The 144,179-nt window shown below is 36.9% G+C and overlaps 1 protein-coding gene and 1 pseudogene across 3 annotated transcripts; both read left to right on the forward strand.

The window, feature by feature from the left end:
- The first annotated feature begins 13,628 nt into the window (after nt 1–13,628).
- On the forward strand, nt 13,629–73,062 carry LOC105032274 (uncharacterized; annotated as a pseudogene).
- Nucleotides 73,063–90,561: 17,499 nt separating this feature from the next.
- Nucleotides 90,562–108,377, forward strand: LOC105032271 (probable ADP-ribosylation factor GTPase-activating protein AGD14). Of its 3 annotated transcripts, none has more exons than XM_010906671.4 (14): nt 90,685–90,824; nt 90,937–91,096; nt 91,337–91,398; nt 93,976–94,063; nt 94,151–94,212; nt 94,303–94,399; nt 94,559–95,005; nt 95,124–95,702; nt 95,899–96,039; nt 96,118–96,231; nt 104,006–104,083; nt 107,761–107,890; nt 107,972–108,017; nt 108,092–108,377. In XM_010906671.4, exons 2-14 carry the CDS (start codon nt 91,001–91,003, stop codon nt 108,144–108,146), a joined length of 1,995 nt encoding a protein of 664 aa, XP_010904973.1. In that variant the 5' UTR covers nt 90,685–90,824; nt 90,937–91,000; the 3' UTR covers nt 108,147–108,377. The 3 variants fall into 3 exon arrangements, with proteins under 3 accessions (XP_010904972.1, XP_010904973.1, XP_010904974.1); XM_010906672.4 differs by having other exon boundaries at nt 90,687–90,824; nt 90,957–91,096; XM_010906670.4 differs by having other exon boundaries at nt 90,562–91,096.
- Nucleotides 108,378–144,179: the final 35,802 nt, after the last annotated feature.

Genomic DNA, 144,179 nt, shown 5'->3' on the forward strand with positions numbered 1-144,179 from the left:
TGGGAGGAGAGGCCTCACAACGCCCATATGTGCCCCCACAGCCCTGTTAGGGACAGGAGGAGAACCTCATCCTAACTTGAGCAAAGTCAAAGGCCCGGTCCTTCTAGACCGGATGGGGGAGAGACCCCACAGTGCCCTAAAGCGCCCCCGCAAGCCAGGCTAATAACGCGAGGAGGACCTCACGCCGGCCCGAGCAAAACGAAAGGCCCGGACTCCTACGGGAGCCGGGTCCCAGCGACAAAGAAGACTTCACCCGGACTCCTACGAGAGCCGGGTTTCGCTCTCTGTATCAGCCGCTGGTAAGCTCCGTCCGAACTCCTACGGGAGCCAGACTTCATCTTTAACTTTGATCGCAGAGGACCCCGCCCGGACTCCTATGGGAGCCGGAGAATGCCTCCAACATCAGCTGCAGAACAGCTCCGAGGGAAACGAAAGGTTCCGCCCGGGCTCCTACGGGAGTCGGGCTCCATCGACGACATCAGCTACGGGACGACCACGCCCGGACTTCTACGGAAGTCGGACTTTGCCTAGGACTTTGGTTGCAGGAAAACGAAAGCTTTACCCTGGCCCCTACGAGAACCAAGCTACTACAACTTCAGGAGGATTTCTCCGCTTGGACTCCCAAGGGAGCCGGACTCAGCTCCGACTTCAACAGAGAAGAAACCCAAGCAAAAAGGAAAGCAAACAGTGCCCGAAGGCAACGGAAGCCTGGACCCCCAAATTCAAGCCCTAGGGAGGACTTCGGGCCCGAAGGGCCCCAAGCGAGCCCGCAGCCGTCAATGGAATCGCAATTGGGTATCTTCGAACGGCGTAAGAACTGAAAAAGTAGCTCGACAAACGATAACCCCACTAAAGAGGCCGCCGACGACCTTGGGACGACGTGACACAGATGAAGAGAAAGAAAGGAAAATGAAGAAGTTCGACAGACTACTATTTAACGCGAGATACAGACGAGGTACCAAAATCTCTTTTTCATTTAACAAAAGTATACGTTACAGGACCCGATGGGTCAGAAAAAAAGAGAGAAAAAGAAGATACACGTCATTACAAGTCTCGCAAGCACGGTTCGGGCAGGACGAACCGGAGGCCGCTACGAACTCCTCTCTCCATCTCTATCCTTCTCAGTCGCGTTCTCCAGTGCGTGTAACAGCTCTCACCCCATCTCGCCTCATTCTGTTTCCGAAGTCCCAACCCTGGCGGGAAAGGGGTGGGATAGATCTCCGGAGACGGTAAGGGCAACGGTGGCAGTAGCGAAGACCTGTTTCAAGAAGAACCAGAGTCACCTCGGAAGTGGTAGCGACGTCAGAGATGTGCCTCATCTCCGAACGCCCCACAACAGCCGCCACCCAAATTGCTCCGGCAAGGTCGGCAGGCGCTACTTTCACCGTCCCCGCAACAAGTTCTACTGCCCCACCGTCGACGCCGACCGCCTCTGGTCTCTCGGCCCCGATGGCGTCAAGGATCCCGTCATGGCTTATGACGACTGCTCTGCCCTCTTGACCGATATCACCCCGCCTTGCTACTCCGAAATTCGCAGGCAGAATAGCTTCACCAACAGCCCCCGTTATTAAACCCCTGTTGTTGAAGGAATTCTTCCTCGGGCCCCCTTTAAAATGACAGAGATTCTCACTGGCAGCCATTCTCCTCCTCGCCTTCCTCCAAGCCCTAAACATTCCCTCAAGAATGGCTTCCGGGGTGGAGGACATGGCGTAGGGGCCCTCAGAGAAGAATTGGGGGCTGAAGGAGGCAAGGACTGGTGCGAGGGAAACAAGACTCTCAGACGAAAGAAAAGCACTAGGATGAAGCCACGAAAGGACTGAGGGGTTTAAATAGCCGACGGATCCTAGCGCAGTTATGGCGGTGAGTATTCCCGGGCCAGCTGGTGTGTGCCACGTGTCGCGCTTATCCACTTCGTTGCTATCGAGGGTTGACCGCTCATAAATTCTCATAGCACGACGCTTGGGATCGCGTTCTAATGGGGGTTCCGAAAAGACTCTTCACCGAGAAGCGGGCTATGACGTACACGCATTAAACGCCAAAATATCTGGAGGCGGCAGTGCGCAGGATTCGAAGGGACGGTTCCGACTGTACCCATCTTTCTCTCTGTGTACTTCCTTCACTTGAAATTCAAACTCGAAAGTAGGGAGACTGGTGTTGGGTATAAAATACCCACAGCCGAAACCCTCGGCGGAATCGACATCAGAACAGCTCCGCCCGGACTCCTACGGGAGCCGGGCTCCTCCGCAACATCAGAACAGCTCCGCCCGGACTCCTACGGGAGCCGGGCTCCGCCATCAACATCAGAACAGCTCCGCCCGGACTCCTACGGGAGCCGGGCTCCTCCGCAACATCAGAACAGCTCCGCCCGGACTCCTACGGGAGCCGGGCTCCTCTGCAACATCAGAACGGCTCCGCCCAGACTCCTACGGGAGCTGGGCTCCGCCATCGACAGCAGAACAGCTCCGCCCGGACTCCTACGGGAGCCGGGCTCCGCCTCCGACATCAACTGCTGCACAGCTCCGCCCGGACTCCTACGAGAGCTGGGCTCCGCTCTCAGTATGAACTGCTGGTACGCTCCGTCCAGACTCCTACGGGAGCCGGACCTCACCTCTAACTTTAATTGCAGCACAGCTCCTCCCGGACTCCTACGGGAGCCGGACTCCGCCGCCGATAGCAGAACAGCTCCGCCCCGGACTCCTACGGGAGCCGGGCTCCGCCATCGACAGCAGAACAGCTCCGCCCGGACTCCTACGGGAGCCGGGCTCCACCTCCGACATCAACTGCTGCACAGCTCCGCCCGAACTCCTACGAGAGTCGAGCTCCGCTCTCAGTATGAACTGCTGGTAAGCTCCGTCCGGACTCCTACGGGAGCCGGACCTCACCTCTAACTTTAATTGCAGCACAGCTCCGCCCAGACTCCTACGGGAGCCGGACTCCACCGCCGACAGCAGAACAGCTCCGCCCAGACTCCTACGGGAGTCGGGCTCTGCCATCGACAGCAGAACAGCTCTGCCCGGACTCCTATGGGAGCCGGGCTCCGCCTCCGACATCAACTGCTGCACAGCTCCGCCCGGACTCCTACGAGAGCCGGGCTCCACTCTCAGTATGAACTGCTGGTAAGCTCCGTCCGGACTCCTATGGGAGCCGGACCTCACCTCTAACTTTGATTGCAGAGTGCTCCGCTCAGACTCCTATGGGAGTCGGGTTCCGCTTTCAGTATCCACTGCGGGTAAGCTCCGTCCGGACTCCTACGGGAGCCGGACTCCACCTACAACCCCAACCGAAAGGAGGATCCTTCCCAGACTTCTACAGAGGCCGGACTCCTACCGCTGTCGAGCCTCGATCAACAGATCCGCACCCCTTGGCAGATCACAATAACAACCATGATCCTATAGCGGATTCCGCACGGCTCCATCACCCCCTGCGGCGGACCCATTACTTTCTGACAGGCTGTGCCAAACGGCCACGATTCTGCTCCGCTCCCTGCGGCAGGTGCTGCACGATCCCACTACTCGCTGACAACTAGCGACCACGGACGTCGCTCCACTATCCGCAACAGGCCCTACATGGCAGGCTATGACAATAGCCACGAGTCTACCCCACTACCCTTCGCAATAAATTCCCCTGACCATTGGCGGCCCACTACCAGACGGTTACAAATATCGCCATCAATCCGTTGCCCCCTCCGCCTATAAAAGGGGGACCCAGATACGTTATTCTCTAAGCTCATTTTTCTTATCTCAAAACTCTGCTAAATTCTCCGTTCGAGCACTCCATTCTTGTTGAGGCAGAGAACTGACTTGAGCGTCGGAGGGTCTTGCCGGAGCAACCCCACCTCCGGTTTAGACTTCCCTTGCAGGTCCCGACGGCGACCGCGGCTTCCCCGACTCCAGCTTCTCCGACGCAAGCAGATTTTTGCACCAACAGTATCCGACATTCGGATAGATCGAATAGTCACAATCGCAACACTCAGAACCTACATGAATATGGTTACTGTATAATTCATCCCTTTTGACCCCTGTGTTTAGGATGACTCAGGGTTAAACTGTCAACCCTGAGTAGATCATCCGAATCGTGCTCAACTCAAACAGTCCTGTGACTCCTCACTAGGACTACCCTGGCCAAAATTTTGCTAAATTAAAACACGACTGTACACAGCTCCTGAACTGGAGTGGTCAATCCCATCTTGACACACGCACAGACAAGTCAAGTACTTGACTACACCCAGCGTCCTTCCGTCACTGAATTAGAAATTCAGATAGTCCAGTGCCTAAGTGCAGTGAGTTGCTTGCAAGTCACCGTGGCGGTCTCAGGTCGGAGGGACATTTATACCCATATCCCATCGGAGCAAATCTTGACAGTAGAGATAGCTCCGGAGTCGGTCACGTTCAGTGCAGATGTACCCTTACATCTCACCTGTATGCCATACCAGTATCTCCACACTCTTTGGTTAAGAGGACAACCAACGTATATGGCACACAACGATCTATGCTCGATAAATATTGTTGTCCTTGGTAACAATGTATCATTTGGTCACGAACAGATTTAAGGACTAAACAGCAAATCCTCCTTTGTCGAGTCTAAATAGTCCTAAGGACTTCACCACAACACAGGAGTTCATTAGAAGATGAAATAATTTGTGATGAAAAATATCAAAATAATTTTTATTTATTTATAATTTATATACTAATACAAAGGAGCACAACCATCAACAGGCTGACGATTGGCTTTGGGACACTTTTTCCAACAATCTCCCACTTGGCCTAAAGCCAATCGGTGCAGTATCTAATACCCATCTTCGACTTGAAGTCGTCAAACTCCTTCACCGCAATGGTTTTAGTGAATGGGTCAGTCAGGTTCTCCTTCCCGTCGATCTTCTGAAGGTCGACGTCTCCTCGATCCATGATTTCTCGGATGAGATGGTAGCAGCGCAGAATATGCTTCGTCCGCTGGTGTGCCTTTGGTTCCTTCGCCTGAGCAATGGCTCCAGAGCTGTTACAGTAGAGCAGAACTGGACCAACAAGGGAGGGTGCTACTCCGAGCTCGATGATGAATTTCTTCAACCACACTGCTTCTTTGGCAGCATCTGATGCAGCGACATACTCCACCTCGTAAACTGAATCAGCCACAGTATGCTGCTTGAAATTTTTCCAGCAGACAGCCCCACCATTAAGGGTAAAAATAAATCCCGACACACTCTTGCTGTCATCATGATCAGACTGGAAACTAGAGTCTGTAAACCCTATAAGTCTCAAGTCCGATTCACCATAAACAAGCCACTGGTCCTTAGTATTTCTTAAATACTTTAGGATGGTTTTAACAACCTTCCAGTGATTCTCCCATGGATCAGATTGGTATCTACTCACTACCCCTAGTGAGTATGCCACATCTGGTCGTGTACATGTCATGGTGTACATGATAGATCTCACTGTCGAAGCATATGAAATTCTATCCATACGCTCTCTCTCTTGAGGTGTTGTCGGACAATCCCTCTTCGAGAGAGAAATTTCATGGCCTATCGGTAGATAGCCTTTCTTGAAATTCTCTATGCTGAACCTCTTCAGCATAGTATCAATGTACGTGGATTGGGATAAACCGAGCAACCTTTTAGATCTATCCCTATAGATCCTCATCCCTAGGATGTAGGAAGCTTCTCCCAGATCCTTCTTGGAGAATTATGATGACAGCAAAATCTTTATTCCCTGTAATGCAGGGACATCATTCTCGATTAAGAGAATGTCATCCACATACAATACAAGAAATACCACTATTGGACCATTAGCCCACTTATAAATACAGGGCTCTTCTCCGTTCTTAATGAATCCATACGTCTTGATCGTCCTATCAAAATGTATGTTCCAACTCCGGGATGCCTGCTTAAGTTCATAAATGGACTTCTGTAGCCTGCACACCTTAGACTCATCTGTGGATGTGAATCCTTCAAGTTGTATCATATACACCTCTTCATCCAGCTCTCCATTTAGAAAAGCTGTTTTCACATCCATCTGCCAGATTTCATAGTCCAGATGGGTAGCTATCGCAAGCATAATCCGAATGGATTTGAGCATTGCCACAGGAGAAAATGTCTCATCATAGTTTATACCATAACGTTGACGATATCTCTTGGCAACCAGATGGGCTTTATAGGTTTCCACCTTTCCGTCTGCGCCCCTCTTCCTCTTGAAGACCCACTTACACCCTATGGGTTTTACTCCTTCGGGTGGGTCAACCAATGTCCACACATCGTTGACTTTCATGGACTCCATTTCGGATTTCATGGCCTCTAGCTATTTCTTAGAGTCAGGTCTCTGCATTGCATCCATGTAGGTGATCGGATCCTCATCATTTTCATCAAGTTCGACAGGATCACCGTCCCGGACTAAGAAACCATAGTATCTATCCGGTTGACATGGTACTCTACCAGATCGCCTTAAGGGTGCAGGAACAATGGGCTCCGAATTTGATCTAACCAAATCCGATTCAGATTCAGCTACTTGTGTCGGTTTTTCCACCTGCCAAACTTTCTCAAGTTCGACCTCAGAGGCAACAGTCCCTTCACCAAGGAACTCCTTTTCTAAAAAGATTGTCTTAAGGCTGACAAACACCTTTTGCTCATCAGCTAGGTAGAAATAATACCCTTTGGTCTCTTTTGGGTACCCTATGAAATTACACTTGTCAGACCTAGGTCCAAGCTTGTCCGTAATTAAATATTTAACATAAGCCGGACACCCCCAAACCCTAAGGTACGAGAGTACTGGCTTACGTCCTATCCATATCTCATATGGTGTTTTGGTTACAGACTTACTCGGAACCCTATTTAGAAGGTAACAAGCTGATTCGAGCGCATAACCCCAGAGGAAGATCGATAGACCAGCAAAGCCCATCATGGATCGAACCATGTCCAACAAGGTTCGATTCCTCCTTTCAGACACACCATTATGCTGTGGTGTTTCAGGAGGAGTCCACTGAGAGAGAATTCTATTCTCTCCAAGATATATCAGAAAATCATTGGAAAGGTATTCACCTCCTCGATCAGATCGAAGAGTTTTAATACACTTCTCAGTTTGTTTTTCTACCTCATTTCAGAATAGTTTGAACATTTCAAATGACTCCGACTTATGCTTCATTAAGTAGACATACCCATACCTCGATAGGTCATCTGTGAAGGTTATAAAGTAGAAATATCCACCTCTTGCACTTGAGCTCATGGGTCCACATACATCAGAATGTACCAGACCTAAGAGTTCACTGGCTCGCTCACCTTTTCCAGTAAAAGGTGATTTGGTCATCTTTCCAAGAAGATAGGACTCATAGGTTGGAAGTGATTCACAATCACCAACTTCAAGAATTCTTTCTTGAGCCAACCTATTTATCCTATTCTTATTGATATGACCTAGCCTACAGTGCCAAAGGTAGACTTCTGACACATTATTTATTCTAGGACATTTATCGGAGGTTTGAACCACATTAATAGGCTGTGACAGTAAGTAAATTCCATTATTTAGTTGTCCAACAAATATTGTAACACCATTCAAAATGATATTGTAAATATTTTTTTTTATTAAAAATTGATAACCGTACATGGCCAAAAGGCCTACAGAAATAATATTTAATAAAAAACTTGGATAATAGTGATATTCACTCAGAATTACATTACGAAAATTGATTACAAGGTTCATGATTCCTAAAGCTAGAATTGAAACTTTGCTTCCATCTCCAACGTTCAGGAACCTCTCGCCGTCATCAAATCTCCTACTGACCTGCAGACCCTGCATCGAATTGCAAATATAATAAGGGCTTCTGGTATCCAATACCCAGGCAGTAGTATCACAAATAGAAAAGTTGCAAGGTGTTATCATATAATTACCTTGCTTCTTCTTCAGTCTGTTTGGATCCAGGGAGGCAATGTATAGAGGATAGTTCCTCTTCCAATGCCCCTGCTTCTTGCAAAAGAAGCACTCCGCCTGGCTCTGGTCGGGCTTGCACTTCTTGGTCTGACCCTGTGCAGACATCCCAACATGCGACTGCACCTTCTTATTCTTCTTCTTCTTGTTCTTCTTCCCTTTCTTAAAGGGTCGACGATCAGAAGAAGACCCTCCCACAACATTCACCGACTCCTTATGAAGCTGGTGGTCCTTCTCAAAGTTTTGCAGCAACCCCAACAAACCGTGGTAGTTCACTGCAGGCTTTGTCATTCGAAAATGAGTAAGGAAGGGGAGGAAGGACTTGGACAATGAATTAAAGATCGCATCCTTACCGAGCTGCTCGTGCAAGGGAAAGCCCAATTTACTTAGGTGCTCAATCATTTCGATCATGTACAGTACATGATCGGTGACTGAGGCCCCATCCCTCATCCGAGCATTGAAAATGGCACAACTAGTTTTGTGCCTTTCAACGTCATCAGGCATGCCAAAGGAGTCGTTCAACATTTGAAGCATCTCCTGCGGCTGGACGTTCTCAAACCTGTGGCTGAACTCATCATTCATTACCGCCAGCATTATGCACCGAACAGTGGTGCGGTCTTGAGCCACTTTTGGTAAGTGTCTCGAACCGTCCCTCTAGCATTCGGGGCTGGCTCCTCAGGTGCCGGATCTATTACTATATAAAGGATCCACTCATGCTCAAGGACGATTTTTAATTTTCAATATCAGCTATTGAAATTCGATCCCATGAGCTTGTCATTATCTAATAATGACTGGAGTGTAGGGTAGTGGCCATAGCTGCATAAAAAAAAATCAGACCTCTATTAGTATATAAATTATTAATACTAAAGACTTGGACTTTAGTCTAAAGTTTCTCCCAATATTTTTACGAACTAGTAGCCTCAACCTCCAATTTGAAGAATTACTTTAATTCCTTAGTGGGTACTAAAATCTACACAGACTACACACGAGCCCAACTTTGGTTGGTCAACCCATGTGCATCTATGGGTAGGTTCATAACCAGTTATTTCTCTAAACAACTTCTAGTAATTAATTTTGCCCCAGAACCTAATCAGTAGGCTTTGGTCTCCACTGAAAAGATCTGGTTAGGTCCAACCATTAACATGACTTGATTTAGTGAATCGGACCAATAAATGATCAGGCCCGACTTTGGCCGGCCAACCTGACCACCATCAGAAAGACTCAATCAAATTATCATACTATGAATGATAATTCTATTAGTCAATAAGCACCAGGCCTTTGGCCTCCAGTGATTATTAAACTAATGGACTCATTATCACTCACTTAATGGGAGGCTATAACTTAGTTATCAATTTAACTTAATCATTTTAGGGACCTAATAATTTTTGAGAATTTTTTAAAGGATAGAAGAGAAGAAATTAATCAGTCAATTTCAATCCTCCCACTGACTTCACCAAGTCAGATTAAAAAAGATTTAATTAAAGCCGGTATTAGGAGTACCTAAATCAGTCACACTAATTTACCTAATGACATGGATGAGCCCTAATCATCAAGTGATCTAATCAAAACCTAAGTCACCAGGTTGGCCAGAAAAGTGAGATCAGTGGTGGGGATATGCCATTAACTCGTCAGAGATCAAATCAATGCGAGTAGCTCCCACTTAAGAACCACTGGTCAAACTGCCGAACTTACCTTAGACACCAACCGATTCATTAGTTTTAATTTGATCAACTTAGTAAATAGGGTTCCACTGCGTAGCCATGAATTAAGTCCATCTTGATCTAGTTAAAGACATGGACCCATTCAACTACAACTATTGGAGTTGAGTCTAGAGTGTCCTTGACCTAATCTAATTCAACTTTTGATTAGATTTAACCAATTACTCTAATTTAGTCCATTTCTTTAAGCTAACATTAGGTCTAACCTAATTATGGACCTAATCCATCTAACCCATTGACCCACAAGTTTATGCAATTATCTTAGATTTTAATTCATAATTCTAGACCAACTTGACAACACTTAATTCTTTTAATTAAGTATTTGGGCTGATGGGTCAGGGTTTGGTATTTCAAAAATAATTTTCAAATTTGAAAGGTTTTATTTTCTGTTCATTAAATAGGTTGACTCATTTCACAAATAGATCAGCACATTTCATAAATAGCAATCTTATTGCTAATTTCATAATAGAAAATAACTCAATCAAAATAAATCATGAATATTCCTTTAGATCTAATCTAATACATTCATGATAAATTTTACAATTGAACCTTTATAATTAAATCCTTTTACTGCTTCATCTACATGGGATATAATTGCAACGACACCCCTACTGCCATAAGAGACCCCATCAAATGGAAGGAGAGGGCCTTTAAACCCTACTTTTCTCCTATGATCGGACGACCATGGCAACCAACCCAATTAGATTACTTGCTACTTGGATCAAGTATATCTAAATATACCAGTTTCAAAATTTAAATTTTAAATTTTAAATTTTAAATTTTGAATTTCAAATTTTAAACAAATTTTAAATTTTTGAATTTCAAATTTTGAATTTTAAATTTTGAATTTTAAATTTAAAATTTCAACCAAATTTCATATTTTAAATTTCAAATTTTGAATTTCAAATTTTTTAATTTCAAATTTCAAATTTCAAATTTTAAATTTTGAATTTTGAATTTTAAATTTTTGAATTTTGAATTTCAAACAACTTTCAAAATTCAAATTTTGAATTTTGAATTTTAAATTTCAAATTTGAACTTTTAGATTACAACTTAATCTATGCATGCAAATTCATATATCATATCTTAGAATCCGCTTTGATACCATTTGATGCAAAATTTGAGTGCAGGGGTAAAATGATAATTTTAAAACTTTTTTAAAATCACTATTTTATAGTGAAAATAATTAATTAATCTAATTAATTAACATATATTTATCCTACACTAGGATCTAAATATGATATATAGCATGCATGCATTTAAATTTGAAATTCAAATTCGAACAGTAAATAATTTACTGTTCTATGTTCAGAACGCAATACCTTTATGCGGGTAGTCGATCTCCGTAATCTGATCCCCATCGAAAGGATCTGATCATCGTAACACAGTCACACAGCATATCTGGCCTCTGTGGATCATCCACACGAAGCTTCCGCTCTGATCGGCTCCTCACGAGTGCTAGCTCGTTGTAGAGCCCTTTCGACGGTCGATGCTGATCAAACTCCTTCGATCGATATCTGTTGACTCTTTGGATGCTCCAGATCATCAACAAGTGTGCTTGAGAGGTTGATGAATCTCTCTCTAAAATTTGGTGGGCTCACGATACTCGTAGCTCACCTTCTTACTTCCCGAACCCCAGGCTGAAACCCTAGGGAACACACTAAAATCCATGCACCCAATTTTTTTTCTTTTCTTTCTTTTTCTCTCAGAAGTTTTAGACTTCCTACTCATGCACAAGGGTTCCTCACACCCCACTTTCTCTCTCAAAAAATTTTTACGCACGCCCCACCTCCCTATCTCTTTTAAAATAGTTCAAAATGTGTCTTATCCGCGTGAGAGGATAAAGATAAATGGTTGCACATTTGAATTCAAATCAAATTTGAATTCAAATGCAAACCAACTCATCCCTATCCACTTGGGCGTGAGAAGAGAAGGTGCGTGGCTACTTTGTGCGTGGAAAGGTTTCACGAGAAACTCTTTCTCGTGTAAGATATGGGGCGCTAAAGAGGATAAGGACATGGCGCATGGATTGGTTGCTCATTCAAATTCAAACTTTGTTTTGAATTTGAATGGCCAACCAACCATCCTTATCCACCTATGTGGTGCACAAATGTGGGGCATGGGAAGGGCTTTGCATGAGAGAAAATTCATGAGAAGTTTCTTCTCGTGAATTCAAATGGGCGCAGAGATATGAAGTGGCACAGGGATTCAAATTCAAATGGTGGTTTAATCTTAATTGAACCAACCTAATCAAAATAGGTTAAGCACAATTAGACTAAATTAAACCCAACTTAATTAAGCTTAATTAGGCTCAATAAAATCCTAATCAAATCAAGAATTGACTAAGCCCAACCCCTGATCAAATCAGGGACCAAACCATCTCGACGATTAGGTCAACTCTTAACCTAATCGGGTCAAACCCAAGTGAATCCAATTCAATTGAACTTGATCCAAAAATAATTACTCCATCAAATTAAATTAATTAGTAATTAAATCACTAATTAAACCTCTCATAAATATTGAGTCCAAATCCGATGGGCAATCGGGCATCAGAATTCATCGATATGAAATTCTGATCGAAAAGTCCCAAACCAGTGGGACTCTTGACCCCGGTACCCAAAATGTGTGGGACTCATGATCAGAGAATCCTAATTCTCGATCACAGAGTCTCAGACACATAGGACTCATAGTCCATGAACATTATGACTCTTCATCAGCCATCAGATCAAATAGGAACCTCTAATGTGTGTGACCCCGTAGGTTCAAACCTAAGTCGGTAGCACAGGAATTAATTCCTGTACTAATCGAAGTGACCATCTAGCAATGGTACCTAACATTCGGATAGGTCGAATAGTCACAATCGCAACACTCAAAACCTACGTGAATATGGTTATTGTATAATTCATCCCTTTTGACCCCTGTATTTAGGATGACTCAGGGTTAAACTGTCAACCCTTAGTAGATCATCCGAATTGTGCTCAACTCAAACAGTCTTGTGACTCCTCACTAGGACTACCCTGACCAAGATTTTATTAAATTAAAATATGACTGTACACAGCTCCTGAACTGGAGTGATCAATCCCATCTTGACACACGCACCGATAAGTCAAGTACTTGACTACACCCAGCATCCTTCCGTCACTGAATTAGAAATTCAGGTAGTCCAGTGTCTAAGTGCAGTGAGTTGCTTGCAAGTCACCGTAATGGTCTCAGGTCGGAGGGACATTTATACCCATATCCTATCAGAGTAAATCTTGATAGCAGAGATAGCTCCAGAGTCGGTCACGTTCAGTGCAGATGTACCCTTACATCTCACCTGTATGCCATACCAGTGTCTCCACACTCTTTGGTTAAGAGGACAACCAACCTATATGGCACACAATGATCTATGCTCGATAAACATTATTGTTCTTGGTAACAATGTATCATTTGGTCGCGAACAGATTTAACGACTTAACGACAAATCCTCCTTTGTCGAGTCTAAACAGTCCTAAGGACTTCACCACAACACAGGAGTTCATTAGAAGATGAAACAATTTATGATGAAAAATATCAAAATAATTTTTATTTATTTATAATTTATATACTAATACAAAAAGAGTACAACCGTCAACAGGCTGACGATTGACTTTGGGACACTATTCCCAACATAGACACCTACGCAAAGAGTTGTGCACTCTATATATCTTTGAAAAGATTGACGACAAACAAGAGCTTGAGCATTATAACCCCACATGGAATGGGTTGTTAAAAAAAAGGCAAAAAGAAATGAGATTCAAGAAATGATCATCCACTAGCATTTAGGAAAATTAAAGAAGGTTGTTGGAAAAAAAAAACAAAAACAAAAACAAAAAACAAAACAAACCTAGCCCAAATTCGCCATCGCTTATTGGCCTCCTTGCATGCCCACTCTCCCTCCCATCGCTTATTCCCAGAATTCGATTGCACCCAACATTAGATCAAAGATTAGAGATCTGACCTCTGGCTTGCCACCGCCATCGAGGAGATGGCCCGGTGCCTCAGCTTCACTATCGTGAGGGATCGATGCTATGACTATAAGTTCTCCACCATCGGGCTCTACCCGACTACCATTGTCCTCAATGGTGGCACCACCGTCCACTACTAGGCCTCAAGTCACCCAACCCAACCTACCCCCTGCTCCCCCTCATTCATGATTTTGGCGCCAATGCCAAGTGGCAGTGGGCTGGCTACCTCCATCCCTTGCTCTGATCTAGCTTCGGCTTCTACATCCACAACCTCCTCTTCTTTGGCAGCTCAAAGGCCCTCGAGTCGGACTGGTCAAAGGCATACCAGGTGCGATGCCTAGTGCACTATAAGAAATTAAGTTATTAGTGATAGTATTTTTACCATCGCTAATATGCATATTAGCGACGGTATTATCGATGGCAATGCTTCTGTCGCTAATAAATATTTTATCGATGGCTATTAGAGATGACATTTTCACCATCACTAATATTAGGTTTTATCGACGGCGTAAACGGTATTAGAGACAATATCATCATTGCTAATAATCATTAGCGACGGCACTATTAGAGACAACATTCATCGTTGCAAAAAAGAAAAAAATTTATTTATTAAAATTATTAGAGATGACAAAAATAGTATTAGAGATGGCAATTATTGTCTCTAATAATCATTAGCAATGGTACTATTAACGACCGCATCCGTCATCATAAAAAATAAAAAAAATTATATATTAAAATTATTACCGACGGTGAAAAGAGTATTAGCGATGACAGATATCGTCTCTAATAATCATTAGCTACGATACTATTAACGATGGTGATCACTATCATAAAAAATTAAAAAAAATTATTTATTACTAAAATTATTAGCAATGGTAGTAAGAGTATTAGCAACGGTAACGACTATCGCTAATACTCAATGTAGAATATAATTTTTTTTGAATATGATATAATTTTAAAATTTAAAATTTATCTTCATCATTCATTATTTAAATAATTATCATTAGAGTATTATCATAAAAAACTATCTCGATCCGATAGCCCTAGCTATATCGATCAATAAATTTGATTTTGATGGTCATGAACGACCGCATGATGATCTAATAGATAGAGACAACTGATGGGTCTAAAAATTTATAATAGTGATCTCGATGATATTTATAGCATACTATTAAAATTTTACTTCAATCAGACATCATTGTCATTATCAATTTAGCATGAAATAATTTGAATCGTTAAATATAAAATGTATGATCAATAGGCCAAATGACATCTGATTATAAAATAATTTTTTAGATAAATAATCTTTGTTACTACTTTGATTATTTGTACAGTGATAATCATAAAATTCAAAACATGCATATATGAACCATCCAAAATTATATGTCCCTTAATACTCATTCTTAAAATTCTTAAGTAATTATATTTGTACTTTTGTAAGATCTGTTTAACGTAGATGGTTCATATATGTGTAGTTTAGATTTTTTGATCAGTACCATATAAATGATTAAGATAGTAGTAAAGATCATTTATCTAAAAAATTATCTTAATAGGATGTCGTTTGGCCTTTTGATTACTCATTTTTTATTTAACACAGTCAAAATTATTTCATACTAAATTGATCATGATAATGATATCTAATTGAAGTAAAATTTTGATGATATACTATAAATATCATCGAGATTATTATTATAAATTTTTGGATCCATCGATGGTCTCTATCTATCAGATCATCATGCAGTCTTTTGTGGCCATCAAAATCGAATTTTGTTGATCGATATAGTTAGGACTGTCAGATCGAGGTGATTTTTTGTGACGATACTCTAACGATAATTATTTAGATAATGAATGATAAAGATAAATTTTAAATTCTAAAATTATACCATATTTTGATATTTGTGAAGGTGTGGAAGGTTATTAGCGACATCTTTTAGCGACAGCAATGTTGCCATCGCTAAAAAGATTATTAGTGATGGTGTTAGAGACAGTATTAGCGATGACTAAGTTGTTAGCGAAAGTATTAACGACGGAAGTCATACCATCACTAATAATTTTAAAAAATATATTTTAAAAATCAGATAAAAGCATTAGCGATGGATTTTTATTTTTAGCAATAAAAATTTTCGTCACTAATATAGTCACCGACGGTATTAGCGATGGCAAGTTTGCCGTCGCTAATAGTCTTTTATAAAATCAAAATATTTTCCTCTCCCATCACTAATAGTCTTTTTTAAAATCAAAATATTTTCTTCTCCATTCATTCTCTCCCATTCCCGCCCCCCAATCCCCCTCTCCGGCATCCTCACCCCCCCCAACCCCCCCTCTCTGACGTCCTGCGGCTGCTATGACCCTGCCGATCGTCATCATGCCAGCCCAACCCCAAGCCAACCTCGTAGGCCCCACGACCCCTGCCTTATCGCCCCCGCAGCCCGCTACCCCACCTCGCCAGCCCCCTGCCCCCAGCTTGTAGCCCCACCGCCCCGCCCCTACCCCACCGCCCCCCGTGGCCCCGTGCCGGCCCCGTCGCCCCCAGACTGTGGTCTAACTCCACTGAGCCCCAAGCCCCCACTCCGGCCCAGCTACCCCTAACTCGCGGCCTTGTGGCCCTGTAGCCCCTGCCCTGGCCTCACCGCCCCCTGCAGCCCCACCGCCCCTAACCTGTGGCCTGACTTTGCCAACCCTGTGGCCCCTACCTTGACCTCACTGCCCCAATCCTATGGCCCCAAGCCAGCCACCTCAGCCCTGCCCCGCCACCCCTGCCCTGCAATTCATCCCCGCATCAGTGCTGTGAGTATTAGCGATAGTATTAGCGATGGCTAATGTTGTCTACTATTAGTGACAGCATTAGTGACGGCTAGAATGCCATTACTAAAAATTAATTATATATTAATTTAATTAATTAATTAGATAATTAATTAATTAGATGCACGAAACTTGGGTTTGGATATGCAGAGTGCTCGGATCGAGGAAAAGTCCCGAACAGCATTGCAAACATGGGGTCTGGGCATATCCGATCCTCAGATCACACTGGCATCCAAGGCATCTAGCGCTCATGCACCCAGTGCACTCAGGTTGATGGAAGATGCCGGACAGCATTAATTATGTATTAATTTTAATAAAATTTGTATTGCATGAAGCGATAAACCCGTCAGTTGATTGATGTATATATTCTAATGTATCTGTATATTTATTTATTTTTATAAAGATGAAAGAATTATGTATATTGATTAATTGATTATCTACTATAGATAGTTTGAAAAATGTAAGTAATTCTATAGGTTATTACAGTAATCAAACGGTATGCTGAGGGTTTGAAAGAAATTTTGGATAGTATTTTTTTTTGTTCTTCCTATACAGGAGAACTAAGAAAAAATACTGTCAAAATTTTTTTTTGACCCCTACTGTATATCGTTTGATTATTGTAATGGATCTATAGAATTAATATATTTTCTGAATGGGATAGGATCTATCTTTACCTATTAGTTGATGATAGGATGTATTTACTATGTAAGCCATTTTGAATGATAAAATAGTATTTAGCAATTACCTTATATTTATATATATATATGTAGAATTCTTAGATAATCTGACATCGACCGTAATTGGATGGACCGTCGAGTAGTCGATGGAGAGATTTCTACTGAATACATGAAGGATGTAGAGTGCTTTTATGATTTTATTTTTAGGAATGCAGCACTCTTACATCAACGATGGGCTCGTTGCCTTTGTAACAGATGTGGCAATAGAAAAATATTTGATAGGAATATAATTACTGTCTATTCGTATAAAAGCGGATTTATGTCCAACTATAGGCATTGGTACCTATATGGAGAGACATGGGAGAAAGTTGCAAGGTTAGAATCGAGCAGGACATGGACATAGATAGAATGATGGATATGGTTATGGATGCAGCTGGTCCTAAATTTAGCTAGGATGTAGAGGATGATCCAGAAGCTGGCTGTGGTGATTTCTACCGTATGCTGAAAGATGCTGATGAACCACTATGGTCAGGATGTAAAACATACATTATACTATCAGCTGTGTCAAAGTTGTTGAACTTTAAGATCGAGTTTAATATGATGATCAATTGTTATGATAGGATGATAGCAATAATAAAGAAAATACTATCGAAGGATGGGAAGCTTGTTGGGAGCTTCTATGCTTCAAAGAAAATGGTGAAAGGGTTGGGCATGGGATAGAAGAAGATAGATGCATGCCATAATGGTTGTATGCTTTTCTATAAGGAGGACCAACAGTAGAGCTTATACGGCGTATGCGGTGCAAACCAATTTAAGCCGAGACAAGAGAATAGGAATCAGAAGGACATACCATACAGGATTCTTCAATATCTTCTCCTCACTCTTAGACTTCAGAGACTCTACTTGTCTAAGAGTACTGTCAGACAGATGAGATGGCACAACACAGGCACCCCGATATGATGTGTCATTCGTCGGACAGTGAGGCATGGAAGTAATTTGATGCTTGCCACCCTTTATTTGCTCAGAAATCATGCAATGTCCGACTAAATTTATCTACAGATGGTTTTACACCGTTTGGTCATGCAGTGGCCCCTTATCCATGTTGGCCTGTCTTTATCACTCGATACAATCTACCACCTAGGATGTATATGATAGAACATAATATCTTTCTTACATTAGTCATTCCTGAACCATGACATTCTGATAGAAGTATTGATGTATATCTAAAGCCTCTTGTTGATGAGCTAAAATTGTTATGGTCCGATGGTATTAGAACTTTTGATGCATCAAAGAAGTAGAATTTTATAATGAAGGCTGCATTGATGTGGACTATTAGCGATTTTTCTGCTTATGGGATATTGTCAGGATGGAGTACTCATGAAAAGCTAGCATATCTCTATTGTATGGAGAATACAAAATTATTTCAGCTTGAGCATGGTCATAAGCCCTACTAGTTTGATTGTGATCGTCAATTTCTCTCCGTGCATCATCCTTTTCGAAAGCAGCGGGATAGTTTTAGAAGGAATAAGATAGAGAAGGACCATGCACCTCAGTGCCTCAGTGGTATGAAAATGTTTCAAAGGGTATCCCAATTGGACGAAGTCCTATTTGGCATTGAATTTAACAAGTAGAAGCCTCGAGGGTTTGATACAACTTATAACTAGGTGAAGCGAAGCATCTTTTGAAAATTATCCTACTGGTTCACCAATTTGATCCATCATAATTTTGACATCATGTATATCGAGAAGAATGTATTTGATAATATTTTTATTAAAAATTATGTCCTAAAGCCAATCATCGTCTGTTGATGGTTGAGCTTATTATTGTAATTATATATGAATTATTAAATTAATAAATATTATTTAGTTTTGTCATCACTGTGTACATCTTATTTTGAACTTCTGTTATGTGATAAAGTTCTTAGGACTATTTGATTTGATATAGGAGGAGGATATATCATTTAGTCCTTAAACCTTAAGTTTACGATCAAATGATATACTATTATTAGGATGATAGCTATATCAAGTATAGGTCATTGTGTGTCATATACGTTGGTTATCCTTTTAACCAAAGAGTATGGAGACATTGGCATAGCATGCAAGTGAGACATAGGAATACATCTCACTGAACGTGACCTACTGCTGAGTACTCTGCTGTCAAGAATAGCTCACAAAGGATATGGATATAAGTGTCCCTCCGATCTGAGATCACTAAGGTGACTTGCAAGTAACTCACTATATTTTGGTATCGGACTATCTGAATTTCTAATTCAGTGATGAAAGATTTTTGGATACAGTCAAGTATTTGCGAAGTTGATATGTGAGTCAAGATGGAATTGACCCCTTCAAATAAGCAGTTAATGTGTCAGTATGTTTCAATTCAGTAAAATCTTGATCGGGGTAATCCATGTGATGGATTTTGTGGATGATCATATCAAAGTTGATAGTTAAATCTTTGGTCACCTTGAGCATTTGGGTCAAAGAGATAAATTATATGGTAACCATATGTCAATAGGTTCTTGAATGATGCTTTGCAATCTTTTGATCTATCCAGATGTCAGATATCATTGCTAAATGGTCACTTTGATTGGTATAGAATGATTGTTTCTATACTATCAACTTAGATTCGAACCTATGGGGTCATACTCAAAAGAAGTTTCTGACTGATTATATGGCTGATTGATGATTAAGAATCGTTCTAGGATAAAATAGTCAATTCGATTGATGATTAACCCTGTGCAAAAAATATAATAAATTAATTTACTAATTATTAATAAATTATAGAAGAATTGATTAATAATTAGATTACTAATTAGTTTAATTTTATTGAGCATTAAGGTTTGGATCAAATCTAATTGAATTGGATTCAATTTGGTTTGATCTGATTAGGTTATGAAATGACCTAATTGCTAAGGATGTTCGATTCCTGATTTGATTAGGACTTGAGTTTGATTAATTTTTGATTTGATTAAAATTTAATCGATGCTATATGCTATCTAATTAGATTAGGTTTAGTAGTTTAATTAGGTTTAATCAAATTTGGTTGGATTGAGAATCTAATTGGATGATAAATCAATTCGAATTCAAATCCCTTACACCTCTTTTCTCTGCGCCCTTTTATTCTCCATGCGAAAATTTTTTTGTGAGAACTTTTTTCATACCCAGAAGTAGTTCCATGCCCACATCTAATCTCTTTTTGAATTAAAAATTGGTTGGTTTAAATTTGAGTTCAAATAGGTTTGACTTTGAATGAAAACCTAGAGTCTAAATTGAGTTGGACTCTTCTCTTCACGCCATCACCTTTCTCCATGTATAAAATATTTTTGCATGAGATTTTTTATACCATTCTAATATTGATCAACCACTTTCTAAATTTTTAAGAGGAGGATAAAGTTTGATTCAAAATTTAATTCAAATTTGATTTGAATTGGAGATAAGGATCAACCAATGTTTGAAATTGAACCGAAACTACCTCTTTCTTATCCTTATTTTTCATGGGATGCCACCCTTAAGAAGGGATCAATTTTGTGTGAGAAAAGGAATGATTTTTAGCATGAGAAACCTTAAAGTTGGGGCATGAAAAGCTGAGAATGGGTTGGGCTTTCGTGCATGAGAAATAGAGGAAGTGATCTTCCTCTCGAGCATTAGGTGTCGGGTGGGTTCTAGGGTTTCAACTCTAGATTTTGTGAGAAAAAAAATACAAAAATGAGTCTTGTTCAATCTCTCACACTATCATCTTTTTGTAAAGCTTCATTTTTTGATCTGAAGAAGTCTAGGAGATCCAAAGAAAGAAGCTTGGATCAGCCATCCAGAGCCTTCGATGCGAGCTAGCACTCTCGTAAAGGAAGATTTAATCAGAGCTTCGAGTGGACGATCTGTAGAGGTCGGATGATCTGTGCGGTTGCTTAGCATCAACGAGAGCTTCATACCATGCCTACCAGCAGCAGAGATCATCAATCCACAAAAAGGTGATGAGTTCTGAACTCAATCAATATAATCTAAAGGTTAGATCCGATTCAGGGCATCGATATGATCGATGCAGTTTTCTATTTTATATCAAATTTTATATATAAATTTTTTTTATCATAGATCTTTAATGGTAGTTTAGATCTGATCCAAGATATATTTAGAAGATTAAAGTATTTAATCTTTTATTTTTTACTAAAAATTTTAAAAATACATATTTTGAACTATCCATTTTTCCTTCAAATGGTATCAGAGCCAGATTTTATATGACATGATATTATTTATATTTAGATCTATAATTTAATTTAGATTAGATCTAATATATGATATTTAAATTTAAAATTAGTTATAGATCTGATCGCACAAACTGATATAAGGTTGTCCTACTGTAAGGTTTATCCCCTTACAATGCAAAGGTTGTCCTTATTTGTGCTGATCCTTATAACATCTGATTTTAATTATTTATATTAGATCTAAATAATTAATTTAAAATTTGAGTATTATAGTAATTTGATTGGATAGATCCTCATAGCCATCCGATCATAGGAGAAATCAAGATTTCACAATCCTATTTATCCATTCGATGAGATCTCCTATGGCGTATAGGGGTGCTGCACGATCTTTTTCATGATGATGAATAATGAAAAAATTTTAAATTTTTATTTTAGATCTGAAATAATATATATTAGATCTAAAATTAAGATTTTGATCATTAAATGATTGCTTGTAAAAATATTTTATAAAAATAAAAATTATTTTCAAACACCAAACTCAAACCCATGTCAGTCCAAAACTTAATTAAGAATTAAGCGATCTAGATTTGAGAATCAAAGATTTAAGGTATTAATTTCATAATTCATGAGTTAATGGGTTAGCTCGAGTCAAGTCCATTTAACTGAGTTAGATCTAGGGTTAGAAATCATTGATAATGGATCGTGTTAGTAGTTGATCAAATCTAATTAAAAGTTAATTCTAATTGAATCAATTTATTCTCTTGATCAATTTTAGTAGTTATAGTTGGTCAAGTCTATATCTTTGATTAGACTAATATGGACCTTGATCATAGCTCCATGATCGAACCCAAGTCTATAAGTTGATCAAATTTAAAATGACTAACCAGTTGGTGTCTAAGGTAAGTATGGCAGCTTTGATCGGTGCTCATTAATTGGGACCTACTCGCATAGATTGAATCTATGTCGAGTTAATGGAATATCCCTCCTACTGATCTCACTTATCTGACCAATATGATGAATCATATTTTGATTAGATCACTTAATGATTGGGGTTGACCCATGCTAACTAAGAAATCAATATGACTGATTTAGGTGCCCCTAGTTCAACTTGTCTTGAGTCTTCTTCATAACTTGGTGAAGTCAGTGGGAGGATTTATGACTGGTTAACTGAACCAGCTTATGTCTAATCTTCTTTAATCTGACTTGATGAAGTCAGTGGGAGGATTAAGATTAACTGATCAAATTTTTTTTTCATCTCTCAATTCAACTAATTAAATCTTCTAAAATTGTTAGGTCTCTAAAATGAAATAGTTATGATGATAACTAGATCATAGCCTTCCATTAAGTTGGATGATAATGAGTCCAACAGTTTAGATGATCATTGGAGGCGCCACACGCTTGGTACTCATCTAGCTGTCGGAATTATCATTCATAATATGTTGATTTAGTTGTATCTTTCTAATGATGGTCAGGTTGGTCGAGCAATACTCGAATCTAATCACTCATTTATTAGATGCACTAAATTCTAACATATTAATGGTTGGACCTAACTAGAACTTTCAGTGGAGGCACCACACGCCTGCTGAAGAAGTGTCTGGGGCAAAATTGAATGCTAGAAATTATTTGGTGAAACAATTGGTTAAGAATCTATCCATGAGTGCACAGGGGTTAGTCGAGCCACACTCGGACCCATGTGTAGCCCATGTGGATTCTAGTACCCACTAAGAAATTAGTGTAATTCTTTGAATTGAAGGTAGAGGCTGCTAATTCGAATAAAATAGTAGGAGAACCTTTAGACTAAAATTCATATCTTTAGACTTAATCAATTTATATACTAATTAGGTTTTAATTTTTCTTTTATAGTTATGGCCACCATCTTGTCGCTCTGATCACTATTAGATAGTGACAAATTGATGGGACCAAATTTCAATAGTTGATATCGAAAGCTCAAAATAATTTTGAAACATGAACGGATCTTGTACGTGTTGACTGATTCGACACCTGAGGAGCCAGCTCTGAACGCACGTAGTACGGTCAGAGATACTTATCAAAAATGGCTCAACAATCGAACTACGGTTTGTTGTATTATATTGACAGTAATGAATGATGAGTTCAGCCATTGTTTCGAGAATGCTCAGCCACAGAACATGTTGCAAATGTTGAACGAGTCCTTTGGCACATCTGACGATATTGAGAGGTATAAAACTAGTTATGCCATCTTCAATGCTCGAATGAGGGAAAGAGCATCAATCATCGATCATGTACTGTATATAATTGAGATGATTGAGCACTTAAGCAAGCTCAGCTTTCTCCTGCATGAGTAGCTGGAGAAAAATACTATTTTGAACTCTCTGTCCAAGTTCTACCTCTCTTTTCTTACTCATTTTTGAATGACAAAGCCTGTAATCAAGTACCACGATGTGCTGGAATTGCTACAGAACTTTGAGAAGGATCACCAGCTCCACAAGAAGTCGGTGAATATTATGGGAGGATCTTCTTCTGGACATCGATCTTGTAAGAAAGAGAAGAAGAACAAGAAAAGGGTGCAAAGTGCTGGGGCACCCAAGCCCAGTCAAACCAAAAAATCCAAGTCCGATCAGAGTCAGGTGGAATGCTTCTACTACAAGAAGTAGAGGCACTGAAAGAGAAATTATCCTTAGTACATTACCTCCCTGGATCTGAACAGATCAAGAAAGAAGCAAGTTATTGCTGGACAAAGTAATTATATGATAACACCTTATAATTTTTTTATTTATGATTCTAAAACCTGGGTATTAGATACCAGAAGTCCTTTTAATATTTATAGTTCATTGTAGGGTCTGTAGGTCGATGGGAGATTTGAAGAAGATGAAATATTCTAATATTGGAAATAGAAGATCAGTTCCAGTTCTGGTGTTAGAGATTATTAAGCTTGTATTCAAATCCAATATAATTATTCTTAGTGAATGTCACTTCTGTCCTTTCTTTTTATTGAATATTATTTCTGTAGGCCTCTTGACCATGTACGGTTATAAAATTTCAATAAAAAAAATAATTTTAATATCATTATGAATGATGTTAATGTGATGAATGAATAGCTGAACAATGATATTTACATATTATCACAATCTGTTAGTATAATATACACGACCAATAAATATCTAGAATTAGTGATGTCTCTGATATCTACCTTTGGCATTGTAGGTTAGGTCATATTAACAAGAATAGAATAAACAGGTTGACACAAGAAGAAATCTTCGAAGTCAGTGATTGTGAATCACTTCCAACCTGTGAATCCTGTCTTCTTAAAAAAATGATCAAGTCATCTTTTACTGAAAAAGGTGAGTGAGTCTGTAAAATTCTAGGTCTGAAACATACTAATATATGTGGATCGATGAACACCAGTATCAGAGGTGGATATTATTATTTCATTACATTTACAAATGATCTATCGAGGTATGGGCACATCTACTTAATGACACATAAGTCAAAATCATTGGAAATGTTCAAATGATTTTATAATAAAATAAAAAAATAAATTGAAAAGAAAATTAAAACTCTTCAGTCCGATCGAGAAGGAGAATACCCTCCAGTGAGTTTCTAATAAACTTAGAAGAGAATGAGATTCTCTCACAATAAATTCCTCCTGGAACACCACAGCATAATGGTGTATCAAAAAAGAAGAATCGAACCCTATTAGACATGATTCGATCTATGATGGGCTTTGCAAGTCTGTTGATCTCCTTTTGGAGATATACACTCGAATCGATTTGTTATATTTTAAATAAAATTTTGAGTAAGTCTGTAAGTAAAATACCACATGAGATGTGGACAGAACGTAAACCAGTACTCTCTCACCTTAGAATTTGGGGATACCGGCTTATGTCAAACGTTTAAAAACTGACAAGCTTGAACTTAGGTCTAACAAATATCTATTTGTAGGGTATCCAAAAGAGATCAAGGGGTATTACTTCTATCATGCTGATGAATAGAAGGTGTTCATCAGTAATAGGATAGTCTTTCTAGAAAAAGAGTTTCTTGGAGAAGGAACTAATGCCTTAAAAATTGAACTTGATGAAGTTCGATCAATAGAAGAACTGGCATAATCTACTAAATCCATAGAGTCGAACTTGATTAGATCAAATCTGAAACATGTTGTAGAATCATCTTTAAGAAGATCTGATAGAGTACCATGTCAACCAGATAGATACTATGATTTCTTGGTCCGGGATAATGATCTAGTTGAACTCGATGAGAACAATGAGGATTCGATCATCTATATGAATGCGATATAGAGGGCTGATTCTGATAAGTAGTTGGAAGTCATGAAATTCGAAATAGAGTCTATAAAGGTCAACGATGTATGGACATTGATTGACCCACCTGAAGGGATAAAATCCATAAGGTGTAAGTAGATCTTCAAAAAGAAGAGAGACGCAGATGGAAAGGTGGAGACCTGTAAAGTCTGTCTGGTTGTCAAGGATTACCGTCTGTATTATGGTATTGACTATGATGAGATATTTTTTTCTGTTGCAATGCTCAAGTCCATTCGGATCGTGCTTGCAATAACAGCACATCAAGATTATAAAATCTAACAAATGAACATGAAAATAGTCTTCCTAAATGGAGAGCTGGAAGAAGAGGTGTATATGATACAACCTGAAGATTTTATATCTACAGATGAGTCTAAAGTATACAAGCTTCAGAGGTCCATTTATGGACTTAAGCAGGTATCTCAGAGTTGGAACATGCATTTTGATAAAGTGATCAGAATGTATAGGTTCATTAAGAATGGAGAGGAACCCTGCATATACAAGTGGGTTAATAACTCTGTGATAGTATTTCTTATTTTGTATGTAGAAGATATTTACTTAATCAGGAATGACATTTTTGCATTACAGAGAATAAAAGTTTGGTTGTCATCACAGTTCTTCATGAAATACTTGGGAAAAGCATCATACATCCTTGGGATGAAGATCTATAGAGATAGATCTAAAAAGTTGCTTGGATTATCCCAATAGACATACATTGATACTGTGTTGAAAAAGTTCAGTATGAAAAATTTCAAGAAAGACGATCTTTCGATAGGCCAAAAAAATTTTCTCTCGAAGAGTGATTATCCGACAACTCTTCAAGAGAGAGAGCGTATGAGTAGAATTCTATATGCTTCGGTAGTGGGATCTATTATGTACACCATGACATGTACGCGATCGAACATGGCATACTCACTAGGGATAGTGAGCATATACCAGTCCGATCTAGATAAGAACCACTGAAAGGTCATAAAGACCATCCTTAAGTATTTGAGAAATACTAAGGACCAGTGACTTATATATGGAGAATCTGACTTAAGACTTATAGGGTTTACCGACTTCAATTTTTAGTCGGATCATGATGACAGCAAGAGCGTGTCAGGATATATTTATACCCTGAACAGTAGAGCAATCTGTGGAAAGAGCTCCAAGCAGCACACTATGACCAACTCTACTTACGAGGTGGAATATGTCGTGGTATCCGATGCTGCGAAGAAAGCTATGTGGTTACGAAAATTTATCAACAAGCTCGGAGTGGCACCCTCCCTTGATGGCCCCATCTTGTTGTACTGCGACAGCTCTGGCACCATTGCTCAAATGAAGGAACCGAAGTCACATCAGTGGACCAAGCACATTCTGTGCCGCTACCATCTGATCCAGGAGATCATGGATCGAGGTGACGTCGAGCTTCAGAAGATTGATGGAAAGAAGAACCTGACCGATCTATTTACTAAAATCCTTGGTGTCAAGGAGTTTGAAGACTATAAATCAAAGATAGATATACGATACTGTACCGATTGACTTTATCCAACTGAAAGTTGTTGAAAATTATATTCCAAAATCAATCATCAATCTGTTGATGGTTGAGCTTATTATTATAATTATATATAAATTATTGAATTAATAAATATTATTTAATTTTTTTATCACTGTGTACATCTTATTTTGAGCTCCTGTTATGTGATGAAGTCCTTAGGATTATTTGATTCGATATAAGTGGATATATCATTTAGTTGTTAGACCTTAAGTTTACGATCGAATGATATACTATTATTAAGATGATAGCTATATCAAGCATAAGTCGTTGTGTGACATGTATATTGGTTATCCTCTTAACCAAGGAATATGGGGACATTGGCATGGTATGCAAGTGAGACGTAGGAATACATCTCACTGAATGTGACTTACTGTTGAGTACTCTGCTGTCAAGAGTAGCTCGCAAAAGATATAGGTATAAGTATCATCTGAGATCACCATGATGACTTTCAAGCAACTCACTATGCTTTGGTACCGGACTATCTAAATTTTTAATTCAGTGATAAAAGATTTTTGGACACAGTCAAGTACTTGCAAAGTCGGTGTGTGAGTCAAGATGAAATTGACCCCTCCGAATAAGTATGAGTTAATGTATCAGTGTATTTTAATTCAGTAAAATCTTGGTAGAGATAATCCATATGATGAATTTAAAAAATTAAAATATAATATAGATGATCATATTAAGGTTGACAGTTAAACCCTTGATCACCTTGAGCATTTGGATCAAAAGGATGAATTATACAGTAACCATATGCTAATAGCTTCTTGAATGATGCTTTGCAATCTTTCGACCTATCCGGACATCGGGTATCATTGCTAGATGGTCACTTTGATTGGTATAAAAAGATTATTTCTATACTATCGACTTAGATCTGAACCTATGGGGTCACACTTAAAAAAAAATTCTGATTGATCATACGGCTGATCGATGATTAAAAATCTTTCTAGGATAAAACAGTTAATTCGATTGATGATTAATCCTATGCAAAAATTATAATAAATCAATTTTCTAATTATTGATGAATTATAAGAGGATTGATTAATAATTAGATTGCTAATTAGCTTAATTTGATTGAGTATTAAAGTTTGGATCAAATCTAATTAAATTAGATTTAATTTGGTTTGATCCGATTAGGTTGTGAGATGACCTAATCGCTAAAGGTATTCGATTCCTGATTTGATCAAAACTTGAGCTCGATTAATTTTTGATTTGATTAAGATTTAATCAAGACTATATGATATCTAATTAGATTAGGTTTAGTATCTAATTAGGTCTAACCTAATTTGATTGGGTTAAGAACTAATTGGATGAGAAATCAATTCAAATTCAAATCCCTTGCACCTCCTTTCTCTGCACCCTCTTATTCTTCACGTAAGAAATTTTTTGCATGAATTTTTTTTCTCACACCTAGAAGTAGTTTCATGCCCACATCTAATCTTTTTTTGAATTAGAAATTGCTTAGTTTAAATTTAAGTTCAAATGGGTTTGAATTTGAATGAAAATCGAGAGTCAAAATTGAGTTGGACTCTTCTCTTCACGCCATCATCTTTCTTCACACACAAAGTATTTTCTATGAGATCTTTTATGCCATTCTAATGTTGGTCGACCACTTTCTGAGTTTTCAAAAGGAGGATAAAGTTTGATTCAAAATTTAATTAAAATTTAATTTAAATTGGTGATAAGGATCAACCAACATTTGAAATTGAATCAAAACTACCTCTTTCTTATCCTTATCTTTCATGGGACACCACCCTTAAGAAGGGATTAGTTTTATGTGAGAAAAAGAGTGATTTTTAGCATGAGAAACCTCAAAGTTGGGGTGTGAAAAGCTGAGAGTGGGTTGGGCTTCATGCATGAGAAACAGAGGAAGTGATCTTCCTCTCGGGTGTGAGATGTAGGGCGGGTTCTAGGATTTCAACTCTAAATTTTGTGAGAAGAATAATATAAGAGTGAGTCTTGTTCAATCTCCCATGCTACCACCTCCTTGTAAAGCTTCATCTTCTGATCTGGAGGAGTTTGAGAGATCGAAGAAAGAAGCTTGAATCAGCCATCCAGAGCCTTCGATGTGAGCTGGTACTCTCGTAAAGAAAGATCCAATTAGGGCTTCAAGTAGATGATTTGTAGAGACTGAACGATCTGTGCAGCTACTCGATATCAGTGAGAGCTTCGTACCATACCTACCAGTAGGGAAGATGATTAACCCATAAAAAGGTGATGAGTTCTGAACTCAATCGACGTGATCTAAAGGTTAGATCAGATTCAAGGTATCGATATGATCGATGTAGTTTTTTATTTTATATCAAATTTTATATGTAAATTTTTTATGTCATAGATCCTTAATGGTAGTTTAGATTTGATCCAAGATATGTTTAGAAGATTAAAGTGTTTAATCTTTTATTTTTTATTATAAAATTTTAAAAATACATGCTTTGAGCTATCTATTTTTTCTTCAATTTTCTATACTATTATGGATGTCAAGGGCAAGATGAAGGACAATCCCAGGGCTCAAGCAGATATGAAGAACATATGCAAGCATCTTCTATTAGAACTAGTTGAGGTGTCACTTGAGATATTTTTGAAGCTAAAAATATCTTATACCTTAACAAGAGAGTAGCTGAAGGATGTTTACGAATGGTGTAAGAGCCTTAAGTTTTTAAATGGTTATGCAAGTAATCTAGCTCGACGCATCAATATCAAAGATTGCATGTTTCATAGGCTAAAGAGCCATGACTGCCATATATTCATGCAACGATTACTCTCACTGGCTTGGCATGATCTCCTTCCCAACTTCATATGGAGTTCTTTAATCGAGCTTAGCCTTCTATTTAGCAACATTTGTGCTATCAAACTATCCATCAATTACATCTTCAATCTTAAGGCTAGCAGTGTAGAGACCATATATAAGTTGGAGCAGATATTCTCTCTCAATATTTTTGACTCCATGAAGCACCTCATGATTCATCTAGCGCATGAAGGTAGGATGGAGGGTCCACTGCAATACAGATAGATGTATCCATTTGAAAAATACATACACAGTCTCAAGAAGAAAGTAAAAAATAAGGCCTGAGTCGAAGGTTCTAATATTAAGGCTTATATAATAGAAAGAGATTTCAAATTTTAGCTAATACTACTTTAATCACAATGTGTAGACCAAGATGACTCAAGTGGGCCGAAATGATGATGGTGGTGCTGAAGAATCAGAGTAGGAGATCTCAATATTTGCCTATGTCGCTCGAGAATTTGGGCACGAGGTTAATCGAATTTTCTTCAATACTGAACTTCAACAGGCAGAGACATATATTTTGCTAAATTACGTGGAGGTCGACCTATGTGTCTTATAAGTGTCCATTGCAATCCTAACTCTTTAATCACTTATTTCAGTATACTTATCTTATGCATATTTAGGTAATATGATGAGATGCTGAAAGAAGAAAAGTCGAGCATAAGTGATGAAGAAATATCAACACAATGCTCAGAGAACTTTGCATGTTGGTTCTGTCATTGGTAAGCATCCATTGTTATTTCATATGTTTTAATTTTTTTAATTTATTCTTTTTATAATATGCAAGTCATTCAAGGGAACAAGTCCATACCAACAAAACTGTGACCATTAGGTTACGGGCCTGAAAAATACGTGACATGCTATAATAGCTATAACGTAAATGGTTTCAAATTTTACACCCAACAATATGAAAATTATAAGAGCACAATGAACAGTAATGTGTGTATAAAAGACAGCTAGTGAGAAGATAAGATGGAGAGTGACTACTGTGGAATCCTCAAAGAAGTGATTAAGATGAGCTACATTGGAGGTAATAATATCATTGTATTTAAGTGTCAGTTATTCAATACCGATAATGGTATAAAGGTTGATCCATGGTACAGGCTTATTGAAATCAAAAATGAATCAAAAGCTTATATCAATGAGCTATTTGTACTAGCTGCACAAGCTACTCAAGTGTATTATACTCCTTTTCCATCAAAAAAAAAGAGAAAAAAAAGATTGATAGACTGTATGCAAAATTAAGTCTCAAGTCATTCAATATGCACTCGAAGAAGAAAACGAGTCCCAATTACTAGAATACTTTCAAGAGGATGAGATAGTAGGAGTTCATCAATTATTCAATGATGTGAAATTAGATTCTCCAAAAATTCTCCTACGTGAAGATGGCCAACATGAGGAGATAGATCCAAATGAGATTGTTTTAAAGGACAATCTTCTCCAAGAAGGAGAAAAAGAGGAACAAGAAGAGGAAAAGATGGAAGAAGAGGAAGAATCGAAAGAAGATTCCGAAGGATACCAAACATCTGAAGAGGTCGATGAGTAGTGCTAAGTATATAATTCTTGGATCATTTTAATTACTTATCTTGCATCATTTTAAATCTTGCATTATCATCTATAATTGTATAATTAATTTGATAAATCTATTTATTTTTATTTTTAAAGAGCATACATCATGTCTTCTAAAGACTGGAGCCATGCTAGTCGAGGATAGAGCTCTCGAGGAGAGAGCAATTATGCGGCCAGCTCGCATGGTTCTGCACCTCTCTCACCAAGCGGTAGGCTCTAACACTTAATTTATATATTTTTATTTATGTTATTTTATCATTTGTTAACTAATATAACATTCTTTGTATTAGATGTTTTGCGCTCAAATTCGGGGGATAGGGGGTTACCAGTGACCCCATAATCATATGCAGTAGTGACTGTCAGCACTCAGACACAGTGCCATAGTCGAGGATCTATCCGGCTCATGGCAGCTCCACCCAATCGAAGGATAGAGAGATCATCCATATCCAGAGCTGCTCATAAGTACTACATGCTCAATTAATATATTTAGAATTTAGTAATTTTAGAGTTAATATTTACTCTTTGAAATTAAGTTTACAGCACATTCAGAGAGCCTTTTACACCTCATGTTGTTACCAAGATCATATATCGATTGTGTTGGAAATTATGTTCCAAAGTCAATCATCAGCCTGTTGATGGTTGTGCTCATTTTTGTATATTGTATATAATTTTTTATTAATAAATATTATTTAACCTTTTCATCATATTTTATCTTTTTTTTTAAAACTCCTGTATTGTGATGAAGTCCTTAGGACTATGTTTAATTGATAAAGGAGGATTTATCGTTTAGTCCTTATTGCGAAAGATTTCCGACCCCACACAGAAATGGCTGGAGCAAACAAAAGACCATCAGAGCAGCATTCCTGCAAAATGAGTCCCGACCAGAATTGGCTCCAGTGAGGATCCTCAGATGGTCAAGTCAGAATCAGGCATAATAGAGGAGAGGGAGGGAATATGAGAGTAGAAAATATTTTCTGGGATGCACACATGAGCATACCTGGGGGTTATCCTCTTACCTCTACTTATAAAAGAATCAATGATGATGAGCCATACAGATCATGTCAATTGATAAGTTGTTCTTCGTTCATTGTGTAGTTGATAAAAGGGGTGACATGACATAGGCTTAGTAAGCACGTGGGTGATGCACCCTAACTTGACATGTTTAGACAAAGGTCATTATTAACCCTTTGGTCTATTCGTATGGTAGTTGTCAGTGGTTCGATGCCCGATATCTTCTTGGATGCCAAAATCAAAATTCCAATAGGAATCTCTACTATTAAAGAGAGGGCATCGGCCAAAGAGGAGGATCAGCTAATTAGCTAGAGTTCATCCATCCATTGGTCGGTAGGGATCAGGATCGATAGTGGGGATACGGACATCAAAAGGCTTTTAACAGGGTTCTATTCGGAGGGTCAATATTGTAGCAGCCAACCTCTTAGAAATGGTTGGTTGTAATAGCAAAAGATTTTTGATCTAATTAGGGGTAAGGATTGATCAAGAATTCTAGAGAATAGTCGTGCCTTTTCTGGTTCAATACTCGGTGCCCTAAAGTTACTGTGGGTGGGGACCAGCCACCATATGGTTTGATAAGGCATAAGAATATGGTTGGGTTAAGGGGATCCATGCTGCCACTTTAGCCCAAGTCCCTTCAAGAAAGGGTTGAGGTGGAAGGTGAAAGGATAAAAGGTCATTATGACTATATCCTGTCATATAAAGTCATGTGACATATTTAAATACCTCTGAGAGCAGCCATAAATTGGCTTGGCACACAGTTAGCTATGAAAGAGGCGGTGATAAGACATGGTGTGCAATAGATGATCTGAGTGACACAACCAGATGACAGAGCCTTCCAGATCAACATGGGGGAATGTTAGGTATTCTTCTATTTGAATTCCAAATAGAGATCGGGGAGAACATGGCAGTGCTGAACCACTATAAAGGGGATCAGTTCTGTCTCGTGATCGATGAAGGTGGGTTCCATTATCGAACCCCTATGGGGGGATCAGTTCTGTTTGGCAGCTGATGGAAGCAAGCTCTAACTATAGTAAGGCATCTTCTGCTTAACAATTTTTAGCATCGTTTGTTTTCTTTTTCCATAGATGGTCTCTAAGGACATATATTCGGTGATTCTTTTAGACCAGCTGCTAACGGAATCCTAAAGGTATTCAATATATATTTCACCGAATGGGGTGAAAGATCTTTAATAATTTTTGTTAACCTGTAGTGGCCAACATATCACCCCCCCAACATATGCCTTCTACTCTCAAGTCCGAAGCTTAAAGGGTTCGGGGGATGGGAGTACACAGGTAACAAATGATGCATTAAGTGTGCTATAGGCTAAAGATAGTTAGCAATGTTGGGGTACTTATATCCTTAGGACCGATTTGTGGGGGCATCTCTTGACTTCTCATTTGATCAAATGGTTTGATGTGAATTTTTGCCATTATTTGTAGTCATTTGTTGGTGGTTTGGTGGTTGTCCAGCTTTCTTTTGCAACTCTAGAAAGAGTTACATATAAATGTTAAACTAGTTCGATGATGAAATGTCTATAGAGGACTTGATTGACCATTTCGAGACCGTCCAGAGTTAGAAGAGTATTTTCTTGAGAAGGAGACCACCATATTGCTCAGCCATTTATGGCTGGGGAGGGGGGAAAATTAATTGGTGTAAGATTTGAAGGCTGGTGCATGTTTCATTTTTAGGGCTTTTTATTATGAGCCGTTCCTTGATTTGTGTTGGCCAATCAGAAGGGTGCTAATTAATATCTATCATTAGCCATCTGAAATTTTAAATTTAAATCACCAGTTGTTCTCTATAAAAAGGAGGGGTTTTTAGGTATATAATTCTTTTTCAACATTTTAAGTACGCACCGGAGGCTTCTCATTCTCAACTTTCCAGATCACCAGTCACCTTCACCAGTCTTCCCTCCCTTTGCTTTCTTGTTTCTTCAACTGACAGGTGGATTTGCATTTCTTCCCATCACTTTTCTTTTTATCTCTCCCTCTGATTTTCAATGGTGGGCATTGGGAGTTCTATGGGGAGTTCGTCTTCTAGCCACTCTCCGGTGTCGGATGAAAGCGTAGGAGGAAATGGTGCCGAGCAAGAAGGTGGATTAACTTTCATGCCCGACATGATTGAGTATGTCATAGGTTCAAGAGAATTAGATTTAGTCCAGGCTCATTTTGGGATTCCAACTTTCTTTAGGTTGGAATCCTCGGGTGCCGATGGTAGGATAGGTAGCCCTCCGAAAAGATGGATAGGCTTTTATGAGGAGTCATTTTGGATCGGGTTCTGGTTTCCTATTCATCCCTTCGTAATAGAAGTCTTTCATTTTTGTAACCTCTCCCCTTGTTCTCTGGTTCCAAATTCTTTTCCCTTCATCATAGGGTTCATGGTTCCTGTTTCTTGGCCAGTATCTGCCCTTCTATTCCTCTCTTTCGATACTTTTTTACCTTAAAAAGATATACCCCAAATTGATGGTATATTTCTCCTCCATAGGGTGCTTCTGCCCTGCTAAAGGGGGCTCCTACCTCCGTTCATGGATAGAAGAAGTGATTTTTTTATGTTCCAGTTCCTTCTCTCGAGTTGTTAGTGTTACCGAACTGGGGTCAGCCAAAGGAGGCTATATTCGATGTCCCAAAGCTAGAGGAGAAGGATCTTCGTAATTCTTAGATATTGCAAGAATATAAGATTTCTCCCATGAAGAAGCTGCTGTCGAAGGCCCTCTTCCATGCCGGGTTAAGTTTGGCCAATCCCAGAGGTCAACTTGATCGATCCTGGCTAGCTCTCTCTTTTTTTTTAGTCTTCTAATATGTTAACTATCTGACTACACAAGGTTGAGGCTGGAGAAAATGGAGGTGCTCTGAAAGGTGAGTGCTCAGCGAGAGGCTGAGGTACTTCAAAAAGGAGGCACCCAACATGAACAAAAAAGGAAGGGAGCCATTCCAGTCATGATGGGGGTTACGAAGAAACCATGGCCCATGAGAGCAAGCACCGAGAGAGCACCTCCAATATCTCAACCATCGGCCAATGTCCCTTTCATGCCTCTTCCGAGAGCTGCTATCCCTAGTCCGGAGGTCTTTCCTGCATCTCAAGGATGGGCAGCGTTAGCTGATTCTCCTGACCAAGTGGGCCCGTTAGAGTATTTAGGCAAAGTCTCCAATGACACCTCCATAGAGAATTATAAGAATGCCCAAAGAGCTTTAGGAGGGATGCTGCATGGGCTTGATGTTTCAAGAATAGGATAACAAGATCTCAGACCGCAGCAGAAGGAATCAGTATCTTTTTTAGTCTAGGTGAGTTTTTTTGAATCCTTCTTTGTAATCTCAATATTTTTACTAATTCGTGTTTAATTGTTTTAATTGGTTCAGTTGGCACATCAGGTTGTGGCTTTCATTGTCTCAATGAAGGAAGCAGAGTCAAAGCTTGCCGATGCATACAAAAGGCTGAGGGCTGCTGAAGCCAAAAAAGAACAATTAAAAATTGAACTGGAAAGGATGAAGGCGGATAAGGAGGAAGCTGAAAAAAGGCCAAAGCAGACTTGGCTGTCGAAAAAGAGAGGCGTCGGGCAGCACAGGCTAAAATCTTTGAAGTCAAGAAAAAGACAAAAAGGCAAATCAGTAAGGCAGGGTGGTCAGCTGTGGAGGCCTTTCGCAAGTTGGTCGAGTTTGTCAAAATTAAGGTGTACTTCTCCATCGAAGCATATGCTCCAGGCAAAAGGGATTGCCAAGCGAAGATTGCGAAATATTTTTTGGACCTTGATTTGTCTTTCTTGGAGGCTACCAAAAAGGCAAGATCCGAAGGGGGTTTGACTCCAGCTGGGATCGAAGGGGTGCAAGGATCCGGAATGATCACAGTGGATCCCCCACCATCCATTGAGGGCTTAACCAAAATGACTTCTACCAAAGTAGCACCCACCGCACCTTAAGCTTCAGTGGGGACATCTCCAGCTGAAGGTGTCTCCAAGCCCCCTTTGATCCACATCAAGGTTAGGAAAACTTAGGGTGCAATTGTACTTGTTTATGCTCAGGCAATGTAAATAACATTTTAAATTAATGGAAAATAAGGCTTTATTTTTGCTTCTTATAAGTGTTATTCTTTTTGTAGAAATGGTTTATCCTGACATTTAGCATTTGTTTTTAGTCAAGTCAACTTAGACAATGAACTGATTTTTCAATCATAAGATCGGCATTGCGCATCCAATCATAGGTCGATGTGCTACAAAAGGCACTTGCTAGAGCAAGAAAAATCATGGCCAAGGCCGAATAGGATTTGTTGGTTGTGACAAAGAAGTGCGAGGACCTTTCAACCAAAATGGATCATGTTCGTGAGGGCTCTCAGCTAAATTTATGTGACTATATTGTCAATATGCATAAATTAGTTGGGAAAAGGGATGCAATCACTAAGGCTACAAGTGAGGCCCAATGGAAATCAGCCATCCGAATGAGGTAGCTTGAGGGGAAGCTGCATTCGAAATGAGTGCTTGCCCAATGGAGATCGGCTGATCAAATGAAACAGCTGGAAAGAGAACTCCATGTAGAATGGTTGAAGGTTTTCGATCGAGATCAGACAATTAAAAAGAAATAGGAGTTGTCATCCAACCTTCGATGCGACTTGGTCTCATTTGAATGCACTAAAGCTGATCTCCTTAAGATGATTGGAGAGGAAAGATTGAAGATGGTGGAACTTCACATTAAGCTGGCAGAAAGCAAAGCTGAGAAGAGCGTTGCTGAGGGCAGGACTAGGAGAAAACTTCTATTTCAAGCCACCCAGAAAGAAGCAGCCATTCAGATTGCTAGCACGTCTCGTGAGGCATTCTGAGTCAGGTTCGGAGAATGCAAAGCATAGGTCTTCGAACTTTTCCCTGAGGTTGATGTTGGTCTTCTCCATATTTCAGAGATCGGATCTAAAGAACGAGAGAGTTTGGCCATCATCCTTATTTCTCGTCCTGAAAGCTCATCAGGGAGAACTGCCTTATAACTTTTGTTAGCCGAAGATGAACCCTTTCTCTTTTTGTTTTTCATTATTTTTGCTGTAACTTTTCTGTAATCAATATGAAATGCTTCATTTAAGACTATATTCATTCAGTTTTTTTATGATCCTTCCTCCTAAGATACCTCATTAATTATCACATTCGTTAGGTTAGTAATACGTTTTAATGTCCTGCTTTAAAGGTCTCACATCTGAAGCATCGATATCGCTAAACTTAGAGATGATGAATCCATTCTAGATTTAGATTCGTCTTTGGTCCGATCTCGCTTTTGTACCTAGACCACCCGATAGCGTAGCTCAACTTTGGCTTCGGCCTACTTGGGGATCGGATACTAGAGGATTTGGAGTGAACTCCTTTGGAGGAGATCGGCATCCGAATATGTATTACATAACCCCAGGAAAAAGGGGACATTCTTTCAACGACTTGAATAGACATCAAAAGTTCTTCCTCCGATGCTTTTTCTTAAAACAATCATGAATGATGAAGATTTCAATTAGGCTAGGGCATTTAGTGAGAGGTTCCATGTAAAAATTGGACACATGTATCCAAGTACTGTGGTCTGTTATGTCTCTGTAGTGAAAATTCAAAAAATCTAGGGGAGTGGGGGCAGTTCTTTTTGCAAAGTTTGCCTTGGGAGCTGGAGTCAGTGATTTAGACAACACAAACTCCACAAGAATTAATTTTGTTTAGGCATTAATGAGGATTCACTTCGGTCAAATCTTGATACTCTTGCCTAACATTGCCCTTGCTCCTACATATCAGACGGGGGCTAATCGTATGTATACCAATCAAAAGTACTAAGCACTATTTTAACCAAAGATTGTGTATAATCTCCGGGACACATATGTTTCCGCACCCAGATTGAATGTTTATTGGTTCAGAACTCGGACAGAGTGCGATGAGACAACATGACTGATTCATCTGCACCTATACTTAGGTGCACATCAATTCAGAGGGTGCTCACAACTATCTTGCAGTCATTGTATTGTGCCAACTAATATAGGTAATCATATAATATTTAGGTTTAGCTCCTCTTTCTATAAGAGGGGCATTTTAAAGAGGCGTATTGTATCCTGAGCATTATGGAGTGAGGGGGAGATGTCTTCCTGCATGTGTGTGATGGGCTCTGACTTGGTTTGGTAAGCTCCGACTTGGTTTGGGAGGTATTAGAATGGTCATCTCTCTCTCGAAGGTAGATCCCTGCCTCGAGGGTTCCTCCAACCAACGAACTCGGGGCAGGCATGGCTATAGGCGGAGCCCCTCGTGGCGCTTGACTGGGGTGCATGGTTTTAAAAGGGATGGCCGGAGGGCCATGTAGGCACTCCTTGGTATGGACGGTAGTCCTAATTGGCTGCAGATGTCGTCCATGGACCCTTAATGGCCTGTTGGTGCGGGCATGCTGCTTTCTATCTCCGACGCCATGCTGCTTCCTGTCTGGATCTGTGAGGAAGCCATCGATGGTAAGTGGAGACGCCATCACGCTGTATCTGCAACTAACAACTTGCTCGATCTCATGGCTATAATACTAGAGAAATTCAGTGAAAATCTTCATAAGCTATGCTCTAGTTAATGGCCGATATTGGCCTTTATTTCTTTTTCTATTATCTCTCATCTTTTTGTACTTCTCGTGGTGCTCTATTCTTGATGACTAGAAAAAATACCTGAAATTTATTTTAATTTTGATTATCATTCTTCGAGCATTATTGGGACTCCTTCAGTAGAAATGGGGCTTACTACTAGATTCAATTTCAAATGACTCTTCTAGTGGAAATTAGCCAGGGCGAATTTCTTATGATCATCCCTCACTATTTGATCTATTGTCTTCATGCAAAGACTGCTACTTAAGTGATGCTCAACGAAACGTATACACGTCTTGATATCTCCTATCAAATAGGTGGAGGCTTACTGCACTCCAATCGAATAGATAGAGGCTTTACTACACTTCCACCTAATAGGTGGGGGCTTTAACATAATTTCATCGAATTGATAGGGGCTTACAAACTCCCACCGAATAGGTGGAGGCTTTACTATACTCCCACCAAATAGGTGGAGGCTTACGACCCTCCCACCAAAAAGGTGGAGGCTCAATGCACTCGCACCAAATAGATGGGGGCTTAGCACTCCCATTGAATAGGTGAAGACTTTACTGCACTTCTACTGAATAGATAGGGGCTTACGCACTCCTATCGAATAGGTGGAGACTTTAACGTACTTCCATCGAATAGATGGGGTCTTATATACTCCCATCGAATAGGTGAGGGCTTTACTGTACTCCCATCGAGTAGGTGGGTGGTTACTGCACTCTCATCAAATAGGTAGAGACTTATGCACTTCTATTGAATAGGTGAGGGCTTACTACACTCTCACTGAATAGGTTGGGACTTTAACGTACTCCCACTGAATAAGTGGGGGCTTACGCACTTCCACCAAATAGGTGGGGCCTTACGCACTCCCACTGAATAGATGGAGGCTTACACACTCCCACCAAATAAATAAGAACTTACTGCACTCCCACCAAATAGGTGGGGGCTTTAACATCATAGTGAAACAGGCATCACCCTTCTAATTGGAAGTTGACTTACAAATGAGATCATTCAAAAAGGAGAGACTTTTATTGACCAAATACATCATTTATAATATATACAAAGATTTTCTAAGTTCCAGAGGTGAGAAAGAAGTGTTCTATCCAACTGCTTGAGGCGATAAGTTCTAGGTCTGATGATCTCCTCTACTTAATAGGGGCCTTCCCATCTAGGGGCTAGCTTCCCATGCTCCATAAGCTGAGAGACTTTAGCTCTTTATAGAACCAGATCATCGATTTTGAACTCCTTATTGCTAATACAAGAAGTATAATATCAGGCCATTTTTTATTGATATGCTGCCATCCGAATTCTGGCCTTTTTACGAACTTCTTCTAACAAGTCTAAATTTGCCTGGGTCACTCCTCATTAGCTTTGTCATCATAATTTTTCATCCAAAATGATGGAAGTTCGATCTCCATCGGTATGACAGCCTCTGTACTAAAAGTGAGTTTGAAAGAAGTTTCACCTATTGGGGTCCCTAGATGGTTCCGTAAGCCCATAGTATATTTTATAGTTCATCAACGCAAGCTCCTTTGGCTCAATCAATTTTGGCTTTGAGTCCCCATAGAATGGTCCTATTGGTAACTTTAGCTTCGCCATTGGCTTGTGGATGTCCTACTGATGTAAAGTGTTGAGAGATGCCAGGATCCTGGCAGAACTCAGCAAACTTGGACCCAAAATATTGACGTCTATTGTCCGTAATGATTACCCATGGGAGGCCAAATCTACAAATGATGGTTTTTCAGATGAAGTCGATTACCTTCACCTCAGTAATCTTGGCCAAAGGCTCGGCTTCTACCCACTTTGTGAAATAATCTATCCACAAGCAAAAAAAATTTTTATCCTAAAGCCGGAGAAAAAAGACCTAGAATATTCAACCCTCATTGTACAAATGGCTAGGGAGCTACAATTGGAATTAATAAAGCTGCTGACTGATGGTGGACATTGGCTATCCTTTGACTACAATCACAATGGTTGACAAAATTGATGGCATCATCCTGCATTTTGAGTCATAATACTCCTACCAGAGTAGCCTGTAAGCTAGTGATTTACCGACTATATGACTCGCACACATCCCTTCGTGTACCTCTCGAATAGCATGTTCTGCCTCAGAGGGGTGGAAGCATCTGAGGAGCAGCAAAGATAAGGACCGTCGGTAAAGTTGGCCTTCATAAAGGACATTATAGGGGGCCTAGTGCTTAACTTTCTTAGCTTCTTTCGAGTCAGCTGGTAAAACTCTATCCTTCAAAAAGTGGACAAATTGATCAATTCAGCTGGGTTCTTCATCAATTTGCAACACAGGGACAGGATCTTTGGGACTTGACTCCTTCAATACTTCAAAAAATGAACCCCTAGGGAGGTCGCTTGGTGTTGAAGTTGCTAACTTGGAGAGGAGGTCGGCCCTTGAATTCTCTAATCGGGGTACTCGATGAATTTCAAAATCAAAAAATATTAATGGAAGATTCTTTACCTTTAAGAGGTATTTCTTCATATTCTCTTCTCGTGCTTCATACTCCCCTTTGATTTGGCCAACTACCAGTTGCGAATCAATGTAGACCTTTAGCTTCTTGATCCCTAACTCTCATGTGATTCTCAATCCAGCTAGAAGGGCTTCATATTCAACTTCATTGTTGGTGGTAGAAAAGTCAAACCATAGGGCATATTATGTAACAAATCCGTCCGGTCCAAAAACCAGCAAGCTTGCATCGAACCTAGCAGAATTAGAAGATCCATCCACATTTACGATCCAAGTCTCATCTTGTATGCCAGATAGGTCCTGATTGGATGCTTCAGTCCCGATAGCCACTTTCAGTTCAATTGGATCTTTGGGAACAGCGCACTCTACAACAAAGTCAGCCAAAGCTTGAGCTTTAATGGAAGGCCGAGATTTGAATTCTACTCCATACTCCATAAGTTCAATTATTCATTTTGCTAATCTCCCAAAAGTATCAGCATGATTCAATGTTGCCCTCAAAGGTTGATCAGTCATAACCACGACCAGGTGTACCTGAAAATATGGTCGGAGCCTACGAGCAGAGATAATAAAGAAGAAGATAAGCTTTTCCAATTTAAGGTACCGTGTCTTGGCATTGTGTAGGATTCAGCTAATATAATAAATGGACTTTTGAATTTTTTCTTGATCTCGAACTAGAATGGAGCTCACGGCAACTAGCGATATTGCCAAGTATAAATAAAGTTCTTCGCCTATTATTGGTTTGCTGAGAAGTGGCAGAGAAGCCAAATAATTTTTGATCTCTTCAAAAGCATTATTGCATTTTAGGGTCCATAACAAGTTCTTAGGCTGCCTTAAAATCTTAAAGAATAGAAGGCATCGGTCGGTCGATCTAGACATAAATCGATTGAGCGCCGCCACCCATCCAGTGAGGTTCTGAACCTCCTTTATGGTCTTCAGAGGACTCATGTTCTGGATAGCTTCAATCTTCTCTGGATTCGCTTCTATGCCTCGATTTGAAATCAAGAACCCCAAGAACCTCCCTGAGATTACACCGAAAGCATATTTTATTGGGTTCAGCTTCATTTGGTATCTTCAAAGTGTGGCGAAGGTCTTCGGGAGGTCATCCACATGGCAGGATGAAGTCTTGCTCTCGATGAGCATGTCATCCATGTAGAACTCTATATTTCGATTGATCTGATGTTCGAACATTTTGTTCACTAGTCATTGGTAAGTGGCACCTACATTTTTTAAGCCGAAGGGCATAATCCTGTAATAAAAAAAAAACCCAGTCAGTAACAAAGGTGGTCTTCTCTTCATCTTCAGGTATCATTCAGATTTGATTATATCTTGAGAAGACATCCATAAAGGTGAGGAGCTCATGCCCCAAAGTAGCATCTACCAACTGATCAATTGAGGACAAAGGGTAGCTATCCTTCAGACATACTTTATTTAAATCTTTGAAATCTATACAGATCTGCCATTTACCATGAGCCATTTTTACCAAAACAATATTAGCAATCCAGTTAGGATAAGTTACTTCTCGAATAAAATCAGCTTTAAGTAGCTTTCCTACTTCTTCAGCCATAGCCCTCTATCGTTCAGGGGCAAAATTTCTTCTCTTCTGTTTGACTGGATGATAGGTAGGCTTGACATTCAACTGATGTATTGCAACGGTGGGGTCGATCTCAGGTATATCCATCGAAGTCCAGGAAAAAATGTCTATATTCTCCTGCAAAAAGGAAACAAGTTCCTTTCTCACTTTCGGGTTTAGCGTGGACTCGATTTGCATCATGTGTTCTGGGTTCTCATCGCTTAATGGAATGCTTCGAAGTCTTCTACTGGCTCTCCTTATTTTCAATAAGATCATCATGGTATCCAGTCTGTCGATAGGATAGGTCTCTGATTGCTTGGTGTCCCTGAGTGCGATGGAGTAGCATTGGCGTGCTAGCGCCTGATCCTCCCAAAGCTCACTGACCTCCTCATGGGTTGGGAACTTCATCTTAAGATGATAAGTAGATACTACTATCTGGAGGGCATTCAGCCTAGGATGCCTGATGATAGCATTGTACGTGGAGGGCGTCTGTACTACTAAGAAGTCCACTTGAGCCATTGACCGATGAGGGGTCTGGCCAACAATCATGGATAATGTGACTACTCCTTCAATAGATATCGCATCATCAGTAAATCCAACCAGAGGAGTGTCCAGTCGTCACAAATATTTAGGGGGTATTTTTATCTTAGAAAAAGCATCATAGAATAACACATCCGTAGAACTTCCATTGTCTATCAGGACACGGTGTACAAGATAGTTTTCTATGTTAAGAGTTACAACAACTATATCGTTATGTGGATACAAGATTCCCTGAGTATCCTCTTTAGTGAAGGTGATAGGCTCCTCAATTTTAGGCTTCTTAGAAGATTCAGCTTCTTCTTCATTCCAAGACCGATGCCCTTCAGCTATTATATTGATGATCTCGATCGGAGGTTGAACTTCTGGAGGCTTTGATCAACACTTTGGCTACGAGGGATCCCTTCGACCCTCCTCATGATGTCTCAAGTGACGTCTGATGAATCAGTCCAGACATCCATGGTGAATAAGCTCTTCGATCTCATCCCGAAGCTGAATACGGTCTTCCATGTCGTGGCCATAATCATGGTGGTAGAGGCAACACTTATTCGAATTTTGATGTATGAAATTTCCCCTCATCTTTTGTGGCTGAGGAATTTGGCCGCGTACCTCCATGAGGACCTGCGTTCTAGAGACATTAAGTATAGTTAGTAGATTTTTTGGGCGGAGATGGACACCATTTTCTAGCTGAGCTTGTCTTCTGGCACCTCCTTGGGGGAGTTCGAGATCGATTACACCTAGGAGGAGATTGGGCTTACTAAAAATCCTTCTTCTAAGTTTTTCAGGATTGAGACTTCTCAAGCTCTACTTTTTCTCTCTCTCTAGGGGCCTCTCTGGGTGCAAGTTCACCCTCGAAGACTTCATCGATGCGAGCATATTTTTTTACTCTAGCCAACATCTTTGCTAAGTCTCAGGGATAAGACTTCTCCAGAGAATATTGAAGATTATTCTTCAAGAGTCCACTCTTTAAGGTTGTCATCACGATTGATTGATCTAAATCACGTACTTCCAAGATGGCCAAGATATGATCGGAGAGACTCCCCTTCTCTTTGCTTGATGTTAATTAAGAAATCAGACCCCTTTCTTTGTCTATGGCTACTGGAAAAATGGGTTACAAAGAAGCGACCCATCTGGTCAAACGAGAAGATTGAATGTGGCTTTAGACTGGCATACCAATATCGAACCACGCCTTTAAGAGTGCCAAAAATGCCTTACAAAGTGTAGCATCAGCAGCTCCATGAAGGAGCGTTACACCTTGAAACTCTCCAAATGATCCACGAGATCTGTTGATCTATCATAACTCTCTAACTGGGATATTTTGAAGTGATGAGGGAATGATTGACTCATAATTTCAGTACTGAAGGGAGGATCAGTGTTGTAACTATCATCTCCAATGGGGGCTCGATTTTGTAGAGTCTGAATCATTTGTCTCATATCTCGAAGCTGGCAATCAACTTCTACATCCCTGATAGTATAGGCTCTAGTATGAAAGGAGTAGATCCATCCTAGAGTAGAACCATGCTCCGAATGAGGACTCAGAGATTGTGGAACATCAAGCTCCAAGCCTCTCGGGCGACTTTGATGAGTTCGTCTTTGTGATTGAGTCTAAGGATATTCAGACAAAAATATGATGGGTGGTGAAAGGTTGTTTTGTTATATCATCCGCATCGCCATGGTTAGATTTTAGTCCTACTGAACTAGCAGGTTAAATCGATCTATACCAACGGCCGCTCCAAATGATGGAGTGACCAATGGTGGGACCTCCATCGAGGGTACATACACTTAGAGATTAGATTGGTTGTCTACCAGTCGAGAAGTTGCGACATTCAATCAGTGGGATGACGCTCCTTTGCGTGGCGCCATAGCAATTTCAAGGCTCTCTCCTCTCCTGTGGGGGCTTAGCCCTTCCTCTAGCATCAATTTATCACAGAAGATTTTTGATCCTGCATGAAAATGGCTGGAGCAAATGGAAGACCACCAGAGCGACGTTCCTGCAAAGTAAGTTCCGACAGAAATTGGCTCCGACGAGGATCCTTCGATGGTCCAGTTAGAAATCTGGCACAATAGAGGAGAGGGAGAGAATAAGAGAGCAGAAAGTATTTTTCAGGATGCACACGTGAGTGTACCTTAGGGTTACCCTCTTACCTCTATTTATAAGAGAATCAATGATGATGAGCCATACAAATCATGTCAGTTGATAAGTTATTCTTCATTCATGGTGCAGCTGATAAAGGGGATGACCAAACATAGGCTTAGTAAGTATGTGGGTGACGCACCCTGACTTGACATATTGAGACAAAGGTCATTATTAACCCTTTGGCCTGTCCGCATGGTGGTTGTTTGCGGTCCGATGCTCGATCTCTTCTTGGACACCGAAGTCGGGATTCAAATAGGAACCTCTACTATTAAAAGGAGGGCATCAGTCAAAGAGGAGGATTGACTGATTAGCTAGAGTTCAACCATTCATCAATCGGTAGGGATCAGGATCGACAGCGAAGATACGGACATCGAAAGACTTTTTAATAGGGTTTTGTTTGGAGGGTTAATATTACAACGGCCAACCTCCTAGAAATGATTGGTTGTAATAGCAAAAGACCTCTAACCTGATTAGGGATAAGGATTGGCCAAGAATTCTAGAGAATAGTCATGCTTTTTCTGGTTCAATACTCGATGCCCTAAAGTTACTGTGAGGGGGGTGAACCGGCCATCATATGGTTCAATAAGGCATAGGAATGTGGCTAGGTTAGGGGAATCGGTGCCGCCACTTTAGCCCAAGTCCGTTCAAGGAAGGGTCGAGGTGGAAGGTGAAAGGACAAAAGGTTATTATGACTGTATCTTATCGTATGGAGCCATACGAGGTATTTAAATACCTCTGATAGCAGCCATAAATTGGCTTGGCACACAGTTAGCCATGAAAGAGATGGTGATAAGATATGGTGTGCAATAAGTGAGCAAAGTGACACGATCGGATGACAGAGCCTTTCAGATCAACATGGGAGATTATCAAGTGTTCTTCTGCTTGAATTCTAGGTAGGGACTGGGGGGACATGACAGTGTTGAACCCATATAAAGGGGATCAGTTCTGTTCGATGGTTGACAAAGATGGGTTCCATTACCGAACCCCTATGGGGGGATCAGTTCTATTCGATAGTTGATGGAAGCGAGCTCTAACTATAGTAAAGCATCTTCTGCTTAATAATTTTTAGCATCGTCTATTTTTTTTTTCCATAGACGATCTCGAGGGACATCTATTCGATGATTCTTTTAGACCAGCCGCTAATAGAATCCTGATGGTATTCAAGATATATTTTGCAAAATGGGGTGAAAGATCTTTAACAATTTTTATTAACCTATAGTGGCCAATGTATCACCCCCCCAACAGTCCTTAAACATGTTTGCGACCAAATGATATGCTATTAATAGAACGATAGCGATATCAAGTGTAGGTCATTATGTGTCATATGGGTTGATTGTCCTCTTAACCAAGGAGTGTGGAGATACTAGTATGGCATGCAGGTGAAATGTAAGAGTATATTCACATCAAATGTGATCAATTATGAAGCACTTTGCTGTCAAGAGTAGCTTATAAAAGGTATACGTATAAGTATCCCTCTAATCTGAGATCACCATAGTGATTTATAAGTTACTCACTGTACTTTAATATCGGACTATCTGAATTTCTAATTCAGTGATGGAAGGTTTCTAGGTGCAGTCAAGTACTTATCAAGTCAGTGCGTGAGTCAAGATGGGATTGACCCCTCCAAATAAATAGGAGTTAATGCATCAGTATATTTTAATTGACAAAATCTTGACTAGAATAATCCATGTGATAGATTTGAAAGATTGAAATATAATGTGGTTAACTATTTTAGGACTGACAGTTAAATCCTAGGTCATCTTGAGTATTAGGGTCAAAGGGATAAATTATACGGTAACCATACGTCAGTAGGTTCTTGAATATTGCTTTACAATCATTCGATCTATTCAGATGTCGGATCTCATTACCAAATAGTTACATCGATTAGTATAGAAATTTATTCTTATGTTACCGACTTAAATTCGAATCTATAGGATCACACACATTAGAAATTTCGGTCTGATCAGATGACTGATCTGATGAAGAGTCCCACTAAATTGAAACTCTGATGAAGAGTTCTACTGGACTGGGACTCTGATATTAATGAAAGATTTATTAATAATTAGATTATTAATTAGCTTAATTTGATTGGCCAATGAGGTTTAGATCAAGTTTAATTGAATTGGATTCAGTTTGGCTTGGAGAGGGTTTGATTAGATCTAACTTAATTACAAGAAAAATTAGTTTCTGATTTGATCAGAATTTGGATTTCATTAATTTCTAATTGGATTTAAGAATTTATTGGAGAGATTAGGTTCCTAATTAAATTAGTTTCCTTCCTCTTATTGGGTCTAAACTAGATCTGATTTGGATTGGAATCAAATAAGAAACTGCAGAGTCCCAATCACCTGAGATTCTCTCCCTTGCGCATGCCCTAAGACCCATGCCACTCATTACACACAAAAGAAGTTTGCGTGAGAAATTTTTAGCATGAGAAAGGAGGGTGCAAAGAGGGGTGGGTGGCACTCATGTGCTGAGTCATGATCTTTATCTTCTTCCTAATTTGAATTTGATTCAAATCAAAGATAAGAAGATAAGAAGAAAATAAATTTGATTTCATTGGATAGTTTTGGTGGTGCCAAAAACTCATTCCCTTTTCATGTTAAGAAGTTGGTTGGTATGAAAAAGATTTGATTTCTTTCTCACGCCATCACAAAATTAGCGTTGAATTTTTTGAACACCATATCTTTTGTTGCATGAAAGGTGGTGGCACCTCCTTTTAATCCTAATCCCTTGCCCACCTATATAAAGTGATCCAATAGTTGGACACCCCATATGAGTGATTTCAAGAAAAAAAAATAGTTTTCTCTAGCCTCGCCTCCTTCATTGGTCTTTTTTCCTCTATAGAGTGTCTAAGAGATTTGAAAAAGAAGTTAAATCAGCCATCAAAGATCTTCACGAGCGAGTACTCCCGAAGAGATTGATCCGCAACCGATCTTTTTGTGGACAATCCCTAAAGGTCGGACACCTTGTGTGGCTGTGAGCAACCTGAAGAAGCTCTAATCCATATGATTCAATTGTGGAGATCAGCAACTTGTGCTCTGGTAATGAATTATGAACTCGTTAGATCAAGATCAGATCAGATCTAATAGGTAGATCTGATCTAGAACATCGATATGATCAATACAGATTTTATTATTTTTATATTTTAATTACATATTTAATCATATCATAGATCATGACAAGATAGTTTAGATTAGATCTTGTGTATGTAATATAGATTAAATTATTTAATCTATCATGTTTCGCTGTAAAATTTTTAAAATTGCATGCATAGAACTGTCTAGTTTTCTTTCAATTGGTATCAAAGCCTCGTTTGATATGATATGATTTTATATATATTTAGATCTGATGTTATACTATTAGATTAAATCTAAATAATTTTTATATTCAGATCTGATGTTTGATCAGTCATGTATATATTAGATTAGATGATCTAAGTAGCAAAGTACTCGGATTGGATAATCACCAAGCCATCCGATCATAGGAGCAAGTAAGGTTATATGACCCTCTTCTTCCATTCAATGGGGTGCTCTTATAGCGTGTAAGGATGCCACTGTGAGATCCCATGAAGAAGAATGCGAAAGAAAAAATTTATTTTTCTATAAAATCTTAGATCTTGAAATCTTAAGATTTATTGTATGTAATACAATTATAAAAAAAGTAATAATATCTAATCTTAATGATTAAAAATATTTTAATAAGATTTAAGATCATAAAAGGTTTAGATGTGATCTAAAAGATTTTATGATTTAATTAATTATATTTTATGCAAAATTAATCTGATTTGAAAGAAAAAATTTTTGAAATTTCTGTTGCTGGCAAGCCTATTCGAGCTTATTCGAATTTGATTCAAGTCGACTCGAAGCCTTGCCGAGCCGTCTCAAGTCTAGGGTGACTCAAATCAATATTTTAGTTAGAATTACTTTGCATAAAATTTATGTAAAGATGTTTACATGTGAAATGGTTTCAAAACTTAATCTAAACCCATGTTGATGCTTAACTTAATTGAGAATTAAGTGTTGAATCGATTAGATCTAGAATTATGATTTAAGATCTAATGACATTACATAAAATATGAGGGTATGGGTTAGTTCAAATCAGATCCTCTTAATTAGGTTAGACCTAAGATTAGAATCAAAAAGTTAATGAACCATATAGAAAAATTGATTAAATTTAACCAAAAGTTGAATTAGATTAAATCTGATTTTTTTTAGAACTAATACAATAGTTGTAGTTGGTCAAATCAATGTCTTTAATTAAACCAAATAAACTTTGATTGAGACTCAGTGATCGAGCCCGAGTCATTAGGCTCGTCAAATCAAAATTAATTAACCAATTGATGTCTAAGGTAAGTTTGGCATTTCGACTGATGGTTTTTAATTAAGAGTGGCTTATCTGATCATTTTGATGGTGTCTAAGGCAAGCTTAGCATACCTTCCTACTGATCTCACTTATCTTATCAACTTGATAGATTATATTTTGATTAGATTGCTAAGTGATTTGAGTTGACCGATGCCATTAAGGTTGATCAATATGACTGATGTAAGTGCCTTTCGACCGATATGTCACAAGTCTAATTCAATGATTTGGTGAAGTTAGTGGAAAGATTGTGATTAACTGGTTGATCTCTTCTTTTCTCTTAATTCATTAATTGAATCCTCTAAATTATTAGGTCCCTAAAATGAGATAGTTATGATGATAACTAGATCATAGCCTCCCATTAAGTTAGATGATAATGGGTCCATTAGTTAAATGATCATTGGAGGCCCAAAGGTCTAGTGCTCATCTACTATTGAAATTATCATTCATAATATGATGACTCAGTCGAGTTTGATTGATCGATCAAAGTCGAACCTGATTATTTAGTAGTTAGATTGTTGAGTATGATCATATTAATGGTTGAACCTAACCAAAGCTTGCAGAAAAGACCAAAGTCAACTGAAAAAATTTTTTAGGCAAAATCAATTACTAAAAATTATTTGATAAAATAATTGATTAAGAACATACCTATAGCTGCACATGGATGGACCGACCAAAGTTGGGCTCGTGTGCAGTCGATATGGATTCTAGTACTCGCTAAAAAATTAGGGTAATTCTTCGAATTGAAGGTAGAGGCTATCAATTTATATAAAATAGTGAAAAAAATTTTAGACTAAAATCCATGTCTTTAGGTTTAATCAATTCATATACTGATTAGATTTTTAGTTTTTTTTTGTACAGTTATGGCTACTAACTTATCGCTCTGATCATTGTTAGACAGTAAAAAATTGACGAAACTCAATTTCAATAGCTGATATTGAAAATAATTCTGGAGCACGAGCGGATCTTGTACATGCTTATAGATCTGGCACCTGAGGAGCTCGCTCCAACCGCTCATGGTGTGGTTCAAGATACTTACCTGAAGTGGCTTAACAACCGCACCATGGTGTGTTGTATCATGTGGATGGTCATGAACGATAAGTTCAACCATAAATTCGAGGAAGCTCAGTCAGAAGATATGGTCAAAGTGTTGAACAAGTCTTTTGGCACTCCTGATGATGTTGAGCGACACATGACCAGTTGTGCCATTTTCAATGCCACAATGAGGGAGGAAGAATCAGTCATCGATTATGTTTATATATGATCGAACAGATTGAGCATCTGAGCAAATTTAATTTTTTCTTACATGAATAATTTGAAAAAGATGTGATCCTAAATTTTCTATCAAAATTATATCTACCATTTCTCAGTCATTACCGAATGACGAAATCTGTAGTGAACTACCATAGTCTGTTGAGGTTGCTACAAATTTTTGAGAAGGATCACCAGCTCCACAAGGAGATGGTGAATGTAGTGGGAGGATCTTCTTTAGATGGACATTGTCCCTTTAAGAAAAAGAAGAATAAAAAGGTGCAATATGCTGGGGGTCAGATCTAGAAGTTCAAGTCCAAGTCTGATCAGAATCAGGCAGAATACTTCTACTATAGGAAGCAGGATCATTAGAAGAGGAACTGTCTTCAATACATAGCATCTCTTGATCTAAATAGGCTAAAGAAGAAGAAGCAATCGGTTGCTGGACAAGGTAATTATATGATAACACCTTGCAACTTCTCAATTTTTGATATAATGATCTGGATATTAAATACTGATAGTCTTATTAACATTTGTAATTCATTATAAGGACTTCAGATTAGTATAAGATTTCGAGATTGTGACAGATTTTTAAACATTGAAGATGGAAGATCAGTTCCAAATCTAGCTTTAAAAATTATCAAGCTTGTATTCGATTCTTATTTTATTGTTCTTAATGATTATCATTTTTGTCCTAGTTTCTTATTGAATATAATTTGTTAGGCCTTTTGGCCAAAGAAAATTATGAGATTTCAATAAAAAAAAAAATTGTAATATCATTTTGAATGATGTTACTATCATACATAGACAATTAAACAATGATATTTATATTGTATCACGGCCTAGTGTAATATACTAGTCGAATAAATGTCCTAGGATAGATGATGTCACAGATGCCTATCTTTAGCATTGTAGGCTAAGTTATATTAACAAGAATAAGATGAACAGATTAGCGCAAGAGAAAATCCTTGAAGATAATAATTATGAATCATTGCCTATCCGTGAGTCTTGTCTACTTGGAAAGATGATTAAGTCACTTTTTATTGGTAAAGATGAATGAACCAGTGATGTTCTAGATCTTGTACATGCTGATATATATAGACCCATAAGCACTAGTGCTAGGATAGGTATCACTATTTCATTACGTTCACAGATGATTTTTCTAGGTATAGGTATGTTTACTTAATGAAACACAAATCTAAATCATTTAAAATGTTCAAACAATTCCATAATGAGATAGAAAAATAAACTAGAAAGAATATTAAAACTCTTCGATCTGATTGAGGAGGTGAATATCTTTCTGATAAATTTCTGACATATCTAGAAAAAAATAGGATTATCTCACAATAGACATCTCCTGAAATGCTACAGTATAATGGTGTGTTAGAAAGGAGAAATCAAATCTTGTTGGACATGGTTCGGTCCATGATGGATTTTTCTAGTATGTCGATCTCCTTTTGAGGATGTACACTCGAGTCCACTTGCTATATACTTAATAGGGTTTCGAGTAAATCTGTGAGTAAAATACGACATGAGATGTGGATGGGGCGTAAGTCAGTGCTCTCTTACCTAAGGGTTTGGGGGTGTCCGACTTATGTCAAATATTTAAAAATGAACAAGCTTAGAGCTAGGTCTGACAAGTAAATTTTTAGAGGATAATCGAAAGAAACTAAGAGGTATTATTTCTATCTTGCTGATGAACAAAAGGTATTTGTCAGTCTTAAGATAGTCTTTTTGGAAAAAAAATTTCTTGAAAAAAGAATTAATGCCTCTAAGATTGAACTTGATGAAGTTCAACAAGTAGAATCGATACAATCTAGTGAACCCATAATATGTCTTAAATTTATTGCAAGCGCACGGTGTGCAATGTAGCACGTCCGACGAGTATGAGTCGATCCCACAAGGAATTGAATTTTGAATTGTATTTAAATGCTTGCTCAGGCGAGCTTTAGAGTAAAAGGGAAGAGATTGTTTGTTGAATTATGAACTACCAAAGTAATAAACTAATTAATTATAAAGCTAAATTATCTAAAAGATCTAGGGCTCTTGAATCCACTAGATCAATGAATTAGAGAGCCTTCTTATGATTTCTCTTATAATGTCCCTTGATCAAGGTATAAAATATGAACAAGCATGGATCATGAAGAGATTTAACTCAACTATGATCCATCAAATATTTTGTTCTCACCCTAATTAAGAGACCCTTCCTTTCTTCACTTCTCTTGTGTTATCCAAGTATAGGCTATGAAGGGATTCTGACCCAACTATAATCGATCAAGGTTTCCACATGGAAAGAGAAGAAATGATTTAAAAAATTATGATCCTTCTATCAATCATCCCCTCTTACACTGAATCAAGCATGGACTATGAAGAGATTCTGACCCAACTATAGCCCATCAAGTCTCTTGATGAGAGAGATGAAGGGAGAAGGATTCTAAAAATTTAAAAGTTTGAAAAAAAAAATTGAATAGAGCAGACTTCTATTCATGATCTAGCTTCATCGTAAATCCCAGAGGGATTATTTAGCCAGACATAGTTAATTTGAAGTTAAAAATAAAATAAAGACTAATTCTACTTGCTGGAGTTGAACTTGCGAAAATTAAAAATTACAGAATTAAAAGATACAGAAATTTAAACTATCCTATTGCAGAAATTAAAATTATAAAAATTAAATAGAAAAAAATAACTAATTTATTTCTGAATAAAAATTTTGATATGAAAATTTTTAACTCTTAAGCCATTAACAAGGCTTGGAGTTTGAACAGGAAATAAAATCTCTTACAGAACCAGACTTCTCTCCTTCTCTTGGCTTGGGATCAACCTTCCCGTGGCTGACTCTCCTTCTCGTGTGTTGGAAGGATGGAAGAAAGTGGAAACAAAGTGGCTAAAAAGTTTTAAAGGTGGGTATGTCTGCCTGTCACACAGATCCCTACAAGAATTTTGGAGTGGAGAGAGATATCCTATGAATAGAGGTATTAGGCTTTATTTATAGATGTAGGCAGAGAGGAGGATTTTATATTTTTTCGATGTGGGACTAAAAAAAGAGGATAGATGAATGGTTAGGATTTAATTTGAAAAGTATGGATGGATGGATAAGATTCAAGAGCAAGAGAGAATAAGACAATCGGTTAAGGCTTTAAAATAAATTCTAAAAATATAATTTAATTTTTTTTTTCTTTCCGCATTCGCAACCCAGGCTTGCACCGCGTCCACTCCGCTTCTTCCTTCTTCCCGCGATCACCCAGCATTTGGTCTCATGCACCCGTGTCACAGGCCTCCTGTGTTCATGTTGGTTCACTATGTATCATGTTCTTCATCAGCCATATCCCACATGCCAGCAGCTCACCAAAACCCAATATATACCAGCTCTCTTTCTCTTTTATTGCTTTGAATGCACATGGACTTCATGCACAATATGCTAGTTTCCTGCTCCACGTGAAGCGTCCAAAACAATTTTTTTCTTATGAGCCGCATGAAGATCAAATGGTCCATGGTGGACCAACAACTTACGTATTGGATTGAATTGACTTCCGATTTTGAATTTAATTTCATTTTAACTCCATTTTTTATCTCGTTTGATCCCTTTAAGCCTGCAGATCGGGCTCTTCATGTTGGTGTAGCTTTTTTCTGTAAAATATATGAAAAAATATCAATTTAAAAAAAATAAAAATAATTTGATCCATAAATTAATACTTCTATGAGCAAATTTATACACCTATCACATCCCCCAACTTATTTATTGCTAGTCTCTTAGTAATGCCATATATATATATATATATATATATATATATATATATATATATATATTAAATTTTTTTTTAATAATATTTCATTAAGTTCACCCTTTACAAAAATAGATCTAGGATTGAAAGTCAAAGAGTTTAGCAAATATAACTAATTAAATATTAAGCTTTAAAAGTAAATTTCATAGTTAGTATAATTAGAAACTTCCTTAGAATACATCGAAAGATCTACAGCACTTGTGTTTGTGATGGCCAACTTAGCATTTGAGTGCTGACTTGTAAAGGACAAATGTATCTTCTCTAATCACCTTATTTTGATTAATTTTCTATACACCCTTAAATAAAGTTCATGAATTTAAGGTAGCTTTCACACAGCCTTCTCCTTTTTTTTTTTTTTTTTTTTTTTTACATGTTGAGTATCCTGGCCTTCCCTTCACTGTTTGATACAAACCTTCACACTTGACTTAGGTGCAGAGTTCCGATTACTAAGCTTAGGGCAATCCACATATACTCTGTGTTTTTATTTTAGGTAGGTAGCTCTTTCCTTAAATTCAAATTTTTGATTGGAGTGTATATCAATTACCAATTTTAAGTGATAATTGAGTCCTCAGTCGGCCTCACAACCAACACCTATTTGCCTTGTCAGCGTGCATGTACAGTTAGAAGTACTAATAACCTTTAAATGATCTAAGTAAGCTGCTAAAAGTCTGCCCACTAATCTACTTCTTAACTCACTACAGTCATTAGCAAATACTTTCTAACTCTTATTATTCTTTTCCTAATCTATTTTGCTCAAAATACTCTTTTTTTTTTTTTACCCTCCAACTTAAATATCATTATTTCTAATGAAGAAAGAAAGACATTAAGAAAAAGAAAGATATCACCTGATGAATATGTGTTCTTTATTGAAGGTGATCTGGTGCGATGTTGGTCTGAAAGTCCGTGAAGTTCGAAGACTGGTATCTCTATTTATTCAATAGAAAAGATATTAGTTGAAAAAAATTCAGTTGCCTCCCAGAAGCGCTAAGTTTAATGTCTTCAGCCAGATAAAATATTTCAAGCAATTTAATCATGATAAATTAGCTCATAGAGAACCATGACTTCATCAATAGATTCTTTGGGTAGTTCCAAGAATGATTTCAATCTTTGACCATTAACTTTAAACACAGCACCATTACTTAGATTTTCAATTTTTATAGCTCCATGTGGGAAGACTTCTTTAACTAAGAAAGGTCCTGTCCATCTAGATCTAAGCTTTTCAGAAAATAGGTGTAATTTAGAATTATACAAAAGAACTTTTTGTCCAGAAGTAAATGATTTTCTCATAATTGTCTGATCATGAAATACTTTGGTTCGCTCCTTGTACACCCTAGCATTATCGTAAGCTTCATTTCTAAGTTCTTCTAATTCATTAATTTGAAGCTTCTTATGGTTTCCAGCTACGTTCAAATCCATATTTAAATTTTTAATAGCCCACATGGCTTTATGCTCTAGCTCAATAGGCAAGTTATAAGGTTTTCTAAACATAATCCTATATGAAGACATTCCTAAATTGGTCTTGAAGGCGGTTCGATATGCCCATAGTGCATCAACTAATTTTCAGGACCAATCCTTTCTATTGGTATTAACAGTTTTCTCCAAGATTTGTTTGATCTGTTTGTTGGACACTTCTACTTGTCCACTAGTCTGAGGGTGATAAGGTGTGGCCAACTTGTGAGTGACATTATATTTTTTTCATTAATGTAGCAAAGGATAGGTTGCAAAAATGTGTCCCCCGATCACTAATAATTGCTCTAGGAGTGCTGAAGCGGGAGAGAATATTTTTTTAAAAAAATTTTATGACCATTTTGCTATCAGTAGATCTACAGGGAAGAGCTTCTACCCACTTTAAGACATAGTCGATAGCTACTAAAATGTATTCATTTCCAAATGAGTTTGGAAATGTGCCCATAAAATCGATCTCCCACACATCAAAAATTTCAATCACTAAGATTGGATTGAGTGGCATCATTTTTCTCTTGGTGATTCACCCCATTTATTGGCATCGAGCACAACTTCTACAGTACTTGTATATATCTTTAAATAGATTTGGTCAATAAAATTCACATTGAAGGACTTTAGCAGCTATTTTCTTAGACGTAAAGTGACCACCACATGTTTGGTCATGATAGAATGATAAAATGCTTCTAACCTCATTATCCAGGACACACCTTCTAATTATTTGATCAGGACACTGCTTAAAGAGGTATGGATCATCCCAAATGAAATACTTCACTTGGGCAAAGAATTTGTATCTGTCTTGAGTAGTCCAATGAGAAGGAACTTTACCAATGGCTAAATAGTTGACAATATCGGTATACCATGGTTCAGTGGACACAGACATGAGCTGTTCATCAAAAAAAAATTCATTGATAGGTGATTCATTAGATGGTGCGACTATGATTCGGGACAAGTGATCTGCTATTGTATTTTTCGTATCTTTTTTGTCCCTGATTTCTAGGTCAAATTCTTGAAGGAGTAAGATCCATCATATCAAGCATGCCTTGGCATCTTTCTTTGCTAGGAGATGTCTAATGGCTGAGTGATCAGTATAGATAATGGTATGTGACCCAACCAAATAGGACCTAAATTTTTCTAGGGCAAAGACAACAGCTAGGAACTCCTTTTCAGTGGTAGTGTAATTAAGCTGCGCATCATTTAAGGTTTTGCTCGTATGGTAAATAACTCTAGGAAGCTTATTAATTTTTTGACCTAAAACTGCACCCACAGTATGATCAGACGCATCACACATCAGTTCAAAAGATTCAGACCAGACAGGAGGGTGAATGATAGGAGTTGAAATGAGTGCCTTTTTTAGGAATTCAAAAGACTCTAGGCATTCATGAGTGAACTCAAATTTGATTTCTTTTACTTAGAGATTAGTTAATGGACGAGCCACTTTGCTAAAATTGACAATGAATCTCTTATAAAATCCAGCATGTCCTAGAAATGAATGGATTTCTTTGACAGATTTGGGTGGTGGAAGACTTGCAATAAGATCTACTTTGGCCTTGTCCACTTCAATTCTTTTTATCAAAACTACATGGCCAAAAACTATCCCTTCTCTAACCATGAATTGGCACTTTTTTCAGTTAAGAACTAAGTGCTTCTTCTTATATCTTTCTAGAACTAATCTCAGATAATCTAAGCATTCGAAGAAAGTCGGACCAAAGACAGAAAAGTCATTCATAAAAATTTTCAGAAATCGTTCAACCATATCTGAAAAAATACTGATCATGTATCTCTGAAAGATTGTCAGTGCATTACATAATCCAAAGGATATATGCCTATAAGCAAAGATTCCAAATGGATAAGTGAATGTAGTCTTTTCCTGATCTTCGAGGGCTATAGGGATCTGATTATAGCTGGAATATCCATCGAGAAAATAGTAGAACTCTTGTCCGGCTAATTTTTCTACCATTTGATCAATAAATGGTAATGAAAAGTGATATTTTCTTGTTGCAGCATTCAATTTTCTATAGTCTATACAGACCCTCCACCCCATTTGTGTCCTAGTTGGAATAAGTTCGTTTGCTTCATTCTGGACCACTGTTACCTCAGACTTTTTTGGTACCACTTGTACAGGGCTTACCCACGAGCTATCAGAGATGGGGTAGATAATTCCATTATCTAGTAACTTTAGAATTTCCTTTTTGACTACATCCTTCATGGCTGGGTTAAATCTTCTCTGAGCATCTCTAGTTGGTTTGGCCTCTTCCTCTAGGTGAATCCTGTGTTGAACTATGGAAGGGCTTATTCCCTTAATATCAGCCATGGTCCAGCCTATTGCTTCATGATTCTTTTTTAGAATTTCTAGCAACTCCTCTTCTTGTTTAGAATTTAGGTTAGATGCGATAATTACAAGCAAGGTTTCTTCTAGACCTAAATATGCATATTTAAAGTGTTTGGGGAGGGGTTTTAATTCTAATTTGGTTACCTTCTCTATTAATGGTTTGGATGATGGACTAATCATTTTTATGATTGGTTCAATGGAAGGCTCTTGTCTCTGGCTATTCCTATTATCAATAAGAATTTTATTGATTTCTTCAGATTCATTGATTGGCCAGAGACTAGACTCGAAATCGACTTCTTCATCGCTAATGTCAATGGATTCATAAATTTCCTCTTGAATTACATTTACATCAACATGCTGGAAGGATTCTTGTTCTAGGTTGAATATATTTAGCTCAATTATCATATTTCCAAAAGATAACTTCATAAGTCCATTCCGACAGTTAATTTCAGCATTTGCAGTAGCTAAGAATGGTCTTCCTAAAATAACTGGGATATGACCCTTGGGGTTCGCAACTGGTTCGGTCTCTAAAATGATAAAGTCTATAGAAAAGATAAAATTATCAATCTTGATTAAAACATCTTCTACCATTCCTTTAGGGATCCTAAAAGATCTATCTGCTAATTATAATGAGATTTTTGTCGGTAGAAGTTTTCCTAATCCTAATTGCTTATAAACTGAAAATGAAAGAATATTTACACTAGCTCCTAAATCTAGCAAGGCCTTCTCAATATGGGTTTCTCCAATATCATATGAAATTATTGGAGATCTTGGATCCTTATATTTTATTGGCACATGACTAGATAAGTATGAGCTCACACTTGCTGTCAAAAATGCTCTCTTAGGTACATTGGTGGCTCTTTTTTTGGTACAAAGATCTTTTAAAAATTTAGCATAGGTTGGAACTTGTTTAATCATATCTAAAAGAGGGATATTTACTTGGACTTGCTTAAATACTTCTAAAATTTTATCCAAATGTTCCAATTTTTTATTGAGCCTTAGTCGATTTGGAAAAGGAGCTTTAGGAATTTTGGATTTTGGGCTTGGTGTACTATCAATTTCAGGAGCTTGAGTTTGTAAGGTAGGTTTTTCATAAGGTAACTCAATTGAATTTTCTCTATCATCAGATGTACCTACCTTATTGTTCACTTATTTTTCAGATCTTAAGGTGTGATAGCATTCACATGACTGACTTGGTTTCCTTGTTGGGGTCGTGGACCATTTTGGTTTCTCGGATTAGGTTCAGGTTGGCTTGATAGCTTACCTCATTCTCGCTCGCTCATAGCAGAAGCTAGCTGACCCACTTGCATTTCCAAATGGACAATGGCTTGGGAGTTAGTGTTTATGAGTTGACCCATGATTTGCATAAAATTACTCAGTGTGGCATTGGTGTCAGTATTGGATTTGGCAAGGACTTCTAAATTTTTTTCTAGAGAATTAAGTTTCTTTTCATTATTATTGAAGCCTGGTGGGTTGTTTATCACAGAGTTAGGCCTTGGATTTTGCTGGCTGTAGCTAGGACTACCTACATTTGAGTTTTGTGATCAAGAAAAATTTGGATGATTCCTCTAACCTGGGTTATATGTGGGTGCATAGGGATTGTTTAGATTAGATCTTTTGTATGTAATATAGATTAAATTATTTAATCTATCATGTTTCATTGTAAAATTTTTAAAAATTGTATGCATATAACTGCATAGTTTTCCTTTAGATTGATACCAGGATTGATGAACGAGTTCTCAAGTTGGCCATCAGGAGCTCGTGATGCAGCCTGGGAGATATTTCTGGTAAGTTAAAACTAGTTTAATTTTTAATTTTCAATATGTTGGTATTTTAATTACATATTAATATATGCTTGTTTCTATATTGCAGAAGTACTATCGATTCGAGACTTTTCAGGACAAGGAGGCTGGCCATTGGATCTTCGAGGAGGTGGCCACACGAAGGTTCTGAGATGGCCTCTACAGCCTCAGGCAGTCCATCATTTAGCACTTCGTTTCTCAGTCACCATCAGACTAGAGGTCCTTCACAGATCACTAGATGCGGGCGGACATATGGTAGGCCCTCTGTGATCAGTGGAGTAGTGAAGAGTACTCCAGTAGGCAGCAGAAGGCTCAACAGAATTGAGCTACAGCAATGGGCACATGGAGGAGATTGTGCAGAGACTTTTGAGCCAACGACCTCAGAGCCTCCTGGATGCCATCTGCGATACGGTCGTGGAGCTTCTCTAAGATCCATAGCTATGCGACTGGCTAAGCTCATCATCCCAACCATCACATCAGGTAATTATCTTACTAAATTCTTTTACTTATTTTAAGTTTTCATATTTAGAAGCTTCATATATTTAGGTTTGTTGGGAATTGTGTCCCAAAGCCAATCGTCAGCCTGTTGACGGTTGTGCTTATCATTATAATTGTATATAAATTATTAAATTAATAAATATTATTTAATTTTTTTATCACTGTGTACATCTTATTTTGAACTCCTGTTATATGATGAAGTCCTTAGGATTATTTGATTCGATATAAAAAGATATATCATTTAGTCCTTAAATGAGTTCGTGACCAAATGATATGCTATTACTAGAATGATAGATATATCAAGTGTAGATTGTTATATGCCATATAGGTTAGTTGTCCTCTTAACCAAAGAGCATGGAGATGCTGGTATAGCATGCAGGTAAAATATAAGAGTATATTTCACTGAACGTGACCAACTCCGGAGTACTTTGTTGTCAAGAGTCACTCTGAAGTGATATATGTATAAGTGTCCCTCTGACCTGAGATCATCACGGTGACTTACAAGCAACTCACTATACTTTGGTGCTGGACTACCTGAATTTTTAATTTAGCGATGAAAGATTTTTGGGTATAGTCAAGTCATTGTGAAATCGGTATGTGAGTCAAGATGAAATTGACCCCTCCGAATAAGTAGGAGTTAATGTATTAGTGTGTTTTAATTCAGTAAAATCTTGATCAAAATAATCTATGTGATAGATTTTAAAAATTAAAATATAATATGGATGACCATATCAGGGTTGGCAGTTAAATCTTAGGTCACCTTGAGCATTTGGGTCAAAAGGATGAATTATATAGTAACTATATTCAAATAGGTTCTTGAATGTTGTTTAGCATACTTTCGGCCTATCCGGACGTCGAATACCATTGCTAGATAGTTACTCCAATTGGTACAGGAATCAGTTTCTGTGCTACTAGTTTAGATTCGAACCTATGAAATCACACACATTAGAAGTTCTTCTCCGATCATATGGCTAACCTGAAGAGTCCCATTGGGCGGAGACTCTAAAGAAGAGTCCCACTAGACTTGGACTCTATCTTTAATGAAGGATTAATTAGTGATTAGATCACTAATTAGCTTAATTTGATTGAACATTAAAGTTTGGATCAAGACTGATTGAATTTGATTCAATCAAGTCAAGTCTAATTAGGTTATGAGATGACCTAATCGATAAGGGAGAAATGATCCAGATTTGATCGGATCTATAGCTCAATTAATTTATTGATTTGATCAAATTTAATTAAGATTATAAGAGCCTAATTAGATCAGATTCACTATATTTTATTTGGATCTAATTGGATTAGATTTGAAAGAAATCCAATTGGTTAAACCTTAGAGTCCCAAATGAGTAGGACTCTATCCCTTGCGCCACCTAAATTGTCTCACATCTTTTCTCACCACACAAAATCAATTTGTATATGAGAAAATCAAAAAATAATTCTTCTTTTGTCACTCATTAAGGATAGGAATTGATTAATTTTGATTTGAATTTAAATTAGTTTGAATTTCAACTTAAAACTTTATCCATATCCTTCCACACGTTGGCTGCTTTTGAAGGGGTCTATTGTGTACGAGAAAAGGAGGTCTTTCTAACTGATTTTTACACCCAATTTTTTCTAATAAGTCCCTCTTTAAGTTGATAAGGAAGAGAAAAAGCTGAAGTCGAATTGAAATTCAAAAGAGTTTGAATTACAACAAACTCCAACCCTTATCCTGTTTTATCTTATTTGTGCGGCAACCATAAAAAGGCCATAATTTTGTATGCCAAAAGAAGAGAGCTCTTCACCATAAGATACCAAAGAGAAATAGGGTCAAAAATACTTCTTTGAAATATGAGGATTGGATGGGTTTCCTTCCTCCTTGGCGTGAACAAAAGAGAAGACTGTTCTCCTCTTGGGTGAGAGACCTAGAACTGTTCTAGATTTTTGGGTGAAGAAAAAATCAAAGAGAAGAGAGTCTTCATCTAAATTTTCTCCATCATCTATCATCCTCCTCTGATCCATCTTTGACATCGAAAAGATTTGAGGTGATCAAAGAAAGAGATCAAGTTAGATCTACCATCAGAAGCCGACTGTATGAGATAGCACTCCCGCGGAGGGCTGATCGGTCTGAGGGGCTTCATATGGACCATCCGTAGAGGTCGGATGCTTGTGCGACTACTCGACATCAGCGAGAGCTTCATACCATGCTTACCAGTAGTAGAGATCATCAATCCATGAAAAAATGATAAGTTCTGAACTCTACTGATATAATCTAAAGGTTAGATCAAATTCAAGGCATCGATGTGATCGATGTAGTTTTTTATTTTATTTTAGATTTTATATATAAATTTTTTATATCATAAATCCTTAATGGTAGTTTAGATCTGATCTAAGGCATGTTTAATCTTTTATTATTTCACTATAAAATTTTAAAAATACATACTTTGAACTACCCATTTTTTCCTTCAATATAGAATCAGAGCAAGGTTTCTTATGACATAAATTTTTTGCATATAATCTGATTTTAATTATTTAGATTAGATCAAAATAGTTAATTTTGAATCTGAGTAGTATAGTAATCTAATTAGATAGATCCTCATCGCCATCCGATCATAGGAGAAATCAGGATTTCACTATCCTATTTATCCATTCGATGGGATCTTCTATGACGTGTAGGGGTGCTACACGATCTTTTTCATGATGATGAATAATAAAAAAAAATTTAAAATTTTATTTTAGATCTAAAATAATGTATATTAGATCTAAAATTAAAATTTTAATCATTAGATGATTGATTTAAAAATATTTTATAAAATTAAAAATTATTTTCAAACACTGAATCCAAACCCATATTAGCCCAAAACTTATTTGAGAATTAAGTGATCTAGATATGAGAATCAAAGATCTACGGCATTAATTTTATAACTCATAGGTTAATGGGTTAGCTCGAGTCAAATCTATTTAACTGGATTAGACCTAGGGTTAGAAATCATTGATAATGGACCATGTTAGTAATTGATCAAATCTAATTAAAAGTTAATTCTAATTGGATCAATTTTTTCTCTTGATCAATTTCAATAGTTATAGTTAGTCAAGTCTATATCTTTGATTAGACCAATATGGACTTTGATCATAGCTCCTGGTCGAATCTAAGTCTATAAGTTGATCAAATTGAAAATGACTAACCAGTTGGTGTCTAAGGTAAGTATGGCAGCTTTGATCGATGGTCATTAATTGAGAGCTACTCACATAGATTGAGTCTATATCGAGTTAATGGCATATCCCTCCCATCGATCTCACTTATCTGACCAATATGGTGAATCATATTTTAATTAGATCACTTAATGATTGGAGTTGATCCATGCTAACTAGAAAATCATTATGACTGATTTAGGTGTCCCTATTTCAACTTATCTTGAGTCCTCTTTATAACTTGGTGAAGCTAGTAGGAGGATTCATGACTGGTTGGTTAGACCAGCTTATGTCTGATTCTCTTAATCTGACTTGGTGAAATCAGTGGGAGTATTAAGATTAACTAGTCAAATATCATCTCATCTCTTAATTCAACTAATTAAATCCTCTAAAATTATTAGGTCCCTAAAATAAAATAGTTACGGTGATAACTAGATCATAGCCTCCTATTAAGTTGGGTGATAATGAGTCTAATGGTTTAGATGATTATTGGAGGTGCCACACGTCTGGTGCTCATCTGGCTGTCAGAATTATCATTCATAATATGTTATTTTAGTTATCTTTTTGATGATGGTCAGGTTGGCCGAGCCACACTCAGGCCTGATCACTTGTTTGTTAGATACACTAAATTTTGGTATGTTAATGGTTGGACCTAACCAGAACCTTCAGTAGAAGTGCCACACACCTGCTGAAGAGGTGTCTAGGGCAAAATTGAATATTAAAAATTATTTAGTGAAATAATTGGTTATGAACCTACCCGTGGATACACAAGAGTTGGTCGAGCCATACTCGAGCCTATGTATAGTCCATGTGGATTCTAGTACCCACTAAGAAATTAGTGTAATTTTTCAAGTTGAAGGTAGAGGCTATCAATTCGAATAAAATAGTGAGAGAACCTTTAGACTAAAATCTATGTCTTTAGGCTTAATCAATTCATATACTAATTAGGTTCTGATTTTTCTTTTGCAGTTATGGCCACCATCTTGTTGCTCCGATCATTATTAGATAGTGATAAATTGATGGGATCAAATTTCGATAGCTGGTATCGAAAGCTCAAAATAGGCCTGGAGCACGAATGGATCTTGTATGTATTGACAGATCCGGCACCTGAAGAGCCAGTTTTGAATGCATGTAGCACGGTCAGAGACACTTATCAGAAGTGACTCAACGACCAAACTATGGTTTATTGTGTTATACTGATGGCGATGAATGATGAGTTTAGCCATCATTTCGAGAATGCTCAGCCACAGGATATGTTGCAAATATTGAATGAGTCCTTTGGCACACCCAATGATGTTGAGAGGCACAAGACTAGTTGTGCCATCTTCAACGCTCGAATGAGAGAAGGAGCATCAGTCACTGATCATGTATTGTATATGATTGAGATGATTGAGTGCCTAAGTAAGTTCAACTTTTTTCTGCATGAGTAGTTGGAAAAAGATACTATTCTGAAGTCTCTGCCCAAATCCTACCTTCCTTTCCTTACTCATTTTTGAATAACAAAGTCTGTAGTTAACTACTACGGTTTGCTGAGATTATTATAAAACTTTGAGAAGGATCACCAGCTTCAAAAAGAATCGGTGAATGTTATGGAAGGATCTTCTTCTGGACGTTGATCTTTTAAAAAGAAAAGAAGAACAAGAAAAATAAAAAAAAGGTGCAAAGTGCTGGGGCACCCAAGCCCTGTCAGACCAAGAAATCCAAGTCCGATCAGAGTCAGACGAAATACTTCTACTGTAAGAAGCAGGGGTACTGAAAAAGAAATTATCCTCAATATATTATCTTCCTGGATCCGAACAGATCAAGAAAGAAGCAAGTTATTGCTGGATAAGATAATTATATAATAACAACTTGTAATTTCTCAATTTATGATTTCACTACCTGGGTATTAGATATCAAAAGTCCTTTTAATATTTGCAATTCATTGCAGATTTGCAGGTTAGTAGAGATTTGAAGAAGGTGAAAGATTCTTTAATGTTAGAGATGAAAGTCCAGTTCAGTTCTAGTGTTAGGGACTATTAAGCTTGTATTCAAATCTAATGTAATTGTTTTAAGTGAATGTCAATTTTATCCTTCTTTTTTATTGAATATTATTTCTATAGGCCTTTTGGCCATGTACGGTTATGAAATTTCAATAAAAAAAAATAATTTTAATATCATTATGAATGGTGTTAATGTGATGAATGGACAACTGAACAATGATATTTACATATTATCACAATCTGTTAGTATAATGTACACATCCAACAAATGCCTTAGAATTAGTGATGTCTCCGATATCTACCTTTGGTATTGTAGGTTAGGTCATGTTAACAAGAGAAGAATAAATAGGTTGACACAAGAAAAAATCTTCGAAGTCAGTGATTGTGAATCACTCCCAACCTGTGAGTCTTGTCTTCTTGAAAAAAAATGATCAAATCACTTTTTACTGAAAAAGATGAGCGAGCTAGTGAAGTTCTAAGTCTGATACATACTGATATATGTGGACCTATAAACACTAGTGCTAGAGGTGGATATTATTATTTCATTATATTTATAGACGACCTATCGAGGTATGAGCATGTCTAGTTAATGACACATAAGTCAGAATCATTTGAAATGTTTAAACAATTTCATAATGAACTAGAGAAACAAACTAAAAAGAGTATTAAAACTCTTCGGTTCGATCGAGGAGGAGAATATCTCTCTAGTGAGTTTCTAACATACTTAAAAGAGAATGGGATTCTTTCACAATAGACCCCTCTTGGAACACCACAACATAATGGTGTATCAGAAAGGAGGAATCGAACCCTGTTAGATATAGTTCGATCCATGATAGGCTTTGCAAGTTTGCTGATTTTTTTTTTTGAAGATACGCACTCGAATTGACTTATTATATTTTAAATAAAGTTCTGAGTTAGTCTGTAAGTAAAACATCACATGAGATGTGGACAGGACGTAAGCCAGCACTCTCTCACCTGAGGATTTGGGAATGTCCGGCTTATGTCAAACATTTGAAAACTGACAAGCTTAGACCTAGGTCTGATAAATGTCTATTTGTAGGGTATCCAAAAGAGATCAAGAGATATTACTTCTACCTTGCTGACGAACAGAGGGTGTTCGTCAACGATAGGGCTATCTTTTTAAAAAAGAAATTCCTTAGTGAAGGAACTAATGCCTCAAAGATTGAACTTGATGAAGTTCGATCGGTAGAAAAACTGACACAATCTAGTAAATCCATAGAGTCAGACTTGATTAGATCAAATCTAAAATCTATTATAGAAACATCTTTAAGAAGATCTGGTAGAGTACAGCATCAACCGGATAGATACTATGATTTTTTAGTTCAGGACGAAGATCCAGTTGAACTCGATGAGAACAATGAGGATCCGATCATCTATATGGATGCGATGCAGAGGTCTGACTCTGATAAGTGGCTGGAAGTCATGAAATCTGAAATAGAGTCCATGAAAATCAACAATGTATGGACATTGGTTGATCCACCTGAAGGGATAAAATCCATAGGGTGTAAGTGAATCTTCAAAAAGAAAAGAGACACCGATGGGAAGGTGGAGATCTATAAAGTTCGTCTGGTTGTCAAGGGTTACCATCAATATTATGGTATTGACTATGACGAGATATTTTTTTCTGTGGCAATGCTCAAGTCTATTCAGATTATGCTTGCGATAGCAGTACATCTAGACTATAAAATCTGACAAATAGATGTAAAACAGCCTTCCTAAATAGAGAGCTAGAAGAAGAGGTGTATATGATATAACCTCAAAGTTTCATATACACAGATGAGTCTAAGGTGTGCAAGCTTTAAAGATCCATCTATGGACTTAAGCAAGCATCTCGAAGTTGGAACATGCATTTTGATAAAATGATCAGAACGTATGGCTTCATTAAGAATGGAAAAGAATCCTGCATATACAAATGAGTTAATAACTCTATGATAGTATTTCTTATTTTGTATGTCGATGATATTCTCTTAATCGAAAATGACATCCCAGCATTATAGGGAATAAAAATTTGGTTGTCATCATAGTTCTCCATAAAAGATTTGGGAGAAGCATCCTTCATCCTTAGGATGAAGATCTATAGAGATAGATCTAAAAAGTTGCTTGAATTATTTCAGTCGACGTACATTGATACTGTGCTGAAAAGGTTCAGCATAGAGAATTTCAAGGAAGGCTATCTTTTGATAGGCCAAAAAATTTTTCTCTCAAAGAGTGATTGTTCGACAACTTCTCAAGAGAGAGAACATATAAGTAGAATTTTATATGCTTCGGTAGTGGGATCTATTATGTTTCCATGATATGTACGCGATCGAATATGGCATACTCATTAGGAGTAATGAGCAGATACCAGTCCAATCTAGATGAGAATCACTGGAAGGTCGTAAAGACCATCCTTAAGTATTTGAGAAATACTAAGGATCAGTGGCTTATCTATGGAGAATCCGATCTAAAACTTATGGGGTTTACAGACTCCAATTTTTAGTCAGATCATGATGACAGCAAAAACGTATTAGGATATATTTATACCCTGAATGGTGGAGCAATCTATTGAAAAAATTTCAAGCAGCATACTGTGGCCAACTCTACTTGTGAGGTGGAATATATCGTGGCATCCGATGCTGTGAAGGAAGCTGTGTCACTATGAAAGTTCATCAACGAGCTCGGAGTGGCACCCTCTCTTGATGGCCCCATCTTGTTGTACTACGATAGTACTGGTGCCATTGCTCAAGGGAAGGAATCGAAGTCACATCAGCGAACCAAGCATATTTTTTATTGCTACCACCTGGTCCGAGAGATCGTGGATCGAGGTGACGTCGAACTTCAGAAGATCGACAAAAAGAAGAACCTGACCAACCCATTTACTAAAGCCCTCGACGTCAAGGAGTTCGAAGACTACAAATCAAAGATGGGTATATGATACTGCACCGATTGACTTTAGTCTAAGTGAGAGTTGTTGGAAATTGTGTTTTAAAGTCAATCGTCAGTCTGTTGATGGTTGAACTTATTATTATAATTATATATAAATTATTAAATTAATAAATATTATTTAATTTTTTTATCACTGTGTACATCTCATTTTGAACTTCTGTTATGTGATGAAGTCCTTAGGACTATTTGATTCGATATTGGAGGATGTATCGTTTAGTCCTTAAATGAGTTCACGACCAAATGATATGCTATTACTAGATGGTAGACATATCAAGTGTGGGTCATTGTATGCCATATAAGTTGGTTGTCCTCTTAACCAAAGAGTGTGGAGATGCTGATATGGCATGCAGGTGAAATATAGGAGTATATTTTACTGAACGAGACCAACTCCAGAGCACTTTGCTGTCAAGAGTCACTCCGAAGGGATATCGGTATAAATATCTCTCTGATCTGAGATCACTACAGTGATTTACAAGCAACTCACTATGCTTTGGTGCTGGACTATCTGAATTTTTAATTCAGCGATGAAAGATTTCTGTGCATAGTCAAGTCATTGTGAAGTCGGTGTGTGAGTCAAAATGGAATTGACCCCTCCGAATAAGTAGGAGTTAATGTATTAGTGTGTTTCAATTCAGTAAAATCTTGATCGGAGTAATCCATCTGATAGATTTTGAAAATTGAAATATAATGTGGATGACCATATCAGAGTTGCAGTTAAACCCTAGGTCACCTTGAGCATTTGGATCAAAGAGATGAATTATACGGTAACTATATTCAAATAAGTTCTTGAGTGTTGCTTAGTATACTTTCGGCCTATCTGGATGTCAGATACCATTACTAGATGGTTACTCCAATTGGTACAGAAATCAATTCTTGTGCTACCGACTTAGGTTCGAACTTATGAGGTCACACACATTAGAAGTTCCTCTCCGATCACATGGCTAATCTAAAGAGTCCCACTAGACGGAGATTCTAGAAAAGAGTTCCACTAGACTTAGACTATATCTTTAATGAAGGATTAATTAGTGATTAGATCACTAATTAGCTTAATTTGATTGAGCATTAAAGTCTAGATTAAGTCTGATTGAATTTGATTCAATCAAGTCAAGTCTGATTAGGTTATGAGATGACCTAATTGGTAACAGAGAAATGATCCTGATTTGATCAGATCTATGGCTCAATTAATTTATTGATTTGATCAAATTTAATTGAGATTATAAAAGTATAATTATATTAGATTCATCATATTTTATTTGGATCTAATTGGATTGAGTTTGAAAGAAATTCAATTGGTTAAACCCTAGAGTCCCAAATGAGCAGGACTCTATCCCTTGCGCCACCTAAATTATCTCATGCCTTTTCTCACCACACAAAATCAGTTTATACATGAGAAAACTAGAAAATAATCCTTCTTTTGTCGCTTATTAAGGACAAGAATTGGTTGGTTTTGATTTGAATTCAAATTAGTTTGAATTTTAACTTAAAACCTTATCCATATCCTTCCATACGTTGGCTACTTTTGAAGGGGTCTATTGTGTATGAGAAAAAGAGGTCTTCCCAATTGATTTTTATGCTAATTTTCTCTGGTAAGTCTCTATTTAAGTTTGATAAGGGTGAAAAAAAGTTGGAGTCGAATTGAAATTCAAAAGAGTTTGAATTACAACAAACTCCAGCCCTTATCCTATTTTATTTGGTTTGTGCGACAACCATAAAAAGGCCACAATTTTGTGTGCCAAAAGAAGAGAGCGCTTCACCACAAGATACCAGAAAGAAATAGGGTCAAAAGCACTTCTTTAGGATGTGAGGATTGGGTGGGTTTCCTTCCTCCTTGGCATGAACAAAAGAGGAGACCATTCTCCTCTTGGGTGAGAAACCTAGAACTGTTCTAGATTTTTGGGTGAAAAAAAAATCAAAGAGAAGAGAGTCTTTATCTAAATTTTCTTCACCATCCAGCATTTTTCTCTGATCCATCTTCGATATCGAAAAAGTTTGAGGTGATCAAAAAAGGAGATCAAATCAGATCTACCATCAGAAGCCGACTGCATGAGCTTGCACTCTCGCGGAGGGCTAATCGGTCCGAAGAGCTTCGTGTGACCATCCGTAGAGGTCGGATACTTATGCGGCTGCTCGACATTAGTGAGAGCTTCATACCATGCTTATCAGCAGTGGAGATCATCAATCCATGAAAAGATGATGAGTTCTGAACTCTACCAACATAATCTAAAGGTTAGATCATATTCAGGACATCGATGTGATCGATGCAGTTTTTTATTTTATTTTAAATTTTATATATAAATTTTTTATGTCATAGATATTTAATGATAATTTAGATCTGATCTAAGATATATTTAAAATATTAAAATATTTAATCTTTTATTATTTTACTATAAAATTTTAAAAATACATGCTTTGAACTATCCATTTTTTCCTTCAAGATTTGAGTCTAAGAAGGAGATCTAGGGGCTAAAAATTTAATTTAACCATCTAATCGATAGGTCGAGGGTGTCTATAGCTCTATATTATTGAATAGAATATGTAGAATCAATCTATTCGAGAATCGAAGAAGTGTATTGAAAGATATATCTTCATATCGAAACTTACTAATATTATTTTATTTTTTTCATTATAGGATGCTGGGATATCCGATTCTCATCCACCAGCTGCTGAAAAGAAATGAGAGGAGGAGGAGGCAGACGACGATGAGGATCGGATCTGATTTTTTTTGATGTACTATATTTTTTGATATTAATTATAAAAAAATTATATAATTTATATTTTTAATATAATATAATTAATTTTTAATTTTTGTTATCATATTATCTTTAGATTTTAATTATAACAGGTATTAGAAACCATAATTCATTGTGATTAATTAAAATAAATTTTAAAAAATGTTTTTATTAATTTTTTAAAAAATAAAATTAATTATTAGCGATGGTATTAGAGATGAAAAATATCATTGCTAATATTTATTAGTGACGGCATTAGCGATGATACCATCATCTCTAATATTTTTTAAAATTTTTTTATTAAATTTAAAAATTTAAAAAAATTAAAGATGGTATTAGCGATGGTATTTTTTATCGCTAATAATTATTAGCGATGGTATTAGCTATGAAAATACTGTCACTAATATTTTTTAATTTTTTTTAAAAATTTAATTTAAAAATTAAAAAATAATTAGTGATAGAGTTATTGCATCACTAACGCCATCACTAATACTCGTATTAACGATGGTGGTATTTACCATTGCTAATAAAGATAGTTAACGATAAGATTTTTTTAGATTGACTGTTATGATGGAATTACCGATGATGACGTTATTAACGATGGTAGCTGGATTATTGGCGATGATAAATAGCCATTGCTAATAGTTCGGATTCTTAAATGGTGGCGGCTATGGAGGCACTAGGTGTGCGGTGATTTGGCCTCGTCGGGAATAGCTACAGCATTTGGTAGCATATTGGATGGTAGCTATGTTCTTAGATGTAGTGGAGCAAGTGGTGCTTATCTCTGCCAGGGTCTATCTTTAGGAGCAGGACCTCATCGCTAGCCTCTTCTTCATCTCCAACATCACTGAGGCCACTAGCATTCTCCTCCCCCAACGACCGAACAAACTCTGCCAGCTCATCCAACTCTCCTTCTGCAATGCGCCCTACGTCATGCCACTTGTTGTATCTAGTACTATATTCAGGTCATCACACATGGTCATTGATTAGGACAGGAAATGCCTTCCACCAAAACTAAAAAGGACTTCGATGGTTTTTCCCCAAAAAGCAAACCCCTCGATAGTTACAAAGAATCAAGGGTATTTTTTGGTCATTACTCCTTTTTCGTTGCCACTATTAAAATGGAGGCAGACAATTGCGACTCTTTGTAATGTTTATAAAGTTTTGGGGTTTATTTGCAATTTTTTTCTTTTAGAGTCTAACTGTAAATCGATCAAATTTTAAGGGTGTCTCTATAATTTTCTCTTTTCTAAATTAAAAGGTTATGATAAATTATACCTATAAAGAAAATCAGATAACATAATAGCCTTCTATAAATAATATTTGAATAAATTAGATAACACAATAGCCTTCTAGAAATAATATTTGAAACTCTTCAGTATTCCACTTATTTTCACTTAACGAATGCCAATCAACCTCAAAAATATTTTTTGGACAATCTTTTTTAGCCTTAAATGCTTTATGTAAATTATATGTTCATATTCTATATTGATCTTGTAGTTGACTCAAGGCATATGGATGAACATCTTTCGATAAATCAAAGCATTTCTGAAAATAAAAAAATAAAAATTGCACTCAGCAATTCATTAAGCCATAAAATAATACAAGTGACACTAAATAATTTTAAAAAAAATCATAAAAGAAAAACTTATATAAATACAACAAATAAATTATATGCTCTCATCTTCATATACATTCACATGATCAGCTTATCTCCATCAATTATGTCATCCCATTCTTGCACTTGAAGGGGTGAAAACTACCTAATACAAATCAATCCCTCCACTTAAAAAAGATTTACATTATCACCGCATACTTTTTCATTTAATTCTCAAGCAAAATGGATATCCAATCATTCTCCTTTGGCTTTTCTTGTCAAGGGCAGTGTTATGTGTTGGGCCTCATCCTCTTTTCTTAAAGATACTAGAATCTACACAAAAAATAATAAAAAAATATATTAAATTTAAATCTAAATTTTAATACCTAAATCTATTTTAGATCAAAATGCATAACTTGCAATATTAGTCTCTAGCTGTCTATCAAGGTTAGAATCCTTCGCTAAATGTGCAGAACTTCCATTTCATATTTGTTGCAGCAACAATTGTATCAATTGAGATGGCTCAGCAATTTGGGTAGCAACTATCTATTGCTATGCATCCTAGTGTAGAGGTATAGGTTATGAGGATCCTGCAGTCGAACTCCATCATGTTATCCTAATTATTTTTTTCTATGATAAAAAATTTTATAAAGTATGTCAGCTATCAAAATATGCTTTATATAATATTTTATTTTAGAAAGAACAAAAAGAACAACTACCAAACCACTCCTATCTTTATATAATAATAAATAAGATGATTGATTATTTTGGATCAAATTTTGGACTTACCTTCCATTCCAATCCACCAATACTTTATAAATACAATAAATGATACAGAAGTATTTAAAAAGATGAAAAATGTCTTTATAACATTTCTACATTCTATCAGAAGATCATAAGCTTGTATTATTATTATATTTTATGCTTTCGTATTAGTGTGCTGATTTATTTTATCATCAAAGATAATCATCTATCTCCTATAATCAAATATTGGATTTATTTTTTTTATTATACCATCAGCTGTGGTCAACTACTTTGTATGATGTATGAATATAATTCTAAAAAAAAAAGTTCAAAAAAAAATGAATGATAAAAATGAAGAAAGAAAAAGATGGTCTCCTTTCTAAACATAAGATCAAGGACTAAGTTTGTAATTTCACTTGTTTCACACATGGTTTGAAGAAGAGAAGCACTAACCTTAAAGTTAGGCCAACTTTACCTTCTTAAAATTTATAAAAATTATATACATATAAGGATGGCAATGGGTAGGGTACTCGCAAAATTTGCCCTACCTATATCCGAATCCATTTAAAAATCTTGTTACCTAAATTCATCCTAAACTTGATTATGAATTCAACCACAAATTCCAAATCCATCCCATTTAAAATTAGTATACCTGTGGGTACCCAAACCCTCCCATAACCCTCATTCATATTCAAATTATCATAGAACACAACTCCATAAATTGAAGATTTTTGTAGCTAAAGAAGAATCCTTCCAATCAAAAATTCCGAAAGCTCGCAAAACCTCAAGAGACCAACTCACAACACCATGACTCCCACAAAATCTCATATCCATGAGAAAAAGCACCAACTGGAACCTAAAGAACCCCTTCGATCTCCCTCAAGTGCTCTTTTTCCTAATAGATCTCTGAAAAAGAGAATGAAATGAAAAGAAAAAGAATCAAAAAGGAAACAATGATCAATCTATATGGGAAAATGTCTTACCTATTAATTTTCTCCGTCTTCCCTTTGTTTTTATTGATTTTCCCTCTGTTTTCCTCCATTTTTCTTCTAATTTTTCATCCTCAAGAGTCTCGAACAATGGAGATTTAGAGTGGCTAAATAGGGAAGCTTGGACGATGGCAAGGGTTTTATGTTGTTCCTCCCATTTGTTTTCATTGATTTTTCCTTTGTTTTCCCCCAATTTTTCTTCTATTTTTCCATCCTCAAGAGTCTCAATTGAGTGGGAGGCTTGGAGTGACTGTTGACTAGGACTTTTAGGTATTTATATATAAGGGGGTTCGAGTAGTGGATATCTGAGAGACAAATTTCAAACCCATCCCAAACCCGTTCGGATTTTAATTTTGAATCCCAAACCCTATAGGATATGTCAAATGGATCTTAGTAGGGTTTGAGATGGGTTAGGTACCCTAAAATATCCACCTGATCGCCATCCCTATATACATAGTTTCTTCTAAAATCATAATCGATAAGAAAATAATATCAACTATGAAAAAAAAGTTTAAAAAAAAAACTAAAGTTCGAATAGCTATTTCCATTAAGTACCAAAGGTAGAGTATCATATTTTAAAATTTCTATTGATAGAAAGCAGGGATTTGTTGACTTTTATAGGCATGAGTGGTAGGAGAGTTGATGCATAAAGCCTCCAATGTTTACCGCTTGTAAATATTTTCTAATGAATTTATTATTTGCTTGAAGAAAGATAGTTTGTATAGATCAAATTAGTATTAATATAATAAATTTTTAACATTCATATTACTTCTACTATATCAGAATACTACTATTGATCCTTATAAATATAATATTTAAACTTCATCACACTAATAGTCAAAAGGTTTATATAATTTTGTTATGAAAGTAAAACTAAAAAGCTCAATCATCATCTATGTTTACAAAAATAAAACTATAAAACTTAATTATCATTCATGTTATCATCATCAATGAGATTTATGTCCTCATCATCGGTCAGAATGATCTCTTCATCTTCATCATCATCATCCTCCTCCTCCTATATTATCATATCTCATTTAATTAGAGTTGCATCGACACTACCACTCGTTAACTCAGGTCTATTCAAAGATTGCATATCATCATCATCCTTTATTAGGGATAAAGCAACAGCACGATCAATAATCTTATTTAATTTCTTTACATGACTCATATATATTTAATTTGTATGTTGCATTTACCATGATAAATCCATATTTATCTTCTACAATCCCTTTACCCTCATGATATATGCTAATCACATTTAAATAAAACAACACTATTCTCACCCAAATAGCCTAACTCCATGATTCTATTAACACACCAAAATAGTCTATAAAACTTGTATTTTCATCTCCTTTCACCAATACACCAAAAATTTTTATTTTTAATTGCATATCACATTTCTTTGTATTAAATCTCCAATCATTAAGAAGATAATTGGTATAGCGAGATATCGGTCTATCAAAACCATAGGCTAAATGCAGCAATTGATTACTAGCAAACTCATTTCTTGATTAGTGCAATTGAGTAACCTATAAAGTAATGATAAAAAATCAGCATATTTACATATGAATAAGCTAACATAATAGACTAATATGTATTATTCTACTTACATATCTCCTCAACCATAGGGAAAGTTACTCCTCATGCCTCTCCTCTACATTATGAAGACTCTCTCTTCTAATTTCTTCCATATGTATGCTATAAAATTAGCATCATAAATAAAAATATAAATACTCTGATTTGTAAAATTTAAAAAAAATCATACAAATGAAAGTCTTACCTGATAAACTCCAAAATTTTTTCATAATTTTTTAATACATATATTATAGCTTGTACACATTCTATCAAATTTAACTCCTAATACCTTCTTGCATATAGTGGCTTATAATTTTTTGTAAAAACATATAGATCTGAGTGGGGTGTATCATCACCTTCTTCATGAGTCCTTTCTATATGATTCAATCTTGTTTCAACTCTATCTAAGTACCTTGAATAAAAATTGATACATTCTTGAATAATGTAATCCTTGGCAATTGATCCCTCTAGACAAGCTTTATTTCTCACGTAGGATTTTAACCTATGCAAGTATTATTTAATGAGATATATCTATCGATATTGCACTAGCCTAGCAGTCTTTGCCTCACCTACTAGATGAATTGGAAAATCCACCATTATATTAAAAAATATTGGAGAAAATTTTTTCTCAAGCTTGCATAGCATTATAACAAATGATTTTTCAAGTTATTCTAAATCATCCAAACATCATATTTTAGAATAAATATTCTAAAAAAAGAACTTAGCTTAATCAATTCCTCACATACTTCTTTATGTAGTACATCACGTATTATAAATGAAAGATATCAATGCAAAAATATATGACAATCATGGCACTTCATTTAAAAAATCTTACACTCTTTGGTGTTTACACATCGAGAGAAATTTGAGGTATAGACATCAGGCACCTTTAAATCAATTAGAAATTCACAAGATACCTTTCTTTTATCTATCAATATTGTGTAGCAAGTTGGGTGAAATAGATATTTACCATCATCAGAAAAAGTTGGATGGAGTTCATGTCATATGCCCATTTCTTCTAAATCAAAACGAGCACTTATGTTATCTTTTGTTTTTCTTTCAAGGTTCAACAATGTGCCAAGTACATTATCACAAACATTCTTTTTAATATGCATGAAATCTAAAATGTGACATAATTTGAGAGCTTTTTAATATAGTAATTTGAAAAAAAAAACTCTTCTATCTCACATTACTAGACAAAGTAATATCTCTCTGCTTCCTTTTTCTTATAGTCTTACTATATGACGCTTAAGCAAAGCCACTTAATTGTTTGAGCACTTCATCTTCTGATAGTAGCTTAGGTGATGGTCATAATTCTTTTATAGTACCAAATGATTTTGTATTGTTTCGTTATGGATAATTAAGTGGCAAGAAGCTATGAGTATCTATATAACATATCTCATGTCCATTTTTCAAATAATAAGATTGTGTGTCCATGTTGCAACAAGGGCAAGCCAATCTACCTTTAATTCTCTAATCTAATAGATTAGCATAGCAAGAAAATCATTAATGATCCATACCACTACTGCATATAATTTGAAATTATACTTTAATAAAGCATCATATGTTTTGGCACCATTATCCCATAACTTTTTTAACTCATCGATTAGTGGTTGGATATATGCATCAATATCATTTCTTGGGGCTATTGGACCAGGGATAAGAAAGGACATCATGAATTAAGGATCTTTTATGCATATTTAAGATGGTAAGTTATAAAAAATGAAAATAACTAGCCATACACTATGAGAAATGCTCATATTACCAAATGGATTAAATCCATCACTTGCTAGATCAAGCTTAACATTGGATAGATTTGCAGTAAAAGAAGAATATTGAGAATCAAAGCTTTTCTATACCATAGGATCCACTGGATGTCTCACATACCCATCATCTTTAGAATTATCTTTCTGCCAACTCATTTTCGATGCTGTCTTTGATGACATATACAACCTTTGTGGTCTTGATGTCAAAGAAGAATAATATAAATTTTTTTGTGGAATCAACTTGTTTTTAATATGCTAACCACTCACTTATTTTTCTTAGCATTAGTCCATTTAGAAGCACCACACACTAGACATTGATAGGCCTTAGCATATTTCTTTCAAAAAAGAATACAATCATTCATACAAGCATCTACTTCACATATTCTAGCCCTAAGTCCCAAATAATTTTTCTCATCTCATAATAAGACTTAGGGACCTTATCATTCATAGGGAATGTTTTTATCAATAGTGCTAGCAAAGTATCAAATGCCATATTACTTGAGTTATAAAGGTATTTAATATTTAAAAACTCCATGATGAATGACAACTTGGAGAAATTTTCACAATTTGGATGTAATTGTTGCTTTACTTTCTTTAATAATATATAAAATTTATCTACTTCCTCAATTGGATTTTTTGGACCGAATGTAGTAAATTCTTTTTCTCCTGTTAAATCATTTATTTTTTTGAGATCAATTTCACTAGCACATCCAATATCATATAAGATATCATGCATGCCAACATTATGATCCTCAAACTCATCATCATTCTCACTAGCAACTTTAAATAACTCCTCTCCATGATGATACCACTTCTTATAATCCTTTTTATCTCTTTCAAGATCAAGTATTCATAGACCTCTTATCGAGTATGAAATAAAAAATTATTATATCTCTTACAAAGACAGTGGATCTCCATTCTTATATTGGACTTGCTAAATGTATAATCAAGAAATTCTCGAACTCTTTGCACATATTATGGACGTTGTCTATTATGAATATCCATCCAACTTTTATCTATTGACAAATCTGTTGCAAAATTTATTACATCAATTAGCAATCATGTATGTTGCTTAGATTCAAAATTTTGAAAAACTTAATTTAAATAAGTAAAAATAAATAATCCCAGCTCTACTCTCTACTTATTCGGTCCTTATTTAAATAGCTTCAGGCTTTCTACATAGAGAGAGGTGAGGGAGAGAGAAGGTTTAGATATGATCACATTGGGCAATCCTATAAATTGGGGGCCAAGTGATTGACTCACTAAAAGGTATGATCATAGAAATATTCTCTCATTAAAATAACATATACATATATGAGATATTTCAATTTCTAGTAATACTATGAAAATCTGAAATTTAGAATATATTTAAGAATTTTAGATATTTTTAAGTGATATTTGATGGATATCATAAATTTCAAATTAGTTTTTTATGAAAGATAGAGGGAGTAGCATAACATAGAACTCTTTATGTAAGTTATTTATAAGAAGTTCTATTACATTATTTGAAGTTACATCAGTTATTCTCTTTATTGTTTTTCTTTAAAACCTACAAAAACATACTATCATGTTGGTGTTTCAGAGAGAATTGAAAAACTCAAAATTCTCTCCAACTAATTCTTAATGAATTCTCAATCCCGACTTTCTGTTTAGTCTCATATTGGATAAAAGAAAAGCTGAGAAGGGGTTTATATTAAAAACTTTTCTCTTAGGCTTTGTCAAAAGTTTAGTGGTTTTGGATCAAACCACATATACGTGTATGACCCAGCCGGCTCGACTTGCACGATTGCGGTGTGGTAGGACCCATATTTTATTTTTTCTCAATTATTTTTTTCCTTTTATGACCATTTTCCCTTATTTATTTTGGGATAAAGGATTTTCTTGATCTAAGGAAACCTTGGTCTAAAATTTTCTATTTCTCAAATTTATTGCAAGATAATAAAGTAACTTATTCTGAAGTGTAAATTTTTATTTAAGCATCTATTACTTATTAATTATTGTGGAACATGGTGTGTAAAATTTATACAATGAAATTTGGAATCCAAATGAAAGACATGTCACTTACTTCAAGAAGATTGAAGTATCACACAAATCTAGCAACTATTAAGTTACCTCTTCAAAATTCATTCGATAATATCTAGAGATCCCTTCAAGCACACTCTATCATGAAAATAGGAAACTTAGAAGAAGAAGAGTCCAACTGATATAAAAATCCTAGTTTTAGATTGTTCACCAATGAAATGAGGTAGCCAATCTTTGGCCAATCCCATCAGATTTAGCAAAGAAATCATGAAAAGATTCTATTAAGAGAGAAAGAGAAACTCACGAGTAGCTACTTCAGCATTCTTTCTTTCCATCTTTCATCGGACGTCCTTCCTTGAGCAGGGGAGGAGGCGGCATGTGTGAGGCACTAGAGAAGGTAATAGCTGGGGGAGGATTGTGCTTAGGGGTTGACTGAGCATGAAGAGGGTACCCACAGTGACAGACAATAGGGTTTGTTTTTTGTGGGTTGAGCACAAATGCAAGGAGGTAATTTTTAGTTTCTTTTTTTAATTTGAGAGAGAAGGGAGACTCATGATCGATTTTTTTTTTTGTCCTATTTGATAAGAAGTTCAAATCATGATTCATAGGTCTCCATGCTAAAAGGACTCTTTCTCGTGAGTTTTTTTTTCCCTTATTCAGTAAGAATTTTGATTCATAGATCTCCATGCATATTTAGGTCATCAACTAGTGTATTTTTTTACTGCAATAGATAGGAAGTTTAATTCATAGGTCTCCATGCTTAATAGGCTCTTTCCAACAAGAGTTCTATATGGAATCAAATAATGCATGGGAATTGATTTTTCAATAGATAAGAAAAGTTTTATATGGTTGTTACTGCATATATTTACTATGTAAACTATATTTTTTGTGCATAGCTATGTCACCATATAATTAAATTAGTATAGTGAGCCTAAAAAAGTTCATCCATCGTCAAGGTATATGCATAAGTGGTAAGTCACATAATTATAATAAATCAGTTTATCTTTCCACATCAGCTTACATAGATTAAAAATTTATTATAGATCGAAAATGTCATTGATAAATTAGATCAAAAATCTAGGAACAAAGTCCTTCTCATCATAGAATAAGAAAAAATATGTAATTTCATATCTAGCCTAACAATTTGACCATGAGATCTAAGTATACCTTATGAAAGAAGAAGACGATGCTTCCTCTCCACATCCTTCGATGCATATTTATAGTGGATGCCCTTCGATCCCAAATTCAGGCATGGAACTCTATACAAAATCATACTTGAATTAGAACTCAATTATAAGAAATATACTCAAAATAATACTTGATAATAAGAAAACATGCTGGAATTATACACTTATAAATATTGAAACCTAGCTAAAATTTGATATTGTCTCTAATGGAAAATTCATAAAAAAGCCAAACAAAAACCTTTAAATCCTAACCAATTATTTGCTTATTAAAGATTTTACTCACAAATCAACTGGCTCCTATGATACTTGACATTGTTTAGTTGGTCGTAATATTTTCTAGTTGACTCCTCTACACCATCATTAGTAATCATATTGGCCTTACCAACTAAAAAAGTTTGTACCAATTAGAATAAGATAAAATATAGATGATCTACCCAAAAAAAAAACTATTTAAAATTTTAAAAGATATTTATGAGCTATAAATATTTTTATGTCAACTCAAAATGATTATTACCATTATGAAAATAATTTTTTTCTTACAACTTTTCATAATCAAAAGGATATTACATACTACCTAAAGAAATAATAGTTAATACTTGTCTCTAATGAAAAATTCATAAGAAAATCAAACAAAAACCTCTAAATCCTGTGAGCGAGCAATTATTTGCTTATTGAAGATTCTACCTACAAATCAACTGGCTCTTATGATGCTTGATATTGTCTAGTTGGTTGTAATACTTTTTAGTTGAACCCTCTATAGTATCATTAGTAATCATATTGGCCTTACTGACTAAAAAAGTTTGTATCCATTAGTACATGATAAAATATATATGATCTACCCAAAAAAAACTATTTAAAATTTTAAAAGATATTTATGATTTATAAATATTTTTTTGTCAACTCAAAATAATTATTACTAATGTGAAAATAATTTTTTTCTTACAACTTTTCGTAATCAAAAAAATTCTTCTTAGCATTATATTAGTAGCGATAAAAGGAATCACTAATATCCTTAGAATTAGTGATGATGCATATATCTCACCACAAATAGACATCGTATTTGTGATGGTAGAATTTTGCTACCATTAATCACTACAATATTAATGGCGATGCTATTATTGTAACCTATTACGTATGGTATTAATGATGATGTTCCAATGCCATCACTATTACTATAACTACTAATGACAGATAATTAGGGTTGGAAATACATCCTTATCGGAGCCCGGCTTAAAATAATTTTTTGGGCTTTGAATTAAAACTCAAGGCTCGAGCTCGGCTCGACCCAAGCCCAAGCTCAATCTAAACCCAATTAGACTGGCCCGAGCCCGAGACATGGCCCAAACCTCCTACCTCTCCCTCTGTTTCTCTCTCCTTCCTCTCTCTCTCTCTCGAAATTTCCATATGACTTCACCGCTTCTCTCCCCGATCGCCAGACCTCTCTTCCCCTACTCTATCTCCTCTGCCATGGTGTGGAGATGCAGATTAGGATCATCACTAGAGTGGCGAGAAGGACAAAGAGGATGGCCGCGAAGATGGAGAAACAACAGCACCATGGTCGTTGGTGAGGTCATAGGCAAGGAGGTCCTAAATTATTCCATCCCTGATGGAATACCCGACCACCACCAGAGCACTATCGGAGCTGGCAGGGGAACTCGACAGTTGCTGTGGCAGGAGGATGAAGGAGAAGTGGAAATGCAGAAGGTGATCTAGGAGCACGAGGAGGAGACTGAATCGCAGAGAGGGAAAGGAGTAGGAGAGCCTCTGGTTGGAAGCTGCCATCGCCGTGCAGAAGGCCACGAAAAAGGAGGAGACGGCCCAAAGGAAGAAGCTTTTTGAAGATGAAGAGGAGCTCTTGATCAGGTAGTCAGGGCAAATCACGGAGCATATGCACGGTGGATAGCATGCAATCGGGAATTGACGAAATACAAGGAGTAACTGCCTTATCAAAAAAAAGAAAAAAAAAGGGGTAACGTGGTGTGTTATTCACCATGGGATTTGGCATGATCCATGTGCATATAGTGAGACGGACTTCGGGCTACTGTCATGTTGGACTTTGGGTTCGAACCTGGGTCGGGTCGAAGGTATCTCGAGCCCGGTCTAAAAGATAAATGGATCTTACATTTAGGTTCGAGCTCAATCTAAACTGTTTTGAACCTAGTCCGAAGCTCGATTTGAAGTCGACCTAGCTCAATAAGCCTTGGGCTGGTCTGAGCCCAATTCTAGCTCTACAAACAATCAAGCCATCACTAAAAAAATGTTATTAGGAGTGGCGATGTCTCATATTTACCATTAAAAGTGATTTTACTATCAAAATTCTTTTATTCGCTAACATGAATGAGATATTAGTGGCAACTTTTTTGTGACCACATATGTTGTCATCACTAATACTTGATATTTTGTGACAAGAAATATTATCACCATAAAAAAGATTTGTATTAGTGATAATTTTGAACAATCAACATGAAAAGCACGATATTAGTAACAACTCCTACTAATTGCCATAAAAAAATTGCCATTGAAAATGTGAATTCTTATAACCGTTCGATTTAATGTGGATGGCTTTGATGTTTATATCTTTTGATGTCGCCCATTAAGCTTTGAGCTTTGAACTCGTCTCTATGCTATGATTAGAAGTTGTCTAAAACTGGCATAGCATTGGTGAATTTTTGAATATCTCAAGTAGCAATATGTAATCACACGATGATAGATTATTAGATTTGAAAATACAAAGAAAAAATGCATTACAATAATTAAAAATAACAAAACGTATGTCCACAACTTATGTTCAAATTGATGAATTTTATTTATTATATACAAGCAATTTAACATTCTCAACATAATAACGGATTATTGAAGTTGAAAATCTTAAAGAATATAGCATTATAATAATGAAGAGATCCCTGTAATCACGTAATGACGAATTATTGGCCTTGAAATATGTCAAAAAATTGCATTATAGTACTAAAGAAGGATACTATGTGGGTACACAATTCATTCTCAAATTGATGAAATTTTTTATAATATAGAAGAAATTTAACATTCTTAACGTAAGCTCATGTGCGCTTTCAGTTAGAGCTGATCAAGGACCAGGCTTAGATACAAAAATTATCAAATTTTAAATAGATCCGGCCGAAGCTCAGCCAAAAAAAAAAAAGGTGAGTATGTTTTAGGCCTGAGGTCGGCTATACTTCCAAGTTCCAATGTATCATCCAGACTTGGTCCTCCTTTGTTCCCTTTGCAGAATACCAAGGCGATAGGTACAGAATTGCCTATCAAATAACCAACTAGATTTGCAATGTTTCTTAAATATTCATGAATATTATCAACTTTGTTATATCATCAACCACATGGAAGACACTACCACGGCATGCGCTACCCATGCCTTCCCACTAGATAGCTAATTTTTCTATGAAGTGAAACATGTCCTCATTAATTTACTTCGACGAAGACTACTTATCCTCTTGAAACAGGATAGATAAAATCATTATTATAATCAAAGACATCGGAATTCAAATCCAGCTGCCTCCTGCTGTTAGCATTTGTACAGACATTGGACCATCCTCTGATGTCTGCTTTCAATGTATGCATCACCGGAAGAATCGTGGCATCATCACAAAATAAAAAGCCAAAGATTCCTGTCTGAGTTAGGCCAAGAAAATAAACTTCGAGTTAGCTGTTCCCTAACTCTAAATCCTTCTATCATCTAAAAAATATTTTTTTATTCAGCAAATTAGATGAGTAAGATCCAACAATATTATTGATTCTTTTATTACATTTCATTATGATAATCAACAAAACCCATTGCAGCCACCATCATTATGTATATATTTTTAAATAAATTTAATCTAAAATAGAATTAGATACATAATAATATTTCTTTTATTGTCATGAAAAAGAATGATATGGTATCAGGTTATTAAAATCTTGATACATGGGGTTACTAAGCCTCTTGCTTGTGTTTGCACAATTATGTATATGGTGTTTCATATTGAAAGCCACTGTTAGAAAGTGAGTCCTTGCGGGAGTCTACGTGAGCGGGCAACTGCAACTTGGAGGTTTTTAAGTTCCAAGGAACAAAGGACAACTTGGTAGGAGGTTTTTAAGTTCCAAGGAACAAAGGAAAACTAGATCCTTGCTGCGTTGGCCACTTGCTATAATGGATCAATTGATCATTTATTCTCTAAACTTGTAAGTATCTATATGCATGTATATTTAGTTCTATATCAATTATTCATCGAAAAGATCTTGAATATTTTATAAAAATAAAAAATTCAAATAAAATTTTTCGACTAGTCTTTTTGAATGAAATTTTAAGTCGTTATAAATAGTATCAGAATGGATCCGACTCATAACTTACGTAAATTAAGAAAAACTGCAGCACCGATTTATTGGACTGATCAGTATCCTCAGTCTGATAAGGACATCAAACTTAAATGAGGAGTGTGTGACAACTCATGTTGTCTGTATTTAGTCCCATATTGATTATTCGCTAGAAAGATCTTAGTTATTTATACATGATCAAGAAACTAAAATAATACATTTCAACTATCTTTTTTGGATGAAATCTTAGATCATCAAAGAATATTAAAATGTCATTATACCATGAGTGAGAGAAAAATTAACACATTGATTATTACTGGCTGTCAAAATCTAGCTAGATCCATGGTTGTCCTACTAGCCTTAAGGACGGCCAAGATTTCAGCTTAGATGTCCGTTCTAGTTGTTCAACAACCAGAACTCTTTAGATCTAAATGCCACTAGTTTGGTAAGGGTGATGAAAGATACTTATACCAAATTTTAACTGCCGACAGCTAATCTCGATAACAATTGAAATGCATGATGACATTGATATAATACACAATATAAGACAAGTTTTGATAGTCCCCAGTTGGTTTTCCTTTTTTTCTTTTCCTTTTCTAATCAGAGGTTTCATTGTGATTTTTTTAAGCTTCATTGCTCTCATGTTTAACAGTTGCATGTGAATGTAGCGTATGCCTCACACGAAACATGAGTAAACTAATTGGGCAAACAGGAGAAATTGCAAGATCTGCAATGTTTAGAAGACAAAAAAGATACTGAACTTTTCAGCATTTCACTTGTGGCGACTGGTAAGTTCCAGATTTCGACTGCATTAATCCATTTTATGATGTAAACTCATAATCTAGATAGTCGTATTACAAAGATGAAAGGTGTCATACATGGTAACAGCAGTTGCAGGTTGAAAAATTAGATTCTGCCTTAAAATAAGAAGTTGAAAAATCCTACCCCTAATCTCAAATATCATCAAGAGCAAACTCCTAATCAATACTAGCGTGTAAATTAAGTGCATATTGCACATGAGCTTGATTTAGGTCGATTTCATATCTTTTTGCATGCATTGTAAAAAAGATGAAAGCTTTTCTAGGTACATACAACATTAACCAAGAATACTCAAAAAACATTAACTGTAAGAAACTTGTTACTAATTTTTCATGTTATTGTCCTAGTTAGGTCCATTAAATATCATGCTGGCCACCACATGGATGGTCTTGACAAGAATCATGTTCATATGAAAGTTAAATGCTAGGCTCCTAATATAGCATTGCTCTATTTTTTGCTTTTTTTTTTTTTTTTTTTTTTTTTTTTTTTTTTTGTGTTTCCAATCTTATCATGGGGATCCCTAGCCCTAATTAACAAGACAACTTTTTAAAAGTTTGCAAACGTTTTAGCCAAAAATAGAAAATAATAGACATCCATTAAAGTTTTTGAAATTCAAATAAGATGATCATCCATTACTTTGTCCATCTTTTATGTCTAATGCATCATGCGATGACATGTATAGCTGTGTAGCTAGCATCATGTTAGACATGTTAGAGAGAATCCTAAAAAACTCGAAATTTTTCTTAAATTCAAAATTTCCTTCAAATGTTTTTCATTTTTACAACCCATATTGCGATTATTTAGTCCCATATCGGAAAAAGATGAATCTTTAACACCATATACACTTGAAGAGCTTGTCTATAGCAAATTAGGATGTTCAGATAGTTGAAAAAAATTCTTTAATATGTGCACACGAATCGGATCAGGTGCAGATAAAGGTGCAGGCTATACATCCTGATAATCCGAAATCTTATTTTTTATATTTTATCTTTAAACTTTTATACTACTATTAATATTTTGTTACCTTTCTGAACATTGAGCTAATTACCTTTTCTGAATATTGGGCTCCTAATTAAGGATTTTAATGGATGAATGTTGGGCTTTTAATAAAATCCTTAATAGATGAATGTTGGGCCTATAATTATAGGATTTACTGGGTCTAAACAGTCAGATTCTGATGGTTATAAAAAGATCATCTTGGAACCTAATCTATAGGCTTAATTTCTTTTTAAAAATTTTCTCTTTTTCTCTTTCTAAGTTTCTCTTTTAATTCCTATTTATTTTGCTAGGTACCAAAAATATTTCTATCGACCTCCTCCATATTTGTGCTTACAGGTGGAAGATTTCGGTTATATCTTGGGATGATTTTTTTAGATTTTTTTGCATTAGAGATGGAATATATCTTTGGACAATATTGCATGTGCTTCCGGATTTATTAGTTTTATTTTTATTATTTATTTTTATACTCTTTAGTACTTCTTCTATAATTCTACAATAAGAGAATTAAAAATATTGATAGTTTTGTTAATCTATATCCAATATTTTATAAGTATTATTCTAATAAGATGGTCTAATGGCCAAGATCTTTTAGAATCTATCCCTTTCCCAAGGCAACATAAGTAACATATCTAGTAACTATAAACAAATTCTCTATACTTGGTTACCAAAAATAAACTTCTTCGGATAATAAATAATAATCTTTTAATTATGCTTGTGAAATGGATTAACAAGCTTTGAGCTTTATGATCGTTTATTGAAATAACCTACCTTGCACCACATCCAAATGTTGAGTTTATATTAGCTTAAAGAATACCCAACAACCCTGAAATAGTATCTTTCATGTGTAACAAGTGGAGAATCATCCATTCATTTGTGGCTATTAGATGTCTACCTGGCGTATATTGGTACTCAAATGCAACCTCCCTCTAGCATCTTCTAATGCATGTCCTCTGCCTATATATGATGTGATGTTACATGATGTGACGCTTCCATATCAATCTTTCTCAAAACTAACACCATTTAATTATTGATAAAATGACTTTGTAGAATAAAAATAAGATGGCAAGTTCAGTATCCATGAAAAGTTATGGCTGCAATTCTTCTTTTTTTATTGTATAAAAGATGAACAAAATCAAAATAAATGATCACCCAAACTATGATTTTATCATTTTGAAAAAACAAAAGTAAGAATATTATTTATTACTTTAATACAGTGATCATCTTGTTAATTGAGGTACTATTTGAATGATATCATAATATGTTAAAGCTTGCAATTGTTGATCCATCCTATATCTTGTGTATCTTGAGATAAGATATATGGCATGTAACCATATTATGTTGAATGATTAAGTAATTTGACTCGCTCTTGTTTCTTTTTTTTTTTTATTTTTTTTTCTATTTTTTTTGAGTGAAGAGATGGAGATCTCATCCAAATTATTCAACTACATAGAATATGGACTTAGTGTTTGGAAGAGTTGAGGTAAGAAGCAATATAATTAAAGGTTAATTTAGGGATAAAAAAATATAGCCCGGAAAAAGGAACAATTGGTGAAGGACCGTGGAAGTTGATCTAGATGGATGGAAAAATATAATTATTTCTTTCTATCCTAATTGAGGCGTATGTAGCAATGAATAAGTGATTTGAATTCAACTCTCTCTGACCTATTCTATTCTCATAGCAACATAAATGATGGATGTGGCAACTGTAGAAAAATATTTTTGTATATGTTGAAAGTTAAACATATCAAAAATATACATAATAGCATTTGAAACATACGTGTAAGAAGCATTTATAGTTCTAAACTTTGTGACCACTTGTTCAATTGAATTAACTTGCATCATATGCCTAATACGATGCACCTTCGTCTTGTTCCATGGATGACAGAGAGAGACCCATCAATTCGTATAAGGTTGTTTTTATCAAAAAAAAAAAAAAATCGTATAAGGTTGCTGGATTTGGACTTTTGATGCAATCTCACACCTGTATGTCTAAACGCATTTCATCATGGTACAGTCTTGTCATACTTGGATATCACCTGGAAAGCGCCCACGATATGACTTCTTGACGAGCAAGTAGGAGGAGGATAAATCTAGAATCCAAAGCAAAAAAAAAAAAAAAAAAATTATGCGGATATCGTTTTCATCCAAGAAAAAAAAAAATCGGTCAATAAACATTAATGATGACGTAGATTGCAATTTTATCTCATTTTTTTGAGTACTTCATTTTTATCTCATTCAAAATAAAACGTAACAAAAACGAATTAAAATATGACAAGCTTTATTCTTTGAAAAATTTGTAAACTGGAGTATCATTTGGTCTTGGAAGGACCTCTCCCTGCAGCCCATGCTGTCAGCCGGTAAAAGCAGTCCGAGCAACTGAAAGCTGTCGGTAGCCGCCACGTCTTTATTAAAAATTTAAAAATAACCATATGATAAAAAAAACCTTTCTTTTCGAAACCACCGCTTCTCCTCTCTCTCTCTCTCTCTGCTGAATAAGATCTCAACATAATTCACGGCAAAAACCCCAAAGAAAATCCCCGTATGCGCTTGGATCAGTCGAAACTTCCCCATTTGTCCTCAAATTTCCAGCTTCATAGACCCTAGATTCGGATACCAACTTCTTTTATTTCTTGAAAGTTCGATCATCTCAAGTGAGAAATCCCTAGCTTTCAAAGCAAATCTTGGGTGAATCGGATCCATCGATCGGTCGCTGTTGAATTCTAGGTCAGTAGTGGATGAGTCTGGCTAACAGCTGAGGGAACTTGTTTTCTGGGCTCATTTTTTTTAGGGTTTATTGTTTTGATTCGGATCGAGAAAGATCCAATTTTTTGCTCAGTTTGTTGGGTTCTCGCAAAGGTTTTCGTTTGAAATCGCGGCAAGTTTGGTGATTCTTTGTGAAAATGAGTAGCAAAAGGGAGGAGGAGAGAAATGAGAAGATCATTCGAGGTCTCTTAAAGCTTCCTCCTAACAGAAAGTGCATCAATTGCGGCAGCCTGGTAATTTCTCTTACTTTCTCGTTCTTTTCTCCGACTTATAGTTGCTGGATGGATCGAGGTGATGTCACTCTTCCCGTCCTAATTTGTAAATGGAAGTTTTTTCTCATAAAATATGGCTATTTTAATCAATAAATGGAAAATTTTCTTCAAAGATTTGACTGGTCTAATCAGTGATCGGATTTTTTCTTTTTTCTTTAACAAATATGTCTAAGTGTTTGTTGACTCTTTCTTGTGGCACAGGGTCCGCAGTATGTCTGTACAACTTTTTGGACTTTTGTCTGTATGACTTGCAGCGGGATTCAGTGAGTTTTTGATTTGTTTATGTTGAATTCATTATATTTGAGCCTCCTCCACTTGCTGATGCGTTGTTTGGAGAGACTGACATCTTTGTTTTTGTTTCTGAACTGCAAAGAAATGATTTGGTCCTTTTTCTACGGAACATTTTATATCTGAGCATATGCTTTCTCTGACTCTGGCGGAAAGATTAAGATATAGAGTATTTGTATGCTAAAAGCATCAATTATTATTTGATAGTGATGATATGCATATAAGTGTATTAAGTTTGATAGTTCTTCTCTCCAGTATTTTGAGGATGGGACTTCACATGATGGTCAAGCTAGGTTCTATTGGAACTCCTGATTTATTTGTTCAGGTTACGGTGTAATTCAATGTTTACTTCGATCACTCACCATCTAGACCGTCTGTAACATCTGTTAAGATATTACTTGTCTTTTTTCTTTGCTATAGCCGAACATGAAAAAGGAGAGAAGTAACAAAGGGAAAACATGGCCTGAACAATAAGCTTTTTACTTTGGATTTAGTCCTTGCCATGATTGGAGGAAGGGAAGGGAGACCGAAGCATCAGCATTTTTTTTCTATGAAAAACAAGGAGCATGCATATGTTTTTATCCTTCATACTTAAAATGTAATTCAAACAAAATCTTGAGCCTAACAACTGCATGCTCTTAAAACTTGCCATGTTTGTTTTGGTTGCATGAGAGGAAGAGGATGATTTCCATTTTTTTACTACATGCTGCCTAGAATTTATGTGAATGACGGAGAATTAGTTTTAACATGGGAAACTGGTCATGTTAATGGACGACATATGTCTGCCTCTTTTTGATTCGATTTCTGATTTGATTTCTAGAATGTTGTAATTAATGCATACTAGGCCTTGACATGTGAAATGCATGTGTTTTTCTTTTCCTGAAAAAGAAAAATCCAGTGGATGGTCCTGATCTCGTCTACCTCTACTCTCTGTAGTTGAGATCAGGAATGACTTTGATCTCTATAGTTGAGATCAGGAATGACTTTGATCTCTATTAGATGGCACTATACGGGTGAAAAAAAAAAGGGAGATAAATTGACACATTTCCACACTTTTTTCTTAGGGCTGGGTTCACACAGGCCTTGAGGGAACTTTCGACCAACACTGATTTTAGGACAGAGGCTTTAGGCTAACAGAAGCCAGCTGCATGAAGCTGGTATACAAGCCCTTAGCATTATCTATAGCAAGAAGTAAGATTAAGAGATAAAATATTTATCAGTGAAATCAATTATTTTTATTGAAGCAATAGTATCTCTAGTAAGTTTAAACTAGGAATCTGTAAAAGCCAGAGCGATTTGAGGAAAATTGAGTTAAGCTTTCATCAATTCCTCTTTGTATGTCTTATAAATGGCCATAGCAGTGCACATAACTAGTCAAAAAATAAGTCAGAATGAAGGAATTATCAATCATACATTAGCTTTATGAATAAAAATTCAACAATTTCAGGGTAGCATGGGTTTTCTAATGATAAAGGATGAAACAAGATGCAAAGGGCATTTACAAGGTTGAGAAACAAGGGATGAAAGATTTGATATCAAACAAAAAGGGTTTTTATTTGTTTCAGTTGGCTTTCGGCAGATCAACAAGAGTTGAAATCGCTGAAACCTGGCAAAACCCAAAATAAAGGAGCAGCCTGGCATTAGCTGAAACTGATATATGTTGGCCTGGATGCATTGGTTTTGGCCAAAACCTGAAACTCGAATAAGGCTATAAAAATAAAGAACTTACGTCATACACATACTCTAAAATAATGTGCAATAACTTCTCTTGATGTCTTTTAGTTTCCTCTACTTTCCCAATTTTCTTGAAAAAATTTGATTTTCTTGACCGAAAAAACAATGTGCGCTAACCTTCACATAACAGGAGGTGGCAGACAAACCAGTGAAAATGGAGGCATCTGGATGGAAAATATCTAGTTTGTATATTGCTAGGAACTTGAGGTCACTTTTGAGGAGGGATTACCAAATTTTGAAATATGGCATTTGTAAAATCATGCACTTGTAAATGCATTTACAGCAGCTGGGTTGTAAGGGTTAATCTTATCCCAGTTTTATGAATATGCATTAGATATAGTGTAACCAACGGAGCAAACCATTGAATTAACTCCCATATGTGTCCATTTGTTTAAATTCCATACCTTTATTACCATCTGATAGGGTAGAAGAGTTTCTTTGGGAAGTTTTTTGTCATGCTCATTCAGTCAGTCTTGTCATATTCTGTGCTTGATGATACTACATAATTCCCCTCTTTCATGCCATTCATTTGGTTGCCTGAAAACATACATGTCAAATGCTAAGTATTTTTGTTCATGGTAGTCATGTTTAATCTTATTTATTAAACATATTAAGATACATTAACAAGTCTGGAGAATTGTTGTTTGTTATAATTCATGCTTATCTATTCTTATTCTTGTTGGAATCTTCATTATATTGCAATTGGAGCATCTTGAAAGGACAGATACTTTGGTTGCATATGAGCATAAAAGTTGTTATTCCAGTTTGATCACACTTCTTTTTGAGTCTGATGTGTGAATGTATTCATTGTAACACAGTCGGGAGTTTACGCACCGTGTGAAATCAGTGTCCCTGGCTAAATTTACTACTCAAGAAGTTGAAGCTCTCCAAAAGGGTGGTAATCAGGTAAAGAAATATACTCACTAGATTTTCTTTGTTTGACTGAAATTGAATATGTGCCCCCCACCTTCATGTGATAATTGCTTGTTGCAGCGTGCCAGGGAAATGTTTCTGAAGGATTGGGACTCGCAACAAATGAGATTACCTGATAGCAGGTAAGACTACTCACTAGATATTGTAGTGAATTTTGTACTACGATGTCTTGTGACGAAAAGGACAGCTTTTTGACCTTGTTTACTTTGCAGCAATGTTGACAGGATTAGGGAATTTATAAAAAATGTTTATGTGGATAAGAAATATGCAAGGGGGAGGTCCTCTGACAAGCCACCCAGAGACATGCAGGTAATTTATTTCTAATAAAGTGCTAACTTTGTGTTTCGCGTTTGAGGTTTGTTTTGTGCATCATATGCTTTGATGCCCTGTTATTCTCAAAACAACTTATTCCTTAGTATATACAGTCATTAATTACTATTAACATCAAGGTCTTCATTCTCTGGATAGAGCCATAAGAACCATGAAGAAGAACACCGGAGGGCCAGTTCCTATCATTCCTTTTCTCAGAGTCCACCTTACGAACATCAATATGAAGAAAGGCGCTATGGGAAGCAAACTGGGATTTTAAGTAGAAAACCTGGTTCAGATCGTGGGTATTATGAAGGGAAGGTTTCTAGCTTCATATACAGTCCAGGTCGTCAGGGAGAGCAAATGTATGAGGACAGATTTGCCAATGAAAGTTATGCTTCAAGAAATTCGGACTACTCAGTGTCTAGCACAGGAGATCCATTTAGATTTGATGGTCAGTCGCCAAACTTTCAGGACGTAGGGTATAACAGTCCTCCTTTACAACAAGTAAGGGATATCTTAATCGAAGATGGACAGTCCCGGACATTGAATACATACTCTGAGGCAAATGTTAAGAGGGGCTTAGATGGGATCCCACACCCACAGGTGAGTGATACATCTCTTGATATTGCTTGGATTTGCCATTTTTTTTAAGGTAAAGCAGCTGAGTTAGAATTTCATACACATGTCAAGTTTATCCCCACCTTTTTTTTTGAAAATTCAGAGAACTGCATCGTCAGGCAGCTGTGGATCCATCGAGAGCAACTCGATATCTCTTAAGTCAGCTAATTCATTCAGCTTGATCGATACTGTCCCTGAGACCGAACGTGCTTCTGGAACCCTGCAATCCGGGTCATCCACATCTCTCGCTTCACAGTTATCTGCTTCTGCACATGCCATGAACCAGGACCCCTTCAGTCTGTCAACTGTGCAGCAAACAATCACTTCTTCAACTCCATCTATAGATTTGTTTGCACATATCAACAATCAGTCTTCATCTACTACCCCTTCTGAGCTGAAAATGTCGGCTGTTCCTTTATCAGAAAATGTTGGATGGGCTACATTTGACTTACCTCACCAAGTGGGACCTACTGCTGAAACAACTAAGGGGCTTCCATCAGCCGTGCCTCCTGGTGAAGAGGCACCTAAAGTGAAGAATGATTTATTTGCATCAGTAAGTAATGACTCGCAATGGTTTTCAATACAAAATTCTTCTAATCATGGAACTTCATCCTCGATAGCTGATCAGCAGCCTGTGAGTTTACATGAAGTTAAAGGATTTGCAGATACAAACAGCTCTCAGGTAAGGAATATTTTAATGTGAAATTTGTTTTGAAATTTTTATGCGAGAAAACCACTGGCCTTCTTGTTTTCAACAGTGTCATTGGTGCTACTTTCTGTTCTGATAATGTTTCTGGAGTAATTTTATTGGCACAAACGTCTCTAAGAACATGTCCAATTAGAGATGATATTCCAAGTAATAGTTTTTGTTTTTGCAGTCTTGGAATGCTTTTGATGATTCGACTTGGAATATTCCTCAAACTTCATTGTCGGCTTTACCACAGACGAGTGAGCCACAAATTCCTGCGCACAACCATCCTGCATCTGCTGATAAATTTACTGGTTTGAATGTTTCAGAGGTACTTCAATTTTTCTGATGTTATATGCTAGATATAACATCTCTGCTTTTTAAGCTTAATGTTTTAAATCATTTGCAGGTGCCTGCCAGGGGTGGATTGCAAAAATCAGCTATAGATGAACTCACAGCTTTCGACGGGTCATTTAGTGGTGTGGCTGGATCATCCTTTTCTTCATCTGTTCCGCCTTCGATGGTATGTAAATTTTTCAAGTCTTTGTCATGCCTGTTTGTCTTTATCATACATACATGTGGCCATTTACTTAGTGTATGTAAATGAGCTAAGGTTCTGTTTGGATAGGAACTTCTAGCTATGTTTAGTTGAGGTTACATGGGTGGAACTACCGGACGTGGAGTTACAAATCATTGTTTCATGAGGACTGCAGTTGCAGCAAATAGCTTTCCAATGTTTATTTTTAACTGCAAGTTGCAACTGCAGTTCACCTATTTGGTTGGTCATGTGACCCAGAGTATCACATCACCCTAGAGATGGAGTGATGAGCTTATCTCCAACCTGCCACTTGAATAAAAACTATCCAATTCTATAACCATTAAATTTTTGCATTCACAATAATATAACAGTCTAATCAAACAAAATTGCACATTATAAAACCCAACAATTCAATCAACATTTGTTACCATACTTGAACAATTCTACTATTCAAATCAAACAATATTTTAATATGACATATAAATTGTCTACAGCCATTTCAAGTGGCACCCAACTGCTACCATTTCACATTCCAACTGTTGACCTTTCAAAAACAGAAAATGCTAGGAAGAACTGCCCCATGGTCCATATCCAGCTTATACAACTCCATAGTTTATGAATCAATTTGTTAGCCTTTTGAAGGAGATATCCACTGAACACACATAATTTATATGTGAAAAACAAATCGGTGACTGATATAGAAAGTAGGAGCATTCATCCTCTCCCTCTTTTCATCCTTTTGTTACTTTTGGTCCACCTGCAATATTATTAAAAGCTGACTTTGATATCACCACATTCTACTGCACCCGCGATTTCCAGACACTCAGTTATTTTGGAAAAAAATATCTATTATATATTAAAAAAAAAGAAATGTAAAATGTTATAGTAAAAAATAGTGCATATTAATAAGAATTAACTGTAATAGTTGATTATGTCCTCAATCCCAAAACAAAAAATAAGCTGTTGTAGATTCTAGTTGTAAAATATTATTTATTTACATATAATGTGAAAACATATTATCATAACGAACTTGGAAAATGTCAATCAATGGTTATATATTTTATTTTATATAGTGGTTTCTATAAGGAAGTGAAATTATAATGGAATTGCACTAGCTACTAAAATTCGATTCAGGGTTTGTGAGTACTAGGTGTCGCATGAGTACCTTATCGATTAAGTATGGTATGGTCAGTACAGTGCAATACAAACCCCATATTGAAACATCCCTCTAATCATTTTTCTTACTTTTTATCTTAATACACCTCGGTGTGTCTTGGTACAAGTCGGTATATACCTTGGTATGCCTCAGTACACCTCGGTACGAATGATACGGGGTGTAGGATGGTACGATAGACCATGATTCGATTACTTTGTTATAACATATTGGAGACCTTTTATGACATTATGATGCCTGTTAATTTAGGCATATCACAAAAAGTGACAATAAATGGATGATATGATTCCTTTACCAAGAAAGTTGGATATGATTCCATCATGACATTTTTAATGAAATTGATAAGCATATGCTTTATTTTATTTTTTCTACTTTTTGTCTTCTTGGTCATTAATTGATGCTAGAGATTGGCATGTTGGTGCACATTCTAGCTGTTGTGAATAATCATAATCTGTGATCACCCAATCCAATAATGTATTATTCATTACTTTGATAAATATACATCCAACTGAGGAATGTGTACTTCTATTATTTCTTTGTCTTGAAGAACAGAATTGGTAAATTTTGCATAAACCATTCAATTATGAATTATGTGCAAAAAGCTTGGTTTTTTCTCTTATAAAATGGTATATATTTAGGTGTCTAGACAATTTCTCCCCTTGATCTAAGTACAAGATAGACTATACACATTTTCTGAGTTTTTTGTACATATATTCTGAGCACCTGATACATATACATATGAACATTTGGTACATGTTTGGTTTACGAAACCACGTTTGGTTTACGAAACCATGTTGTACTCAGATGCATGGGAAGATAATCAAGGGACCCCCTAAAGGTATATCATGATTCGAGAAATAATCCAGCCTCTTAGTGCAAAACCAATAATTAAGTGGATTTTTATGCAAGAATGAAAAAAATGATCAGTGGGATATATTTGTTAGGGTTATTAACAGGGTTAGATCAAACACAATTCACAAAGCTTCATGAATGTGGTACAAAGGTTTGGATTTAATATCAGAACTCATGAGCAATTATGGAGTACATTTAATTCTTTAAATTCAGATTTCAATACTAATTTTATGAAGAGTGATTTAATTATTTTATGTCATTACTTTGTTATCAGTGTTTCTTTTTGTTTATATGGGAGAATATTGAATACACGCATAATTAACAAAATATGATTATTCACATGAAGGTATGCTTAAAAAAAACATATAAATGTTTATTGAATTCAATTTAGTTTATTCACATTTATTGTATTATTTTAATTCACTTGGTTTCATAAATAATCTAGAAGAATTAATTTTTCATCAATTAAAGATACTTAAAATAAATCTATTTACAAGTTATTATTTTTATATTTAAATAAAAACAGATTATTCTTTAAACAAAACACAGAGGGCCCCTGAGGAGCCAAGCTCTTTGTTCCCCATGTCAAAAAGAGATATATACATATATAATTTGAGAAGGCATATTTACAAATCTATTACTGCTTTTCGAGCAACAAGCAGTTGGAATACAGTTTAGATATCATGTTGCTTTCAACACATTAAGCAGGGAGAAGTACAAAGTTGCAGTATAAACCAAATAATTTATTGCTCTCAAAACCAAGATAAATTAAGACAAAGGAAGAAGAAATAAATAAAAGACGTATCTCAAAAAACCAAACAAAAGTACATGGGCTGATTTTAGATAAATTAAGAAATGAATACGTGGGCTGCTGCTAGCAAGGGAGAAGGCAGAATCGCAGAACAAAAGTACAAGTAATAGTGAACCTCAGATGTTCTAAAAGAGAGCAATATATCAACAACACTTATAGCTCAAAAACAGAATTGATATGAATTAGCCAAACAACTGCCATGCCAATCAAACAATCACACATTAGCTCAAGAATGCCCAACGTAGCAGTCAATTAATCACAATTTACTTAACAACAAAATGATTAGCAAGTAACTCAACAACACCTGTGACAATTGACCAATCATACATAGCTCAACAACACAATGAACAATAGCAATAAGCACAAGTCAAGAAGGTAAGTTATTTTTATATAGGACAGAATTGCCAGGCAATCATCCCTGGAACAATTAGAAATGTCAAGTGGCAGAACTAAATATTTGCTATTATCAGTAGATTACCCACTCTTGACACATTGACCTGCCAAATAGCCAGAAAACAATGAGATAGTAATATCAAAGCGCTAGGAGTCTCCTTAAAATAACATCTGTCTAGATAGCTGCTTCCTACCAAATATAAGATGAACACAAAACAGCCTCAGAGTGGAGGCACCAAAATATAAATTTGGTCCCTTACACCGACAAGCATCTGCATGATTGCAAGCTTAAAATAGAATTCCTGTTCTTCAATCAAATATACCAAAAGTTAATAATAAGCATCTGCCAAGCCAAGTGTCAAAGTGAAGTGATGTCAAGGGATGCCTAGATACTGCCTTATGAGAACGACCTGCCTGGAAAGGTGAAGAAGTCCTCCATCTGCAAAAGATTGCCATTCCTCATCTTTATTGGCTTGTTCAGGTAGGGCTTATCTTTGGGTTTAAGCTAATGCAGACAAACAACCACATAAAACTAATGTAACCAAAGCACTCACATACTCATTGGAAATGAGTGCCAGATAGTATGCAATACCTCTATATCAGTGTGGTGTCAATCCTCTCTTGTAATAATCTTCTTCTCAGTGTCAAACTGTGACACTCCACTAAGATCTTTAGGTTTCTTGATCTGATCATCAACACTCACATACTCATTGGAAATGAGTGCCAGATAGTATGCAATACCTCTATATCAGTGTGGTGTCAATCCTCTCTTGTAATAATCTTCTTCTCAGTGTCAAACTGTGACACTCCACTAAGATCTTTAGGTTTCTTGATCTGATCATATGTTGATCTAATGGTGCACAAATGATTAAGCACATTAGCCTCAATTAAACCAACACTAGGAAAAGTTTCATTAATTGCTTTCACTGTAGCAGTGATGGCAGGTTTCTTGATACCCTTGTCAACCTTAAGTCCTATGTTGGCTTGCTCAACCGTGAACAAGATAAAGAATTGACTGATTGCACTGCTTCAACTTAACATTACCATGAACCCTCCTACCATCCCCTTCGGGAACCTGATTGGGATTGTTGGGCTCTACCGGCCCTAGTTCCATCTAAAAATATCACATGCACATATGAAGCCATGGAAATGCTGGAAAGGGATAATATATAAGAGAAAGCAGGGGAAGGCCAGATTTGGGTAGGGAATGCATGCATTCCATGAACTTTTGAGATGTCAATAGATGTGTACATTGTAAGGGCTCTAAGTGGTCTGTGGCTCTTGTCATAGTGGTTGCAACCAGGGACAATAAAAAAGCCTGGTGAATGAGGATAGGGGTATGCAGTTATTGTGATTTATATGTAGAAAGCTATATAGCACATGTAACTACATGCTTGATCATGCAATTCTTAGAAACAAATAGACTGATTGTAATAATGAAGCGCTAGACATATAAAAGAGCATAGTAATTGTACATATTAATGTAGTAATGCAATGCTAATAATATTCTGATTATGCAATAATGCAATCAAAAACATGGAAATAATACTGATCAAATTAATGAAATAAGTCAATAATCTTGTTAACAAACATGACGGTAATATCCTGACATGCATATCAGCAAGGACTCATAAATTGCTGCAAAGATAAATAAATTGGTAATTATGGCATTACATTACAAGTCCCCCTTGCATGGCATAAGACCCATCATAAGCCATTAGGACCATCATCATGGAGCACACACAAAAAGAAAAAGAAAAATAATTGCATGCAATGATACTGACACATGCCGAGATTTTGCAAGGATCTGGCACATAGGCACCATTTAGCACCAGTACACACCAAGACTGTTTAAGGAGAAAGCATGTAACAGCATAGGTATCATTATATGCTAGATCTAGGACAAATGGGGCACATCAGCACCAATTGTTGATAAATTTACAAGAATATGATGCATGTCAAAGGTAAAAAGAAGGAAATCAAGGTACGGTTTAGGGGAAAAATTAGGAACTAGGTATAGGGCTATAGTACACTGATTGAGGTAGATCTAGAGAAGATTGGTCACCACCTCAAGGTGAAATGTCATGAAGAAGCTCCATATAGGAGGAACAAGGCCTTAGTGAGTGAAATAATGATGCCGTTAGGGTTTATAATGAGGCTTTGAGGGTGGGGGGTTAGGGTTGTGGTCCTAAAACTAAGGCGCAAGACATTAGGGTGCTGATCAGGCATATAGAGGCAAAATAGTGGCACGGTGTCCTATGGCTGGAGTTAAGAATGGATGAGGAGGAGGATGGAAGGGTGATAAGAAAAAAGTGGGAAGGAGAGCAGGGACGAGCAAGAGTTTAGTTCATGGAAGCAAACCTCGAGTGCTTGGTGAAGCTCCATCGGTGGGGATGATGGATGGAGGGGTGAGGGAGTTAGATGGTGTCTGAGCAGTTAGGTTTCCCACCGGAGGAGGTGGTGCCCTAGTGCTCACCTTTTGTAGCCCAGCAAGCGGAAGTTGGAAGCCTTAACATGCTTCCGGCTGTAGCATTGTCTTTAGGCTGATTTGGAAGCAAGCCCTTTTGCATATCCACTTATATAGGCCCCACAATACTTATGGGTAACCAAATGCCTGATTTTTGCCAACATCTACAACTGGTGTTCACCTAAATGTTGTTGCAGGTAACCAAACAGACCCAAATAGAAAAGTGTATGTTCATATTCATATTTGTGTTTTGTTGTCCGATGATGTCAATTGAATGTTTACAAAATTATTTGTAAAATGCTAGGTTTCCCCTCTTAGTGTTAGACCTTGTACTGGTAGCTTAACTATCCAGGTCAGGTTTGTATGCTACACCATTGTACTGATACATGCTATGTCATTGGACGTGAGACAGCAGCTGTAACATGTGCCAATGCAATACCGTATTGAGCCCCTATACAATACTGGTACTTTATTGGTTAGTAGGTATCCCTGTCGTTGGGCAATACTGGTTGGTATAGAAAACCTTGACAAAATGAATATACAAAAATTAGATATGAGAATTGTCAACAAGGTTTTAATTTAAGCTATATCTTGGTTTGTCATAGTATATACCTATATGATATAATATGTGTCTCGGCTATATTTATGTCGGCCAATATAATTCAGTAATTGTATAAATTGACCAATATGATAGCAAAATATCAGCTGATATTCCTAATCTGTTTTTATGATTTGAAAAAATATTTTAATTGTTAATTATTCAAATCAGTTGCTAAATGTGGTAGTTAATATGTGTTTGTCATGGTAATCCAAGATCTTGGAAATATGGATTCCTTTATTCTTGGCTGATATTTCTGAGATCTCAGATCTTTCTATTTTGGTCCTGGGTTCCTTCCTTGCCCAAGATAAACCAAGATCTCGTCCATCTTGATACTTGGGGCTTTCCGAGATGGCTGAAATCCTGGTAATCAAAAACCTTATTTGTTAATGAATATAGGATAGTGAGCTGAGGTGCCTTGTATATTTGCTGTTGAGGTGTTTGGCAAACTTAACTAGGTTTGTGCCTCTGAAGTTGGTGGCACAAAGCTCCATTTTTTGGAAAGAGAAGCCAGTTAAAAATGTAGTGGTATTTTAGATTTTGGTGAATATAGTCAAATTTGTATTCATTTCAGTATCCATATACGAATTACAAAGACATGATCATGTCTGATTCCAGGTACTTTGAGATGAGGTTGTGTATTCTATGTATATACAGGTACCATATGTAAGTCTGTAATCTAAAGCATAACCATGCTCAATTCAAATCCAGTTGTCCTATATGAATTTCATTAGCATGCATTAGCTATATCTCTATTTTGTTGAAACCGTTAGTGATGCATCCAGTACTGATTTTCAGCTAATACAGTGTGAATCAAATAGTTGACTGCCTTGAGAAACCCATTGCGCTTTATGGTCTGTTATAGATTCGTGGTTTGGAAAGATAATGAAAGTTTGATATTTTTTGATGTACTTAATGCATGAAATTAAATGATAAGATCACCCAGTATGATTAGTAAGCAGGATGCAAGACCAAGGGCTTGAAGCTAATGCTGCTTTACCATCAAACATGGGTGGTTTTTGCCTTGTTTTTATAGTTGATTTTTGCTCTAATACTATGTGTATGGCAAGTAGAATGCTGGGTGAACAGAACATTTGAGCACATTTAAGTCATCAATAAGGGCTGTTTGGTGGCCTACCAGTCATGCGGAACCACAAGCATATGCATTGCAGATTATATGCCTAAAATATAAATTGGGATATATTGCATCTCTTTTGATCACAGAGGGGGAGGAATTTTATTTTTCTTATGTATGCTCATGTGTGTGACATTTGGATGAAATGAATAGCGGTTTCAAAATGTTGCCTGAAAGTAGTTTTTGCTTACATTATATGCACATAAAAATCTTCGCAAATGCATTTGATATTGATACGAGTATAGGTGTTTATATAAAAACACCTGCAGGTACATGCATCTTTTTTTCTTTTTTTTTTTGAAAAGATTTGATCAATTTGTGTTTTACAGGGTGGGACTACTCAAGAACGAAAATCAACAAATCCCTTTGACCTCGCATATGACTCAGAGCCAGAAGCTAGCAATATGGTATGTTATTTCTAACAACACTAATGAGATTTTTTTTCCTAAAAGAAGAAAAAAGTGGGATGCTATTATTAACTATTCCCTCCCTTTCTTGGAGATGGTTAGGAATAAACAACTAGCGTGTGTTACATATGTCAGTGATCATCAATCTAGGAACTAATCACAAGAAACATAAACACAAACCCCAAAATTCCCTACGCTATGTGAGTCTAGATTTCCCTGATCTTGCCTTGGCCTATAATTTTGACAAACAAACCTATAACCAATCTGATGAGGGTTAAATTTGAATATGATAATAACACTGCAGAACAGCAGTTCCTCTTTCCTCAGTTGTATATAGGTAAAGCCTTGAAGTAGAGAAGGAAGAAGTAAGAGGAAAATAGGATGAGAAATAAGAGACAGAAAGTGAGAGGAAAAGAAGAGGAAGAAAGCAGCACAAATTGATCTCACTCCAGTTTGTGCATGAGCAGTTTTAACCAGAGCTACTAATATCCCCTCAGAAAAAAGGGTTTCTAATAAACACTACATACTTCGAATGAGTTACCGAAATGCTCTTTCTCAAGATGTGATGTTAGGAGAATACCTTCCCGTCTGTCAAGGCAATGCATATGAAAGGTGAATCTGTGGTCTTAGCTGCAGTTTCGTGTAATTTCATATTGCACTTATGTTTTATATAAGCCTCCTCTCTAATTTTATATTCAAAACCCAAAAATAACATATTAGTGTTTGTACAGATTCTTAATGATCATTCACTTCCGTTGTCAACTCATAAGTTTTATGTACAAATACAGAATTAAAATGATTTTAAATGATTGTGGAATTGAGCGGCTGTTAGGAAAATTTAGCACTAATTTTAGAGCCTTTTAGGAAAGTAATTTTATTTCACCGCCATCTTCTGTAGGTTTTTTTTAAGTTTATGTCTAAATTAACTGTTAAACTGAGGAGATGAAAATATAATAATGCTTAAGAGCTGACCTAGATTGCTGATACTTTACATGGACTGGACTTCCGGAAAACATGCTAACAGTGGGAAGATCATCACCGATTCAATTTTCCAGTTTTTCCTAAGTAGTTTTCCCATTGCTGCCAGCATAGATGAGTTTAGGCAGGTTCATAGGATAGTGCCTTATCAAAACAACTATTTCTCATTTGACTGCCAAACCTTTCAATATGACAAATCTAGCCTCTGCCATTTTCTCAGTTGAAAGCATTTGTTTCAAGGCTGAGATGATGTTGGGTTGTCAAAGATATGTGGTTTCTCTCCCTTCAACACCCATTAAGCATTGTGTTAGGTAAAACTTTCTGAAAGGGCTTGAAACTTGGTTTGAGGCAGATTCACTTAGTGTGAAATATAGTTAAGCATTATCATGAAGAGAACACGAGTGGTATGTTTATTCGCTTTCATACCTATCATTTAAAAGGATGGCCGATGGCCTCAACCATGTTATAAGCATTCATCCTCTGTATAATTGACACCTTACAGAAGAACTTCGGTTTAGGTCGACGAGCATTGCCCAATTGAAGGCTTAACACAGTTTCTCATGACACAACTTCCAAGGCTTTAGAAGACAATCAACCACATGATATCATTCTTGACACCTTTTTATCCTTGACATAACTCATGTAGAAAATTTTTGAGTCATTTAGTTATTGAAGAAGGGATGTGAATTTCCAAATCTTGTCATATAACTACCTTCAAAATCACATGTTGTGAGGACAAAAATCTTCCCTAAAGGAGTTTGCAACATTGCATTGACTTTGTACGTTTGCAAGGTTCTGGAGGAAGGTTGGACTTCAACCTGACCCAAGTGTTATGCTCTAGACACACTCTTTTAACCATCTGCAGACTCGCTTTTCCTGCATGCAAGGAGTAGAACGATGGTAGGCAATTCTGGTGGTTCCAGCTCCAGTTTTGACCAAACAAAAGAATCTTGAAAATTAAAAATTAGAAAATATGGAAAGTTCAGAAATTAAACATTATCTCCATGTCAAATATCAAGAAGTATGTTCATTCAGGACTTATTGAATCTCTCAAATATGTACTGCATTATGAAGCCTAGATCGTAGACCTCTTGATATTGTTGAAATAAGCACAAGTATTTGTATTTGTGCAGTTTGACACCAAAAACTGTGGATAACATGTTTCCTAAAAGAGCAGGCTGTGGCTTATAAGTGGTCTAGGTATAATAAGAACTGCAAATGCACATGAAAGTTTTGAAATTTTAAATTTTGCATGTGAATTGAGGGAAACCAATTTTACGCTGAAAATTCATCTTTTCTGTTTCCAATTGAATCATAATTTTATTAAGATACCTATTGGTATTGTGAAAAAGAAAAACTTGATATGATGCATGTCAGAATAATACACCCCCCCTCCCCACAAAAGCACACACACATACACACACAAATAAAAAAGAAGAGAAAGAGAAACTTATCTTGCTAAATCTTAAACTGATCCTTAACTATCGTGCCACTGCTCTTGAATCACTCTGCCTGCAACAATGCTTGGGGAAGGCCAAAACTGGTCAAGCACTTTGATGCTTTTGTATTGTATCCTAGTTGTGATTAATGATGAAGGCTAAAAAACCACCTATTGTGAGCTGCGACATGGTGCTCACTTTACTCAGGTATTCTGTTTTATGTTATGACATTGATCAAGAGTAAGGAGATGAATCTTCAATTGCTTAATGGACTCTTATGCACAAAGAGTTTAAAAAGAGATTTGGCAGAATCGTTTTATCTTTATGAAAGATGATTTTCACTGTGCTAGCACACGAAATGCGGATTTTAGGAGAGCATGAGTCCATTTCTGTCTTCTTCCATATATTAAGGTCTCCGTGGTGAGTTGGAAATGTCAACATAATGCTTAATCTGCACCTCTTGTTGTTAACCTTCAGAAGTTCATATTTGCCTAACTTTTACATTTCTACGCATCAAAGGTTGCATTCTTATACTCAAGTGCTTCAGCAAAAAATCTAGAGTGCTATGGTGTGGAGATGGGCATCAGACATGTCATTTCAGTGAAAACTTTTTGCACGTGAATCATTTTAGTTGTGAGCAAATAAATATTTAATTATTGAGTACTAAGGTTATGTAAGCAAAATTAGTGAATGCAAGTTATCTTGACTGCTTGGACGGTGAAGAACTCAAAAGTTGTAGATTATGTAAATTTGTCTTAAGAGAGATGGATTCATTTAGCTGTAACTGAATATCATAGATTAGAGTTCTGAATCCACATTCATTTTTTCCCAGTGGTTCATGATATTCCTTTGTTTAGTACAATCTTTGGTAAATTTGGTTTGAACTTGGATGCATGTTTTCTTTATTCTTTATTGATACAAGTCGCTTCTTATTTGGGATATTTCACATAAAATCATTTCAAATATTATAGATCATGGGTACTTCAAACTTTATCCTTGCATGTGTTATAAAATGGGAAACAAGGTTTAATGGAGGCAATGTTCCCTTTTTTGGCCTGGTATAGAAGCGGTAGTTATTCTTCAACTTTGATGTTTATTACTGATACCTAATGAGGGTTGTCTCTACTGCTTTATGTGGAGCTTGGGTGCTTTAACAACGATTTGTATTCTTTTTTAAGTTATAGAGTACATACTTCTTTGAAGTGGATCTCTCTTATTCTGTACTCTGCTCAGAATTGTTTCTTTTATTATTTGTTGCAGTTTTTGGACATGAGCTCACTACAAGCAGCCTTGCCAGATCAACAGTTGCCCAATGCTTTCCTTGGAGGTTTGTCTCAAACATGGTTCCCTCAGAATTCAGTGCCAACATATGTTCCTTCTGTGTCTCAAGGTAAGTTCCTTATGACTGATATTATTACCAGCCGAATCTCATGATGCTGTTAATGTCCCTTGATTTTTTGTCAAAATCTAGGAGGGCTAGCATTTATGGCGGGACATGTTCCAGGATCACAGTTGCCGTAAGTTTCTTTGATCGATTGGTTTTTTCTGTTTTCTGATGTTTGTGTGTACTAAATTTATGGTGATATCATAGGAACATTCCCGCACAAGGCTCCATATCATCTCTCGGGGGGAATCCCTTTGCATAGGCAAGTGGGCGATATCATTTACCATGGGCATTTTGATGGTGGCATTTGACTTTCCTCATTTTCAGCATTATCATTGGTTTATTCAAATCAGGTGCTTGAGATATTGTTCTTATATTCATTATGCAATAGAAGTATACCAGATTGTGAGGTTGCAATGAGTGAATTTAGGATAACTTGGATAACTTGATATAGTTACTATTTTTTTATGTTTACAAACTGCATTTTTTTTCCTGCTTGGATGAACTTAGGTAATGTATGTCAACTTGAGAAGATGGGGCTCAGATATATGCAGCTTTAGCCTCTGAACAACTAATATAGCCTCAGTTCTAAGGCTGTGCCGGGACAGGTGGCTTGCATAGTCTGGTTACATGCTTTTTTGATGGTTAAAACAGTTATACTGGTTTTATCCTAGGAATTGCGTTCAGTTAGATAATATCTTTTGCTTCAGAGCTTCATTCATTTAAGGCTATGGCATTATGGGTTTAGATTCAGTTCATGGAGTGGTCTATCTGCATCTACCATATTTTCTGCTACTAGTTCATGATGACCTTATCCTAATTACTCACTAGTTGTATGCTGTGTGCTCATGTTGAAGTTTAATCAAGATACTAATGCCGTCATGGGACTCTGCTTTGTCTTGAGCATTTGAATGTGATGCAAAATGTTTTGCAGCTTGGTTTGATGTTATATTTTCAGAGTTGCGAGATTTGGTCACGGTACCTGCTTACGTTTTGGTAGGAAGTTGGGTATTGTCATGCTTTCTGTTTTCATTTAAAAGCTATATATGAAATGAACGTGGTTGGTGGATCAAGTTGTTTATTTATTTCTTATAATGTTGGGTTATGAGCATTTGCAGAATTGATGGTATGATGGCATATTATGTCACTCATGGACCCTCATGACATCTGAAATACTGAATTGGTCTGAAATTGTAGAAATCGCACCCACCGATAGTTCGGATAAGATACCACTAAGAGCCTGCTTGGATTTTCTTAGAGATTGTTGAATTCGTAGATTGGGCTATTCATTGGTGAATGGCTCTATCAATCAAATCTCTTCCAGTGTGGGAAGAAGAAAAAAACTTGTGGTTCTGTTTTTGTATTTTTGCGGCAGTCTAATGACTGGGATTTGGACTGGGGTGTGAATAGGCCTGATTCTGGTAGGATTTTAATCCCACTTTGTAGAAATATTTGACCAGACTTTTTTCGCTCTCTTGGTTTGGGGAACGTGCTGTTTTTTAGAAATGACTATAGAACATGGGAATGCTGATCTTTCTAGCAGTATTTTGGAAGTAGGATATTTGATGGTGCAGTTGTGCAGGGAGTGGATTAGTGTGTTCATGCATGGTACTGATACGGTTGAGCCTGGAATGCGGTTTGCTGTGATTTGATGTGGGTAAGTACGATTTAGCATGCCACTTTGTGGCAAATAATGTATTTGCTGTCAACGAATCATGGTGGCAGAACAGATAGTTGATCTCTACGCCCGCATAAATGACTACTGGTTTTCAACATTGCATGCGAGATTTTTACATTTGATCACAATGAAAATCCCTGTTGCTGTGGAAGTTTCGCCACGATACGGAGTACCAAAAATTACAGCAGATATTGGAAGTTCCTGAAATATAGGAATTTTAAGAAAGTATTCGTAGACTTGTACAAGTGTAATGAGCATACGAAACAACGGATGACCACCTCCTTTGGGGCACTGCAATTCCCCCTTTTTCTTTTTAATTTACCAAAAAAAAAAAAACACAAACCTTGGTTTTAGGGCAAAGAAAGTTGGGCATTTTCTAAAATACCTTCCCCCTCGTTCCTTGATTCATTGCAAAGCTACAAACTCCGCCTTCGGTACCGTGTTGCATGGATCGCACAGGTGCATTCGGTAGAAGCCGTGTTGGGGGGTGGTGTGAATGCATTGGTGATGCGCCATGATGGGAACATCGATGAGCACCTATCTCTCTGGCTTCACCTAAACTCTGGAATTTGCGGCAATCATACTCAGTATGGTGGTGATTGAACATATGCCTCGCTCGTTGGGGGCGTCCACGACCACGCTGGTGCATGCGCTAATTTTTCATTTTGTTGGGCCTGTATCTGTGATCCTTGAATTGTTTCCAATCTGGATCGATCGGAGTCTCGACATTAAAGCTCTCTGTTTTGAAGTCGAACCTCAGTAGCTTCCCAGGCAGCACCTCAACGTGTAGTTTAGTTTTCTCAGTGGAAGGACGGGGACTTGATAGACATGGAGGGAAGGACTAGCTTGAAGTACCAAGTGCGAAAGGGTTTAAAGGCAACCCTAGTGGTGTTGATGCTGGTGAAGAGAGAGGGGAGAAAGAAGAATATGTTGAGTTTGGCGCTTCGGAAGCACACAATAGAAGAGCTCAAGATGGAAAAGCCCAATGCGCGTGTGGCCCTAGTGTGTGCAGCCCTGTCAAGATGTGCGGATCACCATGCAGTCTATTGGGCATTCTAGGAGAGGGGGTGTGTGGTCCGCGTGTGGTTTCACGTGGTCCACTGCATGATGCACGGATTTTGTTGTGGTCCACGTTTCGATGTGCACGATCAGGCAGTCATGGTGTGTGCTGGTGCGATCGGATGGCTATGGAAGCATGCAGGGGTGATCAGATGGATAGAATCCTAACAAGAGTCGGTTTTAGGGTTTTTTAAGGGTGACTGACGGCTTGTGGGTAGGGTGTAGCAGCTTAGAGTGTGAGCAGAGGTCCTAAAGCGACAGGGAGTTTTTTTTGGGATTTTTTTTAGAGCTCTGTAAAGATTTTTTATGCTTCTTGTTGAGAGAGAAATTGATGTATGGGGTTGAGAGGGTGTGATCTCTTCTTGTGTTTACTCTTCTTTCATAGTAAAGCTTGTATGCCCTGTAGAGATAAATCTTGGGCTGATCTATGTATTTGTTGTATCTTTGTACATCTCTCTTCTTCTTCCCTCTTATGGTATTTATACTAGCATTTGCGATCTTGAGCGGGGAGATCCGTATTCCGCACTTGTGAGGGATCCTTTCCAATAAATAGTATCAGAGTACGTAGTTGTCTAGATTATGACGGTGTTAATCGAGGTTGAAGAAGATAGAAAAAATATATTTAATCAAAACAGAGATCAACCAGTATGATATAGCAAGCGAGGGTGAAGAATGTGCTTATCCAATAAGGATTGATTGGTGCTTTCTTGTGTGGGAGAAGCAGACTATCATGGAGGAGAAAAGTTGGAAGCGATTTTAAATGCAGATGGTGAGTATGATCCACTTGTACTTGATGGATGATGTGGTGATCCATGTGCTTGGCGAGACTTCTCTGATGGTGATGTGGACGAAGCTTGAGGAGATATACATGACGAAGTCACTCACTAACACGGTGATCCATGTGCTTGGCGAGACTTTTCCGATGGTGATGTGGATGAAACTTGAGGAGATGTACATGATGAAGTCATTCACATTCTCTTTCATTGGAAGTAGTTCTACTAGCTACGAATGAATAAGGGGTAGAGCATGCAGGAACATCTCAGTAATTCTCAGAAGATCCTCATTGATCTCCTCAGTATTGGTGAGAAAGTTGAGGAGAAGACTAGGACGTTGGTCTTATTTTCCTCACTTCTCCCTTCTTTTGAGTTTTTGATGATTGCTCTTCTTGTGGAGAAGAGGACCATCAAGATAGATGAGATCACTTTTGCACTTCTCCAGAACGAGTTTCTCAAGTGAGAGAATCGAGCTTTGAGTTTTGACGGTGATTCGATTTTGACGGTTAGTGAAGGTGGTGGTGGTAGAGGATGAAGCGGTAGAGCATCGTAAGGTGAGCAGTCTGGATCCTAGTCAAGGGACTTCAGCAAGATCAGATGCTACCGGTATGATGAGTTGGGGTATCAAGTCAGAGATTGTTTATAGCTTAGGGATCAGATGAAGGCTATTGCGGTAGCAGTCCAAAGTAGCGATACTAAAGAATATGATGTTCTTCTGATGTCTGATGAGGTATCTACTTCTGTCCCATAGTAGACTTTAGATTCTTCATGTTCGCATCATGTTTGATGCAGAGAGGAGATGTTTGACTCCTTAGAGATTAGTGAGGGCACTATTCATCTGTCGGATGGATCGAGTTATGCGATCAAGGGCATTGGGATTATCAGCTTACAAACTTATGATGGAGTAGTGAAGAAATTAGATGAGGTCCGCTATATACCCAATTTTAGGAGTATTCTAATTTCACTGAACAGACTGAATTCAAGCAGTTACAAGTGAAAAGCTGACGATGAAATTTTGAAGATTGTGTATGGTAGTAGGATTGTGTTGAAGAAAAAGAGGTATGGAGGACATTACCTCTGAACAGGAAGCACAGCGCGAGATGGAGCTTCAAGAGCCGGTGGGAGCTCAGAATGAGGTGGAGCTCCAGGTACAGATGGATTGGGCACGAGATGAGAGGCTTGGAAGGATGACGGATGATGTCGTAGGGTAAAATTCCTATTGCCATAGAAGGCTATCCCGAGCAGATCTCAAGAAGATAGATCACAGCATATGACGGAGATGGGATCAAGCAGTTTGATTCGATTTTCATATTTACCCATCCATGAGCAGCTAGGCATATGCCTCAGGGCATGAGGGCAAGATCATCTAGAAACTCTTAAAGTTATGTGGAGACCGAATGTTGAGTCGAGATGGAGATTATTGGATTTTGACACCTCCAATTTGACCCATAGCAAAGAAGCCCACATTAGAGAAGTCTAAGATGGAGAAGCATAACGTGCGCAGGCCCGCAGACGCACGTGGCCCGTAAGCACGCCCATAGGCGCGCACAACCCACAGGTGCATGTGGCCCACAGTGTGCGGCCCAGCCAATATACGTGACCACTGCATGGTCTATCGCGTGGTCCAGGAGAGGGGGCGTGCGGTCCATGCACGGATGTGCACAATCAGGCGGCCACGGGTGCATGTGGGCACGATCGGATGGCTACAGACGCATATAAGGGTGATTAGGCGGCTAGAATCCTAACAAGAGTCGGTTATAGAATTTTTTAAGGGGGATTGACGGCCTATGGGCTGGGTGTAGCGGCTTAGAGCATGAGCAAAGGGCCTAGAGCGGCAAAGAGTCTCCTTTGGGATTTTTTTGAGAGATCTGTAAGAATTTTTTGTACTTCTTATTAAGAGAGAGATTGATATATGGGGTTGAGATGGTGTGATCTCCTTTCGTATTTGTTCTTTTTTTTATAGTGAAGCGTGCATACCCCGTAGAGATAAATTTTGAGCTAATCCATGAATTTGATTATGTCTTTATACATCTTTCTTCTTTTTTTCTCCTATGATATCAACACCCACATTTGCGATCTTGAGTGGGAGGATCGAATACTGTACTCGTGAGAAATCTTTCTTAACAGAATAGATGTTAGCAGGTGGTGACATGGTATAGGATGTAGTGGTCGAGTAGCGAGAAGGTGATGTAGAATAGGAGGCTGTGGCAGCTTTCAAGGGCGTCGACATCTGGGTGGTCGGAGATGGCAGCAAGAGGGAGGAGAGGAGGCCGTGGATGCCAAAACCACAGGTGGCAAGGAAGTAGAGCTTGCAGGCTGCGGCAGTGCGAAGAACGAGGCATGCAAAATATAATGCTGGCATTGTAGAGTCTATTTCAAGTATGCTGTCGAAGGTTTGCCGAGTTTGAGTTCCTGTGGTGTTGAGTATTAGAGTCCAGAGACAACTTCTTCTATAAATAGTTACATCTTAAAATATTTTATTATTTGATTTAGAGAAAGGTTCAACTGTTAATATGCTCTTATATGGTAGTGTAAATAGGGGTAAGCAAAAAACCGATCAAATCACAAACCCAAACCAAACCGGTTACTTTGTTTCAGTTTAAACTAGGTTTTCCTATAGCCTCTTTAATTTCGGTACAAAAGATTTTCAAATTGGACAAATTGGTTTGGTTTCAACATAGATTTTTGAAAACCCTACTCAAATCGAAAACTATATATATAGATAATTCAATTTTTGACTATTTGATGTAGAGACTCAGGATCTCTAAATTATATGATTTTTGGTGTACAAGCAGTTTGAGGTAATAAATTATATCCGATAATTTAAATCATCGATATAGGACTCTGATTATCCAATTTTGATCTAAACAGATCCAAATGCAAATCCAGACCCCGAATTAAAAAAAAAAAATCAAGAACGTGAATAGCTGTTGCATGCCTATAGAAATTGCTCTTGTAAGCATGCAAAGCATTCAATCAGGCAAGTACTAAAATATAATATAAAAGATAATCTATTCTTCGCATAGGCGATGATGTTATCAAAACAACTAACTATTATATTTAATATTTTCAACTTTAACCTTTATAATTTTCTATATAAGTTTTTATACCAGATATCACTATACTTTATTGACCCAGAAAACTATCAGCTTTCTACAGATTGGCCTCATCTTTATGTACAAATCACAAAAAATCAATACTTGATCTGAAAATTAGGTTCCTGAGATTGAAAATAACAAGTGAAGATTTATGAGCTTCATAGCTCAATAAGTAACAAATACATTTATAAAGCTAATTTAACTCATATTAACATATAACTTAAGTGTATCATACAATATGTGATATCAATTTGATCAGTATCAAAATCATGCAACTAATGATATTCAACCATATTCATATGCCAATTTTTCTATAATATGAAATCAATAGATAATATGAGAGTTTATTATATACTCAATTTCATAATACTATAATTAAACATAGGTGCCTAATTCTTTTAGCTCTACAGCTCCTATTGCAGCACATTCATATCCCTGCAGCTCAAGTGTCACCACAATTATCCCTATCGCAAGGATCTCAAGTCCACGATTGCCTCTATGGTGGGATCTCAAGTCTATGATTTTTTCCATAGTGGGGATATTAAGTACTCAAGTTTGGATATTGTTGTCAAGAAAGATTAGCAACTCAAAAGGAGTGAATTGAATTCTTCAAAAACTTTTAACAAATTTAAAATCTAAATAATTATATGCTTCAATTAAACTAATTTGAGTGATTGTGAAGTGTATGCTATGTGCAGTAGTGAAATTGAGGTATAAAAGGAGTAATGCAAGAATTGAAGACAATACGAAGCAAGTAACTAAGTGCAACCCCACACCTATATCTACTCTAAGTTTTCTTAAAAATTCTACTATAATCAGTCCGATTACAATACAATTATTTTATCTAGATGTACAATCAAACTCAATTAATTTTTTGAGATCACCAATCAAACCTTTATATCGATTATTTTTTGGATTCACAATCAACTCAGTTGATTTTATGAGATCATCAACCTAATCTTATAAATCTAATTCCGGCTATAATGGGCCTTACCCAAGTTTTTTTCACTCCAAAGAAACTTGAAAAAAAAAATCAAAAAGTACAATAAGTGTTTCAGCACAAATAAAAAAAAAACTCTTTTTAGCTCGGAGAAGATACTGATGAGTTGCTCAATCGAGGTTCGAATTTCTCTTCTTTAATATTTGAGAGGGTGTAGCTGAAGATGGTGAAGATCTCTCTTAAATGCTTACTGAATTCTTTGCACAAATTTCCCTTCTTTTTCTCTTCCTAAAAAACATTCAATAATAGCTCTCACAAATGATGTGTTTTACTCTTAAATCCCCTTCTTGCTTTGACAATGGGGGCTCACTGGAAATCATGCATGAACTCTTAGACGAGCAAAATATTATCGGTGATATAGCAGCCACTAACAAAAGTACCCTTTTTCAGACTGATTAAGGCATAATCTACTTCAACCGTCCGATCAAGTACACACTTTGCAGAGAATGGTGCAAAAATTGATCGATCTAAAGTGCCCCGGGGTAGATGCATTAAGTCTCTTTAGGATGAGGATGATCAGCATCTTCTTCTACTCCAAAAGATTTTTGTACTTAAAGACTGACTGCACCATCTCCACCACCTCTCTCTCGACAATAGGCCAATACTGATAGAAAAAAGAGAGAGAAACCCATCCGATCCCAGGGCCTTGTCCTCTCCAAGAGACTAGAGGGCTCTGCGCACCTCTACAACAGACACTGGGGAGTTAGGGACTCATTCTCCTGATCAGAGACATGGCTCATGGGCTAGGACCCCTGAAATGGGGCAATCCAGTCAAAAGCACGGTCTATCATGATATGAAGAACCAGAGATCTACCTCCTTTTCTCATCACTGTCATCCACCACTCTACCATCACTTTTCCCCAGCTGCCTAGCGCAATTGTCATACCTTCAGATCATAGTAGACTAATAAAAGAATCTGATGTTCCAGTCGCCCTCCTTGATCCACTATACCCTTGACTTTTGCCTCTATAGCATCTATAGTCTCAACAAAGAGTGGTGTATTGAGAGCTTATGATGAAGCTCTCTTAAGTTAGGCTCCTGGAGGTCCCCATCTTGGTCCTTTCTCATTTGCAACTTGGTAATGTTCACCTTCGCCTCCTTAATTTGCCTAAAGATGTCACCAACCTTAAGATGGTTCCATTAAAGGAGCATGCACCTCGCCAGCTCTAGCCTCTAGGTCACCCGATACCTCACATCCCTATAGATCAGCATCCTCTACACCTTACTAATCAGATCCCACAGTCTCGGATAGAAAGTTCAAAACTTCTCAAACCTAAATGGAGCCTTGGGCATGCATGGATCGTTAGTGGTGATAAGAATTGGATAGTGATTCGATGCGATCCTTAGGGGGTGCTGAACCTGATGCCTTAGAAAATACCAAAACCAATCAATGGTGGCTAGTGTTTGATCAATTCTCTCCCAAACCTTAGCTACCTCCTATCGATTGTTGCATTAGGTGAATTTGAGTCTAAAGTAACCAAAATTGATCATGCCCACATCACTGATGAACTCTTTGAACTCTCTAGAATCAATACTATCCACATACTATCTACTGTCCATCTTCTCATGGGACCTCATAATGTAGTTGAAGTCTCTAGTGATAAGAGAAGGCAATCCTACAACACCATTTGATGTAGCCTAGGGCCACATTTAGGTGGAAAGGGAGGAAGAAGAAGCACGAAACAAAGAAAAAATGGCAAAACAAAGAAGAAACTCTCTTCTCTAAAATTTTATTTCAATAACTTGAATAAATTAATTACAACATCGGTTAGGGGGCATTATTTATAGACTAAAAATCTTGATTTAACTATAAAAAAGAATTCAAAATAAAATAAAATAAAGAATAAATCAAAATCAGACTCCATGTCAGACTAGGATTCTTGTGCACTCCCGTTGACATATCAAATAATTGAATTAGGCTCTAAAATCCGTAGTGACGGTGAAGCTACAAACCTCGTTGAGCTCGAAAAGATCTTTCTGGAATGGAGACATAATAGCGATTCTGATACCAGATGAGAAAGTTATGGCTCTTCTAGCTTGGCAGTATCGAATCAACAAGATCTAGTGTAGTCAACCAGATTTTTGATCCTTTTGGGTTTTGTCCCTCGCATCTAGATATTGATCTGTTAGGATGTCTACGTCATCCTTCCCAGGCTAGAAAGAACTCATCCTCAAGTTAGAAGCCTCCTCATCTGATGAATCATTTGTATAAGGAATTAGATGCTTCATGTTGAATACATCAAAGATTCAAAGATGGCTGGGCAGCTTCAATTGACAGGCATTGTTGTTGATTTTTTTGATTATCTCGAGGGGGCCTATTTTGTGTTGACTTAATTTATTATATTCTCCAACTGAGTACTGATCCTTGGTCAGAATAGCCCATAGATAATCGTCAACTGCAAAGGTGAGTTTCTTTCGATGTTTGTCGGTGGCCACTTTATACTTGGTATTGCTAACCTTAATTTATTCTTTATGGACCGATGGATAGTTTGGATTTTCTTAGCAAAATTTTTAGTCTTTTCGTTAGATCTCCCTCTAGAAGTGATTGGCATCAAGTCCAAAATACTACTTGAGTTTGACTCGTAAATCACCTGAAATAGACTGTAGCTTGTGGTTCGGTTCACTGAACGGTTGAAAGTGAATTCAACCTGCACCAAGACCAAGTCCTACTACTTTGGACGATCACCAGTAAGGCTTTTTAATAGATTTCTTAGGCTTCTGTTAACAGCTTCGATCTGTCCATCCGTTTGAGGATGATAGGCTGAGTTGAATTGCAGGGATGTATGCAATCTTTTTCACAAGCTCCTCCAAAAGTGACTCATAAATTTGGTATCTCGATCAAATGCGATTGTTCTAGGTACTCCATATAGGCACACAATCTCCTTAAAGAATAGCTGGACAATATTAGAAGCATCCAATGTTTTGCGACAGGCTATGAAGTGCACCCTCTTTGAAAATTGATCCACCACCACGAGCACAGAGTCACATCGCCTTTGCATCACCAAAAGCCCTACTACAAAGTCCATACTAACTTCCTCCCAAGGATGATTAGGAACAGGCAAAGGAGTATATAATCCAGCATTAGTCATCGTACCTTTTGACACCTGACATATTCGACATCGCTGCATATGTTGGAACACATCACACTTCATCTTTGGCCAATAGTATTTGCTGTGGATCAGCATGAGGATTTTGTCTTTACCAAAGTGGCCTTCTGCATGGAGCTCCTATACAATCTTCTCCCATAAAGAACAATTGGGGATACAAAGCTACATACTATGAAATAGAAAATCATCTTGCACCTGATAATCAGCTTAATTATTAGCCTAGACCTCTTGAAAAATATCAACAAAATTTGGGTCATTAACATAAAGATCCTTCCATGCATCAAAACCGACTATCTCCATGCGAAGAACATCCAAAAGCTTGGCTATTTTGCTCAGTGTGTCCACTACTCGATTTTAAGCAGTACACTTGTGTTTTAGAATAAAGTGAAATTCTTGCAAATAATTCACCAACTTGACATGCCTACGACTCAGCTTTTCTCGACCATTGATATACTTCAAGGCCTCATGGTCAGTGTAAAGGATAAACTCGTTCTGGATCAAATAGTGTCGCCATTATCAAAGCATGCTAACCACAGCATAAAATTCAACATGATATGTGGAGTAATTTAATTTCAAACATAATAACTTCTTGTTGTAGAAGCAAACGGATTGCCCTTCTTGGTTGAGAACTCCACCAACGCCTATAAAAGATGTGTAACACTCCACCTCAAAGATTTTAAAAAAATCTAGTAAAACAAGAACATCAATAGAAGCAATTTTTTCTTTGATCACTTCGAAGGCAGTCTATACTCCAGAAGTCTATTGGAAATGCCTCCTTTTCATGCAGTCTATCATGGGAGACATGATGGAGCTAAATTCTTGGATAAATCTATGATAGAAGGATGCCAAGCCATGAAAACTCCATTCTTCGGTGATGTTGCATGAAACTAGCCAATCCTAGATGGCTTACACCTTGGACGGATTTGCTCATAGCCCCTCAGAAGAGACGATATAGCCCAAGAAGGTTTGACTATTCGCCATGAAGCTGCACTTCTTGATGTTAGCAAATATTTTCGCTCTGCAAGGTACCAAGAACTTCCTTAAGGTGCTGTAAGTGAGCTTCCAAAATAGGGCTGTAGATAAGAATATCAACAAAATAAACCACAACAAATTTATTAATATATGGTAGTAGCATGTGATTCATCAGTCTCGTGAAGGTGCTCGGCATATTGGAAAGCTCGAATGGCATCACCAACCATTTGTACATGCCCTCTCTCATTTTGAAGGCTGTTTTTCATTTGTCCCCAAGTCGAATCCGCAACTAATGGTTGGCACTTCTTAGATCGATCTTCGAAAAGATGTTGGCTCTAGCTAGTTGATCAAGCATATCATCCAATCTTGGGATCAAAAATCGATACTTGATCATGATCTGATTGATGGCTTTGCTGTCTATGCACACACACCATGAACCATCCTTCTTTGGCACCAGCAAAGCAGGCACCATGCATGGACTCATACTCAGTTTGATGTAGTCTTTGTCCAGCAACTCCTGGACCTGCCGCTACAACTCTTGATGTTCAACAGGGCTCATGTGATAAGCTGGTTTGTTCGATAGGCTCGAACTTGAAATAAGATAAATGTGATGCTGAATATCTTATTTAGGAGATAGTCCTGCAAGCAATTCTTCAAAAAAAAAAAATCAGAAAACTCTTGAAGGATAGGACGTACCAGGGATGGGATTTCTTTTTCAGTTAGCTCACCCTTTTCCACTATCGCTAAGATGTAGCCAACCGCTATTGCTTCCTTTAGATAGGAGTGCTTTGTCAGAAGATTGATATTGCTATTTAGCTTTGATTTAGAAAGATCTTCTCATCTCCTTCATCATAGACAGGTTCTTGGTCCTCCTTAGATGGTTTTCCTTCTTCAATCAGCAGTTGCTTTTTGGATCATCCAATAGGCTTTTTACAGTTATTCCACATGTGTCCAATCTCACCATAATTATAACATCACAGATTTGATGATTCAACTGGGGTTGGATTTGAGGATATCTGCAACATGAACAGGAGGGTTGGTAGTATTGCGTTGCATGTCCCCCTGATTCTCCGTCGCTTGATTGCTATGTGGGGGAGGTTCAGATCTGGGTATAGATCTTTGTTGCAGCTACTCCTTAGCAACTACAGCTTGATGGTATGCTTCTTTCATGGTCCATAGGGTTTGGAGCCCCAAAGCATCCTAGATTTGCTACCATAGTCCTTCAAGATATCTTGTGACCATCTATTCTTCATTCTCCATTAGATCGTTCTGCATGATCAATTGGTAAAATTCTTCTATGTAATCATCCATAGATCAAGGTTTTTGATGAAGGTTTTGCAGGCATTGGTACAAGGACTGCATGTAGTTGAAAGACAAAAATTACTCCCTCAATACCTTTTTTATCTTCTTCCAGTTCTGTATTTGAAGGATCAAATCGCACACTAGACCAATCAGAGTTAGGGGTAGTGGATTTCAAAATTTTTGATCCGATCCAGAATGTGAAGCTTAGATCTAAGTCAGATACATAAAGTAAAATCAACATGCACCATGCGCGGGTAGATAAACACCGCAATCCGAAAAGCATGGATTTGAAGGAGGTTCACTGGTTGAGCCGTGCAAGTATCCAGACTCTACAGATATCCACCGGGATCAACCTCGAATCATCCTTCTCAAGAGCCTTTCTTAATCAACTCTTGATCACCTTCCCTTGATCTCAATCTTTGAGACTTTTTTGGCACAAGAAAAATTTGCCTAACAACCTTAGGTATGTGGGAATGTAGTCACCTAACTCTTGGACATGGGGTAGAGTGAAGAGGGAGAGTAGGTGTGAAGACAAAAAGAGGGTGTATGAAAATCAGATTTTCATGTTCTTCTTGAACCTAAGAAGAAGGCTCTTAAATAGAATCCATTCATAAGTTCAAATTCAAATCCAATCGGAGTTTAAAAAGATGGATATTATCATATAATAACTTTTCTTTTTATTCTGATTTTCTTCTCAAGATAAACCAGCCCAAATGCAATGTGATCACCCTAAAGAAGGAAAGAAAAGTGAGAGCCAACACCTGATAGCCATTTGTCCTTTTCTTAGCAAGAGAGAGAGGGGGCGTGTGCCCTCTCTACCTCCTCCTGATGCTGAAATCAGAGAGGGGCATGTGCCCCTCTCATTCCTCCACACAATTCCATATGGTGAGCACATAAGGACATTCCATGGGGGAGAGGAGGCATGTGCTCCACTAATCCCTTTTCTAAAAATTCTACACTAAGGATAGGTTTAGGAAGAAAAAATAAAAAATGAGCCAACTAATTTGGCATGACCCAATCTCATTGAGGCACCTAATGTGATGCCCCCTAAACCCAAATGGATTAGGCTATTGACTTGACTTAAACCTTATCAGATAAAAAATCAAGTCCAGAGAGGAATTTGGGTTTAACCATGTGCTAGCATGGTGCACCTAAACCTAATAGGATTTTATCATACTTAGTATTTCTTAAATACTTAAAAATTATCTTTATAACCTTTCAATGATTTTCATCTCGATTAGACTAGTACCTACTCACTACTCCTGAGAGTATACCACATCCGACCTCGTACATATTATAGCATATATGATAGATTTTACTATTGAAGTATATGGGATTCTACTCATACACTATCTCTCTTGTGAGGTTGTCAGACAATCCTTCTTAGAGAGAGTAATTCTATGGTTTATTGGTAGATAGTCTTTCTTAAAATTTTTTATGTTGAACCATTTCAATACAGTGTCTATGTACGTAGATTGGGACAATCTAAGTAGTCTTTTAGATCTATCCCTATAGTCTTCATCCCTAAGATGTTGGATGCTTCTTCCAAATCTTTCATGAAGAACTGTGATGATAGCCATAGCTCTATACTTTGTAAAGCAGAAATATCATTTCCTATTAAAAGTATGTCATTTACATACAATACAACAAAAATGACTACAGAGCCATTAGCCCATTTACAAATGCAAGGCTCTTCTTCATTCTTAATGAAGTTTTGATTGTCTTATCAAAATATAAGTTCCAACTCTGAGATGCTTGCTTCAATCCATAAATGGATCTCTGAAGCTTGCATACCTTTGATTCATCTATAGATGTGATCTTTTAGGTTGTATCATATACACCTCTTCATCCAACTCTCTATTTAAGAAAGCCATCTTGACATCTATTTGTCAGATTTTATCATTAAGATATACCGCTATTGCAAGTATAAACTGAATAGACTTGAATATTGCCACAGAAGAAAATATTTCATCATAGTCAATACCATAATGTTGATGATATCCCTTGGCAACCAAATAGACATTGTAGGTCTCTACCTTCCTGTCTGTGTCCCTTTTCTTTTTGAATATCCATTTACACCCTATGGGTTGTATTCCTTCGGGTGGATCAGCTAGTGTCTATACACTATTGATCTCTATGGACTTCATTTCAAACTTCATGACTTTAAGCCATTTCTCAGAGTTAGGCCTTTGCATGGCATCCATATAGGTGATTGGATCCTCGTCATTCTCATTAATTTCAAGAGGATCACCATTTCGGATCAAAAGATCGTAGTAACTATTTGACTGATCCGGTACTCTATCGGATCTCCTTAAAGGTGCCTCTACAATAGGCTTTGGGTTTGATCTAATCAAATTTAGTTCTATATTTTTACTTGTCTATGTCGGTTCTTCTATCTATCGAACTTCATCAAGTTCAATCTTAGTGGTATTAGTTCCTTCCATAAGAAACTCTTTTTCTAAAAAGACTGTCCTATTACTAGTTCACCTTTTATTCTTCAATAAGGTAGAAGTAGTATGTCCTAGATTCTTTGGGGTATCCTACAAATAAGTACTTATCGGACCGGAGTCCAAGCTTATCGATTTGTAAACATTTGACATAGGTCAGACAATCCCAAACCTTAAGGTGAGAGTGTCGGTCTACGTCTAGTCCATATATCATATGATATTTTTATGACCGATTTGCTTGAAACGTTGTTCAGAACATAGCAACCAGTCTCAAGAGCATAACCTAAAAAAAAATTGACAAACTCATAAATCCTATCATGGATCAAACCATGTCTAACAGAGTTCGATTCCTTCTTTCTGACATCCCATTATATTGTAGTATCCTAGGAGGGATCCATTGTGAGAAAATTCTATTCTCTCCTAGATATGTCAAAAACTCATTGAAAAGATATTCACCTTCTTAGTCTGATTGAAGAGTTTTAATACTCTTTTCAATTTATTTTTCTACCTCATTACAGAATCATTTGAATATTTTAAATGATTTAGACTTATGTTTCATAAGGTAGACGTACCCATATCTCTATAGATCATTGGTAAACATAATAATATAGTGATACCCTCCTCTAATGCTCGTGTTCATGGATCCACATACATCAGTATATACTAGACTCAGAACATCACTAGCTCGTTCATCCTTTTTAGTAAAGAATGATTTAATCATCTTTTCAAGAAGACATAACTCACAGGTCGGCAATGATTTACAATCATTGATGTCGAGGATTTTCTCTTTAGTTAACCTATTTATCCTATTCTTATTTATATAATCAAACTTACAATGTCAAAGATAGATATCCATGATATTATCTATTCTAGGATGTTTGTTCAATGTGTACATTACACTAACATGCTGTGATAAAGTATAAACATTATTTTTTAATTATCTACACATAATTATAATACCATTCATAATAATATCATAATTTTTTTTATTGTAAAATTATAACCATCTTTGGTCAAAAGGCCTACAGAAATTATATTCATAAAAAAAGATGGACAATAATGACAATCATCTAAAATAATGATATTTAAATTGAGAACAAGCTGAACTATTTCTATAGCTAGAACTGGAACAGTTCTTCTATTTCCAACATTCAGAAATCATTTGTCCTTCTCAAACTTTCTACTAATCTGAAGTCCCTGTTATGAATTACAAATATGAATTAGACTTCTAGTATTTAATACCCAAATAGTAGTATCACAGATAAAAAAATTATATGATGTTATCATATAAGTACCTTGTTTAGCAACTATTTGCTTATTTCTTTTTCTGAGCCTATTCGGATCAAGGGTAGCTAGTTATAGAGGATAATTTCTCTTTTAGTGTCACATCTTCTTATATAAAAAGTATTTTGTCTAACTTTGGTCTGCCTTAGACTGCTTAGTTTGATTGGACTTAGAAACCCCAGCATGATACCTCTGCACCTGCCTTTTCTTTCCTCTCTCAAAGGACCGATACTCTTGTTGGATTTTGGGGTTTGGTGCATGCATATATGTTTCAAAATTTTTATTTTCTAAATACTACAGTAGAGAATAAGATTAAAATACTTTTAATCTAAATTTTATATGTATAAAAAATATAAAACCATATGGATCTATTTTATATACTGAAATTGATATATGCTAAAATTCAGATTGTGATCAAATCACATACCTATTTCACGATCTCTTTCTTTAAAAATGGATCTGAAAGAGATGAGGCTCTCTATTAGCCGCACAAATATCTAGCCTCTATAAGTATCCACTAAGGATCAGCCTGGAACAGTCTTCTATAATCTGAATTTTGATTCCTCAAAATTTAGCCTGCTAAATCTGAACGAAGCCTGGATCACGATCAACACTTGATCTTTCTCTTTCATCTTCTTCTTCTCCTCTTCTTTAGAGTTTCTTCTTGCTATGTGTTGCTATCAGATGCTAGAATCTAGTAAGAAAGAAGTACCCAAACTCTTTTGGGCATGAAACTCCTTGGGATGCGCATCCCAAGGAATGGTGTATAGAACACCCAAGAGAAGAGAAAGGGAGAGGAAGAGAGGGTGTGGGGAGAGCCTTTGGGTATGAGGGGCTGCTGATTTTGATGCTCTAAGGACCTTAGGGGAGGTCCCTTAAAATAAGCATAAGGATTGAATCTTATTTAATCACATAGTACAAGTCTTACTTGCATTAGGATTCCTATTAACTTAAGTTATCCAACTTACATTAGGAAGCGCATTAGGTGCCAACTATTGGAGCCCTTGCACCCATAATTAGACACCCTCTTTTGCACCCAAGAGATACTCCATATGAAAATGAAAGGCCCTCTAATTAATGGACACACTCAAATTGATTAAATCAAAGTGGCATCTTATAATAACTATCAAAGAGATTCATAAGGGACTTGCATCTTTAATTTATATGATCCATAACCTTAGACACTCAACAATTGGAGTCTCATGAATCTTATTCATATAGATTATTAGCAAGTAATTAAGTTAGAATTAACTTATCAAATAAGTAATCTTAATAGAAAGAGAAATTGGGTCCAACCATGTGCTAGCAAGGTTATCATGAACCCAATGGATTTCTTTAAACCCAATTGACACTTCATAAGCTCAATTTCTTATTTCAGGCCTAATTCTTTTGTTGTGTGACCTTATAGGTTCAATTTTATTTGGTAGTGAGACATACAATGATCTCTATCATCATATTATTGAAACTCTTTTCAATGGATCGAAATAATTTCATTCTAACTCAATAAGGATTGTCGATCCGAAACAACCCTAGTGAGCTCTCACAATCCACCAGTGATATCTAGCAGTATGTAGTGGCAACACAATAGAACTGAAAAAAATCTCCAGATGTAGTTAACGTGTGATTCAATCCCTCTATCATGAGTTCCGACTAGATGGCATGTCATAGATAAATCGTCAAACCTCAATATCAGTCATATGATAGATTTGATTAGCTCAAGTCTAGATATGATGTCTATAAAAACTCTTTTCCATCAATCACTTTACTGTGGTCACTCTTGGACTTAGCCTCTCAAATTTTATAGGACTACTCTTCTCTATCAAAATTGATAGATCTATCTTGATGCCACCCTACTCCTACAGTAGACTAACTGTCGCCAATATCCACTAAAAGGGTTCATTGAGACCCATGTTTATGTGTCAATCAAACTCCAGCAGCCTCACTGCAAGTAGTAATACCATTTCAAATCAAAGGATCAGTCATACAACTACAGCATCGAGACAATCACTGACAATTGAATAAAAATTCAAGTGATCTCTCATATGGTCATGCTCAGTGCTAGTTGTTCTCTAACAACCATCTGTACTTATCATCTTGTGTCTCTATATAGTAGATTAGAGACCCATCTATCTCGAAGAAAGTGATTTGTGCATCAGTTTGTTCGGATCCATCATCGTCCTCATGATGATCCTATGCTCAGGAGCATTTAAGAATTAAATACATATCTCTAATTCTCAACACTTTGAGAATATGTATCGAAGCTAATTTCATAGACGATTCAAGGACACATCACACTTGAATGAAAAAAAAATTATCTTTTTATTGATCATATCAATATATTAAGTATAAAATTATGTTCTAGATTTATTACAATATGTCAGCCATATTAGCTTCTAGGATATACATCTAACAATCTCCCACTTGGACTAAAGCCAATTGGCCACAAATCTAAGTCTCATCTTTTTAAGATGGACTTTCATTTTCAGTTGGCTCAACTGCTTAGTCAGTGGATCTGCCACTTTATTCGAGGAGTCTATTCTTTGCATCTCGACATGAGGTAGTCATGTACACTACTGCTCTATGTGTTTGGACTTCTGGTGAGACCTTGGGCTCCTTAGCAAGGGCTATGGTGCCATTATCTTTGTAGTACTGTATCATGACATGACATTCAGTTCTACAACTAACATTAAAATTAGAATTCATCCTACATATCTATAGCATACTCAGCCTCCATTGATCGATTACTCAAAATCTTTCTAGTAAATTGAACAAGAATACACCCTCGAATCGCAACTCAGAATCACCTCCAAAGATCAAAAATAGATCCTTAGTCCTTCTTAAGTACTTAAAGATGTTCTTTACAGCTATCCAGTGCTCCTCATCTGGATTTGACTGATACCTGCTCGTGACACTCATAGCAAGGACAATATCAAGTTGAGTACATAGCATGACATACATGAGGCTTCCTATTGCTGAAGTATAAGGAATCTTACTTATGTGCTGAATCTCCTCAGATGTGGTCGGATACATCATCTTGGAGAGACGAATACCATGCCTAAGAGGTAAAAGACCTCTTTTAGAGTTTTTCATGCTGAACCTCTTCAGCACTTTCTCTATGTACAACTTTTTATGGGGAATGTCAGTGCAGGGATAAAATGGTAATTTTAAAATTTTTTCAAAATCACTATTTTACAGTAAAAATTATTAATTAATCTAATTAATTAATAAAAATTTATCCTACACTAGGATCTAAATATGATATATAGCATGCATGCATTTAAATTTGAAATTCGAATTTGAACAGTAAACACTTTACTGTAATGTGTTCAGAACATAATACCTTTGTGCGATAGTAGATCGTCGTAATCTGATCTCCGTCGAAAGAGTCTAATCATTGCGATGCAGCCATACAGTATATCTGGCCTCTGCGAATCATCCACACGAAGCTCCCGATCTGATCGACTCCTCACGAGTGCTAGCTCGTTGTAGAGCCCTTTTAACGGTCGATGCTGATCGAACTCCTTCGATTGATGTCTGTTAATTTTTTGGATGCTCTGGATCATTAGCAGATATGCTTGAGAGGATGTTGAAGATCTTCTTAAAATTTGGTGGGCTCACGACACTCGTAGCTCACCTTCTCACTTTCCGAACTCCAGGCTGAAACCCTGAAGAATTCACTGAAACCTTGCGCACATTTTTTCTTTCTTTTCTTTCTTTTTCTCTCAGAAGGATATTGACCTTCACCTTGCACACAAGGATTCCTCACGCTCAGATTTTATCTCCAAAATTTTTTTTTTTTTTTATACGCCCCACTTTTCTCCTCCTTTTAAAACAATGTCAAACGTCTTATCCATGTGAGAGGATAAAGATGAGTAATTGCACATTTGAATTCAAATCAAATTTTGAATTCAAATGGAAACCAATTTATTCCTATCCACTAAGGGCGTGAGAAGAGGAGGGCGTGGCTTAATTTGTACGTGAGTGATTTCATGAGAAATATTTTCTCGTGTAATAAATGGGGCGTTAAAAGAGGATAAGGTCAAGACGCTAAGATTGGTTGCTCATTCAAATTCAAACTTTTGTTTTGAATTTGAATGGCCAACTAATCATCCTTATCCACTCATTTGGCGCATTAAAGTAGGGCATGAGGAGGGCTTTGCATGAAGAAAAATTCATGAGAACTTCCTTCTCGTGAATTCAAATGGGTGCAGTGGAGTGAGGTGGCGCAGGGAGAATGGATCAAGGTGGTTTCATTATTTAAACCAACCTAATTGAACCAAATAAGTTAGGCCCAATTAGACTAATTTAAACCCAACTTAATTAAGCTTAATTAGGTTCAATAAAATCTTAATCAAATCAAGAATTGATTAAGCCCAACTCCTGATCATATTAGGGACCAAACCATCTCGACGATTAGGTCAACTCTTAACCTAATCGGGTCAAACCCAACTGAATCCAATTCAATTGGACTTGATCCAAAATTAATTACTCAATCAAATTGAGTTAATTAGTGATCAAATTACTAATTAAATCTCTCATAAATATTGAGTCCAAATCCGATGGGTAATCGGGCATCAGAATTCATCAATATGTAACCCTGATCGAAGAGTCCTAAACCAGTGGGACTCTTGACCCCAGTACCCAAAATGTGTGAAATTCATGATCAAAGAATCCTGATTCTCGATCATAGAATCTCAGACATGAAGGACTCTTCACCAGCTATTAGATCAGATAGGAACCTCTAATGTGTGTGACCCCGCAGGTTCAAACCAAAGCCGGTAGCACAGGAACCAATTCCTGTACTAATCAAAGTGATCATCTAGCAATGGTACCCGATGATAGGATAGGTCGAATAGTCACAATCGCAACACTCAGAACCTACGTGAATATGGTTACTGTATAATTTATCCTTTTGACCTCTGTGTTTAGGATGACTCAGGGTTAAACTATCAACCCTGATTAGATCATCCGAATCGTGCTCAACTCAAACAGTCCTGTGACTTCTCACAAAGACTACCCTGGCCAAGGTTTTGCTAAATTGAAACATGACTGTACACAGCTCCTAAATTGAAGTGGTCATTCCCATCTTGACACACGCACCGACAAGTCAAGTATTTGACTACACCCAGTAGCTTTCCGTCACTGAATTAGAAATTCAGGTAGTCCAGTGCCTAAGTGCAGTGAGTTGCTTGCAAGTCACCGTAGCGGTCTCAGGTCAGAGGGATATTTATACCCATATTCCATCGGAGCAAATCTTGACAGCAGAAATAGCTCCGGAGTCGGTCACGATCAGTGCAAATGTACCCTTACATCTCACCTATATGCCATACCAGTGTCTCCACACTCATTGGTTAAAAGGACAACCAACCTATATGGCACACAACGACCTATGCTTGATAAATATTGTCATCCTTGGTAACAACGTATCATTTGGTCGCGATAGATTTAAGGACTAAACGATAAATCCTCCTTTGTCGAGTCTAAATAGTCCTAAGGACTTCACCATAACATAGGAGTTCATTAGAAGATGAAATATTTTATGATGAAAAAATATCAAAATAATTTTTATTAATATATAATTCATGTACATATACAAAAATGAGCACAACCATCAACAGGCTGACGATTGGCTTTGGGATGCTATTCCTAACAATCTTTCACTTGGCCTAAAGCCAATCGGTGTAGTATCTATTACCCATCTTCGACTTGTAGTCATCGAACTCCTTCATCGCAATGGCTTTAGTGAATGGATCGGGTAGGTTCTCCTTTTCGTCGATCTTCTGAAGGTCGACGTCACCTCAATCTATAATTTTTCAGATGAGATGGTAGCGGCGTAGAATATGCTTCGTCCGCTGGTGTGCCTTGGGTTCTTTCGCCTGAGCAATAGCTCCAGAGCTATCACAGTAGAGCAGAACTGGACCATTAGCCCACTTATAAATGCAGGGCTCTTCTCCGTTCTTAACGAAGCCATACATTTTGATCATCCTATCAAAACGTATGTTCCAACTTCGAGATGCCTGCTTAAGTCCATAAATGGACCTCTGTAGTCTGCACACCTTAGACTCATCTATGGTGTGAATCTTTCAGGTTGTATCATATACACCTCTTCATCCAGCTCTCCGTTTAGGAAAGCTGTCTTCACATCCATCTGCCAGATTTCATAGTCTAGATGGACAGCTATCGCAAGCATAATCCGAATGGATTTGAGCATTGCCACAGGAGAAAATATCTTGTCATAGTCTATACCATAACGTTGACGATATTCCTTGGCAACCAGACGGGCTTTATAGGTTTCCACCTTTCCGTCTGTGCCCCTCTTCCTCTTGAAGACCCACTTACACCCTATGGGTTTTACTCCTTCGGGTGGGTCAACCAATGTCCACACATCATTGACCTTCATGGACTCCATTTCGGATTTCATGGTCTCTAGCCATTTCTCAGAGTCGGATCTCTGCATTGCATCCATGTAGGTGATCGGATCTTCATCATTTTCATCAAGTTCGATAGGATCATCATCCCGGATCAAGAAACTATAGTATCTATCCGGTTGATGTGGTACTCTACCAGATCGCCTTAAGGGTGCTTGATCAATGAGCTCCGGATCTGATCTAATCAAATCCAGTTCAGCAACTTATGTTGGATTTTCTACCTGTCGAATTTTATCAAGTTCGACCTTAGAGGCAACAGTCCCTTCACCAAGGAACTCCTTTTTCAAAAAGATTGCCTTAAGGCTGACAAACACTTTTTGCTCATCAGTCAGGTAGAAATAATACCCTTTGGTCTCTTTTGGGTATCCTATAAAATTACACTTGTCAGACCTAGGTCCTAGCTTATCCGTAATTAAATGTTTAACATAAGCCGGACACCCCCAAACCCTAAGGTGCGAGAGTACTGGCTTACGTCCCTTCCATATCTCATATGACCTTTTGGTTATAGACTTACTCGAAACTCTATTTAGAAGGTAACAAGCTGATTCGAGTGCATATCCTCAGAGGGAGATCGGTAGACCAGCAAACCCCATCATGGATCGAACCATGTCCAACAAGGTCCGATTCCTCCTTTCAGATACACCATTATGCTGTGGTATTCCAGGAGTAGTCCATTGAGAGAGAATCCCATTCTCTCCAAAATATGTCAGAAACTCAGTGGAAAGATATTCACCTCCTCAATTAGATCGAAGAGTTTTAATATACTTTTCAGTTTATTTTTCTATCTCATTTCAGAATAGTTTGAACATTTCAAACGACTCCGACTTATGCTTCATTAAATAGACATACCCATACCTCGATAGGTCGTCTGTGAAGGTTATGAAGTAGAAATATCCACCTCTTGCACTTGAGCTCATGGATCCACATATATCAGAATGTACCAAATTCAAGAGTTCACTGGCTCGCTCACCTTTTCTAGTAAAAGGTGACTTGGTCATTTTACCAAGAAGACAGGACTCACAGATTGAAAGTGATTCACAATCACCTAATTCAAGAATTTCTTCTTGAGCCAACCTGTTTATCGTGTTCTTATTGATATGACCTAGCCTACAGTGCCAAAGGTAGACTTCTGACATATTATCTATTCTAGGGCATTTACCAGAGGTTTGAACCACATTAACAGGTTGTGATAGAAAGTAAATTCCATTATTAAGTTGTCCAACAAATATTGTAACACCATTCAAAATGATATTGCAAACATTTTTTTTTATTAAAAATTGATAACCGTATATGGCCAAAAGGCCTACAGAAATAATATTTAATAAAAAGCTTGGACAATAGTGACATTCACTCAGAATTACATTTCGAGAATTGATTACAAGGTTCATGATTCCTAATACTAGAAATGGAACTTTGCTTCCATCTCTAACGTTCAGGAACCTCTCGCCTTCATCAAATCTCCTACTAACCTGCAGACCCTGCATCGAATTGCAAATATGATAAGGGCTTCCGATATCCAATACCCAGGCAGTAGTATCACAAATGAAAAAGTTGCAAGATGTTATCATATAAGTACCTTGCTTCTTTGGCCTGTTCGGATCCAGTAAGGCAATGTATAGAGGATAGTTTCTCTTCCAGTGCCTCTGCTTCTTGCAAAAGAAGCAATCCTCCTGGCTCTGGTCGGGCTTGCACTTCTTGATCTGACCCTATGCAGACATCCCAGCATGCAGCTGCACCTTCTTATTCTTCTTCTTCTTGTTCTTCTTCCCTTTCTTAAAGGGTCGACGACCAGAAGAAGACCCTCCCACAACATTCACCGACTCCTTATGGAGCTGGTGGTCCTTCTCAAAGTTCTGCAGCAACCCCAACAAGCCATGGTAGTTCACTGCAGGCTTTGTCATTCAAAAATGAGTAAGGAAGGGAATGTAGGATTTGGGCAGAGAATTAAGGATCACATCCTTACCGAGCTGCTCGTGCAAGGGAAAGCCCAGTTTACTTAGGCGCTCAATCATTTCGATCATATACAGTACATGATCGGTGACTGAGGCTCCATCCCTCATCCGAGCATTGAAAATGGCACAACTAGTTTTGTGCCTTTCAACATCATCAGGCATGCCAAAAGAGTCGTTCAACATTTGAAGCATCTCCTGTGGTTGGGCGTTCTCGAACCTGCGACTGAACTCATCATTCATTGCCGCCAGCATTATGCACCGGATGTTGGTGCGGTGGTTGAGCCACTTCTGGTAAGTATCTCAGACCGTCCCTCTAGCGTTCGGGGCTGGCTCCTCAGGTGCCGGATCCGTTACTACATAAAGGATCCGCTCATGCTCAAAGACGATTTTTAATTTTCGATACCAGCTATCGAAATTAGGTCCCATGAGCTTGTCATTATCTAATAATGATCGGAGCGATAGGGTAGTGGCCATAGCTGCATAAAGGAAAACCAGACCTATATTAGTACATAAATTATTAATACTAAAGACTTAGACTTTAGTCTAAAGTTTTTCTCAGTATTTTTACGAATTGGTAGCCTCAACCTCCAATTCGAGGAATTACTTTAATTCCTTAGTGGGTACTAGAATCCACACAGACTACACACGAGCCCAACTTTGGTTGGTCAACCCATGTGCATCTATGGGTAGATTCATAACCAGTTATTTCTCTAAATAAATTCTAGTAATTAATTTTTCCCCAGAACCTAATCAGAGGCTTTGGCCTCCACTGAAAAAATCTGGTTAGGTCCAACCATTAACATGATTTGATTTGGTGAATCGGACCAATAAATGATCAAGCCCGACTTTGGCCGGCCAACCTGACCACCATCAGAAAGACTCAAACCAAATTATCATATTATGAATGATAATTTTATTAGTTAATAAGCACCAGACCTTTGGGCCTCCAATGATTATTAAACTAATGGACTCATTATCACTCACTTAGTGGGAGGCTATGATTTAGTTATCAATATAACTTAATCATTTTTAGGACCTAATAATTTTTGAGGATTTTATTAAAGAATCGAAGAGAAAAAAATATCCAGCCAATTTCAATCCTCCCACTGACTTCACCAAGTCAGATTATAAAGGATTTACTTAAAGCAGGCATTAGGAGCACCTAAATCAGTATTGTGAATCAGGCTTTCCCCGTGTTGTCAAAAATGTCGGGGGTTACAGATCTCCGTGGCAGAGAATAAGACAGCAAGCGAGCGTACCTTTGTTCGCTTCTTCTCCACCAAGCACGGAAGTTTAATGATAACTGTAGGTCGGTGACTACCTAAGGAAACTCCGATTCGATCCGCCATATATATATACATATATATATATATATATATATATATATATATATGTATGTATATATATATATATTAATTATATATATATATATGTATATATATATATATGTATATATATATATACATATATATATATATATGTATGTATGTATGTATGTATGTATGTATGTATGTATGTATGTATGTATGTATATATATATGTGTATATATATATATATATATATATATATATATATATATATATATATATATATATATATATATATATATATATATATATAACTGATTTACCTAATGACATGGGTGAGCCCTAATCACCAAGTGATCTAATCAGAAACTAATTCACCAGGTTGGCCAGGTAAGTGAGATTAGTGGTGGGGATAAGCCATTAACTCGTCAGAGATCGAATCACTGCGAGTAGCTCCCGCTTAAAAACCACTGGTCAAACTGCCAAACTTATCTTAGACACCAATCGGTTCATTAGTTTTAATTTGATCAACTTAGTAAATAGGGTTCCACCGCGTAGCCATGAATTAAGTCCATCTTGATCTAGTTAAAGATATGGACCCATTCAACTACAACTATTGGAGTTGAGTCTAGAGTATCCTTGACCTAATCTAATTCAACTTTTGATTAGATTGGACCAATTACTCTAATTTAGTCCATTTCTTTAAGCTAACTTTAGGTCTAATCCAATTATGGACCTAATCCATCTAACCCATTGACCCACAAATTTAAGCAATTGTCTTAGGTCTTAATTCATAATTCTAGACCTACTAGACAACACTTAATTCTTTTAATTAAGTATTTGGGCTGATGGGTCAGGGTTTGACATTTCGAAAATAATTTTTAAATTTGAAAGGTTTTATTTTCTGTTCACCAAATATGTTGACTCATTTCACAAATAGATCAGCACATTTCATAAATAGCAATCCTATTGCTAATTACATAACAGAAAATAACTTAAAAAAAATATCATGAATATTCCTTTAGATCTAATCTAACACATTCATGATAAATTTCATAATTGAATCTTTACAATTAATTCTTTTCGCTGCTTCATCTTCATGGGATATAATTGCATCGGCACCCCTACCACCATAGGAGACTCCATCGAATGGGAAGAGAGGGCCTTTAAACCCTACTTTTCTCCTATGATCGGACGGCCATGGCAACCAACCCAATTCAATTACTTGCTACTTAGATCAAGTATATCTAAATATACCAATTTCAAAATTTAAATTTCAAATTTTAAATTTTGAATTTCAAATTTCAAATAAATTTCAAATTTCAAAATTTTGAATTTCAAATTTTGAATTTCAAAATTTGAATTTTAAATTTTGAATTTCAAATTTGAAATTTCAACCAAATTTCAAATTTCAAATTTTAAATTTCAAATTTTGAATTTCAAATTTTTGAATTTTGAATTTTAAATTTGAAATTTTAACCAAATTTCAAATTTCAAATTTCAAATTTTTGAATTTCAAATTTTTGAATTTTGAATTTCAAATTTCAAAATTCAAAATTTAAATTTTAAATTTCAAATTTGAAATTTAAACTTTTAGATTACAACTTAATCTATGCATGCAAATATATATATCATATCTAAGAACCCGCTCTGATACCATTTATGGGGAATGTCAGTGCAGGGGTAAAATGATAATTTTAAAACTTTTTTAAAATCACTATTTTACAGTAAAAATTATTAATTAATCTAATTAATTAATAAAAATTTATCCTACAATAGGATCTAAATATGATATATAGCATGCATGCATTTAAATTTGAAATTCGAATTTGAACAGTAAACACTTTACTGTAATGTGTTCAGAACACAATACCTTTGTGCGGCTAGTAGATCGCCGCAATCTGATCACTATCGAAAGAGTCTGATCGTCGTGATACAGCCACACAATGTGTCTGATCTCTGTAGATTATCCACATGAAGCTTCCGATCTGATCGACTCCTCACGAGTGCTAGCTCGTTGTAGAGCCCTTTCGACGGTCGATGCTGATCGAACTCTTTCGATCGATGTCTGTCAATTCTTTAGATGCTCTGGATCGTCAGCAGACGTGCTTGAGAGGATGTTGAAGATCTTTTTGAAATTTGGTGGGCTCACAACACTCATAGCTCACCTTCTCACTTTCTGAACTCCAGGCTGAAACCCTAAAGAACTCACTGAAACCTTGCGCACACTTTTTCTTTCTTTTCTTTCTTTTTCTCTCAAAAGGATATTGACCTTGACCTTGCACACAAGGATTCCTCACACCCAGATTTTCTCTCTAAATTTTTTTTTTTTTACACACCCCACTTTTCTCCTCCTTTTAAAACAATGTCAAACGTCTTATCTACGTGAGAGGATAAAGATGTGTAATTGCATATTTGAATTCAAATCAAATTTTGAATTCAAATGGAAATCAATTTATTCCTATCTACTAAGGGTGTGAGAAGAGGAGGGCGTGGCTTAATTTGTGTGTGAGTGATTTCATGAGAAACATTTTCTCGTGTAATAAATGGGGCATTAAAAGAGGATAAGGTCAAGGCGCTAAGATTGGTTGCTCATTCAAATTCAAACTTTTATTTTGAATTTGAATGGCCAACTAATCATCCTTATCCACTCATTTGGTGCATTAAAGTAGGGCATGAGGAGGGCTTTGCATGAGAAAAAATTCATGAGAACTTCCTTCTCGTGAATTCAAATGGGTGCAGTGGAAGTGAGGTGGCGCAGGGAGAATGGGTCAAGGTGGTTTTATTATTTAAACCAACATAATTGAACCAAATAAGTTAGGCCCAATTAGAATAATTTAAACCCAACTTAATTAGGCTTAATTAGGCTCAATAAAATCTTAATCAAATCAGGAATTGATTAAGCTCAATCCCTGATCATATCAGGGACCAAACCATCTCGACGATTAGGTCAACTCTTAACCTAATAGGGTCAAACCCAACTGAATCCAATTCAATTGAACTTGATCCAAAATTAATTACTCAATCAAATTGAGTTAATTAGTGATCAAATCACTAATTAAACCTCTCATAAATATTGAGTCCAAATCCGATGGGTAATCGGACATCAGAATTCATCGATATGTAACCCTGATCGAAGAGTCCTAAACCAGTGGGACTCTTGACCCCGGTACCCAAAATGTGTGAAATTCATGATCAGAGAATCTTGATTCTCGATCACAGAATTTCAGACATGAAGGACTCTTCACCAGCTATCAGATCGGATAGGAACCTCTAATGTGTGTGACCCCGTAGGTTCGAACCTAAGTCGGTAGCACAGGAACCAATTCCTGTACTAATCGAAGTGACCATCTAGCAATGGTACCCGATGATCGAATAGGTCGAATAGTTGCAATCGCAACACTCAGAACCTACGTGAATATGATTACTGTATAATTCATCCTTTTGACCTCTGTGTTTAGGATGACTCAGGATTAAACTTTCAACCTTGATTAGATCATCCGAATCGTGCTCAACTCAAACAGTTTTGTAACTCCTCACAAAGACTACCCTTGCCAAGGTTTTGCTAAATTAAAATACGACTATACACAGCTCCTAAACTAGAGTGGTCAATCCCATCTTGACACACGCACCGACAAGTCAAGTACTTGACTACACCCAACAGCTTTCCGTCACTAAATTAGAAATTCAGGTAGTCCAGTGTCTAAGTGTAGTGAGTTGCTTGCAAGTCACCGTGGCGGTCTCAGGTCGGAGGGATATTTATACCCATATTTTATCGGAGCAAATCTTGACAGCAGAAATAGCTCTGGAGTCGGTCACGTTCAGTGCAGATGTACCCTTACATCTCACCTGTATGCCATACCAGTGTCTCCACACTCATTGGTTAAGAGGACAACCAACCTATATGGCACACAACGACCTATGCTTGATAAACGTTGTCGTCCTTGGTAACAATGTATCATTTGGTCGCAAACAGATTTAAGGACTAAACGACAAATCCTCTTTTGTCGAGTCTAAATAGTCCTAAGGACTTCACCACAACATAGGAGTTCATTAGAAGATGAAACATTTTGTGATGAAAAAATATCAAAATAATTTTTATTAATACATAATTCATGTACATATACAAAAATGAGCACAACCATCAACAGGCTGACGATTGGCTTTGGGACACTATTCCCAACACTTTTGTGATAGGCCAAGCATCCATTTAGATCTATCCCTATAGACCTTTATTCTGAGAATATAGGATGCTTCCCCTGGATTTTTCATGGAGAATTTCTTGGACAACCATCTTTTATCTGTGGTCAGCATGGGAATATCATTCCCAATGAGGAGAATATCACCACGTACAGTACAAGGAAGGTGATTGCACTCTCACTGACTCTCTTATATACATAAGATTCCTCTTTATTTTTGATGAAATCAAACAATTGATTGCCTCATCAAAATGATGGTTCCAACTCTAAGAAGCTTACTTTAATCCGTATATAGACCTTTGCAGCTTACAGGCTCTGTGATCACCATCACCGGATGTGAAACCCATAGGCTGCTCCATATAGATATCTTCCTTAAGATATCCATTCAGGAAGGTAGTTTTCACATCCATCTGCCAAATTTCATAATTATAGTAAGCTGCAACAGCAAACAAAATGTGGATGGATTTCAGCATGGCTACAGACGAAAAATTTTTTTGATAGTCAATGCCCTCATGTTGACTATAACCTTTAGCCACAAGCCTAGCTTTATAGGTCTCTACCTTACCATTGGCACCTATCTTCCTTTTATAGATCCATTTACATCCAATAGGTACAATACTTTTATGTGGATCTACTAAAGTCTAGACTTGGATCGAGTGCATTGAGTCAATTACTGACTTCATAGCATCCGACTATTTTTTAAAATTGATGTCAGACATCATCTTGTCAAAGGTATTGGGATCATCACCATGACCCCTATCTCCCATAAGGAACATTTTTTTTACTTTCTTTGTAAGCATACTCATATACCTTTCAGAAGGTCGGGAAATCCTGCTAGATCTATGAGGTGGCAGAGAAACATCAATTACTGGCTCATGGACTACTGATTCCTGAGGCTCTATAGCTCTAGACTCTTTAGAGACATTCTCTTCGAGTTTCACTAACCTCCCATTGCCACCATCCTGGATAAACTATTTTTTCAGGAACATGGTATTTCGACTCACAATCACATTGTGGTCTTGTGGAAAGTAGAAGTAGTATCATATGAATTCTTTTGGGTACCCTATAAAGCGAGCTATAATAGATCTATCCTCTAATTTTTTCGCCATCTGTCTCTTGACATAGGCCGGACATCTTCCAGTCTTAAGATAACCTAGACTCAGCTTCTTACCGAAGCATATCTCATACGGTGTGATAGGAACAGACTTTGAAGGAACCCTATTCAATAAGTGAATGGTAGTTAACAAAGCATGTCTCCAAAAAAATAAGGGTAGATCAGTGAAGCTCATCATAGACCTGATCATATCCAATAGGGTCCTGTTCCTCTTTTTGGATATCCCGTTGAGCTGAGGTGTTCCAGGAGGAGTCCACTGAGAGACTATGCCATTATCCTTAAGATATCTCAGAAATTTTCGATCAAGATATTCACCTCCTTGATCAGATCGAGGAACTTTAACGGGTTTGTCTGTCTGTTTTTCTACTTCATGCCTGAATTCTTTGAACTTTTCAAAGACCTCAGACTTGTGTTTCGTGAGATATACATATCTATATTTAGACAGGTCATTGATAAAGGTAATGAAATAGCTGTAACCATCCCTAACCTACACATCAAATGACCCACACACGTCGGTGTGTACCACGGCAAGTAGCTCTGTAGCTATTTTCCCATGTCCTACCAAGGGTAACTTGGCCATTTTTCTTCGAAGGCAGAATTCACAAGCTAGATACGACTTTGGGTTAAGAGAGCCAAAGATCCTATCCTTCTCTAGTTTGTTTATCCTATCCTCTCCAATATGGTCTAGTCTATGGTGCCATAAGTACTTCTGGTTAGTTTCATCTCTGGATCTCTTTTGACCTACGACATTCATTATTTGTTCATTTAGGTTCATATTCGCATCAACATGCAGGTGATAAAGACTGTCAATTAAAAGATCTCATGCAACCAATTTTTTTCGTAAATAAATGGAATAAAAATCTTTATTGAAATAAATTTTAAAACCTTTCTGTGTTAGCATAGACACAAAAATTAAATTTTGACTAGCTACAGGAACATAATAATAGTCTTTCAAATCTAATCTAATGTCAGACGGTAATTGAAGAGGGTAAGTGGCAATGGTCTCTGTAGCAATCTTTGCTCTATTGTCGACCCGAAGGATCATATCACCTTCTCTCAACCTCCTACTTTCTATCAGATCCTACATTGAGGTACATATATGAGCACTCAAGCCAAAGTCCAATACCTAACTAGAAGTAGAAAAAATCGTAAGGTTAGATTCAATTACGAGCATACCTTCAAAAAGTTTATCACCCTTTCTGATTCAGGCTCTCTACGTATTTCGGACAGTTTCTCCTCCAGTGGCCTTCAGCATGACAGTGGAAATATTTTTCCTTTGCCTCAGTCGCCTTTGGACTATCCTTCTTCGACTTGTTCTCTTTCTTTTACTTCTTTGCAGATTTAGCCTTCTTCCTTTCAATAGACTTTCTCTTGGAAGAAGAAGTCCGCTCCACAACAAGAACAGTACCCCTTGAACTCTTCAAGGTACTCTCTATTGTGACCAATATGTTGATAAGTTCGAGAATAGTGCAGTCAAGTTTGTTCATATGAAAATTCATGATGAATTGACTATATGAACTAGTAAGAGATTGAGGGATCAGATCTATTTGTAATTTTTTTTGCATATCAAGCCCAAGCTTTTCAAGCTTCTCAATATTCTTGATCACTATCATACAGTGCTCATGGACAGACTGCCCCTCATGCATCTTGAGATTGAAGAGTCTCTTGGATACTTCGAAGCATGCAGTATGATTTTGCTTACCATACAACTCTTGTAGATGAGTGATCATAGCTCGGACAGTGGGTATATGCTCGTGCTAGCTTTGCAACTTGTTTGACATGGACGCCAGCATATAACACTTGACTCGACTGTCTTCATCCGTTCACTTCTTAAAAGTAGCTTTCCGCTCAGCAGTAGGATGGTTTGGTAACACAACGAGATCCTGATTGAGAACATGGCTTAACTTTTTTGAGGTCAGGACAATCTTGAGGTTTCTGAGTCAGTCTTTATAATTATTATCAGTCAAATGATTGGTTTCAAGGATGCGAGCTAGAAGATTTGAGGCTGACATAATGGTTTAACTTCGAGAGTAGAGATTCAAGTTAGACTTTTATACTTAATATTTATGTTTACTACTAGGGACTTTAAGATGCAAATAATGACTTTCACTAATTTTTCGGATCCTTCCACTTCTTTGGAAGGAAATAAAAATTCTAACATGATAAAGGATTCCTAGTGGGTGTTGTGGTCCCATCAATGACATGCACCTCACCTAACAGTTATTGGTAATATGCACACCGATGCGTAGGCAACTCTTTGTCCAGATATTTCACTAAGCATGTTACAGCTACTTGGTCTCTAAGTCATGTGGGCTCACCTAACAGTTATTGTCCACACTTTTTAGTTAAGCTCGATCTACCGTTCATAAGCAGGTGCAAGACTGTCATTGGGTCCCTCACCTAATAGTTATTGGGCCAAACTCCATCCTTATCCTGGAGCAACTCTTTGCTAATAGAGTGGTTGCATGTTCTCGATGCAGCTGAACCACTGTGACCAGTCGAGAACAATCAATGTCAGTAACATGCCTGCATATCTACAATGGTGGAAGACCTATGGACTTAATATTTGTGAAGAGATTTGGATTTAGGTCTCATCTAATCAGTCATCATATGACTGATCTAACTGGCATGGGCTAAACCAAACTGCTAGACAACCTAATTCAAGACCCAATCTTTCAAATTGGCCAGGTAAGTGGAGAACGGTGGGGGTCCGCCCGTTGCCTTCCTTAGACACCAATGAATTGACCTAGTTGACTAATGAAATCAATTAAATAACCATATCTCATTAACTTGCCTTAGACACCAATAGGTTGATTGATCAGAATTGGTTAGCTCAAGCGAATCAGGCTCAAACCAATGAGCCAAATTAGGTCCTTAGGTTAATCAATTCTACATATGAGACTCGATCGATTTGATCAACAATAATTATATGATCATTAACTTAATTGATCTAACTCAATTCAATAATTGACTCGGTTTAACCAATTACTTAATCGAATTTGATCCATATGACTCAAATCAAAAATCTTAGATGTAATCCTATTACATGATCTAATTTTTGATTTTTTCATGATCAAAACTCTTATGCATAAATATAAATTTTAAATTTTAAAATTATATTTTAGATCTAAATTTTTGGTATAAAAGTAAGTTTTAAAATATGAAAATAATTTTTATGTTTTAATATACAAACATATATCATATATATGCATGTATAATTAGATTTAAATAAAATTTCAGATCTAACCATGATATCATATATCTCGTATACTAATCATGAATGAGATTAAAAATAAATTTATGATCTAAATATATAATCATATATCATATATATGAATCAAAATTTAGATTATAAAAAAATTTCAGATTTCATGCATGCATCTATATTTTACATGAACATTAACTAGAATTCTTTCTAGATCAAAATTCAGATCTATGTATGTAACAACATATCAACTATATATTCTAAAACTAAATCTAAAATTAAATTTTAGATTTAAAGATCTATCCATACATCTTATATGTCAAAAAGAAATTAATTTTAATTTTTTTTTAAAAATATGTATATCAAAATTTAGCATATGAAAACCCATAGCTCTGATACCACTGTTGAAATTCAGAGTTTGGTGCATGCATATGTATTTTAAAATTTTTATTTTCTAAATATCATAGTAGAAAATAAGATTAAAATATTTTTAATCTATATTTTGCATGCATAAAAAATATAAAATCATATGGATCTATTTCATATGCTGAAATTCAGATTGTGATCAAATCACATACCTGTTTCGTAATCTCTTTTTTCAAAACTAGATCTGGAAGAGATGAGGCTCTCTGTTAGCCACACAAGTATTCAGCCTCTATGAGTATTCACTCAAGATCAGCTTGGAACAGTCCTCTATAATCTGAATTTTGATTCTTCAAAATTCAGCCTGCTGAATCTGAATGAAGCCTGGATTGTGATCAATACTTGATCTTTCACCTTGATCTTCTTCTTCTCCTCTTCTTTAGAGTTTTTTTTTTGCTATGTGCTTACTACCAGATGCTAGAAACTAGTAAGAAAGAGGTACCCAAACTCCTTTGGGCATGGAATTCCTTGGGACGCGCATCCCAAAGAAGGGGTGTATAGAACACCCAAGATAAGAGAAAGGGAGAGGAAGAGAGGGCGTGGGGAGAGCCTTTGGGTATGAGAGGCTGCTGATTTTGATGCTTTAAGGATCTTAGGAGAGGTCCCTTTAAATAGGCATAAGAATTGAATCCTATTTAATCACATAATACAAGTCCTACTTGCATTAGGATTCTTATTAACTTAAGTTATCCAACTCACATTAGGAAGTCCATTAGGCACTAACTATTGGAGTCCTTGCATCCATAATTAGACACCCTCTTTTGCACCCAAGAGATACCCCATATGTTAACCAATGGCCTTCTAATTAATGGCCATGCCCAAATTGATCAAATCAAAGTGGCACCCCATAATAACTATCAAGAAGACTCATAAAGGACTTGCACCCTTAATTTATGTGATCCATAACCTTAGACACCCAACAATTGGAGTTTCATAAATTTTATTC

Source organism: Elaeis guineensis, chromosome 1, assembly GCF_000442705.2.
Source record: "Elaeis guineensis isolate ETL-2024a chromosome 1, EG11, whole genome shotgun sequence".
Taxonomy (NCBI): Eukaryota; Viridiplantae; Streptophyta; class Magnoliopsida; order Arecales; family Arecaceae; genus Elaeis; species Elaeis guineensis.

Bases quoted from the DNA above. Each gene is read 5' to 3' on its own strand.
- LOC105032271 (XM_010906670.4), top strand. From the start codon at position 91,001: ATGAGTAGCAAAAGGGAGGAGGAGAGAAATGAGAAGATCATTCGAGGT. The intron at 95,703-95,898 runs GTAAGGAATATT...TTGTTTTTGCAG, and splicing joins CAGATACAAACAGCTCTCAG to TCTTGGAATGCTTTTGATGA. The intron at 96,040-96,117 runs GTACTTCAATTT...AATCATTTGCAG, and splicing joins CTGGTTTGAATGTTTCAGAG to GTGCCTGCCAGGGGTGGATT.